This window comes from Mesoplodon mirus, assembly GCF_964341445.2.
Source record: "Mesoplodon mirus genome assembly, chromosome: 3".
Taxonomy (NCBI): Eukaryota; Metazoa; Chordata; class Mammalia; order Artiodactyla; family Ziphiidae; genus Mesoplodon; species Mesoplodon mirus.
In genome coordinates this window covers 136,991,225-137,135,403 of record NC_138978.1, presented here as the reverse complement: position 1 = coordinate 137,135,403, position 144,179 = coordinate 136,991,225, and the positions used below count along the sequence as shown (strand labels likewise).

General features: G+C 41.9%; 1 pseudogene across 1 annotated transcript in view; it reads left to right on the top strand.

Annotated features, from left to right (window-relative positions):
- Positions 1-2,189, top strand: part of LOC309799251 (ferritin light chain-like) — a 14,208-nt pseudogene extending 12,019 nt beyond the window's left edge. The window contains exon 2 of the transcript in view: positions 1,672-2,189. The product of the transcript in view is annotated as a ferritin light chain-like (transcript). The remainder of the gene's footprint in view (positions 1-1,671) is intronic.
- The last annotated feature ends 141,990 nt before the right edge of the window (positions 2,190-144,179 follow it).

Sequence of the window (144,179 nt, the reverse complement as noted above, 5' to 3'; positions counted from 1 at the left end):
CAGTGGTTCAAAAGCTTAAGCAGTGGCACCTAAATTTGGCTGCATATTAGAATCATCTGAAGCACTTTTTAAAAACCCTCACACTGACTGTTGGTCATCCTAGACCAATAAAATAACTTTAAATCTGCTCAGACGATGCCAGTGTCTAGCCAGAACTGAGAACCAGCGGACTAAGCAGAAGGGGATGTTTCTACAAAGATTTCTTAACAATAAGTCCTTTCACCCAATCAGATTTACCTTCCCACAAAGGGGTAAAGAAGGCTAGATGTTGTCCATACTTGCTTCGCTTTAATTAGCACTTGTGACTTGCCCAAATCCTAGATCATGTTTCCCCTAAATTTCATGTTATTCCCTAAGTTTTTCAAACCCAGGGCTAAGGGGTTTGCCAGGATGAGATTTTAAGTGTTCACACAGGGGAAGTCCCTGGCAAACCAGGACAGCGGTCACTCTACATTGAATTGTAAAGCATCCTAAATAACCCTGCCACTGCTCCCAGATACTAGTCTGTGCCAACCAGTGGAGAAAAGGCATTCTCCATTACTACCACGGCAAATGCTGCTGTACTTGCCTTGGCTACTCCCTATCTTTTCCAGGCGTCACTCCCCTTCACCTGCTGGTGGACGCTTTGGCCAGCTGACAATGCAGATATTTTCAAACTTTAAGGTGAATAAAAATCATATGGAGGGCCTGTTATAACAGAGATCACTGAGCCCCACTAGAGTTGCTGATTCCATAGGGCTGGGATAGGGCCCTAAAACTTGAATATCTGACACATTATCAGGGGACACTGGTAAAGCTGGTCAGGTTGTTACCGAATGCAGGTTCATGTGTCTGAAGCACAGTGAGGCCAAACAAACCTAAAGGTTGGAGTCTGGAGAAGAGAAAGGTTTATTGCAGGATCGAGCAAGGAGAGGGGTGGTCCGTGTTCCAAAACCCCTGAAATCTCCAAAGGATTTCAGCAAAGCATTTTTAAAGGCCAGGTGAGGGAGGGACATCCCAGGGCATGTGATCAGCTCGTGCACAATCCTCTGACTGGCTGATGTTGAGGCCACAAGGCAGGTAACATTATCCATCCTTAGGTGCCAGAAGGTCTGGGGGCTACATGCTCATGATCATCAAAGAGTTCATTTCTTCCATTGGGTGGTGGTTTTTAGCATCTGAAAACTCAAGAAATATGCCTGAGATACTATTATCTGAGTACTTCAGAGAGAAACTACAATAGAGGATATGGGGGATGGGTCTGTCCTAGGAAGGCCCCATAGGGTACTGCTTGGTTACAAGGTGACCATACTTTGAGAACCACTGCTCTAGTGGCTTGGAATGTTAAGAAAGTAATGGAAGAATCCCTTCCCAGATCTAGATTCTAGTATCACCAGCTATTTTGGTGGGAGGAAGGGTAAGTTTTGTCCTTGCTTGGACTTCTTGTTCATTTATATCAAAGCCTATTTGAGGCAGTGCGTTCGGCAGTCCTGCAGATCTGTCTTTTGCTTCAACAGTGTTTGGAATGAACAGACCCAGGGACGCTCCTTGCTCCAGCCCCCGACCACCCTCCAACCTTTCTTCCTTTTGCAACCTTTGGAATCAGACACTCAGCTATCCTCAGCCTCCAGGACAGGCCAACACCAGTTTTTGAGCTTAGCTCCTTATCACTGATCAACCACGAGTTCCCAGGTTCGTCAGAATTATTCCACCGAGGTGGAAGCCGCCGCCCACCGCCTGTTCAACATGCATCTGTGGACACTTACCTCTCTCTGAGCATCTATTTCGACAGCAACAATGGGACTCTGGACAGTATGGGCCACATTTTTCGCCAACTGGCTGAGGAGAAGTGTGAGGGCGCCCAGCGCCTCTTGAAAATGCAAAACCAGTGCTGCGGCCGCGCCCTCTTCCAGGAGGCGCGGAAGCCTTCTCAGGATGAGTGGGGTAAAACCCAGGATGCTGTGGAAGCCGCCATTCTTAGGGAGAAGAATCTGAACCAGGCACTATCGGATCTGTGCGCCCTGGGTCCTGCCCGTGCAGACTCCCAGCTCTGTGACTTCCTGGAGAGCCGCTTCCTGGAGGAGCAGGTGAAACTCATCCAGAAGATGGGCGACCACCTGACCAACCTCCGCAGGCTGGCTGGTCCGCAGGCTGTGCTGGGCGAGTATCTCTTTGAAAGGCTCACCCTTGAGCCAAACAGGAGTCTCTGAAGTCCAGCCGCGTCTGAGGAGACCCTCTGGCGTCAGAGCTTCTGCCTGAAGCCCAGCTCTGCAGCCACTAGGCAGCTTTGTAACCGCCCTGGAGCCCTCTCCCAAGCCTTGGACCAAATGGTCCAGTAATTTTTTTTTTTTTTTTTTTTTTTTTCTTTTTGCGGTATGTGGCCTCTCCCGTTGCGGAGCACAGGCTCCGGACGCGCAGGCCCAGCGGCCATGGCTCACGGGCCCAGCCGCTCCGCGGCATATGGGATCCTCCCAGACCGGGGCACGAACCCGCATCCCCTGCATCGGCAGGCGGACTCCCAACCACTGCGCCACCAGGGAGGCCCAACAGTAACGTTTTTTGCAGAAGGAAAAAAAAAAAGCCTATTTGAAATACAAACAGAACAAAGCGAAAAAAAGAAATATATACATATATTCACGTTCTTTTAACATATGAATTGCCCCACTTTATCTGTGTGAAATAAGTTTGTTCCCATTATTGGGCTGGTTCTCAAGCTTTGCTGCTCGTTTGAATTACCTAAAGAGCTTGGAAGAAAAACATTGGTGTCTGGGTCCCAGCCCCAGAGATTTTGATTCAGTAGGTCTAGGGAGGAGCCTGGGCACGGGGAGGTCTCAGAGTTCCCCAGGTGATTCTAATGTGCAGCAACTTTGTGAACCACCTCTTGGCTTCAATGCAGCTAGTCATCAGATATTAAATCTAAGACACATGGACTACTAGTGTGTGAGCTCTGTTGCTAGGTGTATTCCATTTTCTTCCTCCTGGAAGATTCGTGCCAGGGAAAATGATTGATAGTTGTGTTACTTCTCTGAAATGGATGGAAATTTCCAATTAGCGTGAACAGGGGAGGGTGAATGGGTGAATGCAATAAGGTGTATCATTTACGTATTGCCCTATGTGTATGGCTAGAAGCTTTTGCAACTGAGGTCTGCCCTACTTTTCATGCTAATGGTAATGCTTGTCCTCCTAATGCAGCTGTAAACTTTATAAGCCCATAGGTAGACAGCATCACAAAATATTTACCCCTCCCCACTGGCCCACTCTCAAGCTTCACTCCCCTTCCCCAATACACAAATGTGCATCAATGCGCTTGAGACCAATATCAACATACTGACCTTCAATTCTTCTACTTTGCAGCTTCCCTCTTATCAGGAGATGTCAGCATTTAGTGCAAGGACAAATGCTTGCCTCTTGAGGAGTAATGTAGACAAAGCCTCCAAGAGACAAATAGCCCTCAGGGAGGGGGAAAAAGTCTTTCAAAAAGGTTGATGCCCAGAGGAGGCATTTTCAGTCATCTCAGCTTAGAGGTCAAATATCCAAAATTAAAAAGGTTAAAAAAAAAGAAGAAGAAAGCAAGGAAGAAAAGAAGGAAACAATTTTCTTATCTCATAGTAATAAGGCAGTTTTCCTTAAAAAAAAAGACTTAAGACTTAAATTCTCTTTCCTAATCAAAATGTGCTTTTCCATCTTTAGACTATTCCTCTTATATCCTGTATTATTCATGATGTTTAATTCTTGAAATAGCACATGGCTGAAAACAGAAGCTAACCTCTTGTTCACTATGAATTAAATCTTCTTTTCCTAGGACCCGTCTACAATGTACAATTTGGGGTTGGCCAACATTATTTTCTCTGAAATACGTTACAGCATTTTGCCTTTTCAATATATAGTTATACAATACATTGTTAACACAACATATTTAATATAGTCAATATAGTAAATACAACTATAACACACATGATATGATGCCACTTTGGTGGTTTTCTTCATCCATGTAATTCTGAAATTTGACAGTATAGTTTTCATATTCTAATGAGCTGAGTATTACCTTTGCAAGGATAGAAAAATAAAATAAATTCATAATATTCTTGTGTGGTTTGCCCCTGGGGTGGATTACCCTAATGGGGGGATATTTGAGCCTTTCCCCAAGTCATTAAAAATCCTCCAGCGAGCAGCCCCTTGTCCTCTCCAGGGAGTGGGGGGAAAGGATCTTTAATCATAATAATCCTGGGGGGAGAAATCTCGCAAATAAGACATCTGCTTCTGTGCCTTGTTGTTTTGCAGAATAGCAATGATTGCCTTAGCAGCTTCTATTGCCATATGTATACAATAAGTAAATGAACAGAAAATTGAATGAACGCATAAAAGAAGGATAAACCCACCCAGCTTAACAAACCCACTCTCTCACCTGCTGTGCCCCGAAACATGAAAGAAAGAATCACGGGATCATAAGGATTAATAAAATAACAGTCTCTGTTAACAATATTGACAGGAGGTGTAAGGACAATTTGTCTGATGTGGGACCAACAGCTTAACTAACTGCTTAATTCTTTTTTTTTAAGGGCAATTCATTCATTTATTGTTTAAAGATTGCAAGACAACATCTGAATTTTTGTAGCACAATTTAAATGTTTTACAGAGTAAAACAGAGTATAAGCAGAGTATAATAGCAAAAGCAATTAGTTTCCAGTAATATCTATATCTCTATTCAGAATTAAGTCTTCCACAGACATGTAACCTGGAAACAAAAGCCTGTTACAATAAGCAAAGCTTCAACGGAGTGGCTACTTTTCGGGCCAGGGAAAGGTTCATCCCTATAGGAGGATGATGTGCTATGTAAAATGGCTGCAAGGTCACAACCTTGAGGGCGTTGGAAGTCTAGTATCCTATTCCACATTAAGTAGTTCAGGGAACTTCAAACGTCCGTTCATCTGCAACCAAGCTGGCAACCTTTAACTGCTATTTCAAGCAGGTAAGAAATAAATGAAAAGAAATCCCTACATTGATGTTCCTTGATTTACACTGTTAAATGGTTCATTAACATGTAATTCTGGCTAAGAATTACATTTGAGACTCCTTGCCCAGATTTTGGTTAACAGTACAAATCTTTCAGAAATTCATGTTTTTATTAATCAATAATTTGTCAGCTAGGATACGTTCAGGCATCAGCTGCAACTTCAAAATAGGTGCACTGCCTCAGCGCTTTGGAAAGACATAATCTAAAACACTAATAGCAGACAAAATATCTGTTACTAGACAGCATGTGTGCAGGACAGCAAGACAGAAACATATTCATATGTGCCGCGGACCAGCCTCAGAAAGAGGATTTCACCGCCCAGGGTCAGAAGGGACGGGGTAAGGAACTGAAGTAGCACCGACGAATGGGGTCAGAAGGACCAAGACAACTGATGGTTGCAAGGCAAGTTTTATTATGCTACAGTTGCAGATTATATAGACTAGAAAAGGGAAGGTTGCCAGACGGTGGTTTACATTATCTAATGACTGTCTCGGCTCAAGGTTAACTTCCCTGGGAGAAAACCCATAAACCCAGAATCATCCAAAATAACCTGCACGTGCAGGGTGGAGACAGATTGGCTTGTCTCATTTTCCATTCTTTCTGATTTCTGGGCCCTGGTGATTTATCTCCCGTGGAATGGAACAAGGAGGGGAACAAGTAGGGACAGTCCCTTCGAGCAGCGGCGGCATGCCTGGCATGTCTGTAGCCTGCTCTCAAGGCTGACTGCTTCCCACAGGTCCCCCTTTTTTATTTTTTAATTTTTGCTGCAAAATAATTCCATGAACCTTAGTGCCGAGAGTAGTATACTGTTGCATGAGGATACGAAACAGACATGAGAAGATTATTATCAATAATAGGCAAATTATGTCCAGGGTAATAAATCCTGACAACCCTCTAGTAATCCACGACTAAGGGTTTAACCACTTTAAATGATCCAGTAAAGTTTGAATTACATCTTCTGGTGAAATATCATCAAGATGTGCATTTTGTATATCCTGAATTTCAGCATTTAATTTCTTAAGATCAAGACTAATATTATCTGACCAAACACTCAGCAGATGCATTTTTACTTCTTCCCATTCCCAAACACAGTCATTGTACTTGTAAGAAATAACACAAATCCACGTATACTTTGCATGACAAGCTAAACGCATCCTCAATTTTAATGCTGCCATCTGATCTCCAATCCTCAAAATTGCGTTTTTAAATTCATCTAACTTGTTATTAATCTGTAAATCTATGTGACTTTGTAAAGATTAAGCAAGACTGGTATTTTGAGATAATTGATTAGCAAAGTGAGCATGATTAATACTCTGTGAAAGAGCAAGACGGGCAGTAGCCGCGGTAGCAGACAGAGCAGCCAAGGCAAGTAAACTTATTATTAGCCACCCAATAAAGCGTCTCCTTCTCTGCAAGGCTTTAGAGAGTTCCACCCATGCCTGTACTCCAGTATCTTCATACCAAGGTTCTCTCAGATGTACAGGCACCATAACATATATGGGTTGCCTTAGTATAAGCACAGATTGTGTTCCTGCAGAAGGGAACATACAACTGCTAAAAATACAATGAACACAGCTAATATTATATCCTCCTTTGGAAGAATTACCAATGTTAATAGAACCAATCAAAAGTGTATATGGAGGAGCAACACAAGTTATAACAGGTGTATTGGAATAAGTTAGAGCTAGTTTCCATATATCCCAGTTCTTTTGAAATGTGATAAACCTATCTATGATGGGAATAGAAGAGAGAAGAATTGGCCCCTTGGTATGATCTGTAGTACACCATATTTGGTTATTATTCCAAGATGCATTGCAACATTCAAAATTGGATCCAGCAAAGTTAATGGTCATAAAAGGAGGAAATTGAGGTTTTGATTTTCTGTTAAGAATAGTAACCTTATGTCCAACTATAAGTATCCCTTGTCCTCCAAGTAAATGCTTCATACAGAAATAATTTCCTGAATCTTCACCTGGAACCTTGGCTATAGTAATAGCGGAATCCCGAAGTGGTGAGGCATATGAGATTCGACCTCTAATATTAATAGCTTGCCCATTTTTATACCAAATGATGGTATCCTTAAGATCCTCTCGGGCCTCCCTGGTGGCGCAGTGGTTGAGAGTCCGCCTGCCGATGCAGGGGATGCGGGTTCGTGCCCCGGTCTGGGAGGATCCCATATGCCGCGGAGCGGCTGGGCCCGTGAGCCATGGCCGCTGGGCCTGCGCGTCCGGAGCCTGTGCTCCGCAACGGGAGAGGCCACAACAGTGAGAGGCCCGCATACCGCAAAAAGAAAAAAAAAAAAAAAAAAAAAAAAAAGATCCTCTCGTCGGCTGGTAGCCGGGCCTGTAAGAGTCATGTTGGTTCCTGTAAAATGAAGGTTCATGAAAGCAAAACAGTGTAATAAATGAGTGATAACATGTTTAGTAGCTTCTCGGGTCTGTGCTGTAGCACAGAGGAAACCAGAATAAGTATCAATAGTGACATGAACAAATTGTAATTTCCCAAAAGACGGGATATGAGTAACATCCATTTGCCATAAATGACTAGGTGATAATCCACGAGGATTAACACCATAATGTGGAACAGGAAGGTGAGGTAAGCACTGTGGGCATTGCTTAACAATTTGTCGGGCGGCTTCACGAGTAAGGGAAAATTCTTTGCGTAACGTAGCCGCCGACTGATGGTGTAAAGCATGCGATTGCTGTGCTGCTTGTGAAGCAGTTTGATCATAACTTACCATGATATGAGGGTGTCCAGGACATGGACCATGAGTATCAACAGTATGAAGATAATGAATGCAATACCGTAGCCATTCTTGACAGCATGACGAACAGAAAGGAGGAGGACGGTAAATTGGGATATGTCCTGCTTTAGGGAAAAGAGATTGAGGAGGAAGAGGAACTTTAACTTTATTTTTGGGAGGCAAACGCACAGGATAAAGATCACGTGTAGATCGAGTTAAAACATCTGCAGTCGCATTAAGTTTAGACAATGGACCAGTCAAGTTAGAATGAGCACGGATATGCAGAGCTGCAACACGACCATCGTGGGAACGAATAAGCTGTTGAAGCAAACGAAAAGAGGATGATAATTCAGGGTCATTAGTATGTCCTCTGGTCGCAGTCTCCAGAAGAAATAATAAGCTGATAAGATAGTTACTATCAGAAAACAAATTAAAAGATATAGAAGGCAAATGTTTAAAAGCCATAATGACAGCATACAGTTCAACACGTTGAGCTGAAGTCAAGGAAGTTTGTTTAATGAGTTTGGTTCCGTCGTCAATGATTACAGTAGCCACTCCTGAAGAAGAACCGTCTGTAAAAACCAAAGGTACATGAGGAATAGGCTGTTGCCTAATTATAGAAGGAAAGATATAACAGTTAACTTTGTCGAATTGGATCAATTTATCAGCAGGGTAATGGCCTTCCAAGGTACCTGAAAATCCTGCAAGAGCAAGACCCCATTCATTACTATGTTGAAAAAGCCAATTTTGTTGACTAACTGAATAAGGGATAATAATTTGAGAAGGTTCTATACCCAGAAGTTGTAAGCATCTAGTTCTACCTTGCATTATTAGCTTACTACTAAGTTCAAAATAAGGGTTAATAACCTTAGAGGATGTAGTTTTCATATGAATCCATTCAATAATTCCAACAGTTTGCCATAAGATGGCAGTAGGCACATGAGGTGTTGGACAAGCAATTAAAGAAATTGGCAGGTGAGTATGCATTCGAGTTAATTGTGCAGAGCTGATAGCTCTATTAACTATTTGTAAAGCTTGAAGTGCTTCTGGAGTCATAGAGCATGAAGTAGAAGGATCTGAGTCACCTTTAAGAATATCAAACAAAGGCTCTAATTGAGCAGTAGTAAGTTTTAAGGAAGGCCTTGGCCAATTAATATCTCCAAGTAATTTTTGAAAATCCTTTAATGTTTTTAAATTATCAACTCGAATTTGCAGTTTTTGAGGCCTAATGGTAGTGTTATCAATATATTTTCCCAAATAGAAAAATGGAGATTGTCTTTGAATTTTTTCTGAGGCAATGACCAAGCCAAATGATTGTAAGGATTGTTGTAAAAATTGAAAAGCAGTCTCTAATAAAGAAATATTATCTGTGGCTAAAAGTATATCATCCATATAATGTATGAGATATAACGTTGGAAACCTTTTTCTCACAGGAGTTAAGGCCTGAGCCACATAGTTTTGGCATAATGTAGGACTATTTGCCATGCCCTGAGGCAATACTTTCCATTGAAATCTCCTCATGGGTTCCTTAAAATTTAAGGAAGGCAAGCTAAAAGCAAAATGTTTTCTATCTTCAGGAAACAAAGGAATAGTGAAAAAAACAATCTTTTAAATCTATAACTAAAAGATGATAATTGTGTGGTATGGCTGTTGGAGAGGGTAGGCCTGCTTGAGGAGCTCCCATTATTAGCATAGTTTTATTAACAGCTCTTAGATCCGGTAATAACCTATATTTTCCAGATTTTTTCTTGGTAATAAAAATAGGAGTATTCCAAGGACTATTGGAAATTTCTAAATGCCCTAATTGTTCCAGTACTAATTGTTCTGCAGCTTCTAATTTCTCCTTTGTGAGGGGCCATTGGCCCACCCATACAGGGTCATCACTCAGCCAAGTAATTGGATCAGCAGTGAGTGGAGGAGAATCCAAGGCCCCTAAGAAAAACACAAACCTTGTCTATCATTTTTTATTTTCACATCAATAGGATAGACAGTTCCTTGTTGATTTGTTCCCAGCCCTTTTGTGGGAAGAAATCCTTGATCCAACATCATATTAGAGACTTGAGAATTTGGACTATAAAGTAATACTCCCATTTCTTTTAATATATCTCGGCCCCAGAGGTTTAAAGGCAGCCTAGGCAAAACATAAGGCTGGAAGTATCCTGAATGGCCCTCACTATCTTGCCATAATAATAACTGACTACTTTGCATAGGAGAAGAACTCTGTCCTATTCCTTGAAGTTCTGTAATAGTAGGACTAACGGGCCAATGTTTATGCCAGTGAATCTGTGTCATAACAGAGACATCAGCTCCAGTGTCTAACAAACCTGAAAAAACCTTTCCATTAATGGTTCATTTCCTTTCTGGACGTTCTTTCCCTACCTTCTGAATCCAGTAGGCAGCATTAGATGATCCAAAAGCCTTTGTGTCTCTCTTTTGATGTTGTAAAATTTGTCCATGAGGTACAAAGGGCAAAAGTAGCAATTGTGCAATTTTATCCCCAGGAGAAATCATTATTATATTTTTAATAGTTTGTGCCATGATTTTTATTTCTCCTTTGTAGTCACAATCTATGACTCCTGGCATAATAGTTAAACCCTTCATGGTGACACTACTTCTTCCCAATAATAGTCCCATCAAACCCTTGGGTAAAGGTCCATAGATGCCCGTAGAGAAGGCCTGAGGACCCATTTCAGGAGTTAATACATATCGGGCAGAGGTACTGTGGTCCAGTCCTGCACTTCCTGCTGTTTCTCTGGAGAGCAAATATATGGAATGTTTTTGTTTTTGGTTAATGTCTGATTGATAGTTTGAGGAGGATACACAGACATTGCCCCTATTATCTGTTGGGGCCGGGGAAGGCCCCGGGAGGAGTTTCCCGACAGTGGTGTTCCATCCTTGTGGGCCACTGAGCGACAATCTCATGCCCAACGTTTTCCCCTATTGCATTTAGGGCATAAACCAGGGATTTTCTGACCATCTGGAGGGTTTTGAGTAGGGAAGGAAGGACCAGGGTTACAGTGAAAAGATCTACATTCTCCAGCAAAATGACCTGCCTTTCCGCATTTAAAACTAGTCTTTGTTCTCTTTGGATTGTTTTTAAACCCCACTTTAGTTAATGCTGCAGCCATAGCAGCACCCTGTATATAAGCAGGCCCAATGTCTGCACAAAGGTGAATGTAATCCTCCAATGTTCCCCGTTTTCTCCAAGGTCGAATCGCAGCCTGACATGCATTATTAGCGTTTTCAAAAGCAAGTTGCTTAACTACAATTGTACCAGTGAGTCCATCCACAATGAGCCTCCCCACCGGCTGTAACAATCTATCTACAAAATCAGCATATGGTTCATCAGGTCCCTGTCTAATTTTTGAAAGATCCTCAGTTTTGTGTGTAGAAGATAACTTCCTCCAGGCTTGTAATGCCAAATGATTTATTTGAGGATAAGCAACAAAGGGATAAGTTAATCGATCTTGTAAAGAAATATATGGTCCTTCCCCAATCAGCAGATGATAATCAACTGGAATATCATGGGTAGCATTCTTTTCTGCTTGTTCAGCAGCCCGTTCATAAAAATCAAACTTCCATATTAAATAATCTCCACCATTTAAACAAGCTCGTGCAATAGACTGCCAATCAGCAGGGGGAAGAGCTTCTCCTGTAATAGTGTCAACCATAGCAGTAGTAAAAGGAGCAGTGGGCCCATATTGAGCACAAGCAGATTTTAAATCTTTCAAAACTTTAAAAGGAAGAGCCTGATGCTCCCTAATAGCCTGTTGAGGATTATTAGGATCAGGTCTTTCCGTGACAGGACAACAGAAAATAGGATCTTCTCCTCGTTTTATTGCTGCTTGTACAGCACGTTGCAAGGGACTGAGCATTTTTAAAGATGGAGAATTTTGAGGAAGACAGTCCTTACTAATCTGCAGCTTTTGCACTGACTTATCTATTATAGCCATTAGAAAATCATCCTCAGGATATTTCTCTCTTTTATGTTTAAAAGCCTCATCTGTTAAGTCAAAATATTCCTCTTCATCTGAAATATTTAAATTGATTAGCTCTTTCGGTTTAGGAAGTGGCCACACAGTAGCTGATAATACAGTCTTTTCTTCTGTCAGAGGCTTATGTTTTTCTAACTTTACATTCAAATCAACACTATCATGAGAAGAACCTAAACATATTTTTATCAGATTCCACAAACTAAATGTAACAACGGCAGTATGAGTAGGCCCTCGAGACTCATAATAAGTTTTTAAATCTTCTCCAACTTTCTGCCAGATTTCTATGTCACAGAGCCGCCATCAGGAAACCAGGGAGATACATCATGGATATGCTGCAAAAATTCAGTCAACTGTGAGGTAGAAACTTTATTACCCCGAGCTTGAAGCATCAAAAGTAAAACCGGAGCAAATAATTCACGCTCCTTTGAGCCCTTTTGCCCCATCTTATTTTACTTCTGACTGTTGCCTTATGCCTCTATTAGTTTCACTTTTACTCGTGTCCACACATATTTTGCATAAGGGTTCTCTTACCTGCACTTTCTTTCTCTTTTCATTGGCTTCACGCTTCAGGTCCCTGTTTGGGCGCCACTTGCCACGGACCAGCCTCAGAAAGAGGATTTCACCGCCCAGGGTCAGAAGGGACGGGGTAAGGAACTGAAGTAGCACCGACGAATGGGGTCAGAAGGACCAAGACAACTGATGGTTGCAAGGCAAGTTTTATTATGCTACAGTTGCAGATTATATAGACTAGAAAAGGGAAGGTTGCCAGACGGTGGTTTACATTATCTAATGACTGTCTCGGCTCAAGGTTAACTTCCCTGGGAGAAAACCCATAAACCCAGAATCATCCAAAATAACCTGCACGTGCAGGGTGGAGACAGATTGGCTTGTCTCATTTTCCATTCTTTCTGATTTCTGGGCCCTGGTGATTTATCTCCCATGGAATGGAACAAGGAGGGGAACAAGTAGGGACAGTCCCTTCGAGCAGCGGCGGCATGCCTGGCATGTCCATAGCCTGCTCTCAAGGCTGACTGCTTCCCACACATATGTTGGCTTGTTTAAGCCTCAAGCCCTCGATCCTTTGATGAAATACAATAATTTCATCCCTATGGTTTTCAATACCAAAAACTCAACCTCCAGGAGGGCTAAAGTCTAATTTGTACTCCAAACCAAGTAGCAGTGCAGTTCGCTACTACTGAGGCTGAATCCATAAAGACTTCAAGACCACGACCAGAAGACAAGTTATTATATATAATACCCTAGAAGGCCTGAAACATAATTATCATATACATAGCTGGTCCTTCAGAGCTTTTCACCTATAACATGTTTTTTGATGAAAGTTATTTAATGTACTGGAGATAACTGTGACTTACTGATCAAATATTTGAATACTTATACTTACCTGGGATTTCATTTCTGCTGAAAGAAAAAGGAAGAACAGGACTCACCTAAAAAAAAACAATCTTTAGAAATGAAAGTAAAAATCTTATCACACACTCTCACTTTTGGAAGCAGCATAGAGGGGCAGTCAACGGTAAAACACTGGTGAAATAGGTCAAAACTCTAGGCCAAAAATCCATTATTATTATCGTCAGTGACAGTACCACAACTCTGCCCTTCATAATTAATAAGCACTCCTAAGAATCTTCATTTGGCACCAGATGATGTGTTGAAGAGAAACACTCTGGGAGGTTGTGAATCACACTTGGTATTTTGTTAGCCAAGTTACAGGAGAATTTTTAAAGTGGGGGGAAGGGAAGAAGGAAACGGACCAGAAAAAGAATTGAAGCCATCATCTACAGACCAACAAAGCACTGAGAGTTCCAAACATTATGTCAGACACTAAAGTGACTGATAGAGGCTCAAGTGGTTTATAAAACCTATAAAAAGACTACACCAGCAAAGTCCCCATTTATCGGTAGAGTTCAGAAACTAAAACAAGGAATATTTTAGCTTAAAACCTTATCTCAAGAGAATCATATACACTTCACATGAATAAAAATACCTGAAACCAAACATTTTTAAAAGCTCCAATACCCAAAATATAAAAAAAAAACTTAATTCAGAAGACTCAATCAATCCGTGATAATCACAAAACGGCTGGGCAATCTCTATCTCCCTTCCACACTAACCATCCATCCCCTGGGAGACCAAGGGAGATCAGACCTTCCAGACTTACCTTCCAGACCCTCCAGACACCTGGCTGCTGCAAAATTCGATGGAGACTCCTTGTGGAACAGCAGTTTCGCATCTCTTGGGTCTCTCCCTATCGTGATCATGCAGGAAGCAAGTCTGGCTGTGCTATTTCTTATCATTGTCTGTCACCCATCTGCACCATGATATGGAAAAAGTAGTTCCCTTTCCCCCAGAAGGTTGAGGCTCAGCTACAGGGGTAATTCTCCTGGGCACACAGTCATTATTTAGGCCGACTCAGTGACTTCAACAGGCTTAATCATGTGATCAGGTTTGTTGCCAGCTGCATAATGCTCCCACATGTGTAGATAGAGCCGCTCTAGTTCCATTGTGTATTGTTTGGTGTTGAACAGAGGGCTAGATGTTCTCTGCTTCCAGACTTTGCCACGAATTTTCTTCAGGTATTCGAGATCAGTTCCCAGTTTCACAGCTATCTCTTCATATTCTTGCCTATTTTTAGCAATCAACTCAAGACAGCCTAAACAAGTGAGCTGGGAACCTGCAACTCGGGAAGCAAGAGTCTCTCCTGGCATAGTCACCATGGGGGTCCCTGCCCAAAGGACATCCATCCCTGTGGTGTGGCCATTACAGAGTGGAGTGTCCAAGCAGACATCAGCCAGCTGGCCTCTCCGAACATGTTCCTCTTTAGGAGCAACAGGGGAAAAAATGATACGGTTCGGGGGAAGGCCCATATTTTGTGTGTACTGTTGAATATTAGCTTCTCCTGCTGCTGGAAAATGCAACAGCCACAGTACACTATTGGGAAGAGTTGTATTACTGCTGTCTGCGTTGTCTTCTCCATCAGGACATTTCATCTTGACTATTTGCACATCTGATAGACTATCAAGAAATGCTTGGAGGCCGATGCCATTCAGCACAATCCGATTGTCATAAATGTGCCCATTGGACTTAAAATCGATGACGGCTTTTTTCTTCAGGTGAGGGAACATATTAGCATGATCACCAATAAAGAACGTATGGGGCATATAAGCCAGTTTCTCAGAATACTGCTCAGCAACTTCAGCAGGTGACGTTTCCTGATCAGTGATGATATAATCCATGAAAAGCATGCCACTAGTACCAGGGTACCCCATCCACATTGCCTGAATAGGAGCTGGCCTGAGAGCAAAGAGTTCATTTCGAGCACACCTGCTATAACCATTCATATTTACAAGGATGTGTATACCATCTTGATGGATGCGATCAGCTGCTTTCCCATTGCATGGAATCTGAGAAAGATCAGTGAAATGATTGGCTTCTGCCATCACCTTCGCTCGGAAGTTTGTGCCATCATGTGGGCTCAGGGCATAACAGAATATCTCAAATTTATCAGAATTGTGCATGCCTGGAATAGACTGCATAAGGTGAGAAGTAGGATGGTTCCCAAAGTCAGAACTCACGTATCCTACATGCAGTCGACCGTCACTGAACTTCAAGTCTTTTGGATGTTCATACGGTGGTTTATGAAGGGCACTTATATTAGCCAAGCAGAGGTTCCCATGCCTCTCAGCAATAGCCTTTCTGAAGCCATGAGGAAGAGGATAGAGCATACTATGATGAGGCTGCACAGAAGGCAACCTATTCTTCTCCAACTGGTCAGCCACAATGCTGACCAACTTCTTCATTCGCTCATCATAGTCTGTCCAATCACAGACAACCTGCAGGCAATGAGCCAAATTACAATAAGCGTCAGGAAAATCAGGTTGAAGCTTCAGAACAGTGCGATAAGAAGCAATTGTTTCTGGAATATTCCCTGAATCCTGGTGAATGGAAGCCAGATTGCTGTGGGCATCCGCAAATGCAGGGTTGATCTGAACGGCACGAGTATAACACTGCAAGGCTCCCTGAACATCCTGCATCTCCCATAGAGTGTTTCCCATATTACAGTACTCATCAGCAAAGGTAGGACTGATCCGAATAGCCTCCTTATAATGCATCAGAGCTTCGTGCAGTTTTCCCTGCTGCTTCAATACACTTGCTAAATTTGAATGGGCATCAGCAAAGTCTGGGCAGAGCTCTAATGCTTTACGATACAAGCGAGCTGCCTCTTCACTGTTTCCCTGTTCTCCTTTGATATTGGCTAGGTTATTCAGAGAGTCTGCATGGGTGGGACACAGCCGGAGAGCTGTATGATAACAATCTTCTGCTCCAGCAACACTGCCCTTCTCTTTGAGAGCGTTGGCTAGGTTGCAGTAAGCATCAGGGAAATGTGGTTGCAATTCAATAGCTCGCCTGTAGGTGTCTATTGCCAGATCCATCAGGCCTTGCTCATAGTATACACAAGCCAGGTTGCCATGTACCACTGCATGATTTGGACTCAAGCTTAGGGCACGAAGGTAAGCTGCCACAGCTCTGTCAAAAATCCGTGCCTCGTTGAAGACATTTCCTAAATTGATATAAGCATCCAGAAAATTGGGGTCAAGGGTGACAGCCTTTTCAAAGTGATGAATTGCAAGCCAAATCTCCCCTTGTGCATTGAAAACACAGCCAAGATTACTCCAAGCTACTGCAAAGTTCGGTTGCATCTCAATTGCTTTCAAATAACATGCCTTGGCTTCTTCTAAGCCACCCAGGGCTTTGAGCAGGTTCCCCAGGTCACTGCGAACACAGTACAAAGAAGGATTGTACTGAAGAGCAGAGACATAAGCTTGTACTGCCCCTTCCATGTCACCTGCTGCTACCAAAGTGGCTGCCAGGTTAATATAACCATCGATGAAATCTGGTTTGAGATGCAATGCATGCCGGTAATGCTCAGTTGCTTCCTGCAACTGCCCTCTTTCCTTGTACACATTCCCCAAATTCGAATAGGCTTCTGCCAGAAGAGGGTTCTGTTTAATTGCCAGAGTACTAAAGTGGGCAGATCTGTCCAGCCTTCGACACTGGAAGTGTATAGATGAAAGTAATAAAAGTACACCAGTATTGCCTGGCTCTTGTCTCCAGAGCTGCATGCAGTGTCTCTCAGATGTCTCAAAATCTCCTGCCTGATATTCTCGATGTGCCAGCTCAGCTAACCCTTGGAAGGAAAGCATACGTTTCGTTGGTTCTGTGCTGTCGGCCACGTTGCCCACGGAAGACGCCATCTGGAGCTTCTGGAGAGAGTGAAAAAAGGGGGTAATGGAGTCCCGCTGCCGCCACTACTGGCAAGAATGTTTCTAGTGGTAGCAAACACGAGCGCAGCAGCCGTACCACTGCTTTGGCACGCGTAAGCAGCGGCAACAGTTACAGGCACCGAACCTTAGGAACTATGGTTGGCCATCTACCTCTCATGCTCTTGAAATCTTAATTCTTAACCCTGCCCTCTTCCACCATTTTTCTCCTAATCAGGGAATAAAAATTACCTATCCATTTGCCTTAGAAGAAATCAAAAGTCAGTAGGCCAAACACTTTTTAAAATATTGTTTTCTGTCCAGTTGGAAATGAAATACATGATTGACTTTTCTTCATCATTCATATAGTCAACGTGGAAAACATTAGGGCCGTGAATTTCAATACAGTAAGATGAGAAAATTTTAAATTGGCCTTCCCAAACCACTAATAAGTAACCGATGTTGTATAGAATGCTAAAATCTTAGAGACTGAGTTTGATATTTTAAAAGTTCTGCAAACATTAGCTAATTTCTCCTCATCAAACTTCTCATGCCTCAAACCTGAGTATTACTTTTTAAAAGATAAATTTATTTATTTTTATTTATTTATTTTTATCTTGGTTGCGTTGGGTCTTCAGTGCTGCGTGAAGGCTTTCTCTAGTTGCGGTGAGCGGGGGCTACTCCTTGTTGTGGTGCCCGGGCTTCTCATCACAGTAGCTACTATTGTTGTTCCACAACTCTATGGGTTCCTTTTGAGGTCCTACGAAGAACCCTAGAAATTAGTTCATGTAATTATAGGTTTTTGCAAAATTGTCAAAAGTGAGATATTTTAATTTCCATCAGGTAAGTCCAGCGTCTATTTCTTTGTCAATTTTCCTTCTATCATATTCTGCTATGTTGGATCATATTGGATTGGTCACAGGCTTTTTTGAAATCTGGATAAGGAGATGTTTTAAGTGAGGCTATTATGTGATTTTCAGACACCACCATATGTAATTGACTATATAATATCCCATTACAGGAATAACTTCCAGTACTCTTACTGACTACTCTACTGACTTAACTAGCACAAGACACAGAAGCATAAGGACAAAAACCACCTTACAATATAGCCATGTCTTGCACTTCACAGCTCTCAAAGCATGTGCGTGTGAAGAAGAAAAAAGAACTGAAAAGTATAAAACCAGAAGTTATTCTGTGGAAAATTATTTCAATCATCAGGCATGTGAAAGATAAGTCAAAGATTCAGTTTTCTTCAATGCTTAGTCAAAACGGAAATTTCCTTCTGTCAAGAATATACTCCAGGGCTTCCCTGGTGGTGTAGTGGTTGAGAGTCTGCCTGCCGATGCAGGGGACATGGGTTCGTGCCCCAGTCTGGGAAGATCCCAAATGCCACGTAGCAGCTAGGCCCGTGAGCCATGGCCACTGAGCCTGCATGTCCGGAGCCTTTGACCCACAACGGGGAGAGGCCACAACAGTGAGAGGCCAGCATACTGCAAAAAAAAAAAAACCCCAATATACTCCAGGGGCTTCCCTGATGGCACAGTGGTTAGGAAGCCACCTGCCAATGCAGGGGACACGGGTTCGAGCCCTGGTCCGGGAAGATCCCACATGGTGCAGAGCAACTAAGACCGTGTGCCACGACTATAGAGCCTTTGCTCTAGAGCCCGTGAGCCACAACTACTGAGCCTGCGAGCCACAACTACTGAAGCTTGTGTGCCTAGAGCCTGTGCTTTGCAACAAGAGAAGCCACCGCAATAAGAAGGCTGCACACCGCAACAAAGAGTATCCCCCGGTCGCTGCAACTAGAGAAAGCCTGCGCACAGCAACGAAGACACAACACAGTCAAAAATAAATAAAGAAAGAAATAAAAGAATATACCCCATCAATAATGTGTGTAATGGAATGGTGTCAATGAGTATTTTATCAGAATTCCTGTAATGCACAAACCTATAGCAGTACTGAAATCAGTAATGCATTTATAATAGTAAATACTTATGAGGAAGTAATCCATAGAGGTTTTCTCAAAGTTAACATTGAACATTAATGCGACATTATCAATAATAAATTGTGACGCTGAAATAAACTTTTCTAAACTATTAATAACTAAAAGCAAACTCTAATCAACCATGTGAAAAGAAATCTATGTCTATAAACTACAAAGTTTATTTCTTAAAATTTTATTTCTAAAACACATAAACTGTCATATGAGGAGGCAGTTAAAGAATATATAGCTACAAGAGTGGGGAAAAAGTTTTATAGAGACACATCTGGCAGTAGTTAATTTTCAAATGTCATTTTTCTAGATTTTGTGACACCTATAGTATTGATATTTGAAAGCATTTAAAAAATTGTACTTTGAAGATTTGCTACTTCCAGGTAGAGTAAAATATTTTGAAGCAAAACAACATTTCCACTGAGAAAAATTTAAAAAGCCAAATAAAATAGTCAGCATTCAATCAAAAAGTTCTAGACATACCAAGAGATAGAATCATATGACTAAAATTCTAAGAAAAGAACAGATAATACACAAATATTTATATAAGATATTGTGTATATTTATCAGGAAAAGTCTTTATCAAGAAAAGACTTTAAAATCATCAGAATTAATATTACATTTTATTTATTTGTATATTTTATTTATATATAGATATTTATATATTTATATAAAGAACTTAAAGATAAAGCCCTAGTTAAGGCAGTGACAAAAGCAGTAGCAGTGGCAGTGAAAAGAAATGGTTATATTCAAGGATATTTTGTCAGTAAAAGTCCAAGATCAAATGTCTGACTGCATACATGGGATGGATAGACGGAGTGGGAAAAATCAAAGTTAACTATAGAGGTTCTAGTGAAGATGGGGTTGCCATCACCCAACCCAAGGGGTTGCGATCATCCCCAAGGTCTAGGAGACTGAAAGGGAAGGTCATGGTCGAGGAAAAGTTAATTGCTGGGAAAATAACACTCCCAGTCTCTCCATCTCCTTATACTAGTTTTTTTTAAAACATCTTTATTGGAGTATAATTGCTTTACAATGGTGTGTTAGTTTCCGCTTTAAAACAAAGTAAATCAGTTATACATATACATATGTCCCCATATCTCTTCCCTCTTGCATCTCCCTCCCTCCCACCCTCCCTATGTCACCCCTCTAGGTGGTCACAAAGCACAGAGCTGATCTTCCTGGGCTATGTGGCTGCTTCCCACTAGCTATCTATTCCTTATACCAGTTTTGTTTTTCTGCTCATATATGTAGCAGCATTTCATTCAAGGGGAAAGTCATTGATCTGACTGGTCAAATTAAACACCATAGTTCAAGGCACATTTACAGTGGTTAGTTCCTCCACAATTTAGAAAGTAACGTTCACAGTTTCCCTCTTCCTACACTGTGGAACACATTGGCCATTCCTCCAAAGTTTCCACTCCATAGAGTGGACCAGAGATGACGTTAGCCCAGAACTGAGAGCTTGGCATGAGATGGTGTCAACCCCACCTAGAGCTCTGGCATAAGTTATGACCCAACCCAGCTCTACAGAGAGTTCTGCATGGAATCTTGTCTCAGCCATAATAATGTGATTCTGTTTTTCATTTGGTTTTCTTCTTTGCTGAACTTTCCCTGGCCACTCTGACAAACAAAATTTCAGGCAATCCTGGGCCACTCACTAACTTTATTCCATCTAATGTTATCCAGATTCCCAAGAAAATGACTAACTATAAAGGGGGAAATTTGGAACATGGTGAGTTTTAGGTGCCTGAAATATACAGGTAACTGAATCCAGTTAAGTAGCAAATTATTTGGATCTCAAATATGCCAGTAGAAGAGCAGACTAAGCTCAATTTAATGTACTCTTACTGGAGACACATGTAAATTCTGGGTCAGTTTTGAAAATGTTAAAAGCACATAGCTGAGATTAAAAGAAAGAAAGGAACACCTGCATGTTTCAGAAAGTAACAGAGAAATTAAATCCAGAGAAATAAGAGCAGACTGATGTGTATGGGTTCCGTTCCTTAGTATAGGCCTTATGTACATAGGGGCTGGAGCTAGAAATCTAACATTACCTTGAGGCCAGGAATTTAGACTCAGGATGGAACAATATGGAGAAGTTAGTACAGATATCCTACAGAACTTTCATGAGGAACTGCTTAGTCCATTAAGAGGGCCAAGGGAGGTGGTGAGGAAGATTGATATTTCTTGAAATCCTTCAGGTACAGAAAACATCAACACCTCTGAAAAGTAGGCCTGTCCTTCCCAGAGTTGTGATGGCCAGGTTGTCACTAACCTGTAAGGCCCTGTATGAATCAGAAACTGCAAGGAGAGTAATTCAAAGAAAACCAGATGCAGGATGGGTGTGGCAATAAATCCTAGGACCCTATCAGAAACAAAATTAAAACCACTCTAGAGGGAAATTTTAACAAACCAGGGCAGAGAGTATCCTAACCAGAACAAAATAATAATTCTGAGGAAGTTACTTTACTTATTTAAGTAAGATTCAATGCATTCCCATGGCCAGGCCCTTTTGAAGAATTCTAAAACATATACAAACAATTCATTTACATCTTATATATCCCACCATCCAGAGCAAAATTCACTTAAGAACTGTACTGGTGGAAATTGGGCAGCACTATGGAGAAAATAAAATGTGTTTACCATCAAAAAACATGAAGGTAAGAAAGATAATGTCTAATTTTTTAATTATCTTGTGGTTTCTTGAAATCTTTTGGAAACCCAAACTAGAGAAACCTAGGAGGAAATGAAGATTTAAATATTTAGAGATTTATCAACTCATCTATAAAAGCTTTATTAATCTCTTCTTTTAATAACATTCCTGAGAGGTATAAATGTGTCCAGTGATAGGGTTGAATAAGCCTGAGAGAATTTCAATTGTTTACTATTCTTGGTCAGCTCTTAAGACCTTTCAGGAGCATTTTGATTTTCATGGCCTCATCCAACAAAAGCAGGATATTTTACAGAAAGTCCTGGGCCACTTTTCGGCTTGCTTTTGTGTTTATGCTTTTGGTTTTTTCACATCAGGCGGTACATTAGGCTACCTATTGCATACTCCCTCATTCATGCATGCATTCATTCAAACAATATTGACTGAGTTGAGACATTTAATTAACACTCAATAAATGATGTTTAGATGAATGAATGCGCTTTCTATCAAAGTAAGTGTAAGTACTGAGAAAAATTACAGAATGTATGATCCCAGCCCCACAAAAGCTTATAACTGTGTTGAGGATATAACATATGCGGATGAAATAACTAATATATCATATTGGACAGTGTCTAAGTTCAAAAATGAGTTTTTATAAATAATCAGAGCCTAAGGAGCACAAAGAAGGGACAGTTCATTATGGGTTGAATCTATCAATAAATGTACATTTCAGATGAGGTTTGAGATTGACCTCAAAGAAGAGGACTTAGATATATGAACAGAGAACAAAAAAGGCATGGTGATAGCATGTGCATAGATAGTGTGGCCAATATTTATATTCTTCATTAAAGATAGTCAGAGATAACCCAAATGTAACTGTTTCTATGGGTCCATTCTCAGTATCCAAAGAAAACGGCAAACCCTATCTTAGTAAAACTAATGAAAAACACAGTCTTTAACAAAGAGATTGTGAAGGAAAGGGGGAGAGAAAGGCTTGCATCCCACACCACACAACAAAACTTATTGAATTATTTGTTTACCTCCCTCTGAAAATTTCCTCTCCCTCTCTCTGTACGCGTCTCTTCTCCCACATCTGGCCACACTCTACCAGCCATCTTTCCAGATCTTTCCAGAACTCTCCATCCTAGTTTCATTAGGCCACAATTTAAACATCTCACAGGTCTCCAGGATGCATCCCCATCACTTATTCCACAAAGACAAACAAAGGACACTTCTCAGGATCACGTTTCTTTGAAGGAAGAGGTCATGAGGAGTGATTATAAATAATATAAGGTGGAGAGCAGTGACTTAAAATACCATTTTTCACCTTAGAATGTGAATACAGGGAACTTTGGGAAACTAGAAAATCTAGAAAGGATTCACTGATAATTATTTATGTTCAATGAATAATATAAAATGTAATAATATGGCTAAACTCTGACAGATTCACTTTTTCAAAAGTTGCTTTCACACACCTTCACTATTGGGATGTTTGATAAACACACCTTTCCTTCTTTACTTTCTTCTTTCTTTGCAGATACTGGCACCAAACTTTCAAACAATAACAACCTTCCCATAAGTCCCTTGCCAGGCAAGATTAAAGTATAACAATCCAAACAAAGTTTTGAAGAAGATAACTGCTTGAAAGCACAGGAAAAGAGCTGGGTTTCTCTTATTCAACAGTCACATAATGAGTAATGTGCGAATTGGTTTCAAAAGTCTCTCTGCATGAGGGGCTAAGGTTAAGATTAGAACTTCTGAGGCCAGAAGAGCAAAATGACTACAACAATCCACATATTTTCAAGAGCTGCCCTTTGGATGTGAGGCATTGATTTTTCCCACTATTTTTTCAGCAACCCAACTGGTGTCTTTATTAAACGACATAAGAGAATACAGTGTGGCCAAGAAGGTTTAGATTTCCTTAGCCCCAAGTCAGATATTCTCCAGTGACTGTCCACTCAAATGAAAAAGAGAGATTTACAAGAGGAAACTGGATACAACTGAGTGTACTTTAATTTTACCTGAATTATTTGTTTTGTTTTCAATTCTCCGCTGAAGTGCCTACATTAATATATTTTTAAGAACATTTCCTTAAGTTGAAGTATTCATTCAGTATATTCATTGACTATAATTTAGAAAAGCCAAACGATTTAGGCAAATTCATTTCTATATTGCCACAACAGTGTATTGTATTGTATTAATGACACCTGGCAGTTCTTTACGCAGATACTAACTCAATTAGAAGGCAGAACAAGGATACCTACCCATTCAGGGAAGGAAAGGTCACTTAGCCTCTGTAGCTCTCTTAGGTCTCTTATCATCACAGTAACAAATTGAAGACTAAAAACCATATGATCATCTCAATAGATGAAGAAAAAGCTTTTGAAAAAAATTCAATATCCATTCATGGTAAACACTCTCCAGAAAGTGGGCATAGAGGGAACATACCTCAACATAATAAAGGCCATATACGACAAGCTCATAGCTAACATACTCAATGGTGAAAAGCTGAAAGCATTTCCCCTAAGTTCACGAACAAGACAAGGATGCCCACTCTCACCACTTTTATTGAAGGTGCTTTTGGAAGTCCTAGCCACAGCAATCAGACAAGAAAAGTCAATAAATAAAAGGACTCCAAAATGGAAAGGAAAAAGTAAAACTGTCACTGTTTGCAGATGGCATGATACATAGAAAATCTGAAAGACACCATCCAAAAATTATTAGAGCTCAAAAATGAACTTGGTATATTTGCAGGATACAAAATTTATATCTAGAAATCTACTGTATTTCTATACACTAACAGTGAACTATCAGAAAGAGAAATTAAGGAAACAATCCCATTTACAATCGCGTAAAAAAGAATAAAATACAGAAGAATAAATCTGCCTAAGGAGGTAAAAGACCTGTACCCAGGGAACTATATGACACTGATACAAGAAATTAAAGATGACACAAACAGCTGGAAAGATATACCATGGTCACGGATTGGAAGAATTAATATTGTTAAAGTGATCATCATACCCAAGGAAATCGACGGATTCAATGCAGTCTGTATCAACATATCAAGGGCATTTTCCACAGACCTAGAACAAATAATTTTAAAGTTTGTATGGAAACACAAAAGATCCTGAATAGTTAAAACAGTCTTGAGAAAGAAGAACACAACTGGAGGAATCACGCTCCCTGGCTTCAGACTGTGCTACAAATCTACAGTAATCAAAACAGTATGGTACTGGCACAAAAACATCGATCACTGGAACAGAATAGAGAGCCCAGAAAGAAACCCATGCACTTATGGTCAATGAATCTATGACAAAGGAGGCCAGAATATGCAGTGGAGAAGTGTCTGGGCTTCCTTAGGGATGGTTTCATCAATTAATTTGTTTTCTTAAATGGACCATACTTTTCCATGTCTTTGTATACCTTGTGATTTTTTTGGTTGAAAATTTGTCTTTCAAATATTATAATGTGGTATCTATGGAAATCAGATTCTCCCACTTTCCCAGGGTTTCCTGGGCTTTTGATTGTTGGAGGCTGTAGTAGTCTGTTTGTTTAGGGACCTTTCCAAACTATTTTTGCAATGACTGTTTTCCTTATCGTATGTACGCACTGAAGTCTCTGTTCCTTTAGTTCATGTTTAGCTAATGTTTTGACAGAGATTTCCTTGAATTCCTGCACCTAAAACAAACAAAAATAAATACACACAAGCACATCCACATGCACACTCAAAACCACACACCCCTGCCCATTGTGCAGACTGCTGGATCACTCCTTCAACATTTAGCTGACCTGCATTGAGTTCAGGGCTCAGCCCATGGTAAAAGCTTAGAGACTCCTCTGGTGTTTTCAGAACATGCATCTTATCTCGAGTATGCGTGTGGCTTTCCTAATTTCTCTGGACACATGTGTACTTCTTGTAGGTTCTAATTTCCCAAAGAATCTCCCCCAACTTTGTCTCCTGCATCTTCTGTGGTCTATTGTATTTCAATGCACAGTCTTCTGCCCCAGCCATCTGTGCTTTGTTAGTTCACCTTGCACTTTTTTTGAGCATTGACCACTGCTTTTCCAGACTGTGTTCCAAGTTAGCTAAGACAGAGATAAGCATCTTGTGTCAGTCCTTCAGGTAGCTCCCAGACAGGTTAGAACAGATACACATAATAATCTGAGAGTACGGTCTCTTCTGCTCCCTCCTGAAGCAGGATTGAGGGTCCCATACTAGGAATGGTCTGCTGTTACTTTAAGACTATCACTGCATTAAGACTCCACCACTTTAACACCATCACTACACTAACAGTGGATGGGGCAAGGGCAAGTAAAAATGCCACAAAGCTTTCCTGCCATTTTCAAATTGCCTCTTCCCTGGTTCAGTATGTGTTTGGTTGCTATAAATCTTTGGCTGATTTCAGGACTAAGAGAAACTCAAAGAACCCCACAGCAAAAACCAGTATAATCAAACTCTCAGAAGCCAAACGACACAGAAAGAATCTTTTCTCCCAAAGGAGAAAGAAAAAAGAAATTTGTTACAAAGCAGGGATCCTCAAAAAGATTAGAGCTAAGTTCCTATATGAAACCATGGAAGCAAGAGGCCAGACATATTTAAAGTGCTGAAAGAAAAAAAATTGTCCACCAAGAATTCTATATTTGGCCAAACTGGTTTCAAAATGTAGGGAGAAATTAACGCATTCCCAGATGAACAAAGGCTGAGGGCATTTATTTTACAACTTCCTACCACTGCCCTATGAGAAATGCTAAATTGAACCTTCAGGTTGAAATGAAAGGACACTAGACAGCATCTCGAAGCTGTAGAAAGAAATAGAAATCTCCAGTAATGATAAATACATGGGCAAATACTAAAGCCAGTATTGTGTTATTGGCTTGTAGCTCTACTTTTTATTTCTTACATGATTGAAAAAACAAACGTATAAAATAATCATAAATCCATGTTATTGGGCTCACAAAGTAAAAAGGTGTAATTTGTGACAATAATAATGTAAAGAGGAGGAACGGAACTGTAGAGGAACAGAGTTTCTGTGTGCTACTGAAGTTGGTTTCAATTGAAATTATATTGCTTTAACTTTAGAATGGTAAATGTCATCTTCTTGATAACCACAAAGAAAATATCAATAGACCATATGCAAAAAGAAATGAAAAGGGAATCAAGAGTTCACCACAAGAAAATCAGCTAAGCACAGAAGTCAGTAATGGAGTAAATGAGGGGCAAAAAATGCATAAGACATACAGAAAACAAGCAGGAAATAGACAGAATTAAGTTCTTCCTCATCAGTAATTTTTGAAAAAGTAAGTGGATTAAGCTCTCCAATGAAAAGATAAACATTGGCAGAATGGACTTTAAAAACAACCATAATCCAAGTATATGCTGTCCGCAAAAATCTCACTTGATTTCAAAAGACACAAGTTGCTTGAAAGTTAAAGCATAGAATAAAATATCCCATGCAAATAGTAACAAAAAAGAAGGAAAGAGAGACAGAAAAAGAAAGGAAGGAAGGAAGGAAGGAAGATAGATCTGGGATGGCTATGTTACTATCACACAAAATAAACTTTAAATCAAAAACTATCACAAGAGGAAAAGGAGGCCACTATATGTTGATAACAAGTTCAATCTATCAAGAAGGTAGAACACCTATAAACATATATGTACCAAACAACCCCCAAATATGTGAAGCAAACATTGACAGAATTGAAGGAAGAAATAGATAGTTCTAAAATAATAGTTGGAGATCAATACCTTGCTTTCAATAGTGGAAAACATATCTAGACAGAAGATCAGTAGAGAGGTAGGGGGACTGAATAACACATTTAACCAACTAAACCTAACAGCCGTATATAGATCACTCCACTCAACAACAGCAGGATACACATTTTTCTCAAGTACACATGGAACACTCTCTGGGAAAGACCATATGTTAGGCCACAATACAAGTACCAATACATTTTTAAGAAATTGAAATCATACAAAGTATCCTCTTTAGCCACAGTGAAATGAAGGTAGAAATCAATAACAGAATCATTGATAGCCATTTCCCATCATGCCTGCCACACATGATATAAAGCAATGAAGGGAAAAACATAATTTCCCACTTAGAAAAGTGGGAAGGAGGACATACCATTGACACAGAGTGTGTGCTGTTTCCCATTGTCAGGGATAGAAAGAAATTAGCATCATTTATTCATTAGTGTGTTAATTTCTTGGTCAATCATTGGGCAGCCAGTGTTTCTGCCTGATGGGAAGATTTCCTATACTCAGTGTTGAGTGGAGCCAACCTTGAAAGGGACATTTTAAAGGATTATACTGTGATGGGCTTCGCAGTACCCTTCCTCCTATGCCAGTATTTAGGCTGGGGTATTTCCATGGAGTGTGTACAATCGTAGGCCCCAGCTCACCAGAATTTAGTTTGACTCGTTCTGTTAATACATTCCCTCAGTACTTTGTCTTTTGTATCCTTTTGCATTTACTTCATTCTTTATTATCACTGCGAAACAACTTTGTTTCCTGTTCAGATGCCAAAAAGTGGATATCAATACCTCCTGAGTTTTACACATCACAGATCAGTTTTGGATATCAGGGACAGAGACAACAGCTATTTCCAATGACTTTGAGACATACTTTGAACATGTGATTAACATGTTGAGTGTTGAAATGTGTGTCGAGCTCATTATACGTGCTCTAAAAGGTTTCAAACTGCAAATAGTTAAAAATCTCTATCTTTGAATAGTTTTCCTGTGCTGTCCCTTTGTGTCAGACTGTTAATGTGCAGTCTGGCACCTTCAAATAATGTGGCTTTGTAACCAATTATTTACATGTTGTTTTATCCACGGAGAATCTTTTTTTAAAATAAATTTATTTATTATTTATTTTTGGCCATGTTGGGTCTTTGTTGCTGCACACAGGCTGTCTCTAGTTGGGGCGAGCGGGGGCTACTCTTCATTGTGGTGTGCAGGCTCCTCATTGCTGTGGCTTCTCTTGTTGCGGAGCACGGGCTCTAGGCGCTGGGGCTTCAGTAGTTGTGGCACGCGGGCTTCAGTAGTTGTGGCTCATGGGCCCAAGAGCACAGGCTCAGTAGTTGTGGCACACAGGCTTATTTGCTCCGTGGCATGTGGGATCTTCCCGGACCAGGGCTCGAACCCATGTCCCCTGCACTGGCAGGCGGATTCCCAACCACTGTGGGAAGTCCCCACACAGAGACTCTTAAGGTCAAAACATACAACTCGATTAACTACACTTCCTCCTGTTCACATTTCCCTCATCTTTTCTTCATCTTCTGTCTATGTTTCCTTGGCCCTGTTTATATTAAGTGCTTTTGCCATTATATTTGATTGTATGTATTCCGGTGAGTTACCACAATGCTTTATGGGACATGCTAGGATATAAATGCATTTAAGTTATATATATATATATATATATATATATATATATATATATATAGATATACACACACACACACACACACACACATATATGTAGTTTGCTTGAGTGCAGTGTTTTTTGTTTTCTGTACTGAATTCATTAGCATGGGTCGGTATAATATTTAGCATAGGTCGATATGTAATTTGTGAACTAATAAAGTCTTAAAAGTGAGGAAATAAGTCTTTCAAATTTAATTATTTATTTTAAAGAGTAGAATAGCATACATAAACAGGTGCCTAATGAAAACTTGTATTCTAATTTGGAACTCTCATGAACACCTATTTTTTTGTTCTTCTAATGGTATGATCGTAGGCCAGTTGATTATTTTTATTTTTATGGCTTTAACTTTGGAATAATGAAATATTCGTAAATTTTAAAAAGTATTTTTCTTTATTTGATGGGGGTGGGATACTGGAGAAATGAAAGGTCAAACACCTATTGAGGAATCCATACTTGTCTATATAGTGTGTACTTTTATTTCAATAACTGATTTAAAATTCCTAAAAGGATGCTATAGTAAGTTATTATGCCATTTTACAGGCTGAATTAAGTGAATTTCAGGGAGGTATGAAACTTGCCTAAGGCTATCCAGCTGCCAAGTGGTAGAAGTGAGAATTAAATCCAGGTATACCTATCGCCAAAGTTTCTGCTCATCTCTTTACATCATCCACTTTAAATAGCCAATGCTTTTCTGCTTACAAATATGACTGGGGTTTCCAGACAGTCAACATTGCTTTTTAATCAGATAGAAAAATTACTGTTGCTTTTCTAAAGACATATTCCTTTTCCATTAAGTGACTTTAGTTGTTCAGATAATACTTCCAGACAGTAGTCATCATACAGTTGGAGACTAAGAACAGAACTCAGAGATGTGTCTAGCACTCAGTAAAGACCAACTGGGCTCACTGATGGTACTTACGGTCATTTCCTCTAGACTAACATAATCTTATTAATAAGACCCTAATAATTCACAGTACTGCCTTTGCCTGATTATTTGTTCTTCTCCCTCTATCACTCTCTCTTTCCCCATATGATTATTATTTTTGACAATTTTTGGTGAATTAAATTCAGGGATTAGTATTCAGGAGCGCTAGTCACAAAAGCAGAGAATCTTAGCTCACACCAAAGGAAGAAAATAGAGAAAAAGTATAAATTATATGAATACACACATATCACACATGTATCAACTATATGTTGCACTTCTCCAAAATCTATTCAGTATCTGCACATTTATTGTATCTTAGCAGTAAGACAAGAAGTGAGCATAACGCTCTGTTTACAAGATACAGAAAACAGACCCAAATATGGAAATTACTAGCGATGAGAATGGGGAAGAAAGACTACAACAAGGAATGTAGATGATATTTTTGTTTCTTAGCTATGATGCCAAATATTGAACTTTCAACTTGAGACAAGGAGGCCATAAAAAGTTGTATTAGTTTCCTAGAGCTGCCATGACAAAGTCCCAGAGACTGAGGAGGTTAAACAACAGAAATTTACTCACTCACGGGTGTAGAGGCTAGAAATCTGAGATAAGGTGTCAACAGGATTGATTTCTTCTGAGGTATCTCTTCTTGGTTTGTAGATGCCATGTTTTCCTTTGGTCTTCACATGGTCTTCTCTCTGTGCATGTCTGTGTCCTAATATGTTCTTTTTATAAGGACACCAGTCATATTGAATTAGAGCCCACCCATTTGACCTCATTTGACCTCAGTTACCTATTTAAGGGCCTTATCTCCAAATACAGTCAGATTACGAGGTATTGGGGGTTAAGACTTCCACATATTAACTTGAGCAGGACACAGTTCAGGTGATAATAGAAGATAAGAGTCATTTAAGCAAGTAAGTAACTATTGTTTACAGTGAGTTGCTTAAGGATGTGTATTTACTCAAGAAAAACAAGAAGAAATTACATAACACTGTGTGTTATACAAAGATATTAAATTAATCATCATAACATCCTGTGAGATGGGCATTAAATTAGACTAAGCAAGAGTAAGCAACTTATCCAGAATTGTGTAGTTGGTACTTTCCAGAATTTAAACCAGGTATTTTCCCAGTTCCATTCTACGTTATATATTCATTTCACTATTTGAAATGAATTTTGAGTCTTCATTTTGCTTAGTTCCTGAAGTTATATGGGGATAGAATGGAGTTGGATATTTTCAGTGACATTCACACATGGGGAAGGAAATTGAGTCCAGAAGCTTCAGCAATGTTTCCATGGAGAACGCTAACAACAGAACCAGAAACACCGTTATCCTTTTGGTTCAGTGATCTTTCCTATAGCACTACAAGAATCAATTTTAAGAAGCCCCATGTTTTCCAAACTTTCACCAATGGGCTCTGTAGGGTCCTCTAACAATATCTAAGAGACTAACTAGTTTCACATTCCAAGCCACTTAAGACAAGGAGTTCTGATTGTTCTCTGTGAGGAAATCAAGTGACAATCATACATAGCTGGTAATTTAGGATAGTTTCTTCAGGGCCCAGGCAAAACCCAATACACAAGTGATAACCATTGTTAAGTGCATCTTTGACAAGGACTCATCAAGTATCAAAGAGGTCTATAAATTGGGAGAAATTATGATCAAAGACAAACATAGACCACAGATATTTAATTAATGCCCAATTATTTATGAGTTTAACTTTGGTTAACCTCATTTTCCTTCTTCTAGACAATTTCCAATTCATCTCCACAAAGAGACCAGAATACTTACCTTCCAAAACAAGATTTATTGTGTTCCTTTAATTCAAAGCATACAGTGACTTCTACATTCACTCTACCAAGTTTTGCTAGGAGAGAAAAGGAGACATTATATTTTGTCTTGAATTACATATGCCACCATACTTGACTTAGCTCATCCTACTGGAAGCACTTTGACGGCAGATTCTACAGTCTTGTCTGACATCCTCTACGGAATCAAGCCAAGGGAATCACACATAGTTACAGCTGGAAAAACGTTTGTTCTGGGTTGATACTTTTAGCCTTTACCACCAAGACTTTATCACCAAGATCTATCTTGACAGTCTCTAAACAGGAGACCTTCTTGCCTTCCGTTTTCATATTGACAAGGAAGGTAAAGGGAAGAACTGAGAAGTACCCAAAGTCAGCTAGCAGCCAGCACAGATAAATCATCTGTGGAGATATTGTTTCTTTCAAAAGATATAAACATAAGAGGAAGTCCTAGTGTTTGAAACAATTGTGCATAATAAAAAATTCCATGAAAACCTAGAAATCCAGATGCAGATCAGTAACATATTGGCTAAATAAGCTGTTATGTTCATGCAATGGACAAGTGTACAGACATTAAGAAGAACGAGATACTCTTTTCTATGAGATTCTCTTTTCACTGAACTCATCAGTGCTGCAAAAACAATGTTACATAATACTTTTTCTTTAACATTATATCAGGCATTCTCTTCTTGTCCTGCATTTATTGCCAGTGTTACTAAAGTTTATCATTTACCTCTTTCTCTTGTAGACATATAATTTCTTCTTATTTTGGAAGCATTCATCAATCCCTATTTTACTCTTTCTTTTAAATTACAAATGAATATTGAATTTTATAAACTATCTTTTGCGGGATATTTCAAGTGATTGTATAGTATTGCTCTCCTTGGACCTTGTTATATGGTAAATTATATTTTGTTATTTTATATATGCTATTTATTATATATCGTATTATGTTTACTAATTACATTTATTATATTATAATTACATTATAACTAAGGTAGCATTTTGTTTTAGATAGACAAAACAACCAGTGGAATAGGAAGCATCTTAAAATTAGATGCAAGAGCATAAGGGAATTGAGTTTAAAATAAAATTCACATTTTGGATCAGTAGCAAAAATTATTCAACAAAAGTGGGAAAATATGGCTATCATTAGTAAATTCTAGATACAGCAAGTAGTTAAAAGTTAAAAAATAATGAAACTGTAAAAGTATCAGAAACCTGGGAGACATGAAATAAAGTATTCATGAGGAATACCTTTCTCAGATACAAAGAAAAAAGGATACATTTAATTATATAAGAAATAAAATTTGCCTCATGGCAAAATGCACTACAAAGGTCAGAAAACAAGCAAAAGAAATTGGGAAATATATTAAGAAATGGATATGCTTTCTTTACAACTTTTGAGGAAGCACATGTTTCTTTTTCCTTTAACCTGTTATGGGGGTATTAATCTATAATGTAAGTGCATGGTTCCTTTCCTTTAACCTGTAATGTGAGACTTAATCTATATGGTAAGTGCATGGTTCCTTTCCTTTCATCTGTAATGTGAGTGTCAACATGGGGCGCTGTTTCCAAGCACAGACTTTGGATGTTCCTGTACTGGTCCCATCACTGACCATCCACAAAAACTTACAAATGTTGCTTCACTTTCCTGGGGGTTAGAGTCTCAGCTAAGAAATGGAAGCAAAATAGAACTTTCCTGCAGGGATGATAGAAGGTTTAAAGGAGTAAATATGTGACTTAGCACAGTGCCTAGTACAAGAGAGATCAATATAAGTACTTATCATTTTTTAAAGAGACAGATGAAAGAAATAAAATGTGGTGTTTTCAATCTATTGATATATATCCTTGACATTAAACTACCTTTTCATTCATTGGATTACCTAAGTTGCTCATGCTTTTTCTTACTCTAGTGAACTTGGGTAGCTAATATCATAGTTTAACATTTTTGCTTTTACATTTACAAGTAAGTTTGACCTGTAAGTTTCTTTTTCCTTACAGTCCTAATCTATTTTCAGTATTAGGATTATATAGACTTCATAAGATGAATAAAGGAGCATTCTTCCTTCGCTATCTCTAGAACTTTTTCTTTGTTCATATTGATGTTATCTGTTTAATAGAAGTTCCATAGAATTCACCTCCCAAATGATCTGGCTGGGTCTGGTATTTTCTTGGTGAAAGATCGTAAACTATTGACATAATTCCTTTACTGGTGAAAGAGCTCCAGCTATAAATTTCCTCTTGTGTCAGTTTTGGTAAACTTTAGGAGCTAGGAAATTGTCCACTTTACAGAAATGTTCAAATTTACGGGCATTTCATATATTCTCTGCTCTAACATTGTCCTGATTCTTTCTGTATATTATTTACTTATGTTTTTGTTTTGCTTAATCAAAGTGTGTTTTTAAAATCTTTTCAAAGAATATTCTTTTGACTTACTAAATCACCTCAATTTTATACTTTTTTCTGTTTTATTAAGTTCTGCTCATATATTTATTATCTATTTTTCTATGTTCTCAGGGTTTATTGTTTTACTCTTCTGATGTCAATTAAAACACTTGGTTATTAATTTTAAGAAATCTTTTTAGTTATAAATAGTTGAACTTTTTGAAGATTCCAGCTTAGTTGTAAGTATCTAAGGGTCAGCTCGTCCACACTGTTGCTAGCCTAAGGCTTAGTTCACCCTACCGCAATGGATATATTGACATTTTTTCCCCTCGACTTTCTGTGTTTTGCTACTTCTCACTTTTCTTTGGAGAGAAGCCCTTTGAAATAACCTTAACTTATTTTACAGCCAATAAGTCTTTAAAATAATGTGTATTTTTTAAAGCTAAATCTACTTATATAATTAGGCAGAAAATCTGACCTGCCATATTTTTAAAAACAGCATAAATTCACACTTCTCCATGATTAATCTGCTGTATTACACAACCTTCGAGTTTTTAGCTTTATCAATGACATGTACTTGAAAAATGTTTTAAAGATCCTACCCAGTCTTTTAAAACATCCTTGTTCCTTGTTTCAGTTCTAGTTTTATGTGTATTTTCTGCCTTGCATCTGATTATTCCAACATCTGATGGATGGCCTTGGGAATATAATTCTGGTATTGATTGTTTTTTTGCTGATTCTCTCCACTTCTAGCTGATTTCTTCATTATTGTGTAAATTTAGATCATGAGCTCATGTTTAGCTAAACTTTCTCTGTGGGAATGCTATAGGCCTGTGTTGAAGGTCTACCTCTCCAGAAAGGGTTTAGTTTTGTGTTTGGAATACCACCGATTTGGGAGCATTTTAAGTTAATTTCTTAGCTTCTGTTTGCAAGACCGCACATAAATTTGCAACCCAAACACTGGGAACACAGATCTGGGGTTCAGAATTCTCAAGATTTCCTACCTGTTTCCTACCCAGAGCAGAGGCCAAGAGAATTTGGTCTTAGTCTCCCTTTGCCAGCAGATATTTTTTCTCCTGGCACACCCTTTCATTGAAGGTGAAGCTAGGGAGAGATAGGTTTAGTTCTAACTTCCCATCTAGTAGGGATGGAGTCTTACCTCCTGCCTCTCACGTGGTTATGGCCATTTATAAACAAGTCTCTATGTCAGGTGTGTCATTAAACTATGGCCTGTATTACAAATCCAGACAGATGCCTATTTCTATGGCCTGTGAGCTATGAATAATTTTCACATTTTAACTGGTAACATTTTAAATGGTTACCTAAGTACCTAAATAATATCCTCAATTTTGCTCTTTGGTCTACAAAGCCTAAAATATTTGCCACTTGGCTCCATAAAAACAGGATTTCCAGCTTCTGTTCTAAGCTATCAAGATCTTCAATCCACTCCTAATATAGCTATAACTCTCACACATGTACCACCCTTCTTTCATGGGTCCTGGAAATTTCTACTGCATACTTCAAAAATCAACCACGCACTTAAAAATAAGTTGTGTACATTTAACCTAGCATACCTAACCTTTTTCCTTTAGGAGAGTTTTTCAAGTAATCTTGCCCACCGTATTCTTTAGAGCTTCATTAATAATGGCAAAAAATTAAAACAACTTAACATTCAACAAATGGGAATTGTTCATAACAATTATAGAAGCACATACAGTAGAAAACTATAAACTCTTATTGAAACAGTGAGACATAACTAGTTTTATTCTTAGAGAACTATGTTTATTTAGGTCCCTTTTGTTTAAATAAGTATATTTCTGTGTATGTATGTATATAGTCATGTATTTATATACACATACATTATTTGTATGATATAGTTATATAAACATACGAAATACATACCTATACACATACCTTTGATTTATATTTGTATACATACACAGGAATATAGTTATATAAATTATATAGTTATATACATTGAACTGAAAACTGGTAGTATACATATATATCGTGTATAAATGTGTGTCGTCTATGTGCATGTGTAGAAAAGCAGGTTGAGAGATATGGAAGCATGAGTTAGACAGGGTTCATGATTATAAAAGTAGTTATGTGTAGGTAGTGAGGTTAAGGCCCATTTGATTGAAAATATTGCATATTTTTACATCAATTGTTAGGATGAACAGATTCCTATGTAAATAAAATTATAAATAGCTATACATACTTGTATGTGTAATGTATAATTAAAATATATATAGTTTTATAGATGTATTATATTTATATTACATAATATAATTGTCTTATACTCATACATTATGTATTGTGTTATATAGAATATATTAACTATAGTGTATTATATCAGATAATAATAATTATATATTTATAATATATATAAATATATATATTTATAATTTATATATTATGATATAATTGTTTTATAATCAATATTACAGGATATATCCTATTAATATTACGAACTATTAACCATATAAATACATTTCGTTACCCATATATTTTGTATATAATATATGCTAGGCAAAAATATATATTAATATAATACATAATTGTTATACATTAATATAAATATTAGTATATTAAATTTATATATCAATATAATATTTAATATTGGTATATTTATATTATATTTAATATATACATAGCTAATGCTCTTTAAAGCCATCTGCTACAAGTAGAATAAGACCAGGAGTATGGCCAAAGCAAATTCTAAAAATATTAGATTACTTATATTCATTTATATGTCATTTTCCTGGAATCTGCATCTGGCTATTAGAGAGGACACACAGCAAAATCAACACAAAGTGCCCAGGAGGACATAGGATCCTTTATTTATCGGAGACTCAAAGGAAACACAGTGCTATCCAGTCCCCCATCAAAGAGCCAAGAGCAAACCTTGAAGCACCCAGTAAAAGCCCATTCAAACAAAAAAGCTTTCCCACTTAAACTGGAAAAAGTTAAGTTCCCAAGAGACCCCCTACACCAACCACCGAAGCTCATTTGGCAGTAAAAACAAAAATGTTCACCGAACAACAAGAAACCCAAAACAATAGTTGTTTTAGCACAAACAAAAAAAAGCAGCTAATTAGTGTCTCTCTTGTTTGAAAGAAGGGGGTGGGAAGTGGGCAGAAGACCTGATAGGAAAGATAAAAAGAAAAGGAAAAGGAAAATAAGTTTCCAGTTTGACACTCAAGCTGTCTTCTGCATCCATTTTGTCAAGACCACCAAGTCAATGTGGAGGCTTTTTCCTCTTTCCCTTTTCTTTTCATGAGACTGATCACAACCAGCACTGCTGATCACAACCAGGAATGCTGTTGCCTACATGTGTGAATGAGCTGTGAGTAAAGTACTGAAGTAGAGGACACCTGAAGTGAAACGTCTTCATGAATGTCCATGTGGCTGAGCAGGAAGTTAACCTTTCACAGATGTGCTAAAGAAGAAGAGTTGGCTTTTATTTTATTTACTTTTCCCTGCACTGTGTTGAATGACTATCATCTACAAGTTCAGGCTACTTCTTGCTGAGGATTAATGCACTGGGAGAGCTGAGAGAGAACTGAACAGTAGAGCTGTCTTTTTCTTGACCAGTTCACCTTACTTTCCCAAACTCTAAGTCTTTCCCTAATTCTTTCTCCTTCTTATTGTAGCAAAATGAACAGAACACAAAATTCACCATTTTGATCATTTTACAGTTCACTGTACCATTCAGTGGAATTTAGTACTGTCACAATGTTGTGCAACTATCACCGCTATCCAGCTGAAAAACATTTTCATCACCCCAAGAGGAAACCTACACCCATTTTAAGGAGTCATTCCCTATTTCCCTCTGTTCCAAACCCCTGGCAACCACTAATGTATAATATTTGCCGTGCGTATGGATCTGCCACTGCTGGACATCTGGCATAAATGGAACCTGAGAAGTTGTGCAGTGGTAGGAAAAACTAAAATGCGATGTACTGTATGATGTATGTTTTACTGAAGTGGCTTGGTCAGATTATAATGATTTAGGATAAAATCACGTAAAGCAAGCATCACAATTCTCCAGGAATGTTCTGAAGAATGCTAATGTTAATTATGAATATGTGAATCCCAAATCTTTCATTTGTATTGACCTTATCTCATTAATTCTTCTCCCAACACTGCTATAACTAGAGTTGAGTTCTAAAATGTACCTTCCTCTTTTCCCATAGAAATTGTCCCACAATTTCAAAAAGTTCTCAAAGGTGAAAAAGTGCACACGACGTTTATCACGTTTGCAAATGCCAATGGAAATGCTAAGCTAACACTGTCCAAAATGCAATATTCATCTGTGAGAGCACCCAACTTTAAACAAATACACATATTCTAAATACAGCTTAGATCTGTGACATGTTTTGGCCACTGAAGTATGAGCAGACATGATGGCCTTAAAAGAGCAGAAGAGGCCTTAAATGGGCTTGTGCGGTGGGGCTCACCTCTTATGTTTCAGTGAACTTTTAGAGAAGACAGGGCCTGGGAGCTGCGGCCTCACAGTTGGGCTCCAGACGAAGAGGTGTGTGACAGACCTCAAACTGACCCAAAACATGGAGCAAAACTAGCCATCTAGAGGTCTAAAAGAGAGCCACTGCAGCTAGCCCATAGGTCCAAGAGAAATAAATTCTTGTTTATGTAACTGACTTTGGTGTGATTTGTTCCAAAGCATTATCACAGCAAGAGCTGACTAACACAACATCCTCCAAATCATTGTTATGTAAATGGATGCTACCATGCCTACATTTAAGGCAACTGTGTACTCAAATTGTGAGAATTCTTGAACTCTTGGTGCCTCTCCAACACAATGTACATGGCTAAATTTCCACAAATAAGTTCACTAATATACCACAAAGATCTCTCTAAACTTTTATGAAATGTAATGCAAAGTTCTTTCTTTTCATTTTCTGCTTCTCCATAGTTAAAATGCTGTTTATCAATGTAAAACGGTTCTTGCCGTTTGGCCTCTGTCGTTAGAGTCTTTTGAACTCTTTGGCTTTTCAGCTCCTAGGCTGTAACATTTGAATCAGCAAATGCCCCAAGGAGAAAAGCTGCACCAAGTGTCAAGCTTGCGTCTGTGTTTCCCTTCTCTCCACAACTTGGCCCACATGTCTTGGTGTCTCTCTAACATTCAGACACCAGTGAAGAGAAGTTTTCCTACTCTATCCAGCTTTTCTAAAATTTCTTTAGACTTCGCCTGATCTTATGTTATTATTCAACTATCATCTCAATTACCCCTAGGAAGAAAATTTACAATTTTTAGAGAAAATGGAACCCTGGTACACTGTTGGTCGGAATGTAAACTGGTGCAGCCACTGTGGACAACAGTATGGAGGGTTCTCAAAAACTAAAAATAGAACTACCATATGACCTCGCAACTCCACTCCTGGGTATAAATCCAAAAAGAACAAAAACACGTGTTTTCAAAGACATGTATTTGAAAAGATACGTGCACCCCAATGTTCGGAGCATCAGTATTTACAATTACCAAGATAGGAAGCAACCTAAGTGTCATCAACTGATGAATGGATAAAGAAGATGCGGTACATATAACCAATGGCATACTACTCAGCCTTAAAAAAGAAAGAAATGTTGCCATTTGCGGCAACATAGATGGACTTGGAGGACATTGTGGTAAGTGAAATAAGTCAAACAAAAACAAACACTGTAGGATATCACCTATATATGGAATCTAAAAAATACAGCAATCTACCGAATATAACAAAAAGAAGGAGAGACACAGATATAGAGAACAAACTAATGGTTGCCAGTGTGGAGGGGGAGGAGGGGGCAATACGGGGTGGGGAAGTGAGAGATGTAAACTACTGGGTGTTCGATAGGCTCAAGGATGTATTGTACAACACAGGGAATATAGCCAATATTTTGTAATAACAGTAAACGTAAAGTGACCTTTAGAAAGTATATAAAAATATTTTAAAACAGAAATCATACTGAAAATTGGAAACAATTTAAATGTCCATCAACAGGAAAATGCACATATAAATTATTGTACCTCCCTACATGGGAATCCTACATTGTGAGGAAAGTACATGAACTAGACAGATCTTTACGTGTCAGCATGGATGAACCTAGCAAAGATAACACTAAAAAAAGCAAGTAAGAAGAGAAAACATAGTAGAATACTATATGAGGTTGAAGAATACTTAAAAATGTAGCCTAAATAGAAAGACATCCATGCAGTGATGGAGACCAAGTTCAGAAGAGTGGTTACCCAGGGTCAGCTGGGGAGTGGCTGTGTTTGGGAAAGTGGTCACAGCAGGCTCTTCAACAGGAATGGAAATGTTTCAGTTCACACGCTGGCTGGAGGACGGAGGAGTGTCTGCGATATTATAATGTGAGCATGCTGCATGTGAAAGCCATTGCTGACCACATCTAGGGGATCTGATACGCGGGAGCTGGTAGTGGGTGGAGGCATCCAGAAGGTGGTGGTAGAAGAGGAACGTTGTATGCATAACGCCTAAGGCCTGACCAGAGAACGACCACTGTTCTAGAAACTGGACACAAATCCAACTTCTAGGACCAATGTTAAAAGACAAACTGAGGCATATTTAAAGTAAGACTTTACGTGAGCAAAAATAGATTCAATTCAGGCACCACCAAAGCAGAAATGGTGAGGAGCACTCCAGCCACAGGAGCTGCAGAGATGTTTATTTTAAAAGGGCAGAAGCAAAGCAAGGTAATGACTGACTTGTTATAACTTTAAAGCCTAGTTGGTGATTTGTGACTCGTTGTCCTCAGCAGTGTTCGCCACCCTGAGGCGTTGACAGGCTTAGATTTTTGTTGGTTTACGTAGGCGGCCGCATCACTAGAGCCACCGCAGGCTAACGGCCTCCTTGCAGGGTTAATTTACTAACACCAGTTGTCTGAGTCCTTACTCTTACTCAGTCACTTCACTTCCTACGCCTCAGTTTCTCTTCTGTAAAGTGGACATTCAGTAGTAAATTCTCTGTGGAGGTGTCAGTGCAAAACAAAGTGATTATTAGTAACCACGATCATGTCCTGAATGCATGGAACACGTCACCATTTGCCAACTACCGCGTCAAATTAGCAGAAACTACAGAAATTAAGAGCTCTCCGCATAAATTCACACACCCGTGCACCAGGTAAGGGACCACAGGCAGACGTTCACTCAGCCTTTCGTGTGTCCCTCACGGAGTGCACGCTCTCTCCTGGGTGGGGGGAGCACAGACACTTACGGGAGTTTACTTTTAAAATGCGTTGATACAACCAGGTCTCAGTTTTGTTTGGATGAGTCAGCAAACGCTTTTTGGAAACCCCAAAGTCTCCACACCTCGTAGGTTTCGCGCTGCCTTAGTCTCAGAGCTCAAGCCCCTACTCTTCAGGCCGCGTCACCATGGGAGACAGGGCTGCGTGCGGACGCACGGCGAGCGTGCTGACGTCCTCGAGCCCCGCCCCAACGGTCCCGCCCGCTGTCGTAAACCCCAGCTCCGTGGCATGGAGGCCCTAGATGCCTGCGCCAACACCAGGCCGCGCGGGGTCTCTGGAGCGCGGCATGGGGGGGTCGGTGTAGCTGGGGCCCGTGGCCCTATGTCTTCTGGCTGCGACGTCGGTCCTGCGCAGGCTGCGGGGCCGCAGCCGCCAGGCGGTGGGCGCCCGAGGGGCCGGGGCCCCCAGGCGGGTGTGGCCATCGTGTCCGCAGCCAGCGTTCCCGAGGCCGTGCTTGGGCCATGATCACTCGGTGAAGCTGTGCCGGGACAGCGCGGCCGACTTCTTTCCGCGCTCTGAGGACCTGTGCGCGCTGCAGGACATGGTGCCTCTGCCCTCTGTGCGCGCTTCCCTGCGGGATGCCCCGCTGGACTTAAGGCCGACCGCCTCCGCGGGGTGCACTTGGCGCCGCTCCTGAGCACCCGCTGCCCCTGATGTGTATCCAGAGCTTCTTCCAGCCACGGCTTGTCGAGACAGGTTTGTACTTCCCGCTTCCAGGGCCCCTCGTGTTGGCGCTGAGAAGCGGGGTTTTTGATGGTGCAAGGTGGAGGGTGGGCACTAGAACCAGTGCCCAGTGCCCGGGTGTGCGTGCACTAGACGGGGCGTGTGGCCTAGGACTCCTGCCAGCTCGGTGACCCCGGCCGAGTGCCTTAAGGCTTCTAGGTCTCAGTGTTCTCATCTGTAGCGTGGGCTTAACAGGTCCCAGTCTCTGTGGTGGTTACAAGGATGCACTGTATTAATGCTTCTAGACTCTACAAAGTAGAACACTTAGCACAGTTTGGAGCATCGTTAATTGTTGCACAGATGTTTCCTGGTCTGTTGAATGCCTTTGCCTGGTACACACCAAAGCGATTAGGAAATGGATATATCCCAGCTTCATTTCCTTTCCATTAAAACAGGGTTCAGGAAAAAAAAATTTTTTTCAATAGTCGTATCATATAGTGCAAAGATCACTGGTGTGAAGGCAGCTTAGGGTTTGAATTCCAGGGCTTATGCTGTCTGTGGCCTGGGCAGGTTTCTTATGGACTACAATCCCCACACTTGTAAAATGACATTAATAACCACTCTTTCTGTGGGTTCTTAGAATTAATTAAGCAGGTTATGTGTGTCAAGTAGCCTGGCACTTGAATGAGTTGTCAGAACCAAGGGCTGCTGGAGACGATGCTTCTGCCCTAGGTAATCTCCCCTTCTACTGGGCGGCAGGTAAACACAAACACAGTAGTCAGTGCTCTGGAAGAAGTGAGTTCTGGTGCTACAGAGCATAGAATCTTTTTTTAAATTTAATTATTATTTTATATTGGAGGTTAGTTGATGTACAATATTGTGTTAGTTTCAGGTGTACAGCAAAGTGATTTAGTTATTCATGTATCCATTCTTTTTCAGATTCTTTTCCTGTAAAGTTTGTTACAGGATATAGAGTAGAGTTTCCTGTGCTATGCAGTAGGTCCTTGTTGATTATCTGTTTTATATAGAGTCGTGTGTCTATGTTAATGCCAAACTCCTAATGTATCCCTCCCCCCGATCTTTCCCCTTTGCAGAGCACAGAATCTTGGAAGGGAAAGTTCAGGGTAGGCTTCTTGGAGGAGGTGGCATCCTTTCTAAGGATATGTAGAAGCTCCTGGGGTGGCAGGAGAGAGCAGTGCGTGTTGATGTTTGAGAAATATAAGAAAATATGGCAAAACTAATGTACAGGACTGGAACTCAGGGTTTGGGAAAGAAATGAGAGTTGATACTGGAAACTTAGTGGGGCCCAAGAGAAGGGGGCCTTGTTTGTCCTGTCAGAAGTTTGGGTGTTTATCCTGAAGGCTGTGGGAAACACCAAAGAAGAGTGAGATGGACTTGTGGTTCAGAGGCTCACTCGGACCTCCATGTGGAAGGCAGTTGATTTGGTGCAGGCTGAGTTGTAATCTGAGGGTCCCACTTAAGTTATAAAAGGTGGGACTGGATTTTGCAGATCTGAGAGAGAATGGGTGAGGCCTGGTGACCCGTTAGAAAAGGGAGGGCAGCAAGCGTGGGTGACAGTTTACAGCTGCATCTTTTTGAGAGATACAGAGCACAGTAGAAAGGGATTGGGGGTGGCGAGAGGATCTTACTTCATCTTCAGTGCTTTAGAGGGGCCTGGTAGACGGGTCTGGACCCAAGGTACAGATCTGGGCTTTTTGGGAGGACAGGTGTTTGAAGGCATGGGAGAGACTTAGGTTACCCACAAGAAGATCCAAAGAATCATAGGTCTTAATCATAGACTTAATAACTAACAGTTGCAGCCTCTTCCAGGGATGTGACTTTAACCAGTTACTCTGGAATTACCTGGTTAGTTCCAGTGAGATAATCTGCCTCATAGACAGGTGACATCCCCCCCAAAAAGGTGACCTTGCTTGAAATAATACTTTGTTAGAAACTTCTTTTTGCCCCCTTCTGTGTATAAAAGCCTTCCATTTTGTACAGCTCCTCAGAGCTCCTTTCTGCTTGCTAGATGGGATGCTGCCCAATTCATGAATCATTGAATAAAGCCAATTACATCTTCAAATTTACTCCATCAAATAATGTTTTTTAACACAAGAATTAATATTGAAAATGTAATCATGTTGGTCAAAGCTATTTGTGAGTATATGAAAATATAACATTTACATCTAATGCTTATACTTATAAATTATAGTAAGTCCCCTACATATGAATGAGTTCCATTCTGAGAGCTCATTCATAAGTCCAATTTGCTCGTAAGTCCATCAAAGTTAGCCTAGGTACCCAACTAATACAACAGCTATATACCATTGCTTTTACGCTTGCTTCCAAACATCCTGGGCTTGAAATAAAGATACTGTATTATTATACTGTATACAGTACTGTACAGTAAAATACACAAAAGCACAACCACTTGTAGAGGACGCATGCACGTGACAATGTAAGCCAGACACATGAAGTAACTTACATGATTGGACATGCGAACGCACGTTTGCATCTTTGAAAGTTTGCAACTTGAAGGTTCATATGTAGGGGGCTTACTGTATTGCAGAAGTAAAGTAAAAACTATGTCAGGATAAAATATTGGAATTAAAGAATTCTGGATTTATTATATAATTTGGAAAGTAATAATTAACATTTTAACATGTACTATTTTATAAAGTAGCCATTGTAAGATACAAACAGTATATAATATCTAAAATAGTGTGACCAAAACTGCAAGAACTGATCAATTAATTTAGCAAGGTAGCATGATACAGGGTTAACATACAGAAATCTGTTGCATTTCTTTACACTAATAATGAAATATCAGAAAGGGAAAGTTAAAAAAAAATCTCTTTGAAAATCATATAAAAAGAAAAATACTTAGGAATAAACCTGACCACGGAGGTGAAAGACCTATATACTGAGAACTGTAAAGGAATTTGAAGATCATTCAAAGAAATGAAAAGATATGCCATGTTCTTGGATTGGAAGAACTAATATTGTTAAAATGGCCATACTGCCCAAAGCAATCTACAGATTTGATGCAGGCCCTATCAAATTACCAATGGCATTTTTCACAGAACCAGAACAAATAATCCTAAAATTTATATGGAACCATGAAAGACCCAGAATCGCCAAAGCAATCCTAAGGAAAAACAACAAAGCGGGAGGCGTAACTCTCCCAGACTTCAGACAATACTACAAAGCTACAGTAAACAAAACGGTGTGGTGTTGGCACAAAAACAGACATATGGGTCAGTGGAACAGAATAGAGAGCCCAGAAATAAACCCACACACCTATAGTCAATTAATCTCTGACAAAGGAGGCGAGAATATAAAATGGGAAAGGACAGTATCTCTGCAAGTGGTGTTGGGGAAGTTTGACAGCTGCATGTAAATCAATAAAGTTAGAACACACCCTCACACCCTACACCAAAATAAATTCAAAATGGTTTAAAGACTTAAATATAAGACATCACAGAATAAAACTCCTTGAAGAGAACTTAGGCAAAATATTTTCTGACATAAATTATACCGATGTTTTCTTAGGTCAGTCTCCCAAGGCAATAGAAATAAAAGCACAAACAAACAAACAGAACACAATCAAACTTATAAGTTTTGCTCAGCAAAGGAAAACATAAACAAAATGAAAAGACAACCTATGGAATGGGAGGACATATTTGCAAAGAATTCGGCTGACAAGGGATTACTTTCCAAAATACACAAACAGCTCGTACAATGCATAACAACAACAACAACAACAACAAATCCAAAAATGGGCAGAAGACCTAAATAGACATTTCTCCAAAGGAGACATACAGATAGCCAAAGGCACATGACAAGATGCTCAGCTTCACCAATTATCAGAGAAATGCAAATCAAAACTACAATGAGATATCACCTCACACCAGTCAGAATGGCCATCATCAAGAAATTCTACAAATAACAAATGTTAGAGAGGGTATGAAGAAAAGGGCACCCTCCTACACTGTTGGTGAGAATATAAATTGGTGCAGCCACTATGGAAACTTGTACGGAGTTTCCTTAAAAAAATAAACAATAGAACTATCATATGACCAGCAATCCCACTCCTGGGCATGTAGCTGGAGGAAACTCTATTTGAAAAGATACATGCACTTCTGTGTTCATAGCAGCACTATTCACAATAGCCAAGGCATGGAAGCAACCTAAATGTCCATTGACAGATGAATGGATAAAGAAGATGTACATATATACAATAAAATACTACTCAGCCACAAAAAAGAATGAAATAATTCCATTTGCAGCAACATGGGTGGACCTAGAGATGATCATACTAAGTGAAGTAAGCCAGACAGAAAAAGACAAATATCATATGATATCGCTTATTTGTGAAGTCTGAAAAAAAATGATACAAACTAACTTATCTACAAAACAAATAGACCTACAGACCTAGAAAACAAACTTATGGTTACCATAAGGGATAACAGGGAGAGGAGTGGAGGGATAAATGAGGAATTTGAGATTAACATATACACACTACTATATATAAAATAGATAATCAACAAGGACACATTGTGTACCACAGGGAACTGTATTCAATATCTTGTAATAAACGATAATGGAAAAGAATATTAAAAAGAATATATACATATATATATATATATATATATATAACCAAATCACATTGTCAGAAAATAACACATTATAAATCAACTATACTTCAATCAAAAAAAAAATAAAATAGTTGTGTGAAATGGAATTAGAGTAGTATATAAGTGAAATCAATCCAAAATTGAAAAGTTACACTAAAACACACACACACACACACACACACACACACACACACACCCAAGTATATGCACCTACATGCTAACCAACAAAACAAATGTTGAAAATCAGATAAATAGAAAACATTAAATAAGTAAAATAAGATTGTAAGAATGAATCAATATATATGAAATTAAATGTGCCAAAGAAATAATCCAGGTTAAAAAAAATCAATAAGTCAATTTAAAAATAAAGTTATATGCTTTTTTGCAAGGGGATAAGTTTTAGGCCCTAAGTAAATTAAAAAAAAAACCCAAAAAACTTAGAATTTGAAATTAAAAGAGCATAAATTTATAAGCAAACCAAATATTTAAAATATCAATGATGTATTTGTGTTCATGTCAAACAAACAATACGTTAAATAGTAGTATTAAAGTCATCAGGATGATAAAAATCATACTGAGTATAAATTATAAATATGTATGCATCCAATAATAGCACCACATATATACAAATGTAACAATGTAGAAATGCTAAGAAGAAAACAAAACTTAAATCCAAGCCAGGAATATTAACAAGATGTTAAGAATTGATAAAGATATAGAAGATTTAAACTAAACAAGATCTTGATATAATGAGTATAGATAGAACATGACACCTAACAAATGTAGAATGCATATCATTTTCAAGCAAACATAGCATATCCATAAAAATTAATCAGCTACAAGGTAATAAAGCAAGTTTTATTATATTCCCAGAACCAGTATCCTAAAGAACACATTCTTGACCAGAACGCAATTAAGCTGGTATTTGATATAAAGGGATTACTAAGGAACAACCACATCTGAAGTTAGGGAGAAATAAACTTACTCTTGTAAGTAACCCTTAGATGAAAGAAGAAAGAATAAAGTTTAAAATAATATGACTGAATAGTAACAAAAATACGGCAGAGTGAAACTTCTCTGTTGAAGCTGAAGGGGTACTTTGCACAAAATAAAATACACTTAATTTAAAAATAAAGATAGTGACAGAAAATGCTGCAAAAAGAAGAAAGTGTTATAGCCGACAAGCCTACAAGTACAGGAAGGAAAATAAAAATCTTATTTATTGTCTAACCATCAGCGAGTGTGTGGAAGCCAGGAGAAATCTGGCTCCTTTCCCAGCTGAATATAAATGAAATGAAAGGAATTACAAGGCACAGGTTACTGATCACCAATAGACTTGCGTGCAGTATCAATCACATGAGAAGATGTATAATTGCTCCTACTGGGATGCAAAATTATTCCAACCAACATGTTCCTGCTCTCAAAGATGAGAATTATGAAGAAAAATGGAAGAAGTTAAGCTAGCTCTCATGAGAAATAGAATGGTAGTCACTTAACTGAAGTTTTAAACCCAGCAGGAATCAACAAAATTCCTCCAAGTGAACTGCTTATACTTGTAAAATGGACTCACAAACCAGATGAAATGTTACCAAAATGTTCATTCAAGATTAACGGGTTTATAAATCAAGGGAAACACATTATTTTGCCATGGTACCCTTTATTTTACTAAGTCTATTTCTTAATTTTTTATCATGCTTTTATCTAATGGATTTGAGCTCATTTACTAGGTTACCATATAATACAATTAGGGAATCACATAAAACAGTTTGACGTGCAAACATTGGAACGGGTGTTACAAGTCACCTGGATTGAGCGATTTATTATTATTGGGCTCTAAATTTGATTTATATCTTCATGGCACTAGAGTGTGGGCACCTTGAAGGCAGAACCAATGTAACATAACCTGTAGTTATTTTCCTAATTAGTAAAATATTTTCTTAAAGGAGTATTTAGTCCTTAATATGAATATTAGTCATACTATTCTTCCTCCTTACCTTTCTCACAGCCAAAAGTAACAAATAAAAATATTTGAATTACTGATTTTTGAAAATAAAATAAATGTCTTCATGATAAAAGTAAGAGTAACTGATAAAAAGACTGACAAATTGGAAATATACTTGCAATATGTGGCAAAAATATTAATTTCTGTGAGGAGAAAAACCGAATTTATAGGACACTAAGAATACAACTGGACATTAGACATGAAAACTTAACTTTGTTTATAATAAGATTAAATCTTACATTTTAAATGATTTTATCTAGAAAAGTGTGGGGAGGAAGAGTAGAAATGGGTGGAGATTGTAATAGGGGCGGGGCAGGCGTGAACCTACCCCCCCCCCCCCCCCCGTCCCTGCCTCGGCGACCTAATGGCAGCAGCGGTCCCCATGGGTCGTGGTGCACAGAGGCCTCAGCACCTGCAGTACACGGACACTGTCATCCAGGTAAGAGCTTCAACCGGCTTCAGACTCTCTGCTCAAGTTTCAAAACTTGGTCCAGCTTTGATCAGTTGTCCACCCCAGGAAGAGGCCAGAGGTCAAGGTTCAGCTGCAAGGACTTTGCACATCATTACTTCAGGTCCGCCTCTGTGGTTGGGCTGTTCTCGTCAAAGGGCAGTTGTTGGCAGCTGGGAATTCACCTGACTGGTATTTGCTACAAATGATTCTCTCCAGTTTAAAGGAAAAGCCTGAGGGCCGGCAGGGTCCTGGGCGCCTGGCTCCCTCAGTGATGAAGGCTGGGCAGGGTCTGGGGACCTGGCCTGGAGGGCACCGCCACCTGAGATCTGCTTCTTCAAGCAGGCCTGGGCACTGGTGGGAGAACCCAGACTGGTTGATGGACGGACACTCCCGGGCAGGGTAACCAGCCTGCACACAGACCCCCTCCTCTTGGCCAGGACCTGGACCCTGGAGAGCAAGAGTTGAGCCTCGGGACCTTGCCCTTTCTTGTCAGTACAGAGAGTAACATTTGTTTTGGTGGAGGCTTACAGGAACATCGTGACCTGACCATGACCTGACCTCAAGAAAAGAGGATCTGACCTTAGAAGTTTGAAGCAACTAACCACACCCCTCCCTTACCTTTCCCATGAAAGGGCTTTGCTGAAAGCTTTTGGGGAGTTCAGGGTTTTCTAAGGCATGAGCCGCCCATCTCCTCACATGGCCCTGCAGTAAACCTTTCTCTGCTCCAATGCTCCAAGCTCGACATGTTGGTATTGTTTGGCCTCACTGTTTGTCAGGCACATGGACTTGCGTTCAGCAACAGGATGATATTTCCGTCAAGAATAGAACCTCTTTTTATTCTCAACGTGTTACCTTTGTCCATCTTCACCCTGAAATGTGCACTATCAACTGTATTTGGGGGGGCAGATCATTTTCTCCCATATAAATTATTTTCTTTTTTTTTTCTTTTTTTTTTATTAGTTTCTGCTTTATAACATAGTGAATCAGTCATACATATACATCTGTTCCCACATCCCTTCCCTCATGCATCTCCCTCCCTCCCACCCTCCCCATCCCACCCCTCCAGGCGGTCACAAAGCACCGAGCTGATCTCCCTGTGCTCTGCGGCTGCTTCCCACTATCTATCTACCTTACGTTTGGTAGTGTATATATGTCCATGCCTCTCTTTCGCTTTGTCACAGCTTACCCTTCCCCCTCCCCATATCCTCAAGTCCATTCTCAAGTAGGTCTGTGTCTTTATTCCCGTTTTACCCCTAGGTTCTTCATGACTTTTTTTTTTTTAAATTCCGTATATATGTGTTAGCATACAGTATTTGTCTTTCTCTTTCTGACTTACTTCACTCTGTATGACAGACTCTAGGTCTATCCACCTCATTACAAATAGCTCAGTTTCGTTTCTTTTTATGGCTGAGTAATATTCCATTGTATATATGTGCCACATCTTCTTTATCCATTCATCCAATGATGGACACTTAGGTTGTTTCCAGCTCCGGGCTATTGTGAATAGAGCTGCAATGAACATTTTGGTACATGTCTCTTTTTGAATTATGGTTTTCTCAGGGTATATGCCTAGTAGTGGGATTGCTGGCTCATATGGTAGTTCTATTTTTAGTTTTTAAAGGAACCTCCATACTGTTCTCCATAGTGACTGTACCAATTCACATTCCCACCAGCAGTGCAAGAGTGTTCCCTTTTCTCCACACCCTCTCCAGCATTTATTGTTTCTAGATTTCTTGATGATGGCCATTCTGACTGGTGTGAGATGATATCTCATTGTAGTTTTGATTTGCATTTCTCTAATGATTAATGATGTTGAGCATTCTTTCATGTGTTTGTTGGCAGTCTGTATATCTTCTTTGGAGAAATGCCTATTTAAGTCTTCTGCCCATTTTTGGATTGGGTTGTTTGTTTTTTTGCTATTGAGCTGCATGAGCTGTTTATAAATTTTGGAGATTAATCCTTTGTCAGTTGCTTCATTTGCAAATATTTTCTCCCATTCTGAGGGTTGTCTTTTGGTCTTGTTTATGGTTTCCTTTGCTGCTCAAAAGTTTTAAGTTTCATTAGGTCCCATTTGTTTATCTGTGTTTTTATTTCCATTTCTCTAGGAGGTGGGTCCAAAAGGATCTTGCTGTGATTGATGTCATAGAGTGTTCTACCTATGTTTTCCTCTAAGAGTTTGATAGTTTCTGGCCTTACATTTAAGTCTTTAATCCATTTGGAGCTTATTTTTGTGTATGGTGTTAGGGGATGATCTAATCTCAAACTTTTACATGTCCCTGTCCAGTTTTCCCAGCACCACTTATTGAAGAGGCTGTCCTTTCTCCACTGTACATTCCTGCCTCCTTTATCAAAGATAAGTTGGCCATATGTACGTGGGTTTATCTCTGGGCTTTCTATCCTGATCCACTGATCTATCTTTCTGTTTTTATGCCAGTACCACACTGTCTTCATTACTGTAGCTTTGTAGTATAGTCTGAAGTCAGGGAGCCTGATTCCTCCAGCTCCGTTTTTCGTTCTCAAGATTGCTTTGGCTATTCGGGGTCTTTTGTTTTTCCAAACAAATTTTGAAATTTTTTGTTCTAGTTCTGTGAAAAATGCCAGTGGTAGTTTGATAGGGATTGCATTGAATCTGTAGATTGCTTTGGGTAGTACAGTCATTTTCACAATATTGATTCTTCCAATCCAGGAGCGTGGTATATCTCTCCATCTATTTGTATCATCTTTAATTTCTTTCATCAGTGTCCTATAATTTTCTGCATACAGGTCTTTTGTCTCCTTAGGTAGGTTTATTCCTAGATATTTTATTCTTTTTGTTGCAATGGTAAATGGGAGTGTTTTCTTGATTTCATTTTCAGATTTTTCATCATTAGTGTACAGGAATGCCAGAGATTTCTGTACATTAATTTTGTATCCTGCTACTTTACCAAATTCATTGATTAGCTCTAGTAGTTTTCTGGTAGCATCTTTAGGATTCTCTATGTATAGTATCATGTCATCTGCAAACAGTGACAGCTTTACTTCTTCTTTTCCAATTTGGATTCCTTTTATTTCCTTTTCTTCTCTGATTGCTCTGGCTAAAACTTCCAAAACTATGTTGAATAAGAGTGGTGAGAGTGGGCAACCTTGTCTTGTTCCTGATCTTAGTGGAAATGGTTTCAGTTTTTCACCATTGAGGACAATGTTGGCTGTGGGTTTGTCATATATGGCCTTTATTATGTTGAGGAAAGATCCCTCTATGCCTACTTTCTGCAGGGTTTTTATCATAAATGGGTGTTGAATTTTGTCGAAAGCTTTCTCTGCATCTATTGAGATGATCATATGGTTTTTCTCCTTCAACTTGTTAATATGGTGTATCACATTGATTGATTTGCGTATATTGAAGAATCCTTGCATTCCTGGAATAAACCCCACTTGATCATGGTGTATGATCCTTTTAATGTGCTGTTGGATTCTGTTTGCTAGTATTTTGTTGAGGATTTTTGCATCTATGTTCATCAGTGATATTGGCCTGTAGTTTTCTTTCTTTGTGACATCCTTGCCTGGTTTTGGTATCAAGGTGATGGTGGCCTCGTAGAATGAGTTTGGGAGTGTTCCTTCCTCTGATATTGTTTGGAAGAGTTTGAGAAGGATGGGTGTTAGCTCTTCTCTAAATGTTTGATAGAATTCGCCTGTGAAGCCATCGGGTCCTGGGCTTTTGTTTGATGGAAGATTTTTAATCACAGTTTCAATTTCAGTGCTTGTGATTGGTCTATTCATATTTTCTATTTCTTCCTGAGTTAGTCTTGGCAGGTTGTGCATTTCTAAGAATTTGTCCATTTCTTCCAGGTTGTCCATTTTATTGGCATAGAGTTGCTTATAGTAATCTCTCATGATCTTTTGTATTTCTGCAGTGTCAGTTGTTACTTCTCCTTTTTCATTTCTAATTCTATTGATTTGAGTCTTCTCCCTTCTTTTCTTGATGAGTCTGGCTAATGGTTTGTCAATTTTGTTTATCTTCTCAAAGAACCAGCTTTTAGTTTGGTTGATCTTTGCTATCGTTTCCTTCATTTCTTTTTCATTTATTTCTGATCTGATCTTTATGATTTCTTTCCTTCTGCTAACTTTGGGGGTTTTTTGTTCTTCTTTCTCTAATTGCTTTAGGTGCAGGGTCAGGTTGTTTACTCGAAATGTTTCCTGTTTCTTAAGGTGAGATTGTATTGCTATAAACTTCCCCCTTAGAACTGCTTTTGCTGTGTCCCATAGGTTTTGGGTCGTCGTGTCTCCATTGTCATTTGTTTCTAGGTATGTTTTAATTTCCTCTTTGATTTCTTCAGTGATCACTTCGTTATTGAGTAGTGTATTGTTTAGCCTCCATGTGTTTGTATTTTTTACAGATCTTTTCCTGTAATTGATGTCTAGTCTCATAGCGTTGTGGTCGGAAAAGATGCTTGATACAATTTCAATTTTCTTAAATTTACCAAGGCTTGATTTGTGACCCAAGATATGATCTATCCTGGAGAATGTTCCATGAGCACTTGAGAAAAATGTGTATTCTGTTGTTTTTGGATGGAATGTCCTATAAATATCAACTAAGTCCATCTTGTTTAATGTATCATTTAAAGCTTGTGTTTCCTTATTTATTTTCATTTTGGATGATCTGTCCATTGGTGAAAATGGGGTGTTAAAGTCCCCTAGTATGGTTGTGTTACTCTCGATTTCCCCTTTTATGGCTGTTAGTATTTGCCTTATGTATTGAGGTGCTCCTATGTTCGGTGCATAAATATTTACAATTGTTATATCTTCTTCTTGGATCGATCCCTTTATCATTATGTAGTGTCCTTCTTTGTCTCTTCTAATAGTCTTTATTTTAAAGTCTATTTTGTCTGATATAAGAATTGCTACTCCAGCTTTCTTTTGATTTCCATTTGCATGGAATATCTTTTTCCATCCCCTTACTTTCAATCTGTATGTGTCTATAGGTCTGAAGTGGGTCTCTTGTAGACAGCATATATATGGGTCTTGCTTTTGTATCCATTCAGCCACTCTGTGTCTTTTGGTGGGAGCATTTAGTCCATTTACATTTAAGGTAATTATTGATATGTATGTTCCTATTCCCATTTCCTTAATTGCTTTGGGTTCGTTATTGTAGGTATATTCCTTCTGTTGTGCTTCTTGCCTAGAGAAGTTCCTTTAGCATTTGTTGTAAAGCTGGTTTGGTGGTGCTGAACTCTCTCAGCTTTTGCTTGTCTGTAAACGTTTTAATTTCTCCATCAAATCTGAATGAGATCCTTGCTGGGTAGAGTAATCTTGGTTGCAGGTTTCTCTCCTTCATCACTTTAATTATGTCCTGCCACTCCCTTCTGGCTTGTAGAGTTTCTGCTGAGAGATCAGCTGTTAACCTGATGGGGATTCCCTTGTGTGTTATTTGTTGTTTTTCCCTTGCTGCTTTTAATATGATTTCTTTGTGTTTAATTTTTGACAGTTTGATTAATATGTGTCTTGGTGTATGTCTCCTTGGATTTATTCTCTATGGGACTCTCTGTGCCTCCTGGACTTGATTAACTATTTCCTTTCCCATATTGGGGAAGTTTTCAACTATAATCTCTTCAAATATTTTCTCAGTCCCTTTCTTTTTCTCTTCTTCTTCTGGAACCCCTATAATTGGAATGTTGGTGCGTTTAATGTTGTCCCAGAGGTCTCTGAGACTGTCCTCTATTCTTTTCATTCTTTTTTCTTTATTTTGCTCTGCATCAGTCATTTCCACTATTTTATCTTCCACCTCACTTATCCGTTCTTCTGCCTCAGTTATTCTGCTATTGATCCCATCTAGAGTATTTTTCATTTCATTTATTGTGTTTTTAATCGATGCTTGATTCATCTTTAGTTCTTCTAGGTCCTTGTTAACTGTTTCTTGCATTTTGTCTATTCTATTTCCAAGATTTTGGATCTTGGAAATAGAATCTTGGATCAGCTTTACTATCATTATTCTGAATTCTTTTTCAGGTAGACTGCCTATTACCTCTTCATTTGTTAGGTCTGGTAGGTTTTTATCTTGCTCCTTCACCTGCTGTGTGTTTTTCTGTCTTCTCATTTTGCTTATGTTACTGTGTTTGGGGTCTCCTTTTTGCAGGCTGCAGATTCGTAGTTCCCGTTGTTTTTGGTGTCTGACCCCAGTGGCTAAGGTTGTTTCAGTAGGTTGTGTAGGCTTCCTGGTGGGGGGGACTAGTGCCTGTGTTCTGGTGGTTGAGGCTCGATCTTGTCTTTCTGGTGGACAGGTCCACGTCTGGTGGTGTGTTTTGGGGTGCCTATGGCCTTATTATGTTTTTAGGTAGCCTCTCTGCTAATGGGTGGGGTTGTGTTCCTGCCTTGCTAGTTGCTTGGCATAGGGTGACCAGCACTGTAGCTTGCTGGTCGTTGACTGAAGCTGGGTGCTGGTGTTGAGATGGAGATCTCTGGGAGATTTTCGCTGCTTGATATTATGTGGAGCTGGGAGGTCTCTTGTGGACCCGTGTCCTGAAGTTGGCTCTCCCACTTCAGAGGCACAGCACTGACTCCTGGCTGCAGCACCAAGAGCCTTTCATCCACCCGGCTCAGAATAACAGGGAGAAAAAGTAGAAAGAAAGAATTAGTAGAAGAAAGAAAGAGAGAGGGAAAGAAAGGAAGAAGGGAAGGAAGGGAAGAAAGAAAGAAAGAAAGGAGGGAGGGAGGGAGGAAGGATGGAAAGAGAGAAGGAAAGAAAGGAGGGAGGGAGGGAGGAATAAAAGCAAAAGGAAGAGTGAATGGAAGAAGGGAGGGAGGGAGGGAGGAAGGAAAGAAAGAAAGAAAGACAGGAGGGAGGGAGGGAGGAAGGAAAGAAAAAGAAAGTGGAAAGAAGAAGGGTGGGAGGTAGGGAGGAAAGAAAAAGAAGGAAAGGAGGAGTGGAGGGAGGGAGCGAGGAAGGGAAGGTAGGAAAAAAAGAAAGAGCAGGTAAAGTAAAATAGAATAAAGTATGAAATATAGTAGCGTTATTAAAATTAGAAAGTAATTATTGAAAAAAAAAAACAAAACGGACCGATAGAACCCTGGGACATATGGTGGAAGCAAAGCTATACAGAGAGAATCTTACACAGAAGATTACACATACACATTCACAAAAAGAGAGCAGGGGGAAAAATCAAAAATCTTGCTCTCCAAGTCCACCTCCTCAATTTGGGATAATTCGTTGTAAAAAGTGGAAAGGGGCGAGAAGTCTGAAATCTTGCTCTCTAAGTCCACCTCCTTAATTTGGAATAATTCGTTGTATAAAGAGGAAAAGGGGGGACAGTCTTAAATCTTGTCCTAAAAGTCCACTTCCTCAATTTGGGATGATTCGCTGTTCATTCATGCACTCCACAGACGCAGGGCACATCAAATGGACCGTGGAGCTTTAATCCGCTGCCTCCGAGGCTGCACAGAGAGATTTCCCTGTCTCTGCTCTCACAGCTCCCGGGTCTCAGCCTTGGACCTGGCCCCGCCTCTGCGCGTAGGTCGCCAGAGGGCGTCCGTTCTTCGCTCAGACAGGACCGGTTTAAAGGAGCCGCTGATTCGGGGGCTCTGGCTCACTCAGGCAGAGGGGAGGGAGAGGCGCGGTGTGGGGCTGGCCTGCGGCGGCAGAGGCTGGCGTGACGTTGCAACGGCCCGTGGCGCTCCGTGCGCTTTCCCGGGAAAGCCGTCCCCGGGTCTCGGGACCCTGGCAGTGGCGGGGTGCACAGGCCCCCCGGAAGGCGGGGCGGACAGTGACCCGCGCTCGCACACAGGCCCCGCGGCGGCGGCGGCGGCGGCGGGCGTCGGCGTCGGCGGTGGGCCGCGGCGGCGGCGGGCGGCGGCGGCGGGCGTCGGCGGCGCCGGTGGCCCACGCCCGTCTCCGAGGTCCGCGCTTTACCCACGGCTCACGCCTGTCTCCAGTGCTTCCCCAAGCAGCCCTCTTAATGCCCTCTCCTCGCGCACCAGGAAACAAAAGGGAAAAAAGTCTCTTGCCTCTTCAGCAGCTCCAGACCCTTTCCTCGGACTCCCTCCGGGCTAGCCGTGGTTCACTAACCCCCTCAGGCTCTCTTCCTGCCGCCAGCCCCAGTCCTCTCCCTGCGCTCTGACTGAAAGCCGATACCCGAGCCTCAGCTCCCAGCCCCCCCGCCACGGCGGCCGAGCAGACAAGCCTCTCGGGCTGGTGAGTGCCTGAGGGCACCGATCCTCTGTGCCGGAATCTCTCCGCTTTGCCCTCCACACCCCTGTTGCTGTGCTCTCCTCCGCTACTCCTAAGCTTTCCCCCTCCGCCACCTGCAGTCTCCGCCCGCGAAGGGGCTTGTAGTGTGTAGAAACCTTCCCTCCTTCACGGCTCCTTCCCACTGGTGCAGGTCCCGTCCCTATCCTATTGTCTCTGTTTATTCTTTTTTTTTCTTTTGCCCTACCCAGGTATGTGGGGAGTTTCTTGCCTTTTGGGGGGTCTGAGGTCTTCTGTCAGCGTCCAGTAGGTGTTCTGTAGGAGTTGTTCCACGTGTAGATGAATTTCTGATGTATCTGTGGGGAGGAAGGTGATCTCCGCATCTTACTCTTCCACCATCTTCCTCCGGGCCATAAATTATTTTCTTAATGAGAGAGTAAATTGTGCGCCTGAGATTCAACTTCGGAAATAAACTGTTTACTCTGAAGAGCCAAACTTGTCCTTGGAAACACACTTTCTAGACAACAGCAGTTGGACCCATCCTGTGCAGAGTCCAGTTCATTCTGAAAGTTCTATTGTGACCTGTCACTATGGTAATATGATAATGCACATCTTGGCATTCCATTCCAACTGGCATTCTGTGAACTGAGAGGTTCACATACGGTGACAGATGAGAAGCTCTCACTCTCACCCCTTGAGACTTTGAAAATGGACAATCTGAATTGTTCTGGAGGTAGGTTCATATTCATCCTCTGAAGGCTGTTCCTTCAAATGGGCTGGTTAACTTTTACTGATATATGTTCCTCATCTTTTTTGTTTTCTTTTTTGATTTCTACCCCATTTATCTACAGTTATAAATATATTTTATAGTTTGTTATATTACTTAAGTTATATTTTTGATTCTTCTATCAAGCCAGCTGCCTTAAATATTTTACTAAATTTAGAAAAACATACTATCTCCAAATGCCAATTTTGTACACACTCTACCAGAGAACAGATAAAGGGAACTCACTCATTATGCTTTTACTGAAGCAGGAGAATCTTCATATCTCCTCAGCAATGGTCATTATAGGAGGAAAGGGGAATTACAGCTCAGCTCTTCTAAATGTAGCTGTCAATCTGAAACCAAATATTCAAGGTCTAAATCCAGAGAGTTTTATAAAGGAAAGAACCTGGGATTCACTGGTTGGATTTCCATGGGTTGCTGTGGACAAGATCACTGGCTGTTTGGCGGCTGCCAGGGAGTTTGGTGAGAAGGGCCAGTGCCATCACATTAGTGGAATGAACATTTGGTCACTGAGGGAAGGAGGGTCTGTCTGGTGATTCTCAAGGAGAATCCTGGGGTGGGGTCTCCAGCCTCTGAGTATGGAGATGACTTTCAAAAAGAATGTGGGATTCTATTGCCTTCCACTACAGGGTCTAGAAAATGATGAGTTTATAGAGCCGGAATATTAGTGAGGAAAGACTTGAACGCTTGCCAATTCTTAGCAAGCCCTTGGTCAAGGCTGCTCGAATGGGTGCTCAGATCAATTGTCAGTGAGACTTTGAGCATCACAGACTTAACTAAGCCACCAAAGCCCAGCAGAGGTGGCCACCTCCCCATTTAATTCATGGTAACTATTCATCCAAACTTGATCAGTTGAAGGGAAGCTGATTCTTGGTAGAGCCATCATGTGGCCTTTTGCTTAGAGGTTTTGAGCTCTGAGGCAACCTAGGAATATAACAGACCACTGGTCACTCAGCATGGTGAGCTGGTCATTGTGAAGGATGCTTGTGAGATAGTTGACGGTATGAAGAGGCTGGGGAGAACGGACACAGTTGGAATTCCTGTGGTCCTTCAGGGGAGCTTTGTTCGTAAGAAACTGATGTATTTTGAATGAGGGATTGAAATATAGAGACGAAAAGTAGGGTAAGGATTTGGGTTCTTTTCTAGGCTCAGGCAGCTCCTCCAGGGCATCAGCTCTCACCCACAGAAAACTTGGGGCAGGAGAATTTGAGAGAGAGAGTGAGGGGAACTCCTGGCTCAGGGGTCCAGGGGTCTGTCCTGTCCCAGATCCATCATTCATCATGGTTGTGATTCTTGGACAGTCACTTATCTCTAAATTTCCACACCCTCCACCATAACATACGGGTTACAGCCCCCACTTTGCCCTCCCCTTCACCCCCAACAGGGCTGGGTGTCAGACATGATAGTGGATATTCTCCATGAGCTGTAAAGCATTGTTCCCATGAAAAAGTTGAAGAGTAAGCTTGAATCACCCCTTTACTTGGAGCCGTCAAATCCCTTCTCTGCTTTCAACAGCTACGAAATGTCCAGCTTCTTCTTGCCATCATTCAGGATTGAACACTTATAGAGCATTTGTGAAGCACCGGTCCTTTATTTTTCAAACATTTTACCTATATTCAATCATTTTTGGACACATGACATAATGCTAAACTTAGGCCATATTAACATTCCTACATCTCAGAACAGGGAACTGAGGCAAGGAGGGATCTACATATCTTTCCCAAGTACATGCTTCTTCTAAACGGGATTTGAATCCAGTCCATCAGTCACGGTCCCAATGGTTTGCTGACTTTCTAGACACTCTCGTTAAATAAAGATATTTGCCCACAAAACCTGTCTGTTGGGTGTTTTCACTGCATACCAAACTGCAAGATCTTCCTAAGTCCAACTTTGATTCAGGAGGCTCTGCTGGGCAGCTGGTGAGGAAAGGGACCAAAGGATTGAACTGTGAATAAATTATTGCTAATTTCCCCATGGTCTTCTGCCAGCAAGATGTCAATAGTTGTCTCTATTGTAATGCATTTCCCAGGATGCTGCTCCCAGAATGCGAGAAGAAGAAACACTCATGAGAGGTCAAGAATATCAACCCCAGGCTGGCAGAAACAGATCGGCATCCGGCCACATTTTAGGATGCACCCTATAAATGACCCAGCTGAAGGTACTGTGGAAAATGTCTCATTCGGTGCACTCAAGAATAATTATTCTAGTTGATTCAGTGCCTCATATTGAAGAAAAAGCTATGAAATATTAAGCAGTATTCTTCTTTTATTCCATGTGTTCAAATTGAAACTTACTAAGCCAGCTGGTACTGTTTTAACCATGGAAGTAAACATGTATTTATTTATTTATATATTTATTTATTTATTGAATTTTATTTTTTTTAATTAATTTCTGCTTTATAACAAAGTGAATCAGTCATACATATACATCTGTTCCCACATCCCTTCCCTCATGCATCTCCCTCCCTCCCACCCTCCCCATCCCACCCCTCCGGGCGGTCACAAAGCACCGAGCTGATCTCCCTGTGCTCTACGGCATGCATTTAAAATTCAACATTTGGTTCATGTTTAAGAGGGAAGATGGTCTCTAGTTATGGTTTAGACATTAGCTGATTTTTGAACGTTAGCAACAACACATCCCTCCCTGAAACCATGTTTTGAGATTTCTTTAAATTATTAGACATTATTTAGAACAGGATTATATTGACCTAAAAGTTGTACATGCAATACAGAAAATACCTGTATCCTATCACTCCAGTTTCAGCTATTAATAATATATAGCATAGGTGAAGTACATTTGTTACAATTAGTGAAACAATGTAAGTATATTTTTACTAATGAAAAGTCCCTAGTTCACCTCAGAGTCACACCTTGTGTTGTTATAGTCAATGATATTTGAAATATGTACAATATTATTTGTCACCATTATGGTGCCATAGAGAAATGTGTACACTAATGTTCATAGTAGCATTATTCTTAGTAGCGAAAAGATAGAAACAATCCAAAGTCCATGAGGTGATGAATGGATAAATAAAATGTGATATATACACAGAATGGAATAATTTTCAACCATAAAAAGGAATTAAAGATTGACTTATGCTACAAAATGAATGATCCAAATAATATAAAAAATATATTATTGTTAGTGAAATAAGGCAGGCGCAGAAAGACAAATATTATATGATTCCACTTGTATGAGGTACCTAGTGTAGGCAAACTCACAGACACCGGAAGTAGAAATTACCAAGGTCAGGAGGCAGGAGTAAGGTGGATTATGATTTAATGGGTACAGAGGTTACGTTGAAATGATGAAAAAGATTAAGATGTAGATTGTGTTGATGGGTACACAGCATTGTGAAAGTAAGAAATGCTAGTGAACTGTCTACTTAAAAATTATGAAAAGCATAAATATGTATATTTCATCACAATAAAATAAGTCAAAAATCCAACAGAATGGACGATGAATGAAGGAGCAACATATTTGATTAGAAGGAAGCTGAAAGAGTCTTGTAACATTTCAAGAAGAAGGGGGATTTGGAGGGACTTTGAAATGGGCAGAGGGGCCGTGGGACTCTATACTGAAACATAGTGCAATGTTAGTGTTTAAGCTTTTTCAGACTGACACTTTCAAATTGATTAGGTTCCCTACAGCTAGAAAGCTAAAGGTTCTCTTCCTCATTTCTGAAATGTTCCTCCCCTTTGCCTTCCTCCACCCACCAGGGAGGTTTGTCCAACAGCACCTCAGTCCACACTCAGTAACCACCTGCATCCATACACTGCCACCCTGTGTCCACATTAACGAGGCTCTCTGAGTAATTCCTGAGCAGCATCACCAGTGTCCTGACACTTACTCTGTGTCCTCCTAGAGCCCCCTGAGGACCTGTTGGAGAAACTGCCCCATGTGAGGACAATTAAAGTGGCTCCTGCTACCTCCAGGGTAAGCTCCCCTTATTTATCAGAGATTAAAAGTTTGCTTCATTTCTTTCTTTTCCAATTGATTTCAGATATGAAGATCTACAATGTTCAAGACAGCTGATGTATACAATTTTGCTTGGTTGGATGAATGCTGATTGAAGGTCTTTCCCAACAGATAACTCATTCAAAAGGCCATTTAAAAAATGGCAACATCAGTTAGAAACTGTAGAGTCAGACACACTTTCCTCAGCAGAAAATTTCCCTCCTTGAAATAGACTTTTGTATTTGCTCCTCAAAGTGGACCTGAGAGATCTTCCAGGCAAAGCTCCAGCCTTTCCCACAGCTGTCTTCTCTGGTTTCTTTTGGGGCCATTGACTCAACAACAGTTTCCCATTTGGTTTTCTGAGGACAAAAAAAGAGATGAAATACCTGTGTCCACAGAGCACAGGATGCTGAGATCCTTACACTGTTTTCTCTTCTCTAATCACAGGTGGATTGGACAGCAAACAAAACCGGTATGTATTCAGAGTTCACCCCTGTGCTGAGGAACAATCTAGATGATGAAGAAGGTGGGACTCTCTTGCTGGCTTTGCTTGGAGAGACACCCTGATTCAGGGTCCCTACAGGGATGAGGGCTGGGGGTGTAGAGCCAGAGAGTGATTTCCCAGTAAAGAGCCATGCCCAAGTTCTATGGTCCTGGAAGTAACTGCATCATTTAGATGATGTGGGTTTGTGTGTATCAGGGTTGGGGTGGGGTCCATGTGTGAGCCTATGTGGTGTGATTGTGAACCTGCATGCGTGAGCGTGTGTGTGTTTCCTCAGGAGATATTTCCCTCTTACACAGCACAATTCACCTGTCAACAAAGCTCATCACCACTGCACACTGTGTGTACACTACCTTGTTCTTCCCTCAACACAGCTGTTGCCCAGATTTGGTTAATATTCCTTTTCCTCAGAAGGAGATGGTGCAGAGATAAATGTTCTCAGCTCTTGACCTCCTAAGTGGAAAAGCCAAACTGAGAACCCAGGGGTGGGTCCCAATGTGGGTGCTCTGGATCCCTGACCTGCACTTACCACTCAGCCAAGGGATCCTCAGTCATGGAGCAAGGGAGTCCCTGCATCCGTATCCTTGGCTGGAAGTCCTAGCATCTCCAAAGGTCCAGACCTTGCCCATCAGGTGGCCTTAGTGGTCACAGAATGCAGGGCAGCTATGGGTGGGCTTATCAGTTGACTTTGGCACAGTCATTAAGGTGAAATTCACCTCAGGACCTGCATTCTCCTGGTCAGCTCACAGATTCTGAGAGGTGTGAGACCCCATGTATACAGTACAGGTCATATCTGTCAGTGCTGGTGTCATTGCTTAAACAAGGCCGAAAGCAGATAAGAATCAGGGAGCTATTTTATTGTATTGGATAACATTACCATAAGCCTTAGAATTGGTCAATTCCTGTAGCCCACACCCAAGGACTCAAAGTGGAACCTGACTGTTAGCCTGTACACTTCTCCTGCGCAGCTGGGTTAGAGACAGGCTGTGCTCAGTCCGGGCTCCCTCTTCATAACGAAGTGTCCCACTTATGGAACAGCTCCCCAGAGTATGGACAGCCCCTGACTCAATGGGCATACGTACATTGTATAGAAAACAAAGACTGGGAGAAAAATATGATACGATTGATAGTGGCTGTATCTAAAGGGTAGGATTCCAGTTTTGTCAAATCTTGTGTATTTGATTTTCTTTAAGACAAGTGATTAGTGAATAAATGTAGCATATTTTGTCTAGGATTGAATTCAGTCCTTTAATGGAGGTTGCTGTTAATCAAGTATAAAATATCATACAACAGAAGACATGATAAATGCAGTAGCTGGCATTGTGGATGCTGGGGAAAGAGTGATCTGGGAAAAATCAAGAGACAGTGGCAATTTAGCAGAAGCTCAAAAGAGGCAGGATGGGTCATGGGTCTGTGTCATTGAAACAGAGCATGCATTTTAGTGTTTACCATTTTTTAGATCGACCCTTCCCTTCTGATGAGGCTCCCCTTAGCTAGAAAGCCAAAGCTCGGTTTTCATTTCCTTCCTCTTGTCCTTTGCCTTCCTTCATCCCCCAAAGAGGATGGCCCAACACCAGCTCAGCCCACACTTACTAACCTCCCACATCCATACACACCACCCCATGTCCTCATCGAGAAGAAAGCCCCTGAGTAATTCCTGAGCCGCATCACCAGTGTCCTGACAGTTACTCTGTGTCCCTCCAGCTCTCCCTGAGGTTTCGGTGGACGACCTGCACCGTGCTAGGACAGAAGAAAAGCCCCCGTGGATCCCCAAGGCAAGCTGGAATTTTTCTGGTCTGAGATAGAAATATTGCTTTATTTCTCTTTCAATAGAATTAAGTTATGTATATTTGAGGGTATTCCTTCCAGACACATACAATTCCCTTGGTTGGGAGAATGTGGAGTGAGAGTCTATGACCAACTCATGGTGCCTGATTCCACAGGACATTAAAATTGACAGCATCCATTACAGCCTGTAGAGTATGGGGCTCTCTCTCCTGCAGCGATTTTTCCTCTAGGCAAAGAATTCTGTAATTTCCAACCTAAATGGACTTGGAAGTTCCATCCTCCCAGCAAAGTTCTTGCCTTTCAGCCTGAGTAGGTTTGCTCTGATAACCCTTGCTGGGTTCCCTGGACCACTGTTTCTTATGAGGTTTTCTACTGTCAGCAAATGAACAAAAGACCTGAGCATCACTGTGATCTTATCCTCATAGTGTTTTCTCTTCTGTAATTGCAGGTGGCCTTCCCAGAACGTGAAAACGGTATGTATTCTGGAATCAGTCACTTGGGGAGGAAGAACTTGGAAGATGAGAAAGTGGGACATTCTTGCTGGTTTTAGTGTAGAGGGCCAACTGATTCCAAATTTGTGCTGGGAATGAGAGTAGGGGTCCTGGTGATAGAAAGTGATTTACAAGTAATGTGACCAATTACTATAGTCCCAGGAAGAAGCTGTATTACGGTTAGGTGGTGTAGGTTTGTGTGCATGAGACTGGGTGTGTCTGTATGTGAAATGAGTGGGATGACTCTGTGTGTGTATGTGAACTTTTTGTGTTGTGTTTCCCTTGATTTATGTTCCCCTAAACATCACTGTTACTGGTGCCAACTTTCTAGAAAATATTCCCATCACCACTGCATCATGAATGGGTATGGATATAAAAGTAAATAAACTGTACACTTTCAGTGTGTGCATTGATTTTATACCAAGTGAGCCTCATTTAACCTGGAAAACAAATCCTATCACCACCCAGGCAAATGTTTACTGGATTATTATTATTATTATTATTATTATTATTTGGCTGTGTTGGGTCTTCGTTGCAGTGCGCGGGCTTCTCATTTCGGTGGCTTCTGTTGTTCCAGAGCATGGGCTCTAGGTGCATGGGCTTCAATAGTTGTGGCACGTGGGCTCAGTAGTTGTGACTTGCGGGCTCTAGAGCACAGGCTTAGTAGTTGTGGTGCACGGACTTAGTTGCTCCATGGCTGGATTCTTAATGAACAAAACTGGGTTTCAGCATCCCTACTACTGGGTCAATTACAACTTCATTTAATAAGAAATCTCATCTCTTAGTAGGTCTCATAGCATTCTGAATGGTTATGATACATCTCTCTGCCACTTCCCTCATTTTAACTGTTTCCTATTAGAGCCTCGGGATGAGTCCTCCCCCCTTCCCTGAAGCACCTAGTGCTAGGCAGGCCTCCTTCCTTTTGCAGGGAGCCCATGCTTGTACCCACATGCCACACCCAGTTCTGGAGGAGTCCGAGAAAGAAGGAGCCTCCAGGAGTAGATGGAGGAAATTCACTCCACCTTTCTCCTTTGAGGCTAATATTCACTATCGGATTCTGTGCTAAGGAAACGAAATGTCCTTCTCCTGTGGAAAGTCTTTCTTCCATCACTTGTGCCGGCCCTGTTTCTGTGTGCTGGGCAAGAAACACTGCATACAGTGAAGACAGAACCAAGAGATGTACCCCAGGGATTGAGCTCAGGGTAGGCACTGGCTCTGTCTGTCCTGTCCGTGATCCATCATTCGTCATGGTTGTGACTCTTGGACAGTCACTTATCTCTCTCAATTTCCACACCCTCCACCATAACATATGGGTTACAGCCCCCACTTTGCCCTCCCCTTCACCCCCAACAGGGCTGGGTGTCAGACATGATAATGGATATTCTCCATGAGCTGTAAAGCATTGTTCCCATGAAAAAGCTGAAGAGTAAGCTTGAATCCCTCTTTACTTGGAGCCGTCAAATCCCTTCTCTCCTTTCAACAGCTACGAAATATCCAGCTGCTTCTTGCCATCATTCAGGATTGAACACTTATAGAGCATTTGTGAAGCACCGGTCCTTTATTTTTCAAACATTTTACCTATATTCAATCATTTCTGGACACATGACATAATGCTAAACTTAGGCCATATTAACATTTCTGCATCTCAGAACAGGGAACTGAGGCAAGGAGGGATCTACATATCTTTCCCAAGTACATGCTTCTTCTAAACGGGATTTGAATCCAGTCCATCAGTCACGGTCCCAATGGTTTGCTGACTTTCTAGACATTCTCAGTTAAATAAAGATATTTGCCCACAAAACCTGTCTGTTGGGTGTTTTCACTGCATACCAAACTGCAAGATCTTCCTAAGTCCAACTTTGATTCAGGAGGCTCTGCTGGGCAGCTGGTGAGGAAAGGGACCAAAGGATTGAACTGTGAATAAATTATTGCTAATTTCCCCATGGTCTTCTGCCAGCAAGATGTCAATAGTTGTCTCTATTGTAATGCATTTCCCAGGATGCTGCTCCCAGAATGCGAGAAGAAGAAACACTCATGAGAGGTCAAGAATATCAACCCCAGGCTGGCAGAAACAGATCGGCATCCGGCCACATTTTAGGATGCACCCTATAAATGACCCAGCTGAAGGTACTGTGGAAAATGTCTCATTCGGTTCACTCAAGAATAATTATTCTAGTTGATTCAGTGCCTCATATTGAAGAAAAAGCTATGAAATATTAAGCAGTATTCTTCTTTTATTCCATGTGTTCAAATTGAAACTTACTAAGCCAGCTGGTACTGTTTTAACCATGGAAGTAAACACGCATGTAAAATTCAACATTTGGTTCATGTTTAAGAGGGAAGATGGTCTCTAGTTATGGTTTAGACATTAGCTGATTTTTGAACGTTAGCAACAACACATCCCTCCCTGAAACCATGTTTTGAGATTTCTTTAAATTATTAGACATTATTTAGAACAGGATTATATTGACCTAAAAGTTGTACATGCAATACAGAAAATACCTGTATCCTATCACTCCAGTTTCAGCTATTAATAATATATAGCATAGGTGAAGTACATTTGTTACAATTAGTGAAACAATGTAAGTATATTTTTACTAATGAAAAGTCCCTAGTTCACCTCAGAGTCACACCTTGTGTTGTTATAGTCAATGATATTTGAAATATGCACAATATTATTTGTCACCATTATGGTGCCATAGAGAAATGTGTACACTAATGTTCATAGTAGCATTATTCTTAGTAGCGAAAAGATAGAAACAATCCAAAGTCCATGAGGTGATGAATGGATAAATAAAATGTGATATATACACAGAATGGAATAATTTTCAACCATAAAAAGGAATTAAAGATTGACTTATGCTACAAAATGAATGATCCAAATAATATAAAAAATATATTATTGTTAGTGAAATAAGGCAGGCGCAGAAAGACAAATATTATATGATTCCACTTGTATGAGGTACCCAGTGTAGGCAAACTCACAGACACCGGAAGTAGAAATTACCAAGGTCAGGAGGCAGGAGTAAGGTGGATTATGATTTAATGGGTACAGAGGTTACGTTGAAATGATGAAAAAGATTAAGATGTAGATGGTGTTGATGGGTACACAGCATTGTGAAAGTAAGAAATGCTAGTGAACTGTCTACTTAAAAATTATGAAAAGCATAAATATGTATATTTCATCACAATAAAATAAGTCAAAAATCCAACAGAATGGACGATGAATGAAGGAGCAACATATTTGATTAGAAGGAAGCTGAAAGAGTCTTGTAACATTTCAAGAAGAAGGGGGATTTGGAGGGACTTTGAAATGGGCAGAGGGGCCGTGGGACTCTATACTGAAACATAGTGCAATGTTAGTGTTTAAGCTTTTTCAGACTGACACTTTCAAATTGATTAGGTTCCCTACAGCTAGAAAGCTAAAGGTTCTCTTCCTCATTTCTGAAATGTTCCTCCCCTTTGCCTTCCTCCACCCACCAGGGAGGTTTGTCCAACAGCACCTCAGTCCACACTCAGTAACCACCTGCATCCATACACTGCCACCCTGTGTCCACATTAACGAGGCTCTCTGAGTAATTCCTGAGCAGCATCACCAGTGTCCTGACACTTACTCTGTGTCCTCCTAGAGCCCCCTGAGGACCTGTTGGAGAAACTGCCCCATGTGAGGACAATTAAAGTGGCTCCTGCTACCTCCAGGGTAAGCTCCCCTTATTTATCAGAGATTAAAAGTTTGCTTCATTTCTTTCTTTTCCAATTGATTTCAGATATGAAGATCTACAATGTTCAAGACAGCTGATGTATACAATTTTGCTTGGTTGGATGAATGCTGATTGAAGGTCTTTCCCAACAGATAACTCATTCAAAAGGCCATTTAAAAAATGGCAACATCAGTTAGAAACTGTAGAGTCAGACACACTTTCCTCAGCAGAAAATTTCCCTCCTTGAAATAGACTTTTGTATTTGCTCCTCAAAGTGGACCTGAGAGATCTTCCAGGCAAAGCTCCAGCCTTTCCCACAGCTGTCTTCTCTGGTTTCTTTTGGGGCCATTGACTCAACAACAGTTTCCCATTTGGTTTTCTGAGGACAAAAAAAGAGATGAAATACCTGTGTCCACAGAGCACAGGATGCTGAGATCCTTACACTGTTTTCTCTTCTCTAATCACAGGTGGATTGGACAGCAAACAAAACCGGTATGTATTCAGAGTTCACCCCTGTGCTGAGGAACAATCTAGATGATGAAGAAGGTGGGACTCTCTTGCTGGCTTTGCTTGGAGAGACACCCTGATTCAGGGTCCCTACAGGGATGAGGGCTGGGGGTGTAGAGCCAGAGAGTGATTTCCCAGTAAAGAGCCATGCCCAAGTTCTATGGTCCTGGAAGTAACTGCATCATTTAGATGATGTGGGTTTGTGTGTATCAGGGTTGGGGTGGGGTCCATGTGTGAGCCTATGTGGTGTGATTGTGAACCTGCATGCGTGAGCGTGTGTGTGTTTCCTCAGGAGATATTTCCCTCTTACACAGCACAATTCACCTGTCAACAAAGCTCATCACCACTGCACACTGTGTGTACACTACCTTGTTCTTCCCTCAACACAGCTGTTGCCCAGATTTGGTTAATATTCCTTTTCCTCAGAAGGAGATGGTGCAGAGATAAATGTTCTCAGCTCTTGACCTCCTAAGTGGAAAAGCCAAACTGAGAACCCAGGGGTGGGTCCCAATGTGGGTGCTCTGGATCCCTGACCTGCACTTACCACTCAGCCAAGGGATCCTCAGTCATGGAGCAAGGGAGTCCCTGCATCCGTATCCTTGGCTGGAAGTCCTAGCATCTCCAAAGGTCCAGACCTTGCCCATCAGGTGGCCTTAGTGGTCACAGAATGCAGGGCAGCTATGGGTGGGCTTATCAGTTGACTTTGGCACAGTCATTAAGGTGAAATTCACCTCAGGACCTGCATTCTCCTGGTCAGCTCACAGATTCTGAGAGGTGTGAGACCCCATGTATACAGTACAGGTCATATCTGTCAGTGCTGGTGTCATTGCTTAAACAAGGCCGAAAGCAGATAAGAATCAGGGAGCTATTTTATTGTATTGGATAACATTACCATAAGCCTTAGAATTGGTCAATTCCTGTAGCCCACACCCAAGGACTCAAAGTGGAACCTGACTGTTAGCCTGTACACTTCTCCTGCGCAGCTGGGTTAGAGACAGGCTGTGCTCAGTCCGGGCTCCCTCTTCATAACGAAGTGTCCCACTTATGGAACAGCTCCCCAGAGTATGGACAGCCCCTGACTCAATGGGCATACGTACATTGTATAGAAAACAAAGACTGGGAGAAAAATATGATACGATTGATAGTGGCTGTATCTAAAGGGTAGGATTCCAGTTTTGTCAAATCTTGTGTATTTGATTTTCTTTAAGACAAGTGATTAGTGAATAAATGTAGCATATTTTGTCTAGGATTGAATTCAGTCCTTTAATGGAGGTTGCTGTTAATCAAGTATAAAATATCATACAACAGAAGACATGATAAATGCAGTAGCTGGCATTGTGGATGCTGGGGAAAGAGTGATCTGGGAAAAATCAAGAGACAGTGGCAATTTAGCAGAAGCTCAAAAGAGGCAGGATGGGTCATGGGTCTGTGTCATTGAAACAGAGCATGCATTTTAGTGTTTACCATTTTTTAGATCGACCCTTCCCTTCTGATGAGGCTCCCCTTAGCTAGAAAGCCAAAGCTCGGTTTTCATTTCCTTCCTCTTGTCCTTTGCCTTCCTTCATCCCCCAAAGAGGATGGCCCAACACCAGCTCAGCCCACACTTACTAACCTCCCACATCCATACACACCACCCCATGTCCTCATCGAGAAGAAAGCCCCTGAGTAATTCCTGAGCCGCATCACCAGTGTCCTGACAGTTACTCTGTGTCCCTCCAGCTCTCCCTGAGGTTTCGGTGGACGACCTGCACCGTGCTAGGACAGAAGAAAAGCCCCCGTGGATCCCCAAGGCAAGCTGGAATTTTTCTGGTCTGAGATAGAAATATTGCTTTATTTCTCTTTCAATAGAATTAAGTTATGTATATTTGAGGGTATTCCTTCCAGACACATACAATTCCCTTGGTTGGGAGAATGTGGAGTGAGAGTCTATGACCAACTCATGGTGCCTGATTCCACAGGACATTAAAATTGACAGCATCCATTACAGCCTGTAGAGTATGGAGCTCTCTCTCCTGCAGCGATTTTTCCTCTAGGCAAAGAATTCTGTAATTTCCAACCTAAATGGACTTGGAAGTTCCATCCTCCCAGCAAAGTTCTTGCCTTTCAGCCTGAGTAGGTTTGCTCTGATAACCCTTGCTGGGTTCCCTGGACCACTGTTTCTTATGAGGTTTTCTACTGTCAGCAAATGAACAAAAGACCTGAGCATCACTGTGATCTTATCCTCATAGTGTTTTCTCTTCTGTAATTGCAGGTGGCCTTCCCAGAACGTGAAAACGGTATGTATTCTGGAATCAGTCACTTGGGGAGGAAGAACTTGGAAGATGAGAAAGTGGGACATTCTTGCTGGTTTTAGTGTAGAGGGCCAACTGATTCCAAATTTGTGCTGGGAATGAGAGTAGGGGTCCTGGTGATAGAAAGTGATTTACAAGTAATGTGACCAATTACTATAGTCCCAGGAAGAAGCTGTATTACGGTTAGGTGGTGTAGGTTTGTGTGCATGAGACTGGGTGTGTCTGTATGTGAAATGAGTGGGATGACTCTGTGTGTGTATGTGAACTTTTTGTGTTGTGTTTCCCTTGATTTATGTTCCCCTAAACATCACTGTTACTGGTGCCAACTTTCTAGAAAATATTCCCATCACCACTGCATCATGAATGGGTATGGATATAAAAGTAAATAAACTGTACACTTTCAGTGTGTGCATTGATTTTATACCAAGTGAGCCTCATTTAACCTGGAAAACAAATCCTATCACCACCCAGGCAAATGTTTACTGGATTATTATTATTATTATTATTATTATTATTTGGCTGTGTTGGGTCTTCGTTGCAGTGCGCGGGCTTCTCATTTCGGTGGCTTCTGTTGTTCCAGAGCATGGGCTCTAGGTGCATGGGCTTCAATAGTTGTGGCACGTGGGCTCAGTAGTTGTGACTTGCGGGCTCTAGAGCACAGGCTTAGTAGTTGTGGTGCACGGACTTAGTTGCTCCATGGCTGGATTCTTAATGAACAAAACTGGGTTTCAGCATCCCTACTACTGGGTCAATTACAACTTCATTTAATAAGAAATCTCATCTCTTAGTAGGTCTCATAGCATTCTGAATGGTTATGATACATCTCTCTGCCACTTCCCTCATTTTAACTGTTTCCTATTAGAGCCTCGGGATGAGTCCTCCCCCCTTCCCTGAAGCACCTAGTGCTAGGCAGGCCTCCTTCCTTTTGCAGGGAGCCCATGCTTGTACCCACATGCCACACCCAGTTCTGGAGGAGTCCGAGAAAGAAGGAGCCTCCAGGAGTAGATGGAGGAAATTCACTCCACCTTTCTCCTTTGAGGCTAATATTCACTATCGGATTCTGTGCTAAGGAAACGAAATGTCCTTCTCCTGTGGAAAGTCTTTCTTCCATCACTTGTGCCGGCCCTGTTTCTGTGTGCTGGGCAAGAAACACTGCATACAGTGAAGACAGAACCAAGAGATGTACCCCAGGGATTGAGCTCAGGGTAGGCACTGGCTCTGTCTGTCCTGTCCGTGATCCATCATTCGTCATGGTTGTGACTCTTGGACAGTCACTTATCTCTCTCAATTTCCACACCCTCCACCATAACATATGGGTTACAGCCCCCACTTTGCCCTCCCCTTCACCCCCAACAGGGCTGGGTGTCAGACATGATAATGGATATTCTCCATGAGCTGTAAAGCATTGTTCCCATGAAAAAGCTGAAGAGTAAGCTTGAATCCCTCTTTACTTGGAGCCGTCAAATCCCTTCTCTCCTTTCAACAGCTACGAAATATCCAGCTGCTTCTTGCCATCATTCAGGATTGAACACTTATAGAGCATTTGTGAAGCACCGGTCCTTTATTTTTCAAACATTTTACCTATATTCAATCATTTCTGGACACATGACATAATGCTAAACTTAGGCCATATTAACATTTCTGCATCTCAGAACAGGGAACTGAGGCAAGGAGGGATCTACATATCTTTCCCAAGTACATGCTTCTTCTAAACGGGATTTGAATCCAGTCCATCAGTCACGGTCCCAATGGTTTGCTGACTTTCTAGACATTCTCAGTTAAATAAAGATATTTGCCCACAAAACCTGTCTGTTGGGTGTTTTCACTGCATACCAAACTGCAAGATCTTCCTAAGTCCAACTTTGATTCAGGAGGCTCTGCTGGGCAGCTGGTGAGGAAAGGGACCAAAGGATTGAACTGTGAATAAATTATTGCTAATTTCCCCATGGTCTTCTGCCAGCAAGATGTCAATAGTTGTCTCTATTGTAATGCATTTCCCAGGATGCTGCTCCCAGAATGCGAGAAGAAGAAACACTCATGAGAGGTCAAGAATATCAACCCCAGGCTGGCAGAAACAGATCGGCATCCGGCCACATTTTAGGATGCACCCTATAAATGACCCAGCTGAAGGTACTGTGGAAAATGTCTCATTCGGTTCACTCAAGAATAATTATTCTAGTTGATTCAGTGCCTCATATTGAAGAAAAAGCTATGAAATATTAAGCAGTATTCTTCTTTTATTCCATGTGTTCAAATTGAAACTTACTAAGCCAGCTGGTACTGTTTTAACCATGGAAGTAAACACGCATGTAAAATTCAACATTTGGTTCATGTTTAAGAGGGAAGATGGTCTCTAGTTATGGTTTAGACATTAGCTGATTTTTGAACGTTAGCAACAACACATCCCTCCCTGAAACCATGTTTTGAGATTTCTTTAAATTATTAGACATTATTTAGAACAGGATTATATTGACCTAAAAGTTGTACATGCAATACAGAAAATACCTGTATCCTATCACTCCAGTTTCAGCTATTAATAATATATAGCATAGGTGAAGTACATTTGTTACAATTAGTGAAACAATGTAAGTATATTTTTACTAATGAAAAGTCCCTAGTTCACCTCAGAGTCACACCTTGTGTTGTTATAGTCAATGATATTTGAAATATGCACAATATTATTTGTCACCATTATGGTGCCATAGAGAAATGTGTACACTAATGTTCATAGTAGCATTATTCTTAGTAGCGAAAAGATAGAAACAATCCAAAGTCCATGAGGTGATGAATGGATAAATAAAATGTGATATATACACAGAATGGAATAATTTTCAACCATAAAAAGGAATTAAAGATTGACTTATGCTACAAAATGAATGATCCAAATAATATAAAAAATATATTATTGTTAGTGAAATAAGGCAGGCGCAGAAAGACAAATATTATATGATTCCACTTGTATGAGGTACCTAGTGTAGGCAAACTCACAGACACCGGAAGTAGAAATTACCAAGGTCAGGAGGCAGGAGTAAGGTGGATTATGATTTAATGGGTACAGAGGTTACGTTGAAATGATGAAAAAGATTAAGATGTAGATGGTGTTGATGGGTACACAGCATTGTGAAAGTAAGAAATGCTAGTGAACTGTCTACTTAAAAATTATGAAAAGCATAAATATGTATATTTCATCACAATAAAATAAGTCAAAAATCCAACAGAATGGACGATGAATGAAGGAGCAACATATTTGATTAGAAGGAAGCTGAAAGAGTCTTGTAACATTTCAAGAAGAAGGGGGATTTGGAGGGACTTTGAAATGGGCAGAGGGGCCGTGGGACTCTATACTGAAACATAGTGCAATGTTAGTGTTTAAGCTTTTTCAGACTGACACTTTCAAATTGATTAGGTTCCCTACAGCTAGAAAGCTAAAGGTTCTCTTCCTCATTTCTGAAATGTTCCTCCCCTTTGCCTTCCTCCACCCACCAGGGAGGTTTGTCCAACAGCACCTCAGTCCACACTCAGTAACCACCTGCATCCATACACTGCCACCCTGTGTCCACATTAACGAGGCTCTCTGAGTAATTCCTGAGCAGCATCACCAGTGTCCTGACACTTACTCTGTGTCCTCCTAGAGCCCCCTGAGGACCTGTTGGAGAAACTGCCCCATGTGAGGACAATTAAAGTGGCTCCTGCTACCTCCAGGGTAAGCTCCCCTTATTTATCAGAGATTAAAAGTTTGCTTCATTTCTTTCTTTTCCAATTGATTTCAGATATGAAGATCTACAATGTTCAAGACAGCTGATGTATACAATTTTGCTTGGTTGGATGAATGCTGATTGAAGGTCTTTCCCAACAGATAACTCATTCAAAAGGCCATTTAAAAAATGGCAACATCAGTTAGAAACTGTAGAGTCAGACACACTTTCCTCAGCAGAAAATTTCCCTCCTTGAAATAGACTTTTGTATTTGCTCCTCAAAGTGGACCTGAGAGATCTTCCAGGCAAAGCTCCAGCCTTTCCCACAGCTGTCTTCTCTGGTTTCTTTTGGGGCCATTGACTCAACAACAGTTTCCCATTTGGTTTTCTGAGGACAAAAAAAGAGATGAAATACCTGTGTCCACAGAGCACAGGATGCTGAGATCCTTACACTGTTTTCTCTTCTCTAATCACAGGTGGATTGGACAGCAAACAAAACCGGTATGTATTCAGAGTTCACCCCTGTGCTGAGGAACAATCTAGATGATGAAGAAGGTGGGACTCTCTTGCTGGCTTTGCTTGGAGAGACACCCTGATTCAGGGTCCCTACAGGGATGAGGGCTGGGGGTGTAGAGCCAGAGAGTGATTTCCCAGTAAAGAGCCATGCCCAAGTTCTATGGTCCTGGAAGTAACTGCATCATTTAGATGATGTGGGTTTGTGTGTATCAGGGTTGGGGTGGGGTCCATGTGTGAGCCTATGTGGTGTGATTGTGAACCTGCATGCGTGAGCGTGTGTGTGTTTCCTCAGGAGATATTTCCCTCTTACACAGCACAATTCACCTGTCAACAAAGCTCATCACCACTGCACACTGTGTGTACACTACCTTGTTCTTCCCTCAACACAGCTGTTGCCCAGATTTGGTTAATATTCCTTTTCCTCAGAAGGAGATGGTGCAGAGATAAATGTTCTCAGCTCTTGACCTCCTAAGTGGAAAAGCCAAACTGAGAACCCAGGGGTGGGTCCCAATGTGGGTGCTCTGGATCCCTGACCTGCACTTACCACTCAGCCAAGGGATCCTCAGTCATGGAGCAAGGGAGTCCCTGCATCCGTATCCTTGGCTGGAAGTCCTAGCATCTCCAAAGGTCCAGACCTTGCCCATCAGGTGGCCTTAGTGGTCACAGAATGCAGGGCAGCTATGGGTGGGCTTATCAGTTGACTTTGGCACAGTCATTAAGGTGAAATTCACCTCAGGACCTGCATTCTCCTGGTCAGCTCACAGATTCTGAGAGGTGTGAGACCCCACGTATACAGTACAGGTCATATCTGTCAGTGCTGGTGTCATTGCTTAAACAAGGCCGAAAGCAGATAAGAATCAGGGAGCTATTTTATTGTATTGGATAACATTACCATAAGCCTTAGAATTGGTCAATTCCTGTAGCCCACACCCAAGGACTCAAAGTGGAACCTGACTGTTAGCCTGTACACTTCTCCTGCGCAGCTGGGTTAGAGACAGGCTGTGCTCAGTCCGGGCTCCCTCTTCATAACGAAGTGTCCCACTTATGGAACAGCTCCCCAGAGTATGGACAGCCCCTGACTCAATGGGCATATGTACATTGTATAGAAAACAAAGACTGGGAGAAAAATATGATACGATTGATAGTGGCTGTATCTAAAGGGTAGGATTCCAGTTTTGTCAAATCTTGTGTATTTGATTTTCTTTAAGACAAGTGATTAGTGAATAAATGTAGCATATTTTGTCTAGGATTGAATTCAGTCCTTTAATGGAGGTTGCTGTTAATCAAGTATAAAATATCATACAACAGAAGACATGATAAATGCAGTAGCTGGCATTGTGGATGCTGGGGAAAGAGTGATCTGGGAAAAATCAAGAGACAGTGGCAATTTAGCAGAAGCTCAAAAGAGGCAGGATGGGTCATGGGTCTGTGTCATTGAAACAGAGCATGCATTTTAGTGTTTACCATTTTTTAGATCGACCCTTCCCTTCTGATGAGGCTCCCCTTAGCTAGAAAGCCAAAGCTCGGTTTTCATTTCCTTCCTCTTGTCCTTTGCCTTCCTTCATCCCCCAAAGAGGATGGCCCAACACCAGCTCAGCCCACACTTACTAACCTCCCACATCCATACACACCACCCCATGTCCTCATCGAGAAGAAAGCCCCTGAGTAATTCCTGAGCCGCATCACCAGTGTCCTGACAGTTACTCTGTGTCCCTCCAGCTCTCCCTGAGGTTTCGGTGGACGACCTGCACCGTGCTAGGACAGAAGAAAAGCCCCCGTGGATCCCCAAGGCAAGCTGGAATTTTTCTGGTCTGAGATAGAAATATTGCTTTATTTCTCTTTCAATAGAATTAAGTTATGTATATTTGAGGGTATTCCTTCCAGACACATACAATTCCCTTGGTTGGGAGAATGTGGAGTGAGAGTCTATGACCAACTCATGGTGCCTGATTCCACAGGACATTAAAATTGACAGCATCCATTACAGCCTGTAGAGTATGGAGCTCTCTCTCCTGCAGCGATTTTTCCTCTAGGCAAAGAATTCTGTAATTTCCAACCTAAATGGACTTGGAAGTTCCATCCTCCCAGCAAAGTTCTTGCCTTTCAGCCTGAGTAGGTTTGCTCTGATAACCCTTGCTGGGTTCCCTGGACCACTGTTTCTTATGAGGTTTTCTACTGTCAGCAAATGAACAAAAGACCTGAGCATCACTGTGATCTTATCCTCATAGTGTTTTCTCTTCTGTAATTGCAGGTGGCCTTCCCAGAACGTGAAAACGGTATGTATTCTGGAATCAGTCACTTGGGGAGGAAGAACTTGGAAGATGAGAAAGTGGGACATTCTTGCTGGTTTTAGTGTAGAGGGCCAACTGATTCCAAATTTGTGCTGGGAATGAGAGTAGGGGTCCTGGTGATAGAAAGTGATTTACAAGTAATGTGACCAATTACTATAGTCCCAGGAAGAAGCTGTATTACGGTTAGGTGGTGTAGGTTTGTGTGCATGAGACTGGGTGTGTCTGTATGTGAAATGAGTGGGATGACTCTGTGTGTGTATGTGAACTTTTTGTGTTGTGTTTCCCTTGATTTATGTTCCCCTAAACATCACTGTTACTGGTGCCAACTTTCTAGAAAATATTCCCATCACCACTGCATCATGAATGGGTATGGATATAAAAGTAAATAAACTGTACACTTTCAGTGTGTGCATTGATTTTATACCAAGTGAGCCTCATTTAACCTGGAAAACAAATCCTATCACCACCCAGGCAAATGTTTACTGGATTATTATTATTATTATTATTATTATTTGGCTGTGTTGGGTCTTCGTTGCAGTGCGCGGGCTTCTCATTTCGGTGGCTTCTGTTGTTCCAGAGCATGGGCTCTAGGTGCATGGGCTTCAATAGTTGTGGCACGTGGGCTCAGTAGTTGTGACTTGCGGGCTCTAGAGCACAGGCTTAGTAGTTGTGGTGCACGGACTTAGTTGCTCCATGGCTGGATTCTTAATGAACAAAACTGGGTTTCAGCATCCCTACTACTGGGTCAATTACAACTTCATTTAATAAGAAATCTCATCTCTTAGTAGGTCTCATAGCATTCTGAATGGTTATGATACATCTCTCTGCCACTTCCCTCATTTTAACTGTTTCCTATTAGAGCCTCGGGATGAGTCCTCCCCCCTTCCCTGAAGCACCTAGTGCTAGGCAGGCCTCCTTCCTTTTGCAGGGAGCCCATGCTTGTACCCACATGCCACACCCAGTTCTGGAGGAGTCCGAGAAAGAAGGAGCCTCCAGGAGTAGATGGAGGAAATTCACTCCACCTTTCTCCTTTGAGGCTAATATTCACTATCGGATTCTGTGCTAAGGAAACGAAATGTCCTTCTCCTGTGGAAAGTCTTTCTTCCATCACTTGTGCCGGCCCTGTTTCTGTGTGCTGGGCAAGAAACACTGCATACAGTGAAGACAGAACCAAGAGATGTACCCCAGGGATTGAGCTCAGGGTAGGCACTGGCTCTGTCTGTCCTGTCCGTGATCCATCATTCGTCATGGTTGTGACTCTTGGACAGTCACTTATCTCTCTCAATTTCCACACCCTCCACCATGACATATGGGTTACAGCCCCCACTTTGCCCTCCCCTTCACCCCCAACAGGGCTGGGTGTCAGACATGATAATGGATATTCTCCATGAGCTGTAAAGCATTGTTCCCATGAAAAAGCTGAAGAGTAAGCTTGAATCCCTCTTTACTTGGAGCCGTCAAATCCCTTCTCTCCTTTCAACAGCTACGAAATATCCAGCTGCTTCTTGCCATCATTCAGGATTGAACACTTATAGAGCATTTGTGAAGCACCGGTCCTTTATTTTTCAAACATTTTACCTATATTCAATCATTTTTGGACACATGACATAATGCTAAACTTAGGCCATATTAACATTTCTGCATCTCAGAACAGGGAACTGAGGCAAGGAGGGATCTACATATCTTTCCCAAGTACATGCTTCTTCTAAACGGGATTTGAATCCAGTCCATCAGTCACGGTCCCAATGGTTTGCTGACTTTCTAGACATTCTCAGTTAAATAAAGATATTTGCCCACAAAACCTGTCTGTTGGGTGTTTTCACTGCATACCAAACTGCAAGATCTTCCTAAGTCCAACTTTGATTCAGGAGGCTCTGCTGGGCAGCTGGTGAGGAAAGGGACCAAAGGATTGAACTGTGAATAAATTATTGCTAATTTCCCCATGGTCTTCTGCCAGCAAGATGTCAATAGTTGTCTCTATTGTAATGCATTTCCCAGGATGCTGCTCCCAGAATGCGAGAAGAAGAAACACTCATGAGAGGTCAAGAATATCAACCCCAGGCTGGCAGAAACAGATCGGCATCCGGCCACATTTTAGGATGCACCCTATAAATGACCCAGCTGAAGGTACTGTGGAAAATGTCTCATTCGGTTCACTCAAGAATAATTATTCTAGTTGATTCAGTGCCTCATATTGAAGAAAAAGCTATGAAATATTAAGCAGTATTCTTCTTTTATTCCATGTGTTCAAATTGAAACTTACTAAGCCAGCTGGTACTGTTTTAACCATGGAAGTAAACACGCATGTAAAATTCAACATTTGGTTCATGTTTAAGAGGGAAGATGGTCTCTAGTTATGGTTTAGACATTAGCTGATTTTTGAACGTTAGCAACAACACATCCCTCCCTGAAACCATGTTTTGAGATTTCTTTAAATTATTAGACATTATTTAGAACAGGATTATATTGACCTAAAAGTTGTACATGCAATACAGAAAATACCTGTATCCTATCACTCCAGTTTCAGCTATTAATAATATATAGCATAGGTGAAGTACATTTGTTACAATTAGTGAAACAATGTAAGTATATTTTTACTAATGAAAAGTCCCTAGTTCACCTCAGAGTCACACCTTGTGTTGTTATATTCAATGATATTTGAAATATGTACAATATTATTTGTCACCATTATGGTGCCATAGAGAAATGTGTACACTAATGTTCATAGTAGCATTATTCTTAGTAGCGAAAAGATAGAAACAATCCAAAGTCCATGAGGTGATGAATGGATAAATAAAATGTGATATATACACAGAATGGAATAATTTTCAACCATAAAAAGGAATTAAAGATTGACTTATGCTACAAAATGAATGATCCAAATAATATAAAAAATATATTATTGTTAGTGAAATAAGGCAGGCGCAGAAAGACAAATATTATATGATTCCACTTGTATGAGGTACCTAGTGTAGGCAAACTCACAGACACCGGAAGTAGAAATTACCAAGGTCAGGAGGCAGGAGTAAGGTGGATTATGATTTAATGGGTACAGAGGTTACGTTGAAATGATGAAAAAGATTAAGATGTAGATTGTGTTGATGGGTACACAGCATTGTGAAAGTAAGAAATGCTAGTGAACTGTCTACTTAAAAATTATGAAAAGCATAAATATGTATATTTCATCACAATAAAATAAGTCAAAAATCCAACAGAATGGACGATGAATGAAGGAGCAACATATTTGATTAGAAGGAAGCTGAAAGAGTCTTGTAACATTTCAAGAAGAAGGGGGATTTGGAGGGACTTTGAAATGGGCAGAGGGGCCGTGGGACTCTATACTGAAACATAGTGCAATGTTAGTGTTTAAGCTTTTTCAGACTGACACTTTCAAATTGATTAGGTTCCCTACAGCTAGAAAGCTAAAGGTTCTCTTCCTCATTTCTGAAATGTTCCTCCCCTTTGCCTTCCTCCACCCACCAGGGAGGTTTGTCCAACAGCACCTCAGTCCACACTCAGTAACCACCTGCATCCATACACTGCCACCCTGTGTCCACATTAACGAGGCTCTCTGAGTAATTCCTGAGCAGCATCACCAGTGTCCTGACACTTACTCTGTGTCCTCCTAGAGCCCCCTGAGGACCTGTTGGAGAAACTGCCCCATGTGAGGACAATTAAAGTGGCTCCTGCTACCTCCAGGGTAAGCTCCCCTTATTTATCAGAGATTAAAAGTTTGCTTCATTTCTTTCTTTTCCAATTGATTTCAGATATGAAGATCTACAATGTTCAAGACAGCTGATGTATACAATTTTGCTTGGTTGGATGAATGCTGATTGAAGGTCTTTCCCAACAGATAACTCATTCAAAAGGCCATTTAAAAAATGGCAACATCAGTTAGAAACTGTAGAGTCAGACACACTTTCCTCAGCAGAAAATTTCCCTCCTTGAAATAGACTTTTGTATTTGCTCCTCAAAGTGGACCTGAGAGATCTTCCAGGCAAAGCTCCAGCCTTTCCCACAGCTGTCTTCTCTGGTTTCTTTTGGGGCCATTGACTCAACAACAGTTTCCCATTTGGTTTTCTGAGGACAAAAAAAGAGATGAAATACCTGTGTCCACAGAGCACAGGATGCTGAGATCCTTACACTGTTTTCTCTTCTCTAATCACAGGTGGATTGGACAGCAAACAAAACCGGTATGTATTCAGAGTTCACCCCTGTGCTGAGGAACAATCTAGATGATGAAGAAGGTGGGACTCTCTTGCTGGCTTTGCTTGGAGAGACACCCTGATTCAGGGTCCCTACAGGGATGAGGGCTGGGGGTGTAGAGCCAGAGAGTGATTTCCCAGTAAAGAGCCATGCCCAAGTTCTATGGTCCTGGAAGTAACTGCATCATTTAGATGATGTGGGTTTGTGTGTATCAGGGTTGGGGTGGGGTCCATGTGTGAGCCTATGTGGTGTGATTGTGAACCTGCATGCGTGAGCGTGTGTGTGTTTCCTCAGGAGATATTTCCCTCTTACACAGCACAATTCACCTGTCAACAAAGCTCATCACCACTGCACACTGTGTGTACACTACCTTGTTCTTCCCTCAACACAGCTGTTGCCCAGATTTGGTTAATATTCCTTTTCCTCAGAAGGAGATGGTGCAGAGATAAATGTTCTCAGCTCTTGACCTCCTAAGTGGAAAAGCCAAACTGAGAACCCAGGGGTGGGTCCCAATGTGGGTGCTCTGGATCCCTGACCTGCACTTACCACTCAGCCAAGGGATCCTCAGTCATGGAGCAAGGGAGTCCCTGCATCCGTATCCTTGGCTGGAAGTCCTAGCATCTCCAAAGGTCCAGACCTTGCCCATCAGGTGGCCTTAGTGGTCACAGAATGCAGGGCAGCTATGGGTGGGCTTATCAGTTGACTTTGGCACAGTCATTAAGGTGAAATTCACCTCAGGACCTGCATTCTCCTGGTCAGCTCACAGATTCTGAGAGGTGTGAGACCCCATGTATACAGTACAGGTCATATCTGTCAGTGCTGGTGTCATTGCTTAAACAAGGCCGAAAGCAGATAAGAATCAGGGAGCTATTTTATTGTATTGGATAACATTACCATAAGCCTTAGAATTGGTCAATTCCTGTAGCCCACACCCAAGGACTCAAAGTGGAACCTGACTGTTAGCCTGTACACTTCTCCTGCGCAGCTGGGTTAGAGACAGGCTGTGCTCAGTCCGGGCTCCCTCTTCATAACGAAGTGTCCCACTTATGGAACAGCTCCCCAGAGTATGGACAGCCCCTGACTCAATGGGCATACGTACATTGTATAGAAAACAAAGACTGGGAGAAAAATATGATACGATTGATAGTGGCTGTATCTAAAGGGTAGGATTCCAGTTTTGTCAAATCTTGTGTATTTGATTTTCTTTAAGACAAGTGATTAGTGAATAAATGTAGCATATTTTGTCTAGGATTGAATTCAGTCCTTTAATGGAGGTTGCTGTTAATCAAGTATAAAATATCATACAACAGAAGACATGATAAATGCAGTAGCTGGCATTGTGGATGCTGGGGAAAGAGTGATCTGGGAAAAATCAAGAGACAGTGGCAATTTAGCAGAAGCTCAAAAGAGGCAGGATGGGTCATGGGTCTGTGTCATTGAAACAGAGCATGCATTTTAGTGTTTACCATTTTTTAGATCGACCCTTCCCTTCTGATGAGGCTCCCCTTAGCTAGAAAGCCAAAGCTCGGTTTTCATTTCCTTCCTCTTGTCCTTTGCCTTCCTTCATCCCCCAAAGAGGATGGCCCAACACCAGCTCAGCCCACACTTACTAACCTCCCACATCCATACACACCACCCCATGTCCTCATCGAGAAGAAAGCCCCTGAGTAATTCCTGAGCCGCATCACCAGTGTCCTGACAGTTACTCTGTGTCCCTCCAGCTCTCCCTGAGGTTTCGGTGGACGACCTGCACCGTGCTAGGACAGAAGAAAAGCCCCCGTGGATCCCCAAGGCAAGCTGGAATTTTTCTGGTCTGAGATAGAAATATTGCTTTATTTCTCTTTCAATAGAATTAAGTTATGTATATTTGAGGGTATTCCTTCCAGACACATACAATTCCCTTGGTTGGGAGAATGTGGAGTGAGAGTCTATGACCAACTCATGGTGCCTGATTCCACAGGACATTAAAATTGACAGCATCCATTACAGCCTGTAGAGTATGGAGCTCTCTCTCCTGCAGCGATTTTTCCTCTAGGCAAAGAATTCTGTAATTTCCAACCTAAATGGACTTGGAAGTTCCATCCTCCCAGCAAAGTTCTTGCCTTTCAGCCTGAGTAGGTTTGCTCTGATAACCCTTGCTGGGTTCCCTGGACCACTGTTTCTTATGAGGTTTTCTACTGTCAGCAAATGAACAAAAGACCTGAGCATCACTGTGATCTTATCCTCATAGTGTTTTCTCTTCTGTAATTGCAGGTGGCCTTCCCAGAACGTGAAAACGGTATGTATTCTGGAATCAGTCACTTGGGGAGGAAGAACTTGGAAGATGAGAAAGTGGGACATTCTTGCTGGTTTTAGTGTAGAGGGCAAACTGATTCCAAATTTGTGCTGGGAATGAGAGTAGGGGTCCTGGTGATAGAAAGTGATTTACAAGTAATGTGACCAATTACTATAGTCCCAGGAAGAAGCTGTATTACGGTTAGGTGGTGTAGGTTTGTGTGCATGAGACTGGGTGTGTCTGTATGTGAAATGAGTGGGATGACTCTGTGTGTGTATGTGAACTTTTTGTGTTGTGTTTCCCTTGATTTATGTTCCCCTAAACATCACTGTTACTGGTGCCAACTTTCTAGAAAATATTCCCATCACCACTGCATCATGAATGGGTATGGATATAAAAGTAAATAAACTGTACACTTTCAGTGTGTGCATTGATTTTATACCAAGTGAGCCTCATTTAACCTGGAAAACAAATCCTATCACCACCCAGGCAAATGTTTACTGGATTATTATTATTATTATTATTATTATTTGGCTGTGTTGGGTCTTCGTTGCAGTGCGCGGGCTTCTCATTTCGGTGGCTTCTGTTGTTCCAGAGCATGGGCTCTAGGTGCATGGGCTTCAATAGTTGTGGCACGTGGGCTCAGTAGTTGTGACTTGCGGGCTCTAGAGCACAGGCTTAGTAGTTGTGGTGCACGGACTTAGTTGCTCCATGGCTGGATTCTTAATGAACAAAACTGGGTTTCAGCATCCCTACTACTGGGTCAATTACAACTTCATTTAATAAGAAATCTCATCTCTTAGTAGGTCTCATAGCATTCTGAATGGTTATGATACATCTCTCTGCCACTTCCCTCATTCTAACTGTTTCCTATTAGAGCCTCGGGATGAGTCCTCCCCCCTTCCCTGAAGCACCTAGTGCTAGGCAGGCCTCCTTCCTTTTGCAGGGAGCCCATGCTTGTACCCACATGCCACACCCAGTTCTGGAGGAGTCCGAGGAAGAAAGAGCCTCCAGGAGTAGATGGAGGAAATTCACTCCACCTTTCTCCTTTGAGGCTAATATTCACTATCGGATTCTGTGCTAAGGAAACGAAATGTCCTTCTCCTGTGGAAAGTCTTTCTTCCATCACTTGTGCCGGCCCTGTTTCTGTGTGCTGGGCAAGAAACACTGCATACAGTGAAGACAGAACCAAGAGATGTACCCCAGGGATTGAGCTCAGGGTAGGCACTGGCTCTGTCTGTCCTGTCCGTGATCCATCATTCGTCATGGTTGTGACTCTTGGACAGTCACTTATCTCTCTCAATTTCCACACCCTCCACCATAACATATGGGTTACAGCCCCCACTTTGCCCTCCCCTTCACCCCCAACAGGGCTGGGTGTCAGACATGATAATGGATATTCTCCATGAGCTGTAAAGCATTGTTCCCATGAAAAAGCTGAAGAGTAAGCTTGAATCCCTCTTTACTTGGAGCCGTCAAATCCCTTCTCTCCTTTCAACAGCTACGAAATATCCAGCTGCTTCTTGCCATCATTCAGGATTGAACACTTATAGAGCATTTGTGAAGCACCGGTCCTTTATTTTTCAAACATTTTACCTATATTCAATCATTTTTGGACACATGACATAATGCTAAACTTAGGCCATATTAACATTTCTGCATCTCAGAACAGGGAACTGAGGCAAGGAGGGATCTACATATCTTTCCCAAGTACATGCTTCTTCTAAACGGGATTTGAATCCAGTCCATCAGTCACGGTCCCAATGGTTTGCTGACTTTCTAGACATTCTCAGTTAAATAAAGATATTTGCCCACAAAACCTGTCTGTTGGGTGTTTTCACTGCATACCAAACTGCAAGATCTTCCTAAGTCCAACTTTGATTCAGGAGGCTCTGCTGGGCAGCTGGTGAGGAAAGGGACCAAAGGATTGAACTGTGAATAAATTATTGCTAATTTCCCCATGGTCTTCTGCCAGCAAGATGTCAATAGTTGTCTCTATTGTAATGCATTTCCCAGGATGCTGCTCCCAGAATGCGAGAAGAAGAAACACTCATGAGAGGTCAAGAATATCAACCCCAGGCTGGCTGAAACAGATCGGCATCCGGCCACATTTTAGGATGCACCCTATAAATGACCCAGCTGAAGGTACTGTGGAAAATGTCTCATTCGGTTCACTCAAGAATAATTATTCTAGTTGATTCAGTGCCTCATATTGAAGAAAAAGCTATGAAATATTAAGCAGTATTCTTCTTTTATTCCATGTGTTCAAATTGAAACTTACTAAGCCAGCTGGTACTGTTTTAACCATGGAAGTAAACACGCATGTAAAATTCAACATTTGGTTCATGTTTAAGAGGGAAGATGGTCTCTAGTTATGGTTTAGACATTAGCTGATTTTTGAACGTTAGCAACAACACATCCCTCCCTGAAACCATGTTTTGAGATTTCTTTAAATTATTAGACATTATTTAGAACAGGATTATATTGACCTAAAAGTTGTACATGCAATACAGAAAATACCTGTATCCTATCACTCCAGTTTCAGCTATTAATAATATATAGCATAGGTGAAGTACATTTGTTACAATTAGTGAAACAATGTAAGTATATTTTTACTAATGAAAAGTCCCTAGTTCACCTCAGAGTCACACCTTGTGTTGTTATATTCAATGATATTTGAAATATGTACAGTATTATTTGTCACCATTATGGTGCCATAGAGAAATGTGTACACTAATGTTCATAGTAGCATTATTCTTAGTAGCGAAAAGATAGAAACAATCCAAAGTCCATGAGGTGATGAATGGATAAATAAAATGTGATATATACACAGAATGGAATAATTTTCAACCATAAAAAGGAATTAAAGATTGACTTATGCTACAAAATGAATGATCCAAATAATATAAAAAATATATTATTGTTAGTGAAATAAGGCAGGCGCAGAAAGACAAATATTATATGATTCCACTTGTATGAGGTACCTAGTGTAGGCAAACTCACAGACACCGGAAGTAGAAATTACCAAGGTCAGGAGGCAGGAGTAAGGTGGATTATGATTTAATGGGTACAGAGGTTACGTTGAAATGATGAAAAAGATTAAGATGTAGATGGTGTTGATGGGTACACAGCATTGTGAAAGTAAGAAATGCTAGTGAACTGTCTACTTAAAAATTATGAAAAGCATAAATATGTATATTTCATCACAATAAAATAAGTCAAAAATCCAACAGAATGGACGATGAATGAAGGAGCAACATATTTGATTAGAAGGAAGCTGAAAGAGTCTTGTAACATTTCAAGAAGAAGGGGGATTTGGAGGGACTTTGAAATGGGCAGAGGGGCCGTGGGACTCTATACTGAAACATAGTGCAATGTTAGTGTTTAAGCTTTTTCAGACTGACACTTTCAAATTGATTAGGTTCCCTACAGCTAGAAAGCTAAAGGTTCTCTTCCTCATTTCTGAAATGTTCCTCCCCTTTGCCTTCCTCCACCCACCAGGGAGGTTTGTCCAACAGCACCTCAGTCCACACTCAGTAACCACCTGCATCCATACACTGCCACCCTGTGTCCACATTAACGAGGCTCTCTGAGTAATTCCTGAGCAGCATCACCAGTGTCCTGACACTTACTCTGTGTCCTCCTAGAGCCCCCTGAGGACCTGTTGGAGAAACTGCCCCATGTGAGGACAATTAAAGTGGCTCCTGCTACCTCCAGGGTAAGCTCCCCTTATTTATCAGAGATTAAAAGTTTGCTTCATTTCTTTCTTTTCCAATTGATTTCAGATATGAAGATCTACAATGTTCAAGACAGCTGATGTATACAATTTTGCTTGGTTGGATGAATGCTGATTGAAGGTCTTTCCCAACAGATAACTCATTCAAAAGGCCATTTAAAAAATGGCAACATCAGTTAGAAACTGTAGAGTCAGACACACTTTCCTCAGCAGAAAATTTCCCTCCTTGAAATAGACTTTTGTATTTGCTCCTCAAAGTGGACCTGAGAGATCTTCCAGGCAAAGCTCCAGCCTTTCCCACAGCTGTCTTCTCTGGTTTCTTTTGGGGCCATTGACTCAACAACAGTTTCCCATTTGGTTTTCTGAGGACAAAAAAAGAGATGAAATACCTGTGTCCACAGAGCACAGGATGCTGAGATCCTTACACTGTTTTCTCTTCTCTAATCACAGGTGGATTGGACAGCAAACAAAACCGGTATGTATTCAGAGTTCACCCCTGTGCTGAGGAACAATCTAGATGATGAAGAAGGTGGGACTCTCTTGCTGGCTTTGCTTGGAGAGACACCCTGATTCAGGGTCCCTACAGGGATGAGGGCTGGGGGTGTAGAGCCAGAGAGTGATTTCCCAGTAAAGAGCCATGCCCAAGTTCTATGGTCCTGGAAGTAACTGCATCATTTAGATGATGTGGGTTTGTGTGTATCAGGGTTGGGGTGGGGTCCATGTGTGAGCCTATGTGGTGTGATTGTGAACCTGCATGCGTGAGCGTGTGTGTGTTTCCTCAGGAGATATTTCCCTCTTACACAGCACAATTCACCTGTCAACAAAGCTCATCACCACTGCACACTGTGTGTACACTACCTTGTTCTTCCCTCAACACAGCTGTTGCCCAGATTTGGTTAATATTCCTTTTCCTCAGAAGGAGATGGTGCAGAGATAAATGTTCTCAGCTCTTGACCTCCTAAGTGGAAAAGCCAAACTGAGAACCCAGGGGTGGGTCCCAATGTGGGTGCTCTGGATCCCTGACCTGCACTTACCACTCAGCCAAGGGATCCTCAGTCATGGAGCAAGGGAGTCCCTGCATCCGTATCCTTGGCTGGAAGTCCTAGCATCTCCAAAGGTCCAGACCTTGCCCATCAGGTGGCCTTAGTGGTCACAGAATGCAGGGCAGCTATGGGTGGGCTTATCAGTTGACTTTGGCACAGTCATTAAGGTGAAATTCACCTCAGGACCTGCATTCTCCTGGTCAGCTCACAGATTCTGAGAGGTGTGAGACCCCACGTATACAGTGCAGGTCATATCTGTCAGTGCTGGTGTCATTGCTTAAACAAGGCCAAAAGCAGATAAGAATCAGGGAGCTATTTTATTGTATTGGATAACATTACCATAAGCCTTAGAATTGGTCAATTCCTGTAGCCCACACCCAAGGACTCAAAGTGGAACCTGACTGTTAGCCTGTACACTTCTCCTGCGCAGCTGGGTTAGAGACAGGCTGTGCTCAGTCCGGGCTCCCTCTTCATAACGAAGTGTCCCACTTATGGAACAGCTCCCCAGAGTATGGACAGCCCCTGACTCAATGGGCATACGTACATTGTATAGAAAACAAAGACTGGGAGAAAAATATGATACGATTGATAGTGGCTGTATCTAAAGGGTAGGATTCCAGTTTTGTCAAATCTTGTGTATTTGATTTTCTTTAAGACAAGTGATTAGTGAATAAATGTAGCATATTTTGTCTAGGATTGAATTCAGTCCTTTAATGGAGGTTGCTGTTAATCAAGTATAAAATATCATACAACAGAAGACATGATAAATGCAGTAGCTGGCATTGTGGATGCTGGGGAAAGAGTGATCTGGGAAAAATCAAGAGACAGTGGCAATTTAGCAGAAGCTCAAAAGAGGCAGGATGGGTCATGGGTCTGTGTCATTGAAACAGAGCATGCATTTTAGTGTTTACCATTTTTTAGATCGACCCTTCCCTTCTGATGAGGCTCCCCTTAGCTAGAAAGCCAAAGCTCGGTTTTCATTTCCTTCCTCTTGTCCTTTGCCTTCCTTCATCCCCCAAAGAGGATGGCCCAACACCAGCTCAGCCCACACTTACTAACCTCCCACATCCATACACACCACCCCATGTCCTCATCGAGAAGAAAGCCCCTGAGTAATTCCTGAGCCGCATCACCAGTGTCCTGACAGTTACTCTGTGTCCCTCCAGCTCTCCCTGAGGTTTCGGTGGACGACCTGCACCGTGCTAGGACAGAAGAAAAGCCCCCGTGGATCCCCAAGGCAAGCTGGAATTTTTCTGGTCTGAGATAGAAATATTGCTTTATTTCTCTTTCAATAGAATTAAGTTATGTATATTTGAGGGTATTCCTTCCAGACACATACAATTCCCTTGGTTGGGAGAATGTGGAGTGAGAGTCTATGACCAACTCATGGTGCCTGATTCCACAGGACATTACAATTGACAGCATCCATTACAGCCTGTAGAGTATGGGGCTCTCTCTCCTGCAGCGATTTTTTCCTCTAGGCAAAGAATTCTGTAATTTCCAACCTAAATGGACTTGGAAGTTCCATCCTCCCAGCAAAGTTCTTGCCTTTCAGCCTGAGTAGGTTTGCTCTGATAACCCTTGCTGGGTTCCCTGGACCACTGTTTCTTATGAGGTTTTCTACTGTCAGCAAATGAACAAAAGACCTGAGCATCACTGTGATCTTATCCTCATAGTGTTTTCTCTTCTGTAATTGCAGGTGGCCTTCCCAGAACGTGAAAACGGTATGTATTCTGGAATCAGTCACTTGGGGAGGAAGAACTTGGAAGATGAGAAAGTGGGACATTCTTGCTGGTTTTAGTGTAGAGGGCAAACTGATTCCAAATTTGTGCTGGGAATGAGAGTAGGGGTCCTGGTGATAGAAAGTGATTTACAAGTAATGTGACCAATTACTATAGTCCCAGGAAGAAGCTGTATTACGGTTAGGTGGTGTAGGTTTGTGTGCATGAGACTGGGTGTGTCTGTATGTGAAATGAGTGGGATGACTCTGTGTGTGTATGTGAACTTTTTGTGTTGTGTTTCCCTTGATTTATGTTCCCCTAAACATCACTGTTACTGGTGCCAACTTTCTAGAAAATATTCCCATCACCACTGCATCATGAATGGGTATGGATATAAAAGTAAATAAACTGTACACTTTCAGTGTGTGCATTGATTTTATACCAAGTGAGCCTCATTTAACCTGGAAAACAAATCCTATCACCACCCAGGCAAATGTTTACTGGATTATTATTATTATTATTATTATTATTATTATTTGGCTGTGTTGGGTCTTCGTTGCAGTGCGCGGGCTTCTCATTTCGGTGGCTTCTGTTGTTCCGGAGCATGGGCTCTAGGTGCATGGGCTTCAATTGTTGTGGCACGTGGGCTCAGTAGTTGTGACTTGCGGGCTCTAGAGCACAGGCTTAGTAGTTGTGGTGCACGGACTTAGTTGCTCCATGGCTGGATTCTTAATGAACAAAACTGGGTCTCAGCATCCCTACTACTGGGTCAATTACAACTTCATTTAATAAGAAATCTCATCTCTTAGTAGGTCTCATAGCATTCTGAATGGTTATGATACATCTCTCTGCCACTTCCCTCATTCTAACTGTTTCCTATTAGAGCCTCGGGATGAGTCCTCCCCCCTTCCCTGAAGCACCTAGTGCTAGGCAGGCCTCCTTCCTTTTGCAGGGAGCCCATGCTTGTACCCACATGCCACACCCAGTGCTGGAGGAGTCCGAGAAAGAAGGAGCCTCCAGGAGTAGATGGAGGAAATTCACTCCACCTTTCTCCTTTGAGGCTAATATTCACTATCGGATTCTGTGCTAAGGAAACGAAATGTCCTTCTCCTGTGGAAAGTCTGTTTTCCATCACTTGTGCCGGCCCTGTTTCTGTGTGCTGGGCAAGAAACACTGCATACAGTGAAGACAGAACCAAGAGATGTACCCCAGGGATTGAGCTCAGGGTAGGCACTGGCTCTGTCTGTCCTGTCCGTGATCCATCATTCGTCATGGTTGTGACTCTTGGACAGTCACTTATCTCTCTCAATTTCCACACCCTCCACCATAACATATGGGTTACAGCCCCCACTTTGCCCTCCCCTTCACCCCCAACAGGGCTGGGTGTCAGACATGATAATGGATATTCTCCATGAGCTGTAAAGCATTGTTCCCATGAAAAAGCTGAAGAGTAAGCTTGAATCCCTCTTTACTTGGAGCCGTCAAATCCCTTCTCTCCTTTCAACAGCTACGAAATATCCAGCTGCTTCTTGCCATCATTCAGGATTGAACACTTATAGAGCATTTGTGAAGCACCGGTCCTTTATTTTTCAAACATTTTACCTATATTCAATCATTTCTGGACACATGACATAATGCTAAACTTAGGCCATATTAACATTTCTGCATCTCAGAACAGGGAACTGAGGCAAGGAGGGATCTACATATCTTTCCCAAGTACATGCTTCTTCTAAACGGGATTTGAATCCAGTCCATCAGTCACGGTCCCAATGGTTTGCTGACTTTCTAGACATTCTCAGTTAAATAAAGATATTTGCCCACAAAACCTGTCTGTTGGGTGTTTTCACTGCATACCAAACTGCAAGATCTTCCTAAGTCCAACTTTGATTCAGGAGGCTCTGCTGGGCAGCTGGTGAGGAAAGGGACCAAAGGATTGAACTGTGAATAAATTATTGCTAATTTCCCCATGGTCTTCTGCCAGCAAGATGTCAATAGTTGTCTCTATTGTAATGCATTTCCCAGGATGCTGCTCCCAGAATGCGAGAAGAAGAAACACTCATGAGAGGTCAAGAATATCAACCCCAGGCTGGCAGAAACAGATCGGCATCCGGCCACATTTTAGGATGCACCCTATAAATGACCCAGCTGAAGGTACTGTGGAAAATGTCTCATTCGGTTCACTCAAGAATAATTATTCTAGTTGATTCAGTGCCTCATATTGAAGAAAAAGCTATGAAATATTAAGCAGTATTCTTCTTTTATTCCATGTGTTCAAATTGAAACTTACTAAGCCAGCTGGTACTGTTTTAACCATGGAAGTAAACACGCATGTAAAATTCAACATTTGGTTCATGTTTAAGAGGGAAGATGGTCTCTAGTTATGGTTTAGACATTAGCTGATTTTTGAACGTTAGCAACAACACATCCCTCCCTGAAACCATGTTTTGAGATTTCTTTAAATTATTAGACATTATTTAGAACAGGATTATATTGACCTAAAAGTTGTACATGCAATACAGAAAATACCTGTATCCTATCACTCCAGTTTCAGCTATTAATAATATATAGCATAGGTGAAGTACATTTGTTACAATTAGTGAAACAATGTAAGTATATTTTTACTAATGAAAAGTCCCTAGTTCACCTCAGAGTCACACCTTGTGTTGTTATATTCAATGATATTTGAAATATGTACAGTATTATTTGTCACCATTATGGTGCCATAGAGAAATGTGTACACTAATGTTCATAGTAGCATTATTCTTAGTAGCGAAAAGATAGAAACAATCCAAAGTCCATGAGGTGATGAATGGATAAATAAAATGTGATATATACACAGAATGGAATAATTTTCAACCATAAAAAGGAATTAAAGATTGACTTATGCTACAAAATGAATGATCCAAATAATATAAAAAATATATTATTGTTAGTGAAATAAGGCAGGCGCAGAAAGACAAATATTATATGATTCCACTTGTATGAGGTACCTAGTGTAGGCAAACTCACAGACACCGGAAGTAGAAATTACCAAGGTCAGGAGGCAGGAGTAAGGTGGATTATGATTTAATGGGTACAGAGGTTACGTTGAAATGATGAAAAAGATTAAGATGTAGATTGTGTTGATGGGTACACAGCATTGTGAAAGTAAGAAATGCTAGTGAACTGTCTACTTAAAAATTATGAAAAGCATAAATATGTATATTTCATCACAATAAAATAAGTCAAAAATCCAACAGAATGGACGATGAATGAAGGAGCAACATATTTGATTAGAAGGAAGCTGAAAGAGTCTTGTAACATTTCAAGAAGAAGGGGGATTTGGAGGGACTTTGAAATGGGCAGAGGGGCCGTGGGACTCTATACTGAAACATAGTGCAATGTTAGTGTTTAAGCTTTTTCAGACTGACACTTTCAAATTGATTAGGTTCCCTACAGCTAGAAAGCTAAAGGTTCTCTTCCTCATTTCTGAAATGTTCCTCCCCTTTGCCTTCCTCCACCCACCAGGGAGGTTTGTCCAACAGCACCTCAGTCCACACTCAGTAACCACCTGCATCCATACACTGCCACCCTGTGTCCACATTAACGAGGCTCTCTGAGTAATTCCTGAGCAGCATCACCAGTGTCCTGACACTTACTCTGTGTCCTCCTAGAGCCCCCTGAGGACCTGTTGGAGAAACTGCCCCATGTGAGGACAATTAAAGTGGCTCCTGCTACCTCCAGGGTAAGCTCCCCTTATTTATCAGAGATTAAAAGTTTGCTTCATTTCTTTCTTTTCCAATTGATTTCAGATATGAAGATCTACAATGTTCAAGACAGCTGATGTATACAATTTTGCTTGGTTGGATGAATGCTGATTGAAGGTCTTTCCCAACAGATAACTCATTCAAAAGGCCATTTAAAAAATGGCAACATCAGTTAGAAACTGTAGAGTCAGACACACTTTCCTCAGCAGAAAATTTCCCTCCTTGAAATAGACTTTTGTATTTGCTCCTCAAAGTGGACCTGAGAGATCTTCCAGGCAAAGCTCCAGCCTTTCCCACAGCTGTCTTCTCTGGTTTCTTTTGGGGCCATTGACTCAACAACAGTTTCCCATTTGGTTTTCTGAGGACAAAAAAAGAGATGAAATACCTGTGTCCACAGAGCACAGGATGCTGAGATCCTTACACTGTTTTCTCTTCTCTAATCACAGGTGGATTGGACAGCAAACAAAACCGGTATGTATTCAGAGTTCACCCCTGTGCTGAGGAACAATCTAGATGATGAAGAAGGTGGGACTCTCTTGCTGGCTTTGCTTGGAGAGACACCCTGATTCAGGGTCCCTACAGGGATGAGGGCTGGGGGTGTAGAGCCAGAGAGTGATTTCCCAGTAAAGAGCCATGCCCAAGTTCTATGGTCCTGGAAGTAACTGCATCATTTAGATGATGTGGGTTTGTGTGTATCAGGGTTGGGGTGGGGTCCATGTGTGAGCCTATGTGGTGTGATTGTGAACCTGCATGCGTGAGCGTGTGTGTGTTTCCTCAGGAGATATTTCCCTCTTACACAGCACAATTCACCTGTCAACAAAGCTCATCACCACTGCACACTGTGTGTACACTACCTTGTTCTTCCCTCAACACAGCTGTTGCCCAGATTTGGTTAATATTCCTTTTCCTCAGAAGGAGATGGTGCAGAGATAAATGTTCTCAGCTCTTGACCTCCTAAGTGGAAAAGCCAAACTGAGAACCCAGGGGTGGGTCCCAATGTGGGTGCTCTGGATCCCTGACCTGCACTTACCACTCAGCCAAGGGATCCTCAGTCATGGAGCAAGGGAGTCCCTGCATCCGTATCCTTGGCTGGAAGTCCTAGCATCTCCAAAGGTCCAGACCTTGCCCATCAGGTGGCCTTAGTGGTCACAGAATGCAGGGCAGCTATGGGTGGGCTTATCAGTTGACTTTGGCACAGTCATTAAGGTGAAATTCACCTCAGGACCTGCATTCTCCTGGTCAGCTCACAGATTCTGAGAGGTGTGAGACCCCATGTATACAGTACAGGTCATATCTGTCAGTGCTGGTGTCATTGCTTAAACAAGGCCGAAAGCAGATAAGAATCAGGGAGCTATTTTATTGTATTGGATAACATTACCATAAGCCATAGCATTGGTCAATTCCTGTAGCCCACACCCAAGGACTCAAAGTGGAACCTGACTGTTAGCCTGTACACTTCTCCTGCGCAGCTGGGTTAGAGACAGGCTGTGCTCAGTCCGGGCTCCCTCTTCATAACGAAGTGTCCCACTTATGGAACAGCTCCCCAGAGTATGGACAGCCCCTGACTCAATGGGCATACGTACATTGTATAGAAAACAAAGACTGGGAGAAAAATATGATACGATTGATAGTGGCTGTATCTAAAGGGTAGGATTCCAGTTTTGTCAAATCTTGTGTATTTGATTTTCTTTAAGACAAGTGATTAGTGAATAAATGTAGCATATTTTGTCTAGGATTGAATTCAGTCCTTTAATGGAGGTTGCTGTTAATCAAGTATAAAATATCATACAACAGAAGACATGATAAATGCAGTAGCTGGCATTGTGGATGCTGGGGAAAGAGTGATCTGGGAAAAATCAAGAGACAGTGGCAATTTAGCAGAAGCTCAAAAGAGGCAGGATGGGTCATGGGTCTGTGTCATTGAAACAGAGCATGCATTTTAGTGTTTACCATTTTTTAGATCGACCCTTCCCTTCTGATGAGGCTCCCCTTAGCTAGAAAGCCAAAGCTCGGTTTTCATTTCCTTCCTCTTGTCCTTTGCCTTCCTTCATCCCCCAAAGAGGATGGCCCAACACCAGCTCAGCCCACACTTACTAACCTCCCACATCCATACACACCACCCCATGTCCTCATCGAGAAGAAAGCCCCTGAGTAATTCCTGAGCCGCATCACCAGTGTCCTGACAGTTACTCTGTGTCCCTCCAGCTCTCCCTGAGGTTTCGGTGGACGACCTGCACCGTGCTAGGACAGAAGAAAAGCCCCCGTGGATCCCCAAGGCAAGCTGGAATTTTTCTGGTCTGAGATAGAAATATTGCTTTATTTCTCTTTCAATAGAATTAAGTTATGTATATTTGAGGGTATTCCTTCCAGACACATACAATTCCCTTGGTTGGGAGAATGTGGAGTGAGAGTCTATGACCAACTCATGGTGCCTGATTCCACAGGACATTACAATTGACAGCATCCATTACAGCCTGTAGAGTATGGGGCTCTCTCTCCTGCAGCGATTTTTTCCTCTAGGCAAAGAATTCTGTAATTTCCAACCTAAATGGACTTGGAAGTTCCATCCTCCCAGCAAAGTTCTTGCCTTTCAGCCTGAGTAGGTTTGCTCTGATAACCCTTGCTGGGTTCCCTGGACCACTGTTTCTTATGAGGTTTTCTACTGTCAGCAAATGAACAAAAGACCTGAGCATCACTGTGATCTTATCCTCATAGTGTTTTCTCTTCTGTAATTGCAGGTGGCCTTCCCAGAACGTGAAAACGGTATGTATTCTGGAATCAGTCACTTGGGGAGGAAGAACTTGGAAGATGAGAAAGTGGGACATTCTTGCTGGTTTTAGTGTAGAGGGCAAACTGATTCCAAATTTGTGCTGGGAATGAGAGTAGGGGTCCTGGTGATAGAAAGTGATTTACAAGTAATGTGACCAATTACTATAGTCCCAGGAAGAAGCTGTATTACGGTTAGGTGGTGTAGGTTTGTGTGCATGAGACTGGGTGTGTCTGTATGTGAAATGAGTGGGATGACTCTGTGTGTGTATGTGAACTTTTTGTGTTGTGTTTCCCTTGATTTATGTTCCCCTAAACATCACTGTTACTGGTGCCAACTTTCTAGAAAATATTCCCATCACCACTGCATCATGAATGGGTATGGATATAAAAGTAAATAAACTGTACACTTTCAGTGTGTGCATTGATTTTATACCAAGTGAGCCTCATTTAACCTGGAAAACAAATCCTATCACCACCCAGGCAAATGTTTACTGGATTATTATTATTATTATTATTATTATTATTATTTGGCTGTGTTGGGTCTTCGTTGCAGTGCGCGGGCTTCTCATTTCGGTGGCTTCTGTTGTTCCGGAGCATGGGCTCTAGGTGCATGGGCTTCAATTGTTGTGGCACGTGGGCTCAGTAGTTGTGACTTGCGGGCTCTAGAGCACAGGCTTAGTAGTTGTGGTGCACGGACTTAGTTGCTCCATGGCTGGATTCTTAATGAACAAAACTGGGTCTCAGCATCCCTACTACTGGGTCAATTACAACTTCATTTAATAAGAAATCTCATCTCTTAGTAGGTCTCATAGCATTCTGAATGGTTATGATACATCTCTCTGCCACTTCCCTCATTCTAACTGTTTCCTATTAGAGCCTCGGGATGAGTCCTCCCCCCTTCCCTGAAGCACCTAGTGCTAGGCAGGCCTCCTTCCTTTTGCAGGGAGCCCATGCTTGTACCCACATGCCACACCCAGTGCTGGAGGAGTCCGAGAAAGAAGGAGCCTCCAGGAGTAGATGGAGGAAATTCACTCCACCTTTCTCCTTTGAGGCTAATATTCACTATCGGATTCTGTGCTAAGGAAACGAAATGTCCTTCTCCTGTGGAAAGTCTGTTTTCCATCACTTGTGCCGGCCCTGTTTCTGTGTGCTGGGCAAGAAACACTGCATACAGTGAAGACAGAACCAAGAGATGTACCCCAGGGATTGAGCTCAGGGTAGGCACTGGCTCTGTCTGTCCTGTCCGTGATCCATCATTCGTCATGGTTGTGACTCTTGGACAGTCACTTATCTCTCTCAATTTCCACACCCTCCACCATAACATATGGGTTACAGCCCCCACTTTGCCCTCCCCTTCACCCCCAACAGGGCTGGGTGTCAGACATGATAATGGATATTCTCCATGAGCTGTAAAGCATTGTTCCCATGAAAAAGCTGAAGAGTAAGCTTGAATCCCTCTTTACTTGGAGCCGTCAAATCCCTTCTCTCCTTTCAACAGCTACGAAATATCCAGCTGCTTCTTGCCATCATTCAGGATTGAACACTTATAGAGCATTTGTGAAGCACCGGTCCTTTATTTTTCAAACATTTTACCTATATTCAATCATTTCTGGACACATGACATAATGCTAAACTTAGGCCATATTAACATTTCTGCATCTCAGAACAGGGAACTGAGGCAAGGAGGGATCTACATATCTTTCCCAAGTACATGCTTCTTCTAAACGGGATTTGAATCCAGTCCATCAGTCACGGTCCCAATGGTTTGCTGACTTTCTAGACATTCTCAGTTAAATAAAGATATTTGCCCACAAAACCTGTCTGTTGGGTGTTTTCACTGCATACCAAACTGCAAGATCTTCCTAAGTCCAACTTTGATTCAGGAGGCTCTGCTGGGCAGCTGGTGAGGAAAGGGACCAAAGGATTGAACTGTGAATAAATTATTGCTAATTTCCCCATGGTCTTCTGCCAGCAAGATGTCAATAGTTGTCTCTATTGTAATGCATTTCCCAGGATGCTGCTCCCAGAATGCGAGAAGAAGAAACACTCATGAGAGGTCAAGAATATCAACCCCAGGCTGGCAGAAACAGATCGGCATCCGGCCACATTTTAGGATGCACCCTATAAATGACCCAGCTGAAGGTACTGTGGAAAATGTCTCATTCGGTTCACTCAAGAATAATTATTCTAGTTGATTCAGTGCCTCATATTGAAGAAAAAGCTATGAAATATTAAGCAGTATTCTTCTTTTATTCCATGTGTTCAAATTGAAACTTACTAAGCCAGCTGGTACTGTTTTAACCATGGAAGTAAACACGCATGTAAAATTCAACATTTGGTTCATGTTTAAGAGGGAAGATGGTCTCTAGTTATGGTTTAGACATTAGCTGATTTTTGAACGTTAGCAACAACACATCCCTCCCTGAAACCATGTTTTGAGATTTCTTTAAATTATTAGACATTATTTAGAACAGGATTATATTGACCTAAAAGTTGTACATGCAATACAGAAAATACCTGTATCCTATCACTCCAGTTTCAGCTATTAATAATATATAGCATAGGTGAAGTACATTTGTTACAATTAGTGAAACAATGTAAGTATATTTTTACTAATGAAAAGTCCCTAGTTCACCTCAGAGTCACACCTTGTGTTGTTATAGTCAATGATATTTGAAATATGCACAATATTATTTGTCACCATTATGGTGCCATAGAGAAATGTGTACACTAATGTTCATAGTAGCATTATTCTTAGTAGCGAAAAGATAGAAACAATCCAAAGTCCATGAGGTGATGAATGGATAAATAAAATGTGATATATACACAGAATGGAATAATTTTCAACCATAAAAAGGAATTAAAGATTGACTTATGCTACAAAATGAATGATCCAAATAATATAAAAAATATATTATTGTTAGTGAAATAAGGCAGGCGCAGAAAGACAAATATTATATGATTCCACTTGTATGAGGTACCTAGTGTAGGCAAACTCACAGACACCGGAAGTAGAAATTACCAAGGTCAGGAGGCAGGAGTAAGGTGGATTATGATTTAATGGGTACAGAGGTTACGTTGAAATGATGAAAAAGATTAAGATGTAGATGGTGTTGATGGGTACACAGCATTGTGAAAGTAAGAAATGCTAGTGAACTGTCTACTTAAAAATTATGAAAAGCATAAATATGTATATTTCATCACAATAAAATAAGTCAAAAATCCAACAGAATGGACGATGAATGAAGGAGCAACATATTTGATTAGAAGGAAGCTGAAAGAGTCTTGTAACATTTCAAGAAGAAGGGGGATTTGGAGGGACTTTGAAATGGGCAGAGGGGCCGTGGGACTCTATACTGAAACATAGTGCAATGTTAGTGTTTAAGCTTTTTCAGACTGACACTTTCAAATTGATTAGGTTCCCTACAGCTAGAAAGCTAAAGGTTCTCTTCCTCATTTCTGAAATGTTCCTCCCCTTTGCCTTCCTCCACCCACCAGGGAGGTTTGTCCAACAGCACCTCAGTCCACACTCAGTAACCACCTGCATCCATACACTGCCACCCTGTGTCCACATTAACGAGGCTCTCTGAGTAATTCCTGAGCAGCATCACCAGTGTCCTGACACTTACTCTGTGTCCTCCTAGAGCCCCCTGAGGACCTGTTGGAGAAACTGCCCCATGTGAGGACAATTAAAGTGGCTCCTGCTACCTCCAGGGTAAGCTCCCCTTATTTATCAGAGATTAAAAGTTTGCTTCATTTCTTTCTTTTCCAATTGATTTCAGATATGAAGATCTACAATGTTCAAGACAGCTGATGTATACAATTTTGCTTGGTTGGATGAATGCTGATTGAAGGTCTTTCCCAACAGATAACTCATTCAAAAGGCCATTTAAAAAATGGCAACATCAGTTAGAAACTGTAGAGTCAGACACACTTTCCTCAGCAGAAAATTTCCCTCCTTGAAATAGACTTTTGTATTTGCTCCTCAAAGTGGACCTGAGAGATCTTCCAGGCAAAGCTCCAGCCTTTCCCACAGCTGTCTTCTCTGGTTTCTTTTGGGGCCATTGACTCAACAACAGTTTCCCATTTGGTTTTCTGAGGACAAAAAAAGAGATGAAATACCTGTGTCCACAGAGCACAGGATGCTGAGATCCTTACACTGTTTTCTCTTCTCTAATCACAGGTGGATTGGACAGCAAACAAAACCGGTATGTATTCAGAGTTCACCCCTGTGCTGAGGAACAATCTAGATGATGAAGAAGGTGGGACTCTCTTGCTGGCTTTGCTTGGAGAGACACCCTGATTCAGGGTCCCTACAGGGATGAGGGCTGGGGGTGTAGAGCCAGAGAGTGATTTCCCAGTAAAGAGCCATGCCCAAGTTCTATGGTCCTGGAAGTAACTGCATCATTTAGATGATGTGGGTTTGTGTGTATCAGGGTTGGGGTGGGGTCCATGTGTGAGCCTATGTGGTGTGATTGTGAACCTGCATGCGTGAGCGTGTGTGTGTTTCCTCAGGAGATATTTCCCTCTTACACAGCACAATTCACCTGTCAACAAAGCTCATCACCACTGCACACTGTGTGTACACTACCTTGTTCTTCCCTCAACACAGCTGTTGCCCAGATTTGGTTAATATTCCTTTTCCTCAGAAGGAGATGGTGCAGAGATAAATGTTCTCAGCTCTTGACCTCCTAAGTGGAAAAGCCAAACTGAGAACCCAGGGGTGGGTCCCAATGTGGGTGCTCTGGATCCCTGACCTGCACTTACCACTCAGCCAAGGGATCCTCAGTCATGGAGCAAGGGAGTCCCTGCATCCGTATCCTTGGCTGGAAGTCCTAGCATCTCCAAAGGTCCAGACCTTGCCCATCAGGTGGCCTTAGTGGTCACAGAATGCAGGGCAGCTATGGGTGGGCTTATCAGTTGACTTTGGCACAGTCATTAAGGTGAAATTCACCTCAGGACCTGCATTCTCCTGGTCAGCTCACAGATTCTGAGAGGTGTGAGACCCCATGTATACAGTACAGGTCATATCTGTCAGTGCTGGTGTCATTGCTTAAACAAGGCCGAAAGCAGATAAGAATCAGGGAGCTATTTTATTGTATTGGATAACATTACCATAAGCCTTAGAATTGGTCAATTCCTGTAGCCCACACCCAAGGACTCAAAGTGGAACCTGACTGTTAGCCTGTACACTTCTCCTGCGCAGCTGGGTTAGAGACAGGCTGTGCTCAGTCCGGGCTCCCTCTTCATAACGAAGTGTCCCACTTATGGAACAGCTCCCCAGAGTATGGACAGCCCCTGACTCAATGGGCATACGTACATTGTATAGAAAACAAAGACTGGGAGAAAAATATGATACGATTGATAGTGGCTGTATCTAAAGGGTAGGATTCCAGTTTTGTCAAATCTTGTGTATTTGATTTTCTTTAAGACAAGTGATTAGTGAATAAATGTAGCATATTTTGTCTAGGATTGAATTCAGTCCTTTAATGGAGGTTGCTGTTAATCAAGTATAAAATATCATACAACAGAAGACATGATAAATGCAGTAGCTGGCATTGTGGATGCTGGGGAAAGAGTGATCTGGGAAAAATCAAGAGACAGTGGCAATTTAGCAGAAGCTCAAAAGAGGCAGGATGGGTCATGGGTCTGTGTCATTGAAACAGAGCATGCATTTTAGTGTTTACCATTTTTTAGATCGACCCTTCCCTTCTGATGAGGCTCCCCTTAGCTAGAAAGCCAAAGCTCGGTTTTCATTTCCTTCCTCTTGTCCTTTGCCTTCCTTCATCCCCCAAAGAGGATGGCCCAACACCAGCTCAGCCCACACTTACTAACCTCCCACATCCATACACACCACCCCATGTCCTCATCGAGAAGAAAGCCCCTGAGTAATTCCTGAGCCGCATCACCAGTGTCCTGACAGTTACTCTGTGTCCCTCCAGCTCTCCCTGAGGTTTCGGTGGACGACCTGCACCGTGCTAGGACAGAAGAAAAGCCCCCGTGGATCCCCAAGGCAAGCTGGAATTTTTCTGGTCTGAGATAGAAATATTGCTTTATTTCTCTTTCAATAGAATTAAGTTATGTATATTTGAGGGTATTCCTTCCAGACACATACAATTCCCTTGGTTGGGAGAATGTGGAGTGAGAGTCTATGACCAACTCATGGTGCCTGATTCCACAGGACATTAAAATTGACAGCATCCATTACAGCCTGTAGAGTATGGGGCTCTCTCTCCTGCAGCGATTTTTCCTCTAGGCAAAGAATTCTGTAATTTCCAACCTAAATGGACTTGGAAGTTCCATCCTCCCAGCAAAGTTCTTGCCTTTCAGCCTGAGTAGGTTTGCTCTGATAACCCTTGCTGGGTTCCCTGGACCACTGTTTCTTATGAGGTTTTCTACTGTCAGCAAATGAACAAAAGACCTGAGCATCACTGTGATCTTATCCTCATAGTGTTTTCTCTTCTGTAATTGCAGGTGGCCTTCCCAGAACGTGAAAACGGTATGTATTCTGGAATCAGTCACTTGGGGAGGAAGAACTTGGAAGATGAGAAAGTGGGACATTCTTGCTGGTTTTAGTGTAGAGGGCCAACTGATTCCAAATTTGTGCTGGGAATGAGAGTAGGGGTCCTGGTGATAGAAAGTGATTTACAAGTAATGTGACCAATTACTATAGTCCCAGGAAGAAGCTGTATTACGGTTAGGTGGTGTAGGTTTGTGTGCATGAGACTGGGTGTGTCTGTATGTGAAATGAGTGGGATGACTCTGTGTGTGTATGTGAACTTTTTGTGTTGTGTTTCCCTTGATTTATGTTCCCCTAAACATCACTGTTACTGGTGCCAACTTTCTAGAAAATATTCCCATCACCACTGCATCATGAATGGGTATGGATATAAAAGTAAATAAACTGTACACTTTCAGTGTGTGCATTGATTTTATACCAAGTGAGCCTCATTTAACCTGGAAAACAAATCCTATCACCACCCAGGCAAATGTTTACTGGATTATTATTATTATTATTATTATTATTATTTGGCTGTGTTGGGTCTTCGTTGCAGTGCGCGGGCTTCTCATTTCGGTGGCTTCTGTTGTTCCAGAGCATGGGCTCTAGGTGCATGGGCTTCAATAGTTGTGGCACGTGGGCTCAGTAGTTGTGACTTGCGGGCTCTAGAGCACAGGCTTAGTAGTTGTGGTGCACGGACTTAGTTGCTCCATGGCTGGATTCTTAATGAACAAAACTGGGTTTCAGCATCCCTACTACTGGGTCCATTACAACTTCATTTAATAAGAAATCTCATCTCTTAGTAGGTCTCATAGCATTCTGAATGGTTATGATACATCTCTCTGCCACTTCCCTCATTTTAACTGTTTCCTATTAGAGCCTCGGGATGAGTCCTCCCCCCTTCCCTGAAGCACCTAGTGCTAGGCAGGCCTCCTTCCTTTTGCAGGGAGCCCATGCTTGTACCCACATGCCACACCCAGTTCTGGAGGAGTCCGAGAAAGAAGGAGCCTCCAGGAGTAGATGGAGGAAATTCACTCCACCTTTCTCCTTTGAGGCTAATATTCACTATCGGATTCTGTGCTAAGGAAACGAAATGTCCTTCTCCTGTGGAAAGTCTTTCTTCCATCACTTGTGCCGGCCCTGTTTCTGTGTGCTGGGCAAGAAACACTGCATACAGTGAAGACAGAACCAAGAGATGTACCCCAGGGATTGAGCTCAGGGTAGGCACTGGCTCTGTCTGTCCTGTCCGTGATCCATCATTCGTCATGGTTGTGACTCTTGGACAGTCACTTATCTCTCTCAATTTCCACACCCTCCACCATAACATATGGGTTACAGCCCCCACTTTGCCCTCCCCTTCACCCCCAACAGGGCTGGGTGTCAGACATGATAATGGATATTCTCCATGAGCTGTAAAGCATTGTTCCCATGAAAAAGCTGAAGAGTAAGCTTGAATCCCTCTTTACTTGGAGCCGTCAAATCCCTTCTCTCCTTTCAACAGCTACGAAATATCCAGCTGCTTCTTGCCATCATTCAGGATTGAACACTTATAGAGCATTTGTGAAGCACCGGTCCTTTATTTTTCAAACATTTTACCTATATTCAATCATTTCTGGACACATGACATAATGCTAAACTTAGGCCATATTAACATTTCTGCATCTCAGAACAGGGAACTGAGGCAAGGAGGGATCTACATATCTTTCCCAAGTACATGCTTCTTCTAAACGGGATTTGAATCCAGTCCATCAGTCACGGTCCCAATGGTTTGCTGACTTTCTAGACATTCTCAGTTAAATAAAGATATTTGCCCACAAAACCTGTCTGTTGGGTGTTTTCACTGCATACCAAACTGCAAGATCTTCCTAAGTCCAACTTTGATTCAGGAGGCTCTGCTGGGCAGCTGGTGAGGAAAGGGACCAAAGGATTGAACTGTGAATAAATTATTGCTAATTTCCCCATGGTCTTCTGCCAGCAAGATGTCAATAGTTGTCTCTATTGTAATGCATTTCCCAGGATGCTGCTCCCAGAATGCGAGAAGAAGAAACACTCATGAGAGGTCAAGAATATCAACCCCAGGCTGGCAGAAACAGATCGGCATCCGGCCACATTTTAGGATGCACCCTATAAATGACCCAGCTGAAGGTACTGTGGAAAATGTCTCATTCGGTTCACTCAAGAATAATTATTCTAGTTGATTCAGTGCCTCATATTGAAGAAAAAGCTATGAAATATTAAGCAGTATTCTTCTTTTATTCCATGTGTTCAAATTGAAACTTACTAAGCCAGCTGGTACTGTTTTAACCATGGAAGTAAACACGCATGTAAAATTCAACATTTGGTTCATGTTTAAGAGGGAAGATGGTCTCTAGTTATGGTTTAGACATTAGCTGATTTTTGAACGTTAGCAACAACACATCCCTCCCTGAAACCATGTTTTGAGATTTCTTTAAATTATTAGACATTATTTAGAACAGGATTATATTGACCTAAAAGTTGTACATGCAATACAGAAAATACCTGTATCCTATCACTCCAGTTTCAGCTATTAATAATATATAGCATAGGTGAAGTACATTTGTTACAATTAGTGAAACAATGTAAGTATATTTTTACTAATGAAAAGTCCCTAGTTCACCTCAGAGTCACACCTTGTGTTGTTATAGTCAATGATATTTGAAATATGCACAATATTATTTGTCACCATTATGGTGCCATAGAGAAATGTGTACACTAATGTTCATAGTAGCATTATTCTTAGTAGCGAAAAGATAGAAACAATCCAAAGTCCATGAGGTGATGAATGGATAAATAAAATGTGATATATACACAGAATGGAATAATTTTCAACCATAAAAAGGAATTAAAGATTGACTTATGCTACAAAATGAATGATCCAAATAATATAAAAAATATATTATTGTTAGTGAAATAAGGCAGGCGCAGAAAGACAAATATTATATGATTCCACTTGTATGAGGTACCTAGTGTAGGCAAACTCACAGACACCGGAAGTAGAAATTACCAAGGTCAGGAGGCAGGAGTAAGGTGGATTATGATTTAATGGGTACAGAGGTTACGTTGAAATGATGAAAAAGATTAAGATGTAGATGGTGTTGATGGGTACACAGCATTGTGAAAGTAAGAAATGCTAGTGAACTGTCTACTTAAAAATTATGAAAAGCATAAATATGTATATTTCATCACAATAAAATAAGTCAAAAATCCAACAGAATGGACGATGAATGAAGGAGCAACATATTTGATTAGAAGGAAGCTGAAAGAGTCTTGTAACATTTCAAGAAGAAGGGGGATTTGGAGGGACTTTGAAATGGGCAGAGGGGCCGTGGGACTCTATACTGAAACATAGTGCAATGTTAGTGTTTAAGCTTTTTCAGACTGACACTTTCAAATTGATTAGGTTCCCTACAGCTAGAAAGCTAAAGGTTCTCTTCCTCATTTCTGAAATGTTCCTCCCCTTTGCCTTCCTCCACCCACCAGGGAGGTTTGTCCAACAGCACCTCAGTCCACACTCAGTAACCACCTGCATCCATACACTGCCACCCTGTGTCCACATTAACGAGGCTCTCTGAGTAATTCCTGAGCAGCATCACCAGTGTCCTGACACTTACTCTGTGTCCTCCTAGAGCCCCCTGAGGACCTGTTGGAGAAACTGCCCCATGTGAGGACAATTAAAGTGGCTCCTGCTACCTCCAGGGTAAGCTCCCCTTATTTATCAGAGATTAAAAGTTTGCTTCATTTCTTTCTTTTCCAATTGATTTCAGATATGAAGATCTACAATGTTCAAGACAGCTGATGTATACAATTTTGCTTGGTTGGATGAATGCTGATTGAAGGTCTTTCCCAACAGATAACTCATTCAAAAGGCCATTTAAAAAATGGCAACATCAGTTAGAAACTGTAGAGTCAGACACACTTTCCTCAGCAGAAAATTTCCCTCCTTGAAATAGACTTTTGTATTTGCTCCTCAAAGTGGACCTGAGAGATCTTCCAGGCAAAGCTCCAGCCTTTCCCACAGCTGTCTTCTCTGGTTTCTTTTGGGGCCATTGACTCAACAACAGTTTCCCATTTGGTTTTCTGAGGACAAAAAAAGAGATGAAATACCTGTGTCCACAGAGCACAGGATGCTGAGATCCTTACACTGTTTTCTCTTCTCTAATCACAGGTGGATTGGACAGCAAACAAAACCGGTATGTATTCAGAGTTCACCCCTGTGCTGAGGAACAATCTAGATGATGAAGAAGGTGGGACTCTCTTGCTGGCTTTGCTTGGAGAGACACCCTGATTCAGGGTCCCTACAGGGATGAGGGCTGGGGGTGTAGAGCCAGAGAGTGATTTCCCAGTAAAGAGCCATGCCCAAGTTCTATGGTCCTGGAAGTAACTGCATCATTTAGATGATGTGGGTTTGTGTGTATCAGGGTTGGGGTGGGGTCCATGTGTGAGCCTATGTGGTGTGATTGTGAACCTGCATGCGTGAGCGTGTGTGTGTTTCCTCAGGAGATATTTCCCTCTTACACAGCACAATTCACCTGTCAACAAAGCTCATCACCACTGCACACTGTGTGTACACTACCTTGTTCTTCCCTCAACACAGCTGTTGCCCAGATTTGGTTAATATTCCTTTTCCTCAGAAGGAGATGGTGCAGAGATAAATGTTCTCAGCTCTTGACCTCCTAAGTGGAAAAGCCAAACTGAGAACCCAGGGGTGGGTCCCAATGTGGGTGCTCTGGATCCCTGACCTGCACTTACCACTCAGCCAAGGGATCCTCAGTCATGGAGCAAGGGAGTCCCTGCATCCGTATCCTTGGCTGGAAGTCCTAGCATCTCCAAAGGTCCAGACCTTGCCCATCAGGTGGCCTTAGTGGTCACAGAATGCAGGGCAGCTATGGGTGGGCTTATCAGTTGACTTTGGCACAGTCATTAAGGTGAAATTCACCTCAGGACCTGCATTCTCCTGGTCAGCTCACAGATTCTGAGAGGTGTGAGACCCCACGTATACAGTACAGGTCATATCTGTCAGTGCTGGTGTCATTGCTTAAACAAGGCCGAAAGCAGATAAGAATCAGGGAGCTATTTTATTGTATTGGATAACATTACCATAAGCCTTAGAATTGGTCAATTCCTGTAGCCCACACCCAAGGACTCAAAGTGGAACCTGACTGTTAGCCTGTACACTTCTCCTGCGCAGCTGGGTTAGAGACAGGCTGTGCTCAGTCCGGGCTCCCTCTTCATAACGAAGTGTCCCACTTATGGAACAGCTCCCCAGAGTATGGACAGCCCCTGACTCAATGGGCATATGTACATTGTATAGAAAACAAAGACTGGGAGAAAAATATGATACGATTGATAGTGGCTGTATCTAAAGGGTAGGATTCCAGTTTTGTCAAATCTTGTGTATTTGATTTTCTTTAAGACAAGTGATTAGTGAATAAATGTAGCATATTTTGTCTAGGATTGAATTCAGTCCTTTAATGGAGGTTGCTGTTAATCAAGTATAAAATATCATACAACAGAAGACATGATAAATGCAGTAGCTGGCATTGTGGATGCTGGGGAAAGAGTGATCTGGGAAAAATCAAGAGACAGTGGCAATTTAGCAGAAGCTCAAAAGAGGCAGGATGGGTCATGGGTCTGTGTCATTGAAACAGAGCATGCATTTTAGTGTTTACCATTTTTTAGATCGACCCTTCCCTTCTGATGAGGCTCCCCTTAGCTAGAAAGCCAAAGCTCGGTTTTCATTTCCTTCCTCTTGTCCTTTGCCTTCCTTCATCCCCCAAAGAGGATGGCCCAACACCAGCTCAGCCCACACTTACTAACCTCCCACATCCATACACACCACCCCATGTCCTCATCGAGAAGAAAGCCCCTGAGTAATTCCTGAGCCGCATCACCAGTGTCCTGACAGTTACTCTGTGTCCCTCCAGCTCTCCCTGAGGTTTCGGTGGACGACCTGCACCGTGCTAGGACAGAAGAAAAGCCCCCGTGGATCCCCAAGGCAAGCTGGAATTTTTCTGGTCTGAGATAGAAATATTGCTTTATTTCTCTTTCAATAGAATTAAGTTATGTATATTTGAGGGTATTCCTTCCAGACACATACAATTCCCTTGGTTGGGAGAATGTGGAGTGAGAGTCTATGACCAACTCATGGTGCCTGATTCCACAGGACATTAAAATTGACAGCATCCATTACAGCCTGTAGAGTATGGAGCTCTCTCTCCTGCAGCGATTTTTCCTCTAGGCAAAGAATTCTGTAATTTCCAACCTAAATGGACTTGGAAGTTCCATCCTCCCAGCAAAGTTCTTGCCTTTCAGCCTGAGTAGGTTTGCTCTGATAACCCTTGCTGGGTTCCCTGGACCACTGTTTCTTATGAGGTTTTCTACTGTCAGCAAATGAACAAAAGACCTGAGCATCACTGTGATCTTATCCTCATAGTGTTTTCTCTTCTGTAATTGCAGGTGGCCTTCCCAGAACGTGAAAACGGTATGTATTCTGGAATCAGTCACTTGGGGAGGAAGAACTTGGAAGATGAGAAAGTGGGACATTCTTGCTGGTTTTAGTGTAGAGGGCAAACTGATTCCAAATTTGTGCTGGGAATGAGAGTAGGGGTCCTGGTGATAGAAAGTGATTTACAAGTAATGTGACCAATTACTATAGTCCCAGGAAGAAGCTGTATTACGGTTAGGTGGTGTAGGTTTGTGTGCATGAGACTGGGTGTGTCTGTATGTGAAATGAGTGGGATGACTCTGTGTGTGTATGTGAACTTTTTGTGTTGTGTTTCCCTTGATTTATGTTCCCCTAAACATCACTGTTACTGGTGCCAACTTTCTAGAAAATATTCCCATCACCACTGCATCATGAATGGGTATGGATATAAAAGTAAATAAACTGTACACTTTCAGTGTGTGCATTGATTTTATACCAAGTGAGCCTCATTTAACCTGGAAAACAAATCCTATCACCACCCAGGCAAATGTTTACTGGATTATTATTATTATTATTATTATTATTATTTGGCTGTGTTGGGTCTTCGTTGCAGTGCGCGGGCTTCTCATTTCGGTGGCTTCTGTTGTTCCAGAGCATGGGCTCTAGGTGCATGGGCTTCAATAGTTGTGGCACGTGGGCTCAGTAGTTGTGACTTGCGGGCTCTAGAGCACAGGCTTAGTAGTTGTGGTGCACGGACTTAGTTGCTCCATGGCTGGATTCTTAATGAACAAAACTGGGTTTCAGCATGCCTACTACTGGGTCCATTACAACTTCATTTAATAAGAAATCTCATCCCTTAGTAGGTCTCATAGCATTCTGAATGGTTATGATACATCTCTCTGCCACTTCCCTCATTCTAACTCTTTCCTATTAGAGTCTCGGGATGAGTCCTCCCCCCTTACCTGAAGCACCTAGTGCTAGGCAGGCCTCCTTCCTTTTGCAGGGAGCCCATGCTTGTACCCACATGCCACACCCAGTTCTGGAGGAGTCCGAGAAAGAAGGAGCCTCCAGGAGTAGATGGAGGAAATTCACTCCACCTTTCTCCTTTGAGGCTAATATTCACTATCGGATTCTGTGCTAAGGAAACGAAATGTCCTTCTCCTGTGGAAAGTCTGTCTTCCATCACTTGTGCCGGCCCTGTTTCTGTGTGCTGGGCAAGAAACACTGCGTACAGTGAAGACAGAACCAAGAGATCTACCCCAGGGATTGAGCTCAGGGTGGGCACTGACTCCCTTCCCAGGAGGGCGGAGAGGAGGTTGTGCTTTGCAAGGTGGGACAGAGAAACCAAGCAGTGTGACAAGAGCATCTCCACTCATGTTGCTGTGCAAACTGCCAGATGAAGTAGGTTCTTGGTATTTTCTGAAGGCTTTTGCAAGCAAACAAGTCTGGGAGTAAAGTCAATTAAAACATGGAAAGTTATACTTAAAAATTTTTTTTCGATAGTGAGTCCTTTGCGAGATACATACTTTAATAGAATATGATTGCCTTATATGTGTCAATATTTTCCCCACCAAAGAAAACACTGAAAATGCTTGATTGTAAAATGTCACTTGTTTACCCAAGAGACTGTCTATGAGTAAAGTTGTTCTAGAAATCCTCAATCCCTAGGTCGTAGTTTGCTGATGGTGCTGAGGGGAACCCTGGTGTGCGATTCAGTGCCTGCTACTCACAGGGAGGCTCTTAAGAACGCAGAGACCCGCCCAGTGGACCCCACGTGTGAGGACAGGATTGGAGCCTCGGGCTGGACTTGAAGAGGGAAATGCTTTAGAGAAGTGGAAGGAGATACAGGAAGGGCACCTGAGCCATGGGGAGTCAGGGGTGGTTGGTTTAGAGATCAAGGAAAAGTGTACACCTGAGCACAGCCTGGGCCACACTTAGGATGCTATTGGCACTTCTGCTCGAATGGGGAAGAGAAAGGACATCCCCCTCTTGCTGGAGTGAACTCTGGAGAGATGTCTTCTTTAAAGCCTGGGGAGAGGAGCTTCTCTCCCATTATCTCCTGATACCTGTGTACACTCGAGACCCTTCCTCCTTTCTTCTTTCCCTCTGTTGACTCCCTTTCCTTATTTTTCTTCTTTTTTCCCCTTTTTCCACTTGGTATTTATTTTACATATGTATATTTTATTGTTGTAAAAGTACACATACGATGAAATCCAACGTCTTAACAAGTTTTGAAATGTCCAGTCAGTCCTGTTGACTACATGCACCTTGTTGTACAGCATGTGTCTAGAACTTTTCCATTTTGAAATAACACATTCTAACCATTGAACAGAGACTTCCCATGTCAACCTCCTGCCAGCTCTTGGAACCACCCTTCTACTCTCTGCTTCTCGGAGTTTTCTTTCAGTTTTTGACCTTCCGTGACTGGCTTATTTCACTCTTACAAATGTCCTCCAAGTTCTTTCGTGTTGCTGCAAATGGCAGGATTTCCTTCTTTTTCAAAGACTGAATGACATTCCACTGTATGTGTACACCACATTTTCTTTATTAATTCATCTTCCCATGGACACTAGGCGGTTTTCCTATGTTGTGTATTGTGTATAATGCTGCAATGGACATGAGATTGTAGATATCTCTTGGACATTCTTGTTTTATCTCCTTTGTATATAAACCTAAATGAGTGATTGCTGGATTTTATGAGAGTTCTCTTAATAATTTTTGGGGGACCTCCATTCTGTTTTCCATAATGGCTACACCATTTTACATTACTACAGGGTACAAAACAGGGTACAGAAGTTCCACTTCTTCACATCTTTGCCAGCATCCATTAATTTTCTTTCTTTTCTTCTTTTTCTTTCTTTTTTTTTTCTTTTGTTTGCAGTACACGGGCCTCTCATTGTTGTGAGTTCTCCCGTCGCGGAGCACAGGCGCCAAACGCACAGGCTCAGCGGCCATGGTTCATGGGCCAAGCCGCTCAGCGGCATGTGGGATCCTCTCAAACCGGGGCACGAACATGTGTCCCCTGCATCGGCAGGCGGACTCTCAACCACTGTGCCACCAGGGAAGCCCTAATTGTCTTTTTATAATACACATTCTAACAGGTGTGAGTGATATCTCCTTGTGGCTTGATTTCCATTTCCCTGATGCTTAGCGATGTTGAGCAAATTTTCATATATAGATTGACCACTTGTATGTCTTTATGGAGAAATGTCTAGTGAAGCTTTTTACCCATTTTTAAACTCAGTTATTTGCCCGCTGTTTTTCTGAAATTGCCTTGTAGTAGTTTCTTTTATATTCTGGATATTGGTCCCTTATTCAGATGCAAGTTTTACACATATTTCCTCCCATCCTATAGGTTGCCTTTTCATTCTGTTGATTGTTGAAGAGACTATCCTTTCTTCACTTGGTAATCTTAGAACCTTGGCCAAGATCAGTTGGCCATATATATGTGCGTTTATTTGGCATCTCTCTATTATATTTCATTGGTCTATCTCACTGTCTTGATGCCAGTAGCAGACTGTTTTGACTACTGTGGCATTGTTACGTGTTTTGAGTTCAGGAAGTGTTAATCTCCATCATTGCTCTTTGCTCTCAAGATTGTTTTATCTACTTGGGGGGGCGTTAAATATGTATTTTAGGATTCTGTCCGCTACTATAATAATGACATGGAATTTTGTGGGTTGTTGCGATATATGTATACATCACTTTCTGTAGTATAGAAATGCCAACAGTATTTAATAGTCCAGCCTATGAACGTGGTATGTCATTCCAATTACTTGTCTCTTCTTTAATTTCTTTCCGCAATGTCCTGTAGTTTTCAGTATACAAATTTTTCACCTCCTACGGGGCCTTTTCCACTGCCTTCCTCAGGTCTTCTAGAGTCAGGGGTGAGAAGGATGGACTCATGCAGAGAGTGAAATCCCTCCCTCCCCTCTGCACCTACTCTCTGATTATGTCTAATACAGGTGTACTGGGCCATGCCCTTCACCTCTGTCTACAAGTGGGCCCCTTGCTGGGAATTCCTCTTGGATCTGAGTGTTGACTGTACTATTTCAGTGTCCACAAGGACTCTCGCAATGCCTGGCGTGGGTCCAAGAGCCCAAGATATACCTACATACGAATGATCAGATCAGGCCATCAAATTTTCTGCAGTAAAGAACAACCAGGGGAGGGGTGGCTGGTTGCCTCTTTCTCATCTTTGGATTTCTTAGAGCTGAGCTTTCCAGTGTGGTAGCCACTAACCAAATGTGTCTATTTATGATTAATTTAGTTCAAACAATAATTAACTCATTCTATTAAAAAATGCAAAAAGCACACACTTGCTTGGTCACACTAGCCATGTTTCAAGTGTGTCTGTAACATCTGGAATTTCAGGTTGGTAAGGTTGACGGTGAAAGCTATAAATGGGTCTATAGAAGTGAGGGGTCGAAAGGTGATTTTCTCAGCATCTCTCCCTCATTTGAAATTTTCAACGGTGATCAATATCTTATTGAAGGACTCTGTCTGCACAGAGCACAGGGGAGGTCTGAGAACCTGGAGGGAAGACCAGGGGGAGGCTGTGTGAGCCAGCAAGTCGAGTAGGAGAAATGGGTGGGTCAACTTGTATAATAACTTTATGCTCATGGTTGTGTTTGTACAGAATGCATCGTGGAGAGCATACATAAGAGCGTTGCTGATGACGATTCACGTAGCGAACAACTCTCAGGTAGGATCTAAAGCGAGACAATTCCTAGAACACTTGGGTTCCACCCGGTTCTTTAGAAACTAAGGAAGGTGAATATGAAATCAGGAAGAAGAAGGAAATATGTGTAGAATTCTGATTTGTTCTTTCCAAATTTTAATGATATAATAGAGTTATGGTGTCCATGTCCTTTGACTGTACTGTGCTTATAGTCATCTTTTCTTGCTTTGCCATTCAGAAATTTTCTTTCTCACAAGACTCCTCTTTCATTGCTTTTTCACTGCCAAAGATGAAAGGTTCATTTCTGTTTGATACCGGGAGGGTATTTTGCACCAGAATTTTGGTTTCCTTTTTACATTCATGTATGATGGCCATATCCTAGTGGGAACAAAGCTCTCATAATCACTTGACACTGGAGAACAAGTTCTTATAGTGAGTGTCAGGTGGTGGATGAGACTTGAACTCTCCCCCTCTACACTTTCAGGACTTGTAGCTTCACCTTAGGTTTGTCCTCACTGTTTATTCCTCATGGAAAGGGCGCTCCCAGAGGTGGATGAGTCAGAGAACACATGCTTTGGGATCACTGCATGTGCTCAGTCTCCTCATTTCAGCCACAGCACCTCCCAAGGCTGATGTGCTGACATGCTTCCATTTGAGAGGGCTCCACGTCCAGCTGCCCCTAAAGACCCTTCATGGCCGGCAGGAATTCTAGAGGACTGTGTGAAGGGGCTGCTGGGCTCGCTTCACACACTGGCTCTCACAGCCCTGCTAACCTGGTCTCCTGGGATTGACCAGGCCCAGGACAAAGACTCAGGGCAGCAGGACCCAGGGTCACTGCTCTTCTTACAACCCACTGCTCCATCCGGACAGCCCTGCCCCTGCTCCCCACACTCCCGTCCTGCCCACCCTCTGACCTTTCCTCAGGCCTGCCTTGGTCTTATCCTTCCCAGTTCTTCCAAGGCTGGGGTAAACCCTGGCAGGTGCTGTGTGTTTAGGAGGCTTCCCCTGCTGTAGAACTTTTGTTTCAGTATTCCAGACTAAGGGAATTGGGACAAGTTACTTTTAACTGTAATATTGCTTTCATCCTCTCTAAGGGGCTAAGAGGCTTACAGAGTTGTTTTGAAGTACCTAAGGTTAGCTCAGGCACAGGACACTTACTTCTTTTGTGAAGTTGGTTGCATATCTAGGCTATTGTGGAGAATGCTGCAATGAACCTAAGTTCAACTCATTGTGATACTGATTTAATTTCCTTTGGATATATACCCAGAACTGTGATTGCTGAATCATATGATATTTCTGTTTATAATTTTATAAGGAATCCCCATACTCTTTTTCATAATAGCTGCACCATTTTACATTCCCACAGGCAGTGTACAAATTTTCCAATACCCCACATCTTGGCCTTGACTTGTGGGCTCTAGAGCACAGGCTTAGTAGTTGTGGTGCACGGGCTTAGTTGCTCCATGGCTGGATTCTTAGTGAACAAAACTGGGTTTCAGCATGCCTACTACTGGGTCCATTACAACTTCATTTAATAAGAAATCTCATCCCTTAGTAGGTCTCATAGCATTCTGAATGGTTATGATACATCTCTCTGCCACTTCCCTCATTCTAACTGTTTCCTATTAGAGTCTCGGGATGAGTCCTCCCCCCTTACCTGAAGCACCTAGTGCTAGGCAGGCCTCCTTCTTTTTGCAGGGAGCCCATGCTTGTACCCACATGCCACACCCAGTTCTGGAGGAGTCCGAGAAAGAAGGAGCCTTCAGGAGTAGATGGAGGAAATTCACTCCACCTTTCTCCTTTGAGGCTAATATTCACTATCGGATTCTGTGCTAAGGAAACGAAATGTCCTTCTCCTGTGGAAAGTCTGTCTTCCATCACTTGTGCCGGCCCTGTTTCTGTGTGCTGGGCAAGAAACACTGCGTACAGTGAAGACAGAACCAAGAGATCTACCCCAGGGATTGAGCTCAGGGTGGGCACTGACTCCCTTCCCAGGAGGGCGGAGAGGAGGTTGTGCTTTGCAAGGTGGGACAGAGAAACCAAGCAGTGTGACAAGAGCATCTCCACTCATGTTGCTGTGCAAACTGCCAGATGAAGTAGGTTCTTGGTATTTTCTGAAGGCTTTTGCAAGCAAACAAGTCTGGGAGTAAAGTCAATTAAAACATGGAAAGTTATACTTAAAAATTTTTTTTCGATAGTGAGTCCTTTGCGAGATACATACTTTAATAGAATATGATTGCCTTATATGTGTCAATATTTTCCCCACCAAAGAAAACACTGAAAATGCTTGATTGTAAAATGTCACTTGTTTACCCAAGAGACTGTCTATGAGTAAAGTTGTTCTAGAAATCCTCAATCCCTAGGTCGTAGTTTGCTGATGGTGCTGAGGGGAACCCTGGTGTGCGATTCAGTGCCTGCTACTCACAGGGAGGCTCTTAAGAACGCAGAGACCCGCCCAGTGGACCCCACGTGTGAGGACAGGATTGGAGCCTCGGGCTGGACTTGAAGAGGGAAATGCTTTAGAGAAGTGGAAGGAGATACAGGAAGGGCACCTGAGCCATGAGGAGTCAGGGGTGGTTGGTTTAGAGATCAAGGAAAAGTGTACACCTGAGCACAGCCTGGGCCACACTTAGGATGCTATTGGCACTTCTGCTTGAATGGGGAAGAGAAAGGACATCCCCCTCTTGCTGGAGTGAACTCTGGAGAGATGTCTTCTTTAAAGCCTGGGGAGAGGAGCTTCTCTCCCACTATCTCCTGATACCTGTGTACACTCGAGACCCTTCCTCCTTTCTTCTTTCCCTCTGTTGACTCCCTTTCCTTATTTTTCTTCTTTTTTCCCCTTTTTCCACTTGGTATTTATTTTACATATGTATATTTTATTGTTGTAAATGTACACATACGATGAAATCCAACGTCTTAACAAGTTTTGAAATGTCCAGTCAGTCCTGTTGACTACATGCACCTTGTTGTACAGCATGTGTCTAGAACTTTTCCATTTTGAAATAACACATTCTAACCATTGAACAGAGACTTCCCATGTCAACCTCCTGCCAGCTCTTGGAACCACCCTTCTACTCTCTGCTTCTCGGAGTTTTCTTTCAGTTTTTGACCTTCCGTGACTGGCTTATTTCACTCTTACAAATGTCCTCCAAGTTCTTTCGTGTTGCTGCAAATGGCAGGATTTCCTTCTTTTTCAAAGACTGAATGACATTCCACTGTATGTGTACACCACATTTTCTTTATTAATTCATCTTCCCATGGACACTAGGCAGTTTTCCTATGTTGTGTATTGTGTATAATGCTGCAATGGACATGAGATTGTAGATATCTCTTGGACATTCTTGTTTTATCTCCTTTGTATATAAACCTAAATGAGTGATTGCTGGATTTTATGAGAGTTCTCTTAATAATTTTTGGGGGACCTCCATTCTGTTTTCCATAATGGCTACACCATTTTACATTACTACAGGGTACAAAACAGGGTACAGAAGTTCCACTTCTTCACATCTTTGCCAGCATCCATTAATTTTCTTTCTTTTCTTCTTTTTCTTTCTTTTTTTTTCTTTTGTTTGCAGTACACGGGCCTCTCATTGTTGTGAGGTCTCCCGTCGCGGAGCACAGGCGCCAAACGCACAGGCTCAGCGGCCATGGTTCATGGGCCAAGCCGCTCAGCGGCATGTGGGATCCTCTCAAACCGGGGCACGAACATGTGTCCCCTGCATCAGCAGGCGGACTCTCAACCACTGTGCCACCAGGGAAGCCCTAATTGTCTTTTTATAATACACATTCTAACAGGTGTGAGTGATATCTCCTTGTGGCTTGATTTCCATTTCCCTGATGCTTAGCGATGTTGAGCAAATTTTCATATGTAGATTGACTACTTGTATGTCTTTATGGAGAAATGTCTAGTGAAGCTTTTTACCCATTTTGAAACTCAGTTATTTGCCTGCTGTTTTTCTGAAATTGCCTTGTAGTAGTTTCTTTTATATTCTGGATATTGGTCCCTTATTCAGATGCAAGTTTTACACATATTTCCTCCCATCCTATAGGTTGCCTTTTCATTCTGTTGATTGTTGAAGAGACTATCCTTTCTTCACTTGGTAATCTTAGAACCTTGGCCAAGATCAGTTGGCCATATATATGTGCATTTATTGGGCGTCACTCTATTATATTTCATTGGTCTATCTCACTGTCTTGATGCCAGTAGCAGACTGTTTTGACTACTGTGGCATTGTTATGTGTTTTGAGTTCAGGAAGTGTTCATCTCCATCATTGCTCTTTGCTCTCAAGATAGTTTTATCTACTTGGGGGGGGGTTCCATATGTATTTTAGGATTCTGTCCGCTTCTATAATAATGACATGGAATTTTGTGTGTTGTTGCGATATATGCGTACATCACTTTCTGGAGTATAGAAATGCCAACAGTATTTAATAATCCAGTCTATGAACGTGGTATGTCATTCCAATTACTTGTCTCTTCTTTAATTTCTTTCCGCAATGTCCTGTAGTTTTCAGTATACAAAGTTTTCACCTCCTACAGGGCCGTTTCCACTGCCTTCCTGAGGTCTTCTAGAGTCAGCGGTGAGAAGGATGGACTCATGCAGAGAGTGAAATCCATCCCTCCCCTCTGCACCTACTCTCTGATTATGTCTAATACAGGTGTACTGGGCCATGCCCTTCACCTCTGTCTACAAGTGGGCCCCTTGCTGGGAATTCCTCTTGGATCTGAGTGTTGACTGTACTATTTCAGTGTCCACAAGGACTCTCGCAATGCCTGGCGTGGGTCCAAGAGCCCAAGATATACCTACATACGAATGATCAGATCAGGCCATCAAATTTTCTGCAGTAAAGAACAACCAGGGGAGGGGTGGCTGGTTGCCTCTTTCTCATCTTTGGATTTCTTAGAGCTGAGCTTTCCAGTGTGGTAGCCACTAACCAAATGTGTCTATTTATGATTAATTTAGTTCAAACAATAATTAACTCATTCTATTAAAAAATGCAAAAAACACACAATTGCTTGGTCACACTAGCCATGTTTCAAGTGTGTCTGTAACATCTGGAATTTCAGGTTGGTAAGGTTGACGGTGAAAGCTATAAATGGGTCTATAGAAGTGAGGGGTCGAAAGGTGATTTTCTCAGCATCTCTCCCTCATTTGAAATTTTCAACGGTGATCAATATCTTATTGAAGGACTCTGTCTGCACAGAGCACAGGGGAGGTCTGAGAACCTGGAGGGAAGACCAGGGGGATGCTGTGTGAGCCAGCAAGTCGAGTAGGAGAAATGGGTGGGTCAACTTGTATAATAACTTTATGCTCATGGTTGTGTTTGTACAGAATGCATCGTGGAGAGCATACATAACAGCGTTGCTGATGACGATTCACGTAGCGAACAACTCTCAGGTAGGATCTAAAGCGAGACAATTCCTAGAACACTTGGGTTCCACCCGGTTCTTTAGAAACTAAGGAAGGTGAATATGAAATCAGGAAGATGAGGGAAATATGTGTAGAATTCTGATTTGTTCTTTCCAAATTTTAATGATATAATAGAGTTATGGTGTCCATGTCCTTTGACTGTACTGTGCTTATAGTCATCTTTTCTTGCTTTGCCATTCAGAAATTTTCTTTATCACAAGACTACTCTTTCATTGCTTTTTCACTGCCAAAGATGAAAGGTTCATTTCTGTTTGGTATCTGGAGGGTATTTCGCACCAGGATTTTGGTTTCCTTTTTACCTTCACGTATGATGGCCATATCCTAGTGGGAACAAAACTCTCATAATCACTTGACACTGGAGAACAAGTTCTTATAGGGAGTGTCAGGTGGAGGATGAGACTTGAACTCTCCCCCTCTACACTTTCAGGACTTGTAGCTTCACCTTAGGTTTGTCCTCACTGTTTATTCCTCATGGAAAGGGCGCTCCCAGAGGTGGATGAGTCAGAGAACACATGCTTTGGGATCACTGCATGTGCTCAGTCTCCTCATTTCAGCCTCAGCACCTCCCAAGGCTGATGTGCTGACATGCTTCCATTTGAGAGGGCTCCACGTCCAGCTGCCCCTAAAGACCCTTCATGGCCGGCAGGAATTCAAGAGGACTGTGTGAAGGGGCTGCTGGGCTCGCTTCACACACTGGCTCTCACAGCCCTGCTAACCTGGTCTCCTGGGATTGACCAGGCCCAGGACAAAGACTCAGGGCAGCAGGACCCAGGGTCACTGCTCTTCTTACAACCCACTGCTCCATCCGGACAGCCCTGCCCCTGCTCCCCACACTCCCGTCCTGCCCACCCTCTGACCTTTCCTCAGGCCTGCCTTGGTCTTATCCTTCCCAGTTCTTCCAAGGCTGGGGTAAACCCTGGCAGGTGCTGTGTGTTTAGGAGGCTTCCCCTGCTGTAGAACTTTTGTTTCAGTATTCCAGACTAAGGGAATTGGGACAAGTTACTTTTAACTGTAATATTGCTTTCATCCTCTCTAAGGGGCTAAGAGGCTTACAGAGTTGTTTTGAAGTACCTAAGGTTAGCTCAGGCACAGGACACTTACTTCTTTTGTGAAGTTGGTTGCATATCTAGGCTATTGTGGAGAATGCTGCAATGAACCTAAGTTCAACTCATTGTGATACTGATTTAATTTCCTTTGGATATATACCCAGAACTGTGATTGCTGAATCATATGATATTTCTGTTTATAGTTTTATAAGGAATCCCCATACTCTTTTTCATAATAGCTGCACCATTTTACATTCCCACAGGCAGTGTACAAATTTTCCAATACCCCACATCTTGGCCTTGACTTGTGGGCTCTAGAGCACAGGCTTAGTAGTTGTGGTGCATGGGCTTAGTTGCTCCATGGCTGGATTCTTAGTGAACAAAACTGGGTTTCAGCATGCCTACTACTGGGTCAATTACAACTTCATTTAATAAGAAATCTCATCCCTTAGTAGGTCTCATAGCATTCTGAATGGTTATGATACATCTCTCTGCCACTTCCCTCATTCTAACTGTTTCCTATTAGAGTCTCGGGATGAGTCCTCCCCCCTTACCTGAAGCACCTAGTGCTAGGCAGGCCTCCTTCTTTTTGCAGGGAGCCCATGCTTGTACCCACATGCCACACCCAGTTCTGGAGGAGTCCGAGAAAGAAGGAGCCTTCAGGAGTAGATGGAGGAAATTCACTCCACCTTTCTCCTTTGAGGCTAATATTCACTATCGGATTCTGTGCTAAGGAAACGAAATGTCCTTCTCCTGTGGAAAGTCTGTCTTCCATCACTTGTGCCGGCCCTGTTTCTGTGTGCTGGGCAAGAAACACTGCGTACAGTGAAGACAGAACCAAGAGATCTACCCCAGGGATTGAGCTCAGGGTGGGCACTGACTCCCTTCCCAGGAGGGCGGAGAGGAGGTTGTGCTTTGCAAGGTGGGACAGAGAAACCAAGCAGTGTGACAAGAGCATCTCCACTCATGTTGCTGTGCAAACTGCCAGATGAAGTAGGTTCTTGGTATTTTCTGAAGGCTTTTGCAAGCAAACAAGTCTGGGAGTAAAGTCAATTAAAACATGGAAAGTTATACTTAAAAATTTTTTTTCGATAGTGAGTCCTTTGCGAGATACATACTTTAATAGAATATGATTGCCTTATATGTGTCAATATTTTCCCCACCAAAGAAAACACTGAAAATGCTTGATTGTAAAATGTCACTTGTTTACCCAAGAGACTGTCTATGAGTAAAGTTGTTCTAGAAATCCTCAATCCCTAGGTCGTAGTTTGCTGATGGTGCTGAGGGGAACCCTGGTGTGCGATTCAGTGCCTGCTACTCACAGGGAGGCTCTTAAGAACGCAGAGACCCGCCCAGTGGACCCCACGTGTGAGGACAGGATTGGAGCCTCGGGCTGGACTTGAAGAGGGAAATGCTTTAGAGAAGTGGAAGGAGATACAGGAAGGGCACCTGAGCCATGGGGAGTCAGGGGTGGTTGGTTTAGAGATCAAGGAAAAGTGTACACCTGAGCACAGCCTGGGCCACACTTAGGATGCTATTGGCACTTCTGCTTGAATGGGGAAGAGAAAGGACATCCCCCTCTTGCTGGAGTGAACTCTGGAGAGATGTCTTCTTTAAAGCCTGGGGAGGGCCTCCCTGTTGGCGCAGTGGTTGAGAGTCCGCCTGCCGATGCAGGGGATGCGGGTTCGTGCCCCGGTCTGGGAGGATCCCATATGCCGCGGAGCGGCTGGGCCCGTGAGCCATGGCCGCTGAGCCTGCGCGTCCGGAGCCTGTGCTCCGCAGCGGGAGAGGCCACAACAGTGAGAGGCCCGCGTACGGAAGAAAAAAAAAAAAAAAAAAAAAAAAAGCCTGGGGAGAGGAGCTTCTCTCCCATTATCTCCTGATACCTGTGTACACTCGAGACCCTTCCTCCTTTCTTCTTTCCCTCTGTTGACTCCCTTTCCTTATTTTTCTTCTTTTTTCCCCTTTTTCCACTTGGTATTTATTTTACATATGTATATTTTATTGTTGTAAAAGTACACATACGATGAAATCCAACGTCTTAACAAGTTTTGAAATGTCCAGTCAGTCCTGTTGACTACATGCACCTTGTTGTACAGCATGTGTCTAGAACTTTTCCATTTTGAAATAACACATTCTAACCATTGAACAGAGACTTCCCATGTCAACCTCCTGCCAGCTCTTGGAACCACCCTTCTACTCTCTGCTTCTCGGAGTTTTCTTTCAGTTTTTGACCTTCCGTGACTGGCTTATTTCACTCTTACAAATGTCCTCCAAGTTCTTTCGTGTTGCTGCAAATGGCAGGATTTCCTTCTTTTTCAAAGACTGAATGACATTCCACTGTATGTGTACACCACATTTTCTTTATTAATTCATCTTCCCATGGACACTAGGCAGTTTTCCTATGTTGTGTATTGTGTATAATGCTGCAATGGACATGAGATTGTAGATATCTCTTGGACATTCTTGTTTTATCTCCTTTGTATATAAACCTAAATGAGTGATTGCTGGATTTTATGAGAGTTCTCTTAATAATTTTTGGGGGACCTCCATTCTGTTTTCCATAATGGCTACACCATTTTACATTACTACAGGGTACAAAACAGGGTACAGAAGTTCCACTTCTTCACATCTTTGCCAGCATCCATTAATTTTCTTTCTTTTCTTCTTTTTCTTTCTTTTTTTTTCTTTTGTTTGCAGTACACGGGCCTCTCATTGTTGTGAGGTCTCCCGTCGCGGAGCACAGGCGCCAAACGCACAGGCTCAGCGGCCATGGTTCATGGGCCAAGCCGCTCAGCGGCATGTGGGATCCTCTCAAACCGGGGCACGAACATGTGTCCCCTGCATCAGCAGGCGGACTCTCAACCACTGTGCCACCAGGGAAGCCCTAATTGTCTTTTTATAATACACATTCTAACAGGTGTGAGTGATATCTCCTTGTGGCTTGATTTCCATTTCCCTGATGCTTAGCGATGTTGAGCAAATTTTCATATGTAGATTGACTACTTGTATGTCTTTATGGAGAAATGTCTAGTGAAGCTTTTTACCCATTTTGAAACTCAGTTATTTGCCTGCTGTTTTTCTGAAATTGCCTTGTAGTAGTTTCTTTTATATTCTGGATATTGGTCCCTTATTCAGATGCAAGTTTTACACATATTTCCTCCCATCCTATAGGTTGCCTTTTCATTCTGTTGATTGTTGAAGAGACTATCCTTTCTTCACTTGGTAATCTTAGAACCTTGGCCAAGATCAGTTGGCCATATATATGTGCATTTATTGGGCGTCACTCTATTATATTTCATTGGTCTATCTCACTGTCTTGATGCCAGTAGCAGACTGTTTTGACTACTGTGGCATTGTTATGTGTTTTGAGTTCAGGAAGTGTTCATCTCCATCATTGCTCTTTGCTCTCAAGATAGTTTTATCTACTTGGGTGGGGGGTTCCATATGTATTTTAGGATTCTGTCCGCTTCTATAATAATGACATGGAATTTTGTGTGTTGTTGCGATATATGCGTACATCACTTTCTGGAGTATAGAAATGCCAACAGTATTTAATAATCCAGTCTATGAACGTGGTATGTCATTCCAATTACTTGTCTCTTCTTTAATTTCTTTCCGCAATGTCCTGTAGTTTTCAGTATACAAAGTTTTCACCTCCTACAGGGCCGTTTCCACTGCCTTCCTGAGGTCTTCTAGAGTCAGCGGTGAGAAGGATGGACTCATGCAGAGAGTGAAATCCCTCCCTCCCCTCTGCACCTACTCTCTGATTATGTCTAATACAGGTGTACTGGGCCATGCCCTTCACCTCTGTCTACAAGTGGGCCCCTTGCTGGGAATTCCTCTTGGATCTGAGTGTTGACTGTACTATTTCAGTGTCCACAAGGACTCTCGCAATGCCTGGCGTGGGTCCAAGAGCCCAAGATATACCTACATACGAATGATCAGATCAGGCCATCAAATTTTCTGCAGTAAAGAACAACCAGGGGAGGGGTGGCTGGTTGCCTCTTTCTCATCTCTGGATTTCTTAGAGCTGAGCTTTCCAGTGTGGTAGCCACTAACCAAATGTGTCTATTTATGATTAATTTAGTTCAAACAATAATTAACTCATTCTATTAAAAAATGCAAAAAGCACACAATTGCTTGGTCACACTAGCCATGTTTCAAGTGTGTCTGTAACATCTGGAATTTCAGGTTGGTAAGGTTGACGGTGAAAGCTATAAATGGGTCTATAGAAGTGAGGGGTCGAAAGGTGATTTTCTCAGCATCTCTCCCTCATTTGAAATTTTCAACGGTGATCAATATCTTATTGAAGGACTCTGTCTGCACAGAGCACAGGGGAGGTCTGAGAACCTGGAGGGAAGACCAGGGGGATGCTGTGTGAGCCAGCAAGTCGAGTAGGAGAAATGGGTGGGTCAACTTGTATAATAACTTTATGCTCATGGTTGTGTTTGTACAGAATGCATCGTGGAGAGCATACATAACAGCGTTGCTGATGACGATTCACGTAGCGAACAACTCTCAGGTAGGATCTAAAGCGAGACAATTCCTAGAACACTTGGGTTCCACCCGGTTCTTTAGAAACTAAGGAAGGTGAATATGAAATCAGGAAGATGAGGGAAATATGTGTAGAATTCTGATTTGTTCTTTCCAAATTTTAATGATATAATAGAGTTATGGTGTCCATGTCCTTTGACTGTACTGTGCTTATAGTCATCTTTTCTTGCTTTGCCATTCAGAAATTTTCTTTATCACAAGACTACTCTTTCATTGCTTTTTCACTGCCAAAGGTGAAAGGTTCATTTCTGTTTGGTATCTGGAGGGTATTTCGCACCAGGATTTTGGTTTCCTTTTTACCTTCACGTATGATGGCCATATCCTAGTGGGAACAAAACTCTCATAATCACTTGACACTGGAGAACAAGTTCTTATAGGGAGTGTCAGGTGGAGGATGAGACTTGAACTCTCCCCCTCTACACTTTCAGGACTTGTAGCTTCACCTTAGGTTTGTCCTCACTGTTTATTCCTCATGGAAAGGGCACTCCCAGAGGTGGATGAGTCAGAGAACACATGCTTTGGGATCACTGCATGTGCTCAGTCTCCTCATTTCAGCCTCAGCACCTCCCAAGGCTGATGTGCTGACATGCTTCCATTTGAGAGGGTTCTACGTCCAGCTGCCCCTACAGACGCTTCATGGCCAGCAGGAATTCTAGAGGACTGTGTGAGGGGCTGCTGGGCTCGCTTCACACACTGGCTCTCATAGCCCTGCTAACCTGGTCTCCTGGAATTGAAGAGGCCCAGGACAGAGACTCAGGGCAGCAGGACCCAGGGTCACTGCTCTTCTTACAACCCACTGCTCCATCCGGACAGCCCTGCCCCTGCTCCCCACACTCCAGTCCTGCCTACCCTCGGACCTTTCCTCAGGCCTGCCTTGGTCTTATCCTTCCCAGTTCTTCCAAGGCTGGGGTAAACCCTGGCAGGTGCTGTGTGTTTAGGAGGCTTCCCCTGCTGTAGAACTTTTCTTTCAGTATTCCAGACTAAGGGAATTGGTTCAAGTTACTTTTAACTCTAATATTGCTTTCATCCTCTCTAAGGGGCTAAGAGACTTATGCAGTTGTTTTGAAGTACCTAAGGTTAGCTCAGGCACAGGCCACTTACTTGTTTTGTGAAGTTGGTTGCATATCTAGGCTATTGTGGAGAATGCTGCAATGAACCTAAGTTCATCTCATTGTGATACTGATTTAATTTCCTTTGGCTATATACCCAGAACTGTGATTGCTGAATCATATGATATTTCTGTTTATAATTTTATAAGGAACCCCCATATTCTTTTTCATAAGAGCTGCACCATTTTACATTACCACCAACTGTGTACAAAGTTTCCAATTCCCCACATCTTGGCCTTAAACTGTTAATTTTTTTCTTTATAATACACAGCCTAACAGGTGTGAGGTCTTCATTTGCATTGCCCTGATGCTTAGTGAGGTTGAGAACCTTTTCTTATATTTGTTAGCCATTTGTATGTCTTTTTCAGGAAATGTCTTATTTAAGTCTTTGCACATTTCTGAACCCAGTTATTTACCCTTTTTAATTTTTTAACGTATTTTGCATTTGAGTTGTAGTGTTTTTCTTAGATGTTTTGGACATTAGCTCCTTTTCTGATATATGTTTGTAATCTTTCTGTAAGTTATATTTTCATCCTATTGACTGTTGAAAAAACTATACTTTCCCTACTTGTTGTCTTAGAGGCTTTGTGAATTTCATTTGGCCATGTATCTATGAGTTTTCTTGGGTTTTATTTATTCTGGTCTTTAGGCCCATGTATCTGTTTCTATGTCAGTACCATACAGTTTTTGTGTGTGTGTGTGTGTTTTTTTTTTTTTTTTTTTTGGCGGTACACGGGCCTCTCACTGCTGTGGCCTCTCCTGTTGCGGAGCACAGGCTCCGGACATACAAGCCCAGCGGCCATGGCCCACGGGCCCAGCCTCTCCGCGGCACGCGGGATCTTCCCGGACCGGTGCACGAACTTGTGTCCCTTGCATTGGCAGGCACACTCTCAACCACTGCGCCACTTGCGAAGCCCTATACCATACAGTTTTGATTCCTGTGGCTTTGTAATGTGTTTTGAAGGCAGGAAGTGAGTAGCCTCCATCTATGTTCTTTGTTCTCAGGATTGTTTTCTCTGTTTGGAGTCCTTAGTGTTTCCATATATATTTTAGGATCTTTTTTTTTTTTCTGTTTCTTTGAAAATGACATTGGGATTTTGATATGTATTATAATGAATTTATACTTACCTTTGCATAGTGTAGAAATGTCAACAATAATAAGTCTCCAGTCTATGAATATGATATGTCATTTCAATTATTTATTCCTTGTGAAATTATTTCAGCAGTGGTTTGCAGTTTTCAGTGTACAGGCCATTTACCTTCTAAGGGCATTTTGTCCCTTCCTTCCCTGGATTTTTCAGAGGCAGTGGTGAGAAGGCTGGCCTCATGAAATGAGTGAATGTCCCTCCCTCCCTTCTGCACCTGCTCGCTGATTATGTCTAGCACAGGTGCACTGGGCCATGCTCATTACCTCTCCCCTCAAGTGGAACACCTGTCGGGAATTCCTCTAGGATCTGGGAGTTGACATTACTGTTTCAGTGTCCCCAAGGTCTCATGAGTGCCTGGCAAGTGTGCATGAGCCTAGGAAACACCTACAAAGGAATCATCAAATCTGGCCAGCAAACTGCCCTGCAGAAGGTGTTGGGCTGCACCTCTCACACCTGCAAGCCCTGTACTTGCTCAGCCTCAGGGCTAAGGATAGAGCCCGGAGTCAGGGACAGAGACATTCATAGTTTAATAGATGGGAGACCTTTCACGTCTTAAGCAAAGTGGTCCTGGAGAGACATCCCACTGTAGATAGGCGATGGCAGGCAGAACGCAGCAGCAGCAGTAGCAGCATTCTTCACTCTGGGCAGAATAGGCAGGCTTCCAGTTAAAGGGCGGATTGACAGCAGATGGGCTCATCGGTTACCAGGGAAACCTGCAGAGGGACGCATCCCTCTTACCCCTTGGGCTAAATACCTTTACGGGGCAGAGGTTTTTCCTTTGGTAAACCATCAGCAAACAGCCATCTTGAATAGGTATATATATATATATATATATATATGGAGAGAGAGAGAGAGAGGGATGTGTATTATAGTGTGGTAGCCACTAGCTAGATGTGCCTGTTATAATTTATTTAATTCAATCAATGATTAACTCAGTGTATTAAAATAAAACAAATAAAATATCCGATTAGTCCATCACATTAGTCACATTTTAAATGTATCCATAAGACTTGTAAATTCATATTCGTGTTTCTACAGAATCGACTCTGGATAGCATTTGTGGCCGTGATAAGGAAAAGGATACAGGTAGGAACAACACTTAGGTAGGATCTAATGGCAGAGGGTTCCTGGAACTTTAGGGTTATATCTCCTGCTTTGGAGACTGAGGAAGGTGGATATGAAATCGGAAAGAACAATAAAATATGTGTAGAGTTCTGACTTGTTTTTTTCATATTTGGGTGATACAATAGAGAGAAATTGTGTCCTTAGACGCGACTCTGCTCTATAATCACCTTTTCTTGATTTGCTCATCAAAAATGATCTTTTCCACATGAGCTTCTCTTTCTTGTGCTTGTCACTGCCTAATATGGAAGTTTGTTTTCTGGTTAGCACATCTAGGGTATTGTGCACAGAAGAGTTTGTTTTCTTTTGCATATTGACCTATGATGGACAGAACCTGTGGGTCAAAACTCTCATGGGCCCTTGAAACTTGAGACCAAGTTCTTCTAGAAAGGGTGAGGTGGTGGATGAGAAGTGAACTGTCTCCCCCTGCACTTTCGGGACTTGTGGCTTCACCTCATATTTGGTGCTCACTGTTAGTTGCTCTTGTAAAGGACAGTCCCAGAGATGGATGAGTCACAGAACACGTGCTCTGGGATCACTGCATGAGCTCCTTGAGCTCATCTCAGCCTCTCCATATCCCCAAGGCTGATGTGCTGACATGCTTCCATTTGAGAGGGGTCCACGTCCAGCTGGCCCTAAAGACCCTTCATGGCCAGCAGGAATTCTAGAGGGCTGTGTGAAGGGGCTGAAGGGCTTCTTCACAGCCTTGCTTTCACAGCCCTGCTGACCTGGTCTCCTGGGATTTACCAGGCCCAGGACAGAGACTCAGGGCAGCAGGACCCAGGGTCACTGCTCTTCTTACAACCCACTGCTCCTTCCAGACAGGCCTGCCCTTGCTCCCCACACCCCAGTCCTGCCTACCCTCTGACTTTTCCTCAGGCCTGCCTTGGTCTTATCCTTCCCAGGTCTTCCAAGGCTGTGGTAAACCCTGGCAGGTGCTGTGTGTTTATGAGGCTTCCTCTGCTGTAGAATTTTGTTTTCAGTATTCCAGGTTAAGGGAATTGGGACAAGTTACTTTTAACTCTAATATTGCTTTCATCCTCTCTAAGGGGCTAAGAGACTTACGGAGTTGTTTTGAAGTACCTAAGGTTAGCTCAGGCACAAGACCCTTACTTGTTTTGTGAAGTTGGTTGCATGTTCTTCCCTCAACACAGCTGTTGCCCAGATTTGGTTAATATTCCTTTTCCTCAGAATGAGATGGTGCAGAGATAAATGTTCTAAGCTCTTGACTTCCTAAGTGGAAAAGCCAAACTGAGAACCCAGGGGTGGGTCCCAATATGGATGCTCTGGATCGCTGACCTGCATTTACCACTCAGCCAAGGGACCCTCAGTCATGAAGCAAGGGAGTCCCTGCATCCGTATCCTTGGCTGGAAGTCCTAGCATCTCCAAAGGTCCAGACATTGCCCATCAGGTGGCCTTAGTGATCACAGAATCCAGGGCAGCTATGGGTGGACTTATCAGTTGACTTTGGCACAGTCATTAATGTGAAATTCACCTCAAGACCTGCATTCTCCTGGTCAGCTCACAGATTCTGAGAGGTGTGAGACCCCACGTATACAGTACAGGTCATATCTGTCAGTGCTGGTGTCATTGCTTAAACAAGGCCAAAAGCAGATAAGAATCAGGGAGCTATTTTATTGTATTGGATAACATTACCATAAGCCATAGCATTGGTCAATTCCTGTAGCCCACACCCAAGGACTCAAAGTGGAACCTGACTGTTAGCCTATACACTTCTCCTGCACAGCTGGGTTAGAGACAGGCTGTGCTCAGTCCGGGCTCCCTCTTCATAACGAAGTGTCCCACTTATGGAACAGCTCCCTAGAGTATGGACAGCCCCTGACTCAGTGGGCATACATACATTGTATAGAAAACAAAGACTGGGAGAAAAATATGACACGATTGATAGTGGCTGTATCTAAAGGGTAGGATTTCAGTTTTGTCAAATCTTGTGTATTTGAATTTCTTTAAGACAAGTGATTAGTGAATAAATATAGTATATTTTGTCTAGGATTGAATTCAGTCCTTTAATGGAGGTTGCTGTTAATCAAGTATAAAATATCATACAACAGAAGACATGATAAATGCAGTAGCTGGCATTGTGGATGCTGGGGAAAGAGTGATCTGGGAAAAATCAAGAGACAGCGGCAATGTAGCAGAAGCTCAAAGCTTGGGTCATGGGTCTCTGTCATTGAAACATAGCATGCCTTTTAATGTTTACCATTTTTTAGATCGACCCTTCCCTTCTGATTAGGCTCCCCTTAGCTAGAAAGCCAAAGCTCTATTTTAAGTTCCTTCCTCTTTTCCTTTGCCTTCCTTCATCCCCCAAAGAGGATGGCCCAACACCAGCTCAGCCCACACTTACTAACCTCCCACATCCATACACACCACCCCATGTCCTCATCGAGAAGAAAGCCCCTGAGTAATTCCTGAGCCGCAGCACCAGTGTCCTGACAGTTACTCTGTGTCCCTCCAGCTCTCCCTGAGGATGTGGCGGTTGACCTGCACCGTGATAGGACAGAAGAAAAGCCTTCGTGGATCATCAAGGTAAGCTGGATTTTTTCTGGTCTGAGATCGAAATATTGCTTTATTTCTCTTTCAATAGATTTAAGTTATGTATATTTGAGGGTATTCCTTCCAGATACATACAATTCCCTTGGTTGGGAGAATGTGGAGTGAGAGTCTATTACCAACTCATGGAGCCCGATTCCACAGGACATTACAATTGACAGCATCCATTACAGCCTGTAGAGTATGGAGCTCTCTCTCCTGCAGCGATTTTTCTTCTAGGCAAAGAATTCTGTAATTTCCAACCTAAATGGACTTGGAAGTTCCATCCTCCCAGCAAAGTTCTTGCCTTTCAGCCTGAGTAGGTTTGCTCTGTTAACTCTTGCTGGGTTCCCTGGACCACTGTTTCTTATCAGGTTTTCTACTGTCAGCAAATGAACAAAAGACCTGAGCATCACTGTGATCTTATCCTCATAGTGTTTTCTCTTCTGTAATTGCAGGTGGCCTTCACAGAACATGAAAACGGTATGTATTCTGGAATCAGTCACTTGGGGAGGAAGAACTTTGAACATGAGAATGTGGGACATTCTTGCTGGTTTTAGTGTAGAGGGCAAACTGATTCCAAATTTGTGCTGGGAATGAGAGTAGGGGTCCTGGTGATAGAAAGTGTTTTACAAGTAATGGAATCAATTACTATACTCCGAGGAAGAAGCTGCATTACGGTTAGGTGGTGTATGTTTGTATGCATGAGACTGGGTGTGTCTGTATGTGAAATGAGTGGTATGATTCTGTGCTTGTATGTGAAGTTTTTGTGTTGTGTTTCCCTTGATTTATGTTCCCCTAAACATCACTGTTACTGGTGCCAACTTTCTAGAAAATATTCCCATCACCACTGCATCATGAATGGGTATGGATATAAAACTAAATATATTGTACACTTTCAGTGTGTGCATTGATTTCATACCAATTGAGCCTCATTTAACCTGGAAAACAAATCCTATCACCACCCAGGCAAATGTTTACTGGATTCTTTTTTTTTTGGCTGTTTTGGCTCTTTGTTGCAGTGCGCAGGCTTCTCATTTCGGTGGCTTCTCTTGCTCCAGTGCACGAGCTCTAGGTGCATGGGCTTCAATAGTTGTGGCACATGTTCTCAGTAGTTGTGACTTTCAGGCTCTACGGCACAGGCTTAGTGCATGTGTTGCACGGACATAGTTGCTCCATGGCTGGATTCTTAAAGAAAAAAACTGGGTTTCAGCATCCCTATTACTGGGTCAATTACAACTTCATTTAATAAGAAATCTCATCCCTTAGTAGGTCTCATAGCATTCTGAATGGTTATGATACATCTCTCTGCCACTTCCCTCATTCTAACTGTTTCCTATTAGAGCCTCGGGATGAGTCCTCCCCCCTTACCTGAAGCACCTTGTGCTAGGCAGGCCTCCTTCCTTTTGCAGGGAGCCCATGCTTGTACCCACATGCCACACCCAGTTCTGGAGAAGTCCGAGAAAGAAGGAGCCTCCAGGAGTAGATGGAGGAAATTCACTCCACTTTTCTCCTTTGAGGCTAATATTCACTATCAGATTCTGTTCTTAGGAAACGAAATGTCCTTCTCCTGTGGAAAGTTTGTCTTCCATCACTTGTGCCGGCCCTGTTTCTGTGTGCTGGGCAAGAAACACTGCATACAGTGAAGACAGAACCAAGAGATCTACCCCAGGGATTGAGCTCAGGGTGGGCACTGGCTCCCTCTCCAGGAGGGCGGACAGAAGTTTGTGCTTTGCATGGTGGGACAGAGAAACCAAGCAGTGTGACAAGAGCATCTCCACTCATCTTGCTGTGCATACTGCCAGATGAAGTATGTTCTTGGTATTTTCTGAAGGCTTTTGAAAGCAAACAAGTCTGGGAGTAAAGTCAATTAAAACATGGAAAGTTATACTTAAAAATTTTTTTTCGATAGTGAGTCCTTTGAGAAATACATACTTTAATAGAATATGATTGCCTTATATGTGTCAATATTTTCCCCACCAAAGAAAAAATTGAAAATGCTTGATTGTAAAATGTCACTTGTTTACCCAAGAGACTGTCTATGAGTAAAGTTGTTCTAGAAATCCTCAATCCCTAAGTCGTAGTTTGCTGATGGTGATGAGGGGAACAGTTGTGTGCGATTCAGTGCCTGCTACTCACAGGGAGGCTCTTAAGAACGCAGAGACCCGCCCAATGGACACCACGTGTAAGGACAGGATTGGAGCCTCGGGCTGGACTTGAAGAGAGAAATGCTTTAGAGAAGTGGAAGGAGATACAGGAAGGGCACCTGAGCCATGGGGAGTCAGGGGTTGTTGGTTTAGAGATCAAGGAAAAGTGTACACCTGAGCACAGCCTGGGCCACACTTAGGATGCTATTGGCACTTCTGGTTGAATGGGGAAGAGGAAGGACATCCCTCTCTTGCTGGAGTGAACTCTGGAGAGATGTCTTCTTTAAAGCCTGGGGAGAGGAGCTTCTCTCCCATTATCTCCTGATACCTGTGTACATTCGAGACTCTTCCTGCTTTTTTCTTTCCCTCTGTTGACTCCCTTTCCTTATTTTTCTTCTTTTTCCCCCTTTTTCAACTTTGTATTTATTTTACATATGTGTATTTTATTGTTGTAAAAGTACACATACGATGAAATCCAACGTCTTAACATGTTTTGAAATGTCCAGGCAGTCCTGTTGACTACATGCACCTTGTTGTACAGCATGTGTCTAGAACTTTTCCATTTTGAAATAACACATTCTAACCATTGAACAGAGACTTCCCATGTCAACCTCCTGCCAGCTCTTGGAACCACCCTTCTACTCTCTGCTTCTCGGAGTTTTCTTTCAGTTTTTAACCTTCTGTGACTGGCTTATTTCACTCTTACAAATGTCCTCCAAGTTCTTTCGTGTTGCTGCAAATGGCAGGATTTCCTTCTTTTCAAAGACTGAATGACATTCCACTGTATGTATACACCACATTTTCTTTATTAATTCATCTTCCCATGGACACTAGGCAGTTTTCCTATGTTGTGTATTGTGTATAATGCTGCAATGGACATGAGATTGTAGATATCTCTTGGACATTCTTGTTTTATCTCCTTTGTATATAAACCTAAATGAGTGATTGCTGGATTTTATGAGAGTTCTCTTAATAATTTTTGGGGGACCTCCAGTCTGTTTTCCATAATGGCCACACCATTTTACATTACTACAGGGTACAAAACAGGGTACAGAAGTTCCACTTCTTCACATCTTGGCCAGCATCCTTTAATTTTCTTTCTTTTTTTTTTTTTTTTTTCTTGCAGTACATGGGCCTCTCTTTGTTGTGGGCTCTCCCGTTGCGGAGCAAAGGCTCCAAACGCACATGCTCAGCGGCCATGGCTCATGGGCCCCGCTGCTCAGCGGCATGTGGGATCCTCCCAGAGCTGGGCACGAACATGTGTCCCCTGCATCAGCAGGCGGACTCTCAACCACTGTGCCACCAGGGAAGACCTAATTGTCTTTTTATAATACACATCCTAACATGTGTGAGTGATATCTCCTTGTGGCTTGATTTCCATTTCCCTGATGCTTAGTGATGTTGAGAAAATTTTCATATGTAGATTGACCACTTCTATATCTTTATGGAGAAATGTCAAGTGAAGCTTTTTACCCATTTTGAAACTTAGTTATTTGCCCGCTGTTTTTCTGAAATTGACTTGTAGTAGTTTCTTATATATTCTGGATATTGGTCCCTTATTCAGAACAAGGTTTACACATATTTCCTCCCATCCTATAGGTTGCCTTTTCATTCTGTTGATTGTTGAAAAGACTATCCTCTCTTCACTTGGTAATCTTAGAACCTTGGCACAGATCAGTTGGCCATATATATGTGCATTTATTTGGAGTCTCTCTATTATATTTCATTGGTCTATCTCACTGTCTTGATGCCAGTAGCAGACTGTTTTGACTACTGTGGCATTGTTATGTGTTTTGAGTTCAGGAAGTGTTAATCTCCATCATTGCTCTTTGCTCTCAAGATTGTTTTATCTACTTGGGGGTGTGGTTCTGTATGTATTTTTGAATTGTGTCCACCTCAATAATAATGACATGGAATTTTATTTGTTGTTGCGATATATGTGTACATCACTTTATGTAGTATAGAAATGCCAACAGTATTTAATACTCCAGTCTATGAACATGGTATGTCATTCCAATTACTTGTCTCTTCTTTAATTTCTTTCCCAGTATCCTGTAGTTTTCAGTATACAAAGTTTCAGCTCCTACGGGGCCTTTTCAACTGCCTTCCTCAGGTCTTCGAGTTAGTGGTGAGAAGGATTTAGTCATGGAGAGAGTGAAATCCCTCCCTCCCCTCTGCAACTACTCTCTGATTATGTCTAATAAAGGTGTACTTGGCCATGCCCTTCACCTCTGTCTACAAGTCGGCCCCTTGCTGGGAATTCCTCTTGGATCTGAGTGTTGACTGTACTATTTCAGTGTCCACAAGGACTCTCCCAATGCCTGGCGTGGCTCCAAAAGCCCAAGATAAACCTACATACGAATGATCAGATCAGGCCATCAAATTTTCTGCAGTAAAGAACAACCAGGGGAGGGGTGGCTGGTTGCCTCTTTCTCATCTTTGGATTTCTTAGAGCTTAGCTTCCCAGTGTGGTAGCCACTAACCAAATGTGTCTATTTATAGTTAATTTAGTTTAAACAATAATCAACTCATTCTATTAAAATATGCAAAGACCACACAATTGCTTGGTCACACTAGCCATGTTTGAAGTGTGTCTGTAACTTCTGGAATTTCAGGTTGGTAAGGTTGACGGTGAAAGTTTTAATTGGTCAATAGAAGTGAGGGGTCGAAAGGTGATTTTCTCAGCATCTCTCCCTCAATTGAAATTTTCAACTATGATCAATATCATATTGAAGGACTCTGTCTGCACAGAGCACAGGGGAGGTCTGAGAAACTGGAGGGAAGACCATGGAGATGCTGTGTGAGCCACCAGGTCGAGTAGGAGAAATGGGTTGGTCAACTTGTATAATAACTTTATTCTCATGGTTGTGTTTGTACAGAATGCATCGTGGAGAGCATACATAGCTGTGATGCTGATGATGATTCACTTAGGGAACAACTCTCAGGTAGGATCTAAAGGGAGACAATTCCTAGAACACTTGGGTTCCACGCGGTTCTTTAGAAACTAAGGAAGGTGAATATGAAATCAGGAAGAAGAAGGAAATATGTGTAGAATTCTGATTCGTTCTTTCCAAATTTTAATGATATAATAGAGTTATTGTGTCCATGTCCTTTGACTGTACTGTGCTTATAGTCATCTTTCCTTTCTTTGCCATTCAGAAATTTTCTTTCTCACAAGACTACTCTTTCATTGCTTTTTCACTGCCAAAGATGAAAGCTTCGTTTCTGTTTTGTACCTGGAGGGTATTTTGCACCAGGGATTTTGGTTTCCTTTTTACCTTCACGTATGATGGCCATATCCTAGTGGGAACAAAACTCTCATAGTCACTTGACACTGGAGAACAAGTTCTTATAGTGAGTGTCAGGTGGAGGATGAGACTTGAACTCTCTCCCTCTACACTTTCAGGATTTGTAGCTTCATCTTACGTTTGTCCTCACTGTTTATTCCTCATGGAAAGCGCGCTCCCAGAGGTGGATGAGTCACAGAACACATGCTTTGGAATCACTGCATGTGCTCAGTCTCCTCATTTCAGCCTCAGCACCTCCCAAGGCTGATGTGGTGACATGCTTCCATTTGAGAGGGTTCCACGTCCCGCGGCCCTAGACATCCTCCACGGGCGGCAGAAATTCTAGAGGACTGTGTAAAGGGGCTGCTGGTCTTCTTCACACACTTGCTTTCACAGCCCTTCTGACTTGGTCCCCTGGGGTTGACAAGGCCCAGGACAGAGACTTAGGGCAACAGGACCCATGGTCACTGCTCTTCTAACAACCCACTGCTCATTCCAGACAGCCCTGCCCTTGCTCCCCACACCCCAGTCCTGTCTACCCTCTGACCTATACTGAGGCCTGCCTTGGTCTTATCCTTCCCAGTTCTTCCAAGGCTGGGGTAAACCCTGGCAGGTGCTGTGTGTTTAGGAGGCTTCCCCTGCTGTAGATATTATGTTTCTGTGTTGCAGACTAAGGGAATTGGGACAAGTTACTTTTAACTCTAATATTGCTTTCATCCTCTCTAAGGGGCTAAGAGACTTACGGAGTTGTTTTGAAGTACCTAAGGTTAGCTCAGGTACAGGACCCTTAATTGTTTTGTGAAGTTGGTTGCATGTTCTTCCATCAACTCAGCTGTTGCCCAGATTTGGTTAATATTCCTTTTCCTCAGAAGGAGGTGTTGCAGAGATAAATGTTCTAAGCTCTTGACCTCCTAAGTGGAAAAGCCATACTGAGAACACAGGTGTGGGTCCCAATGTGGGTGCTCTGGATCCCTGACCTACACTTACCACTCAGCCAAGCGATCCTCAGTCATGGAGCAAGGGAGTTCCTGCCTCCATATCCTTAGCGGGAAGTCCTAGCATCTCCAAAGGTCCAGACCTTGCCGATCAGGTGGCCTTAGTGGTCACACAATCCAGGGCAGCTATGGGTGGGCTTATCAGTTGACTTTGGCACAGTCATTAATGTGAAATTCACCTCAAGACCTGTATTCTCCTGGTCAGCTACAGATTCTGAGTGGTGTGAGACCCCATGTATACAATACAGGTCATATCTGTCAGTGCTGGTGTCATTGCTTAAACAAGGCCAAAAGCAGATAAGAATCAGGGACCTATTTATTGTATTGGATAACATTACCATAAGCCATAGCATTGGTCAATTCCTGTAGCCCACACCCAAGGACTCAAATTGGAACCTGACTGTTAGCCTGTACACTTCTCCTGCACAGCTGGGTTAGAGACAGGCTGTGCTCAGTCCGGGCTCCCTCTTCATAACAAAGTGTCCGACTTATGGAACAGCTCCCTAGAGTATGGACAGCCCCTGATTCAATGGGCATACATACCTTGTATAGAAAACAAAGACTGGGAGAAAAATATGATACGATTGATAGTGGCTGTATCTAAAGGGTAGGATTTCAGTTTTGTCAAATCTTGTGTATTTGATGTTCTTTAAGACAAGTGATTAGTGAATAAATATAGCATATTTTGTCTAGGATTGAATTCAGTCCTTTAATGGAGGTTGCTGTTAATCAAGTATAAAATATCATACAACAGAAGACATGATAAATGCAGTAGCTGGCATTGTGGATGCTGGGGAAAGAGTGATCTGGGAAAAATCAAGAGACAGTGGCAATTTAGCAGAAGCTCAAAAGAGGCAGGATGGGTCATGGGTCTGTGTCATTGAAACAGAGCATGCATTTTAGTGTTTACCATTGTTTAGATCGACCCTTCCCTTCTGATTAGGCTCCCCTTAGCTAGAAAGCCAAAGCTCTGTTTTCATTTCCTTCCTCTTGTCCTTTGCCTTCCTTCTTCCCCCAAAGAGGATGGCCCAACACCAGCTCAGCCCACACTTACTAACCTCCCACATCCATACACACCACCCCATGTCCTCATCGAGAAGAAAGACCCTGAGTAATTGCTGACCACCATCACCAGTGTCCTGACAGTTACTCTGTGTCCCTCCAGCTCTCCCTGAGGATGTGGCGGTTGACGTGCACCTTGATAGGACAGAAGAAAAGCCTCCGTGGATCATCAAGGTAAGCTGGATTTTTTCTGGTCTGAGATCGAAATATTGCTTTATTTCTCTTTCAATAGATTTAAGTTATGAATATTTGAGGGTATTCCTTCCAGATACATACAATTCCCTTGGTTGGGAGAATGTGGAGTGAGAGTCTATTACCAACCCTTGGTGCCTGATTCCACAGGACATTAAAATTGACAGCAACCATTACAGCCTGCAGAGAATGGAGCTCTCTCTCCTGCAGCGATTTTTCCTCTAGGCAAAGAATTCTGTAATTTCCAACCTAAATGGACTTGGAAGTCCCATCCTCCCAGCAAAGTTCTTGCCTTTCAGCCTGAGTAGGTTTGCTCTGATAACCCTTGCTAGGTTCCCTGGACCACTGTTTCTTATCAGGTTTTCTACTGTCAGCAAATGAACAAAAGACCTGAGCATCACTGTGATCTTATCCTCATAGTGTTTTCTCTTCTGTAATTGCAGGTGGCCTTCACAGAACGTGAAAACGGTATGTATTCTGGAATCAGTCACTTAGGGAGGAAGAACTTTGAAGATGAGAAAGTGGGACATTCTTGCTGGTTTCGGTGTAGAGGGCAAACTGATTCCAAATTTGTGCTGGGAATGAGAGTAGGGGCCCTGATGATAGAAAGTGATTTACAAGTAATGTGACCAATTACTATAGTCCCAGGAAGAAGCTGTATTACGGTTAGGTGGTGTAGGTTTGTGTGCATGAGACTGGGTGTGTCTGTATGTGAAATGAGTGGTATGATTCTGTGTGTGTTTGTGACCATTTTGTGTTGTGTTTCGCTTGATTTATGATCCCGTAAACATCACTGTTACTGGTGCCAACTTTCTAAAAAATATTCCCATCAACACTGCATCATGAATGGGTGTGGATATAAAAGTAAATAAACTGTACACTTTCAGGGTGTGCTTTGATTTTATACCAATTGAGCCTCATTTAACCTGGAAAACATATCCTATACAACACAGGCAAATGTTTACTTGATTCTTTTTTTTTTTCTTTTGGCCGTGTTGGGTCTTCGTTGCACTGTGCGGGCTTCGCATTTCGGTGGCTACTGTTGTTCCAGACCACGGGCTCTAGGTGCATGGGCTTCAATAGTTGTGGCACGTGGGCTCAGTAGTTGTGACTTTCGGGGTCTAGAGCACAGGCTTAGTCGTTGTGGTGCACGGGTTTAGTTACTCCATGGCTGGATTCTTAATGAACAAAACTGGGTTTCATCATCCCTACTACTGGGTCAATTACAACTTCATTTAATAAGAAATCTCATCTCTTAGTACGTCTCATAGCATTCTGAATGTTTATGATATATCTCTCTGCCACTTCCCTCTTTCTAACTGTTTCCTATTAGAGCCTCGGGATGAGTCCTCCCCCCTTAACTGAAGCTCATTGTGCTAGGCGTGCCTCCTTCTTTTTGCAGGGAGCCCATGCTCGTACCCACGTGTCACACCCAGTTCTGGAGGCGTCCGAGAAAGAAGGAGCCTCCAGAAGTAGATGGAGGAAATTCACTCCACCTTTCTCCTTTGAGGCTAATATTCACTATCGGATTCTGTGCTAAGGAAACAAAATGTCCTTCGCCTGTAGAAAGTCTGTCTTCCATCACTTGTGCCGACCCTGCTTCTCTGTGTTGGCAAGAAACACTGCATACAGTGAAGACAGAACCAAGAGATCTACCCCTGGGCTTGAGCTCAGGGTGGGCACTGGCTCCCTTCCCAGGAGGGTGGACAGGAGGTTGTGCTTTACAAGGTGGGACAGAGAAACCAAGCAGTGTGACAAGAGCATCTCCACTCATGTTGCTGTGCAAACTGACAGATGACGTAGATAGATTCTTGATATTTTCTGAAGGCCTTTGAAAGCAAACAAGTCTGGGAGTAAAGTCAATTAAAACATGGAAAGTTATACTTAAAAATTTTTTTCGATAGTGAGTCCTTTGAGAAATACATACTTTAATAGAATATGTTTGCCGTATATGTGTCAATATTTTCCCCACCAAAGAAAAAACTGAAAATGCTTGATTGTAAAATGTCACTTGTTTACCCAAGAGACTGTGTAAGAGTAAAGTTGTTCTAGAAATCCTCAATCCCTAGGTCGTAGTTTCCTGATGGTGCTGAGGGGAACCCTGGTGTGCGATTCAGTGCCTGCTACTCACAGGGAGGCTCTTAAGAACTCAGAGACCCGCCCAGTGGACCCCACGTGTAAGGACAGGATTGCCGCCTCGGGCTGGATGTGAAGAGGGAAATGCTTTAGAGAAGTGGAAGGAGATACAGGAAGGGCACCTGAGCCATGGGGAGTCAGGGGTGGCTGGTTTAGACATCAAGGAAAAGTGTACACCTGAGCACAGCCTGGGCCACACTTAGGATGCTATTGGCACTTCTGCTTGAATGGGGAAGAGAAAGGACATCCCCCTCTTGCTGGAGTGAACTCTGGAGAGATGTCTTCTTTAAAGCCTGGGGAGAGGAGCTTCTCTCCCATTATCTCCTGATACCTGTGTACATTCGAGACCCTTCCTGCTTTCTTCTTTCCCTCTGTTGACTCCCTTTCCTTATTTTTCTTCTTTTTCCCCCTTTTTCCACTTTGTATTTATTTTACATATGTGTATTTTATTGTTGTAAAAGTACACATACGATGAAATCCAACGTCTTAACAAGTTTTGAAATGTCCAGGCAGTCCTGTTGACTACATGCACCTTGTTGTACAGCATGTGTCTAGAACTTTTCCATTTTGAAATAACACATTCTAACTATTGAACAGAGACTTCCCATGTCAACCTCCTGCCAGCTCTTGGAACCACCCTTCTACTCTCTGCTTCTCGGAGCTTCCTTTCAGTTTTTGAACTTCTGTGACTGGCTTATTTCACTCTTACAAATGTCCTCCAAGTTCTTTCGTGTTTCTGCAAATGGCAGGATTTCCTTCTTTTTCAAAGACTGAATGACATTCCACTGTATGTATACACCACATTTTCTTTATTAATTCATCTTCCCATGGACACTAGGCAGTTTTCCTATGTTGTGTATTGTGTATAATGCTGCAATGGACATGAGATTGTAGATATCTCTTGGACATTCTTGTTTTATCTCCTTTGTATATAAACCTAAATGAGTGATTGCTAGATTTTATGAGAGTTCTCTGAATAATTTTTGGGGGACCTCCATTCTGTTTTCCATAATGGCTACACTATTTTCCATTACTACAGGGTACAAAACAGGGTACAGAAGTTCCACTTCTTCACATCTTTGCCAGCATCCATTAATTTTCTTTCTTTCTGTTTTTTTTTTCTTTTTTTTTTGCAGTACCTGGGTCTGTCCTTGTTGTGGGCTCTCCCATTGCAGAGCACAGGCTCCAAATACACAGGATCTGCGTCCATGGTTCATGGGCCCAGCTGCTCAGCGGCATGTGGGATCCTCCCAGACCGGGGCACAAACACGTGTCCCCTGCCTCGGCAGGAGAACTCTCAACCACTGTGCCACCAGGGAAGCCCTATTTGTCTTTTTATAATACACATCGTAACAGGTGTGAGTGATATCTCCGTGTGGCTTGATTTCCATTTCCCTGATGCTTAGCGATGTTGAGCAAATTTTCATATGTAGATTGACCACTTGTATGTCTTTATGGAGTAATGTCTAGTGAAGCTTTTTACCCATTTTGAAACTCAGTTATTTGCCCGCTGTTTTTCTGAAATTGACTTGTAGTAGTTTCTTATATATTCTGGATATTGGTCCCTTATTCAGATACCAGGTTTACACATATTTCCTCCCATCTTATAAATTGCCTTTTCATTCTGTTGATTGTTGAAAAGACTAACCTCTCTTCACTTGGTAATCTTAGAACCTTGGCCAAGATCAGTTGGCCATATATATGTGCATTTATTTGGGGTCTCTCTATTATATTTCATTGGTCTATCTCACTGTCTTGATGCCAGTAGCAGACTGTTTTGACTACTGTGGCATTGTTATGTGTTTTGAGTTCAGGAAGTTTCCATCTCCATCATTGCTCTTTGCTCTCAAGATTGTTTTATCTACTTGGGGGTGTGGTTCTCTATGTATTTTAGAATTGTGTCCACCTCAATAATAATGACATGGAATTTTATAGGTTGTTGCGATATATGTGTACATCACTTTATGTAGTATAGAAATGCCAACAGTATTTAATAATCCAGTCTATGAACATGGTATGTCATTCAAATTACTTGTCTCTTCTTTAATTTCTTTCCGCAATGTCCTGTAGTTTTCAGTATACAAATTTTCACCTCCTACGGGGCCTTTTCCACTGCCTTCCTCAGGTCTTCTAGAGTCAGGGGTGAGAAGGATGGACTCATGCAGAGAGTGAAATCCATCCCTCCCCTCTGCACCTACTCTCTGATTATGTCTAATACAGGTGTACTGGGCCATGCCCTTCACCTCTGTCTACAAGTGGGCCCCTTGCTGGGAATTCCTCTTGGATCTGAGTGTTGACTGTACTATTTCAGTGTCCACAAGGACTCTCGCAATGCCTGGTGTGGGTCCAAGAGCCCAAGATATA